Source organism: Drosophila obscura, unplaced genomic scaffold (assembly GCF_018151105.1).
Source record: "Drosophila obscura isolate BZ-5 IFL unplaced genomic scaffold, ASM1815110v1 contig_73, whole genome shotgun sequence".
In the NCBI taxonomy this organism is placed as follows: Eukaryota; Metazoa; Arthropoda; class Insecta; order Diptera; family Drosophilidae; genus Drosophila; species Drosophila obscura.
In genome coordinates, this window is record NW_024542865.1 from 1,119,233 (window position 1) to 1,242,079 (window position 122,847).

The 122,847-nt window shown below is 46.1% G+C and overlaps 9 protein-coding genes, 1 long non-coding RNA gene and 1 pseudogene across 15 annotated transcripts; 4 read left to right on the plus strand and 7 right to left on the minus strand.

Moving 5' to 3' along the window:
• Positions 1 to 5,819: 5,819 nt before the first annotated feature.
• LOC111065158 (homeobox protein B-H1) lies at positions 5,820 to 11,484 on the plus strand. The gene is given in 5 exon segments (XM_041595497.1): positions 5,820 to 6,338; positions 6,377 to 7,225; positions 10,466 to 10,694; positions 10,786 to 11,242; positions 11,244 to 11,484. Coding segments are annotated over 5 exon segments (1,821 nt in total). The 5' UTR covers positions 5,820 to 6,205; the 3' UTR covers positions 11,397 to 11,484.
• A 2,719-nt stretch (positions 11,485 to 14,203) lies between these two features.
• On the minus strand, positions 14,204 to 15,084 carry LOC111065067 (uncharacterized protein CG13380-like). The gene is made up of 3 exons (XM_022353032.2): positions 14,855 to 15,084; positions 14,608 to 14,791; positions 14,204 to 14,524 (listed from the first exon to the last, which is right to left on the minus strand). The coding sequence occupies exons 2-3, from the start codon at positions 14,767 to 14,769 to the stop codon at positions 14,306 to 14,308; spliced, it is 381 nt and encodes a 126-aa protein (XP_022208724.1). The 5' UTR covers positions 14,770 to 14,791; positions 14,855 to 15,084; the 3' UTR covers positions 14,204 to 14,305.
• Positions 14,982 to 15,914, plus strand: LOC111065068. Its single transcript, XR_002606948.2, has 3 exons — positions 14,982 to 15,305; positions 15,367 to 15,471; positions 15,540 to 15,914. It is a non-coding gene; the product is annotated as an uncharacterized LOC111065068 (long non-coding RNA).
• Positions 15,915 to 16,457: 543 nt separating this feature from the next.
• LOC111065066 (E3 SUMO-protein ligase PIAS1-like) lies at positions 16,458 to 17,705 on the minus strand. The gene is made up of 5 exons (XM_022353031.2): positions 17,609 to 17,705; positions 17,338 to 17,529; positions 17,077 to 17,275; positions 16,781 to 17,018; positions 16,458 to 16,723 (listed from the first exon to the last, which is right to left on the minus strand). The coding sequence occupies exons 1-5, from the start codon at positions 17,609 to 17,611 to the stop codon at positions 16,552 to 16,554; spliced, it is 804 nt and encodes a 267-aa protein (XP_022208723.1). The 5' UTR covers positions 17,612 to 17,705; the 3' UTR covers positions 16,458 to 16,551.
• Positions 17,706 to 28,605: 10,900 nt separating this feature from the next.
• On the minus strand, positions 28,606 to 39,439 carry LOC111065126 (probable ATP-dependent RNA helicase CG8611). Of its 2 annotated transcripts, XM_022353127.2 has the most exons (5): positions 39,290 to 39,438; positions 37,436 to 39,228; positions 36,280 to 36,707; positions 30,755 to 30,944; positions 28,606 to 30,651 (listed from the first exon to the last, which is right to left on the minus strand). In XM_022353127.2, exons 1-5 carry the CDS (start codon positions 39,356 to 39,358, stop codon positions 30,381 to 30,383), a joined length of 2,751 nt encoding a protein of 916 aa, XP_022208819.2. In that variant the 5' UTR covers positions 39,359 to 39,438; the 3' UTR covers positions 28,606 to 30,380. The 2 variants fall into 2 exon arrangements, with proteins under 2 accessions (XP_022208819.2, XP_022208820.2); XM_022353128.2 differs by lacking the exons at positions 28,606 to 30,651; positions 30,755 to 30,944 and adding an exon at positions 35,460 to 35,542 and having other exon boundaries at positions 39,290 to 39,439.
• Positions 39,440 to 39,893: 454 nt separating this feature from the next.
• Positions 39,894 to 40,458, minus strand: LOC121405021. The gene has a single exon (XM_041595549.1). The coding sequence runs from the start codon at positions 40,418 to 40,420 to the stop codon at positions 40,145 to 40,147; it is 276 nt and encodes a 91-aa protein (XP_041451483.1). The 5' UTR covers positions 40,421 to 40,458; the 3' UTR covers positions 39,894 to 40,144.
• On the minus strand, positions 40,458 to 65,733 carry LOC111065087. The gene is made up of 3 exons (XM_022353063.2): positions 65,564 to 65,733; positions 41,375 to 41,717; positions 40,458 to 40,611 (listed from the first exon to the last, which is right to left on the minus strand). Exons 2-3 carry the CDS (start codon positions 41,427 to 41,429, stop codon positions 40,463 to 40,465), a joined length of 204 nt encoding a protein of 67 aa, XP_022208755.1. The 5' UTR covers positions 41,430 to 41,717; positions 65,564 to 65,733; the 3' UTR covers positions 40,458 to 40,462.
• Positions 42,150 to 47,399, plus strand: LOC111065084 (cytosolic endo-beta-N-acetylglucosaminidase). Of its 2 annotated transcripts, XM_022353061.2 has the most exons (4): positions 42,150 to 42,495; positions 45,235 to 45,472; positions 45,530 to 45,847; positions 45,922 to 47,399. In XM_022353061.2, the coding sequence occupies exons 1-4, from the start codon at positions 42,228 to 42,230 to the stop codon at positions 47,120 to 47,122; spliced, it is 2,025 nt and encodes a 674-aa protein (XP_022208753.1). In that variant the 5' UTR covers positions 42,150 to 42,227; the 3' UTR covers positions 47,123 to 47,399. The 2 variants fall into 2 exon arrangements, with proteins under 2 accessions (XP_022208753.1, XP_022208754.1); XM_022353062.2 differs by lacking the exon at positions 42,150 to 42,495 and having other exon boundaries at positions 45,128 to 45,472.
• Positions 57,207 to 58,184, minus strand: LOC111065086 (annotated as a pseudogene).
• A 5,163-nt stretch (positions 65,734 to 70,896) lies between the features above and the next one.
• Positions 70,897 to 108,979, minus strand: LOC111065175 (neuroglian). 4 transcript variants are annotated; one of them, XM_022353195.2, is made up of 8 exons: positions 108,896 to 108,979; positions 92,281 to 92,579; positions 91,591 to 91,720; positions 76,624 to 79,437; positions 76,397 to 76,561; positions 75,942 to 76,316; positions 75,775 to 75,878; positions 70,897 to 72,067 (listed from the first exon to the last, which is right to left on the minus strand). In XM_022353195.2, exons 2-8 carry the CDS (start codon positions 92,348 to 92,350, stop codon positions 71,820 to 71,822), a joined length of 3,906 nt encoding a protein of 1,301 aa, XP_022208887.1. In that variant the 5' UTR covers positions 92,351 to 92,579; positions 108,896 to 108,979; the 3' UTR covers positions 70,897 to 71,819. The 4 variants fall into 4 exon arrangements, with proteins under 4 accessions (XP_022208887.1, XP_022208886.1, XP_022208885.1 ...); XM_022353194.2 differs by having other exon boundaries at positions 108,882 to 108,914; XM_022353193.2 differs by lacking the exon at positions 108,896 to 108,979 and adding an exon at positions 108,807 to 108,884.
• Positions 93,698 to 98,755, plus strand: LOC111065177 (actin cytoskeleton-regulatory complex protein PAN1). The gene is given in 5 exon segments (XM_022353199.2): positions 93,698 to 94,163; positions 94,740 to 95,672; positions 95,674 to 98,196; positions 98,270 to 98,418; positions 98,504 to 98,755. Coding segments are annotated over 4 exon segments (3,735 nt in total). The 5' UTR covers positions 93,698 to 93,943; the 3' UTR covers positions 98,329 to 98,418; positions 98,504 to 98,755.
• Positions 108,980 to 122,847: the final 13,868 nt, after the last annotated feature.

A 122,847-nucleotide genomic window follows, 5' to 3' on the forward strand; every position in this document is an offset into this window, starting at 1 on the left:
ATTGGCGGGGGGTGGGGAAGAGAGTTTCAGGAATTATGAATTGAAACCTGAAGGGAAAATACGTGAGACTCGGGAAAGGATTTAAAGGGGCGCTAAGAATGTAAAGATAGAATGTTTGGATAGAATCAAAGTCCCCTTAAAGTGGTACGTGGATATCTCTAGGAGGTGGAGGAGAGGGATGATTCCTAGGAGCGCTGGCTTTTAGCACAATAAATAATCCAGGCAGCGTCGAAGTCTGGAATTTAGATCAATGCCATTGCCAAGTGGTTGTGGCACACCAAGCAAGCATCCAGCATGTCCTGCGTATCACTTTTGGAGGGCTACGAAAAGGGATTCATTAGATATAACTATGGTACGAATTACCTTTGAGGTTTCAGACCTTTTGGTCTACAGACAGGCAGCAGAATGGGGAGGGATGTGTACCTATGGATGTGTGAGCTGATGGAGGATATCGAAGGTAACCGATCACGCTGCCATCCCTAATTGTGGCTAGCATCACACCTTTGGCATCGTTATCGCTGTCCCACACACACACACACACACACCTCTCGGTCATCGGACAATGTTGCACTTTGAATGGCTTAGGCCACAAAATATTTTCCCCCTGTTCGTTTTATGTGCACCAAATTGAGTCATAAAATACATTTTCACTTCGTCGACAGTTTCAGGCCTCGCCTGCCTCTCCAATGCTCTTGCCCTTGTCCATGCCCCTGCCCCTGCCCCTTCGATATTTAAGTGGTTGCATTTGGAAATGCATAAGCATGTTTTTATGGTCAATGCAAATGTGGCAAGTGGCAAGTGGCAAGTGTCGCCAGGCAGAGGCTGCCGTTTAAGCAGGTTGCTCTCCTAATTAAGCGGCCCATCCCCAGATAAGAACCCGCCGCGAGGAGGAGCATCGAGAGGTTTCAGGCTATTTACAAATTGCTAACAAAACATAATAGATACTGACGAAATTTCTTGCTGTTGAATTGTTCTTGTGCCACGAGCTAAAACGTTGTGGACCCCAAAACGAACCCAAAATATTGCTAACAGAATTTATGGACATTGTTTGGGTCGGGTCTCGGCGTGGAGTTGTTTTTGGCGATAAGCCAAGGCATCTTAATGAATAACGACTGTCGGGAGAGCGTTCCCTATCGCCTGCATGCAAATCTCTCTCTCTTTCAGTGCAGCCAAGAACCAACCCGTAGCTCCTCCAGCCCCAGCCCCAGTCCCAGCCCCAGGCCAGGCCAGGCCAAATCCCAGCGAGGTGTTGATTAGCCGTCCAGGCTAAGCTGAGCCATTAAAATCGGACCAAGGCCCGATACAGATGGCCAGAGAGAGCGTAGAAGAAACAGGGAAAGGGGGTGGGGACCTTCTTATGGGGGCTTCTTATGTCTCTTTTTGGCTAGGATCCAGGCCTGAATTGGATTTATAGTCACAGGCAGGCAGTAAAAATTTAAATAGCATCCATTTAGTGGGGCGACATCAATTTTGAAACGAGCGCCGCTCCAGAACGGCTTCGACGGATGGCTATGGGTCCGACGGATGGCTATGGACGGACGGAATCGGGGCTTTATGTTTATCCTGTAGTTGTTGGTGTTTGGCTGGCATGCTGACTGATCTGGAGCAGCGATAAATCGGCCACAGAGAAGGAGAGAACACCTTTGTTGGCCACGTTGTTGACAAATCAGTTGGCAACAAGGTTGGCCATCGACGGCACACGCGACCGACCAACGAACAAAAAACAACAAAAAACAACCAAAATAAAACCAACTAAAAATAAAACGAAAACTTCTTCGGGCTACCTGTGGGACCGAATATGTTGATACCCTTGCAGATCGATCGATCGATCGATCGTTCGTGTCAACAATTGTTGTTTAATTGGCTTGCCTATGAAAAAAAGGCTGCGAGTGTTCAGTTTTTGTTGGAATATCTTTGGTAAAACAGCAGCCGAAATGCTTGGAGTCTCGGCACATGACCCGCCTCGAAACTGTGCTACTTGCTACTCCGTTTCTTATGATTACATTTTTGGTTTAACTATGGCTGTGGTGTCCTATCCTGTAGCTGTTTATCCTACTCCCTTCCCAGCAACGAGTTATCTTCCAGCCGTTAGAGCTCCTTCACTCCATCATTAGACGAGAATATGTATAAAAAGAGAAAGCAAGCAGGGAGAGTCAGCAAACTTAACTTGTAATATGGGTAGATGGATATGTCCATCTGGTGGATAGGAACATTTGTTATCATTCTGCAGTAGCTGTATTCTGTGGTCTGTTTTAAACTTAATTCACCGATTTTGGAGCTGTCAAAAACGTAAACCAAACCTGATCAGCGAATGCATAGAAAATTCAGTTGCAGGCTACGATAATAATCTTAAAAATAATAATACAAAATATATGTACATATATATAGATAATATCAGAGGAGTCTGCACACAGAGTCTGTCTCTGGCTCTTGCACAAGAATATATATAAATATATAGCTGCAAACATCTCCAAGAGTTCAGTATACCCGAGTCCTGTAACAGCAAGTCGATAAAGAAAAAAAAGAGAACCCAAAACAAGGAATAGCAGAGTCGAGTCTCGATCTTGGCTGAGGCAAGGGCCGAGGACGGACGGGTACTTGGTCCAGCGAGAACCTTTGTCACCTACAGAGCCATTTACCCCCACGTCGCAAGATGCTCGCTCGGCTCGAGGGTTCGTCGAGGGCAACACATTAAAAGTAAATTAACTTATCAGCGACAACGATCAGTTATTTTATTACGTTTGTCCACGCAGCAACACGAACATTATAATATCAAAGATGCCGATTAAGATTCCGCAACAGAAAGAGGGACGGGCCGGGACGGGCCGGACAGGGAATGGGGACCGGGGACCAAGTTGTGATGTGGCTGCCAAAGGAGTTTCGAGCTTGGATTCCGCTGGTGGTGCCTCGCAGGTGGGTTGATCGGTGCGCTGATTCGAGTTCATTTCTTTTTTGGGGCTGCAACTTTTCGTTTGGAATGTCATCGAGTGGAAAGTGCCAAACTAGCCAAAGCTTTCAGATCAATCGCAATTCAAATAAATTCCTCCCACATCCGCATCCGAGAGAAGTTCGTTCCTCCAAAAGTTTAAAATTCGAAAACCGAAAACGGAAAACATTGCATCACAGAGTGTGTGTGATCTTTTCTCTCCGAATATGGCATCTGATCGCAATCAGATCAACGATCAATTGACCCTTTAATGCCCCCGTGTTGCCCATAACCAAATGGTATTACTTTTTTGTATGGGGATGAACTAGACTCTACGCGGCACTTTAAAATAAACTTGTTTAATATTTTTGCTAATTTTTAATAATGAACTAAACCATTTTTGTGCAGTTCTCTCCCGTGGTGAGCTGGTGGAAGATTTCGATACCAAGGTATTCTGTTCAAGGTATGATAATCCCGATGTAAATATACAACAAATGGTCGATATTTTTTTTTAATCTGTTCCACTAGTTTTTACTCTATCCCTAGTCCCTTCTTTGGTAGAAAAAATTCTCCGATGTTGTTCATATTTTTCATAGTTGCATGATGCATGGGAAAAGCATTGGCGTAGCTTGGCTCCCCACCTCTTCGCAGGCTCTCTGTGGCGACAAGCTGGCAGCTCAGCTCAGCTCAGCTCTGCCCCATCCACCATGCACTGCACCCAGACAACGAGATGGCAATTAAAATTTCACGCCAATAGCTCGGCTCTTCTTTGGTTGGGTTCGGTTTGGTTTGGTTCTGTTCGGTTTGTGGCCACATGTTGTTGGCCAAGGACTAATTGCTTCTCTCACGGGCGGAAGAGGACAGGGGCAGGGGCAGGGGCATGGGCAGGGGAAATACAATTTGTCGAGAGCGGCGCACGTTTGATTGGTATTGATTCCGGGAGTGCGGACCGGGAAAAAGGTCGGCTCAGGTGAGCTGCGTAGGTCATTAGTGGTGAGGTGCAACGAAATTAGAGCGGGAACAGGAGCGGTTGCCGTTGCAGTTGCCGTTGCAGGAGCAAAGGCAGGAGCAGGAGGAAGGACGCAAGCGCGCGCTTCAATTGCGAGGAGCATTAAAATAATTAGAGTCTGGTCTCTGCTGAAGCATCAAATGCGACGCACAGGGCCGGGCCCACGGAGTCGCAGTCGGAGGCGACTTGGCGGAGTCAATCGAACCGTTCTTTGAGATTCCTGCTCTGCCCTGCCATTCGTGTCCGTGTCCGTGTCCGTTTCTGTGTCTGTGTCCGTGTCCGTGCCCGTGTCCTTCGTCCTGATGACGGTTATTGCACTTAAATGCATATAATTGGCAGACCAGGTCGCATATCCTGTGGTCGCCCTCCCTCCCTCCCTCCCTCGCTGCACTCCGCTTGCGTTCTGCGGTCGAATCCGACTGTGAATGGGAATACAAGAGCCAATACCCATGCCCATACCCATGCCCATGCCAATGCCAATGCCAAATAGCAATTCCAATTGAATGCTTATAATAATTGTGCTCGCACAACAGCAGCTACGAGCTACGAGCTACAGCCAACAAAATGTGGAAAAACAAATGTGCAAGACTCGTAAAAACTGCGGCCAAACCGCAATGCGCAGTTGTCTCCGCCTTCGACCAGTTGATGGTTACTGCCACTGCCACTGCCACTGCCTTCTGTTGACCGACCGCCCTGGCTGGACAGTTGCCAGGCTCTGGCTCTGGCTCTTGAAGGCAGTTGGCAGCGTATTTTCCGGTCGCTGCAGGAAGCCCCCATCCTCCCGCCTCTCTCCATGTCTCTTCTGCGAACTATTTAACAGTTGTCCGTATCCAGCCACAGATCTATCGTATCATACGATCAGACTCGGACTCAGACCATGTCCATCCATCCCCACACAATTAGCCTGTTTGGTTTGCCAGCTAATGCCAACACATCAGCCCATTGACTCTTTTCGCTCAGATCTGTTATCAACATCCGCAGAGCAGAAAATCATTTCTTGGGTTGGGCCAGCGGAAAGCAGGACGGAGCATACATTTATCCTTGCCGGAAAAATCTCAAAAAATCCGCGAACATTTTTTTTTTCAAATAAAATTTTAAATTTTAATTTTAGTAACTTGCACTTTATATTTTTTTCTTAAATATAAAATTAACAAATTAAGAAATTACTTTGAAATTAGCTGAAACTTATTTAAATTACTGATCCTCTCCAGATAAATCTACAACCCTAAAGTGGCTCTCCCTTAGAAAAAATTACTGGTATTGAATATAATAATTTTTGAATTTTTTAAATAGGGGAAGAGAAACCAAGCCTTTTGGTTATATTGAAACTCAAGGGACAATTCAAACCCTTTTAAAGCTCCATAAAAGCTTTTCAATATTTATCGAACTGCACTTGGAACCTAAATTAAAATTCCACTCCCCGTTATAGCGCCATTTTGATGCTCTGGCAGTGGCCCGCCCACTCCTTGCAGTCAGCCAACATCAACAGAAAGAAGAGCCAGAGGAAGAGACTCCAATCAGTCCGATATTATAGCTGCGAAGGCATTTGACCGACATTTGCCACAGTTTCGCCGACTTGCCATAAAAACTGAGACCGAGCGAAAGAGAGCGAGAGCGCGAGCGAGAGCGAGAGAGAGCGAAATCCACCACGGCTCAGAGCTCGATGAACGTGGTGGGTTCCGGCGCTCACAGCTCGCAGCGCGCTCACAACATGGCACCTAAGCCGGAGCAGGACGGCAGATGAGACGGCAACAGGCAAAGAGAGCGGGTCTGAGCAGCAGAGCAGTGTACGACAGGGACAAGTGAAGAACTACAGCGCTCTCGCTCCAGCCCAGGGCCAGCGCAATGGCAGCCCAAAGCCACCACCCCGCCTATGACAAAGTGGCAAAATTGTAGCTCGACGCCGTCGCTGACGGCGTACTGGCTCTGGCTCTGCCGCGACCCGGACTGTTGCAGCAGCGGTAGAGGCAAAGGCTGAGGCTGAGGCTGCGCTCGCTCGCAGGTGCGGTTCAGTCTCGTTTTGGCAGCCACAGCGCGCACGACGTTTCCACCGCGGCAGACGGAAAAGACTTGAACCGAAGACAGAGACAGACCCAGCAGGCCCCAGCGCAGTCCAAGAGGGTCCACACAGTCAGTCAGAGTGACAGAGCAGTCTGTGGACCATTTTTTTTGTTGTATTCTGTGCCCCCAAACGTGCGGCCGAACGCGAAGTGCAGTGTAGCTTTGCAGGGGGAGGGGAAATCGGAAAGCGTGTGTTTTGTGCTCAAGAAATGAAAGACTCGATGGGCATACTCACCCAGTCGCCCAGCGAGACGCCCCAAGTGCATCATCCACAGCTGCACCACCAGCTGCACGCGCTGCCCCATCCGCTGCACGCGCTGCCCCACCACCAACACCACCAGCCACACCCGCACCCGCACCGCACCCGCTGCATCACCACTATACGGGCCTGCAGCCGCCGGCGGTGAACATGTCGACCACGTCGTCCAACCTGAAGCCGAACCGCTCCCGGTTCATGATCAACGACATCTTGGCGGGCAGTGCGGCGGCCGCGTTCTATAAGCAGCAACAGCAGCACCACCACCACCAGCAGAACAACAACAACAACAGCAGTAGCCACAACAACAACAACCACAACCACAACTCCAGCTCGAGTGGCGACAGCAGCCCCACCCACAGCCAGGGCAACAGCAACAACAACGACGAGCACTTGGAGGCGGCGACAGGCCCACCAGCGGGATCAGGGGGATCAGCGGGACCACCTGCAGCCGTCGCAGCACCACCGGCAGTGGCCGTCCCACCACCCCTACACCACCCACATCCGCACCAGCACTCGCACCAGCATCCGAATCCGCATGCGTTGGTCCATCATCCACATGCCAAATTGAATCACTTCGCCCCGTCGGTCGGCGTCGGCATTGGCATTGGCGTCGGCCTCGGCAGCAGCGGTGGCGGTGGCGCCACCACACAAATGGGATCCAACGGTCTTAACGTAGCCCAGTACGCGGCAGCCATGCAGCAGCATTACGCGGCAGCAGCAGCCGCCGCCGCAGCACGCAACAATGCAGCAGCAGCAGCAGCGGCCGCCGCAGCAGCAGCAGCCGCAGCTGGAGTGGGCCCCGGCGTGGGTGGCGGAGCTGTGGGTGCACCGACGGGCGCAGAGCTGGACGATAGCAGCGACTACCACGAGGAGAACGACGACTGCGACAGCGATGAGGCGGGCAGCGGCAACGGAGGCGGCGGCGGCAGTGGCAGCGGACACATGGACGATCACAGCGTTTGTAGTAATGGTGAGGTGAGCCTCTGTACTATTTGGGGACCGGGTTGCGGGTGGTTGTTGGTCTACAAAAACATCGATAGACAGATACTCGCCATATTGATGGAGTATCATTGGCACCTAAATGTGAGGCTGAGGCTGAGGCTGCTGCGCTCATTTATGCCAGTTCCGCCGATTGCTCCTCAAAAGTAGTCTAGTCTTTTTCTCAAAATAAGCAAAGAAATGCTTTCAAAATAGTGTTAATATTTTTATAATATAAAATATGAGCGCCTATAACCTGTAGAAACCTTAGACATGTTCAGGGTTTCCTGTAAATATCATTCAAATAGTTTTAGGGCTTTTTCAAGGGTTCATAAAATATTTATAACATATTTTTATATGTAGTGGCAGTTGGCATCATCAGCGCGCTTTCTATAGCAGATATTTCGCCCAGAACTGGACCATTTATGCAGAGTAAAAAATTAAAATACTGTCTGCTCCATGGAAACCGCTTTTTTGCATGTAATACAAATTTAAGTTTATCAATCCGAACTGTTCACGAATTTTAACGCAGGCCAATTTCTTGTTTTGTTAGTTAAACTTTAACTTGATTTGAATTAAGAGTTTGTGTGTTCGTTCCGAGTTGCGAGTTCTGATTTTCACATTTTGAGTCATCATTTGAGGTTTGTGTTTGTGTCCCCTCAGTCTAGGTATATCTATCCAATGTCCAATTTTAAACGGGTAGTAATTCAGTAATCAAAACGAATTCAATTGAGGCTTAAGTATATGGCTTCAAGTTCGTTGCCTAAATCTTTTGTTCGTTTTGAGGTGGTTTGAGGTTGGCGCTTGCTGGCGCATTTTGCGGGCATGGGAATGGGGGGATGATGTCGCTTTGCAAAACAAACTGTAAAAACGATTGCATGACCGTTTTACATTCTCGACTCTTGCCGTTGTGGTAGTTTTTCCACCTGAAAAAAAAACGTACATTTTCACGCTTTGTTTGCGTCATTGGGAAGCTTCTAAAGGGGCACCCCACTGCTACCCACTGCTACCCACTGCTCCCCACTCCTGCCCCCTTAGGCATGCACCTGCACTGCACTGCACTGCACTGCAAATGCCCATTATGGCAGAGTGGGGGGCGTGGCCTTTTTCTGGCAATGTGCTGGGTAGGTAGGTGAATGCAGCAGGGGCAGGCGGCAGGCTGGCGGCTCTGTGGGGAGAGCAGCAACAAAATGCTGTTTAAAAACGCAGCAAAAAACAAATCTCAAATAATTACATGTCTCTCTCTCGCTCTCTCTCTGTCTTTCTGTCTCTCTTTGTTCCTCTCTGGTTGTGCACCACTCTCACGCACTGCCTCCCAGGCCCACTCTCTGGCGTCCCTGACAATCATTTAATTGTGGAAATTGTTATAAAAATGCATTTAACCCTTTTAATAGATGCCCCATGGCAACAGTTATTGCTGTTGCAACGACAGCAGCACAACACCAAAGCAGCAAAACAGATACAAATGTTGCAGTCTGTTTGCTCATCTCTGCACCCCACACACCACACACTTCACACTCCAATCTCCTCTCCACTCCACTCGCTCGCCGTTCTTCTGGCGCTGACGGGCCGGGCCGGGCGGCTGCATCTGGCCTCTGTTTTGTGGCATTTATTACGGCAATTTCCTGTTGCCAATTGCAATTTTATAAACGGTAGTCGCGTCCACTACACTCATCCTCCCTCTCACCCCTTTTGGAGTGCCCGTCGCCCGCTCTGGGGCTGACAGAGACGGGGCCTAAATGATTTGCCTCCGGGCAGGGAAAGTTTGGAGTCCATCAATTCGTCTGATTACCGATGGAAGAGAGAATTCATGAAGGAATCGAATAACGCAGATATTGATTATATTTTTTATTTGATATTTCTTGTTTGAAAATATTTAAGCCTAAAAGCTGTTTTTAAAAATAATTATTTAACTCTTTCAGTTTTGCATTCCACACTTAAAATCATATTTTAGGAGCTAATTTTAGCTAATTGCAGGCAGTATAGTAACTCAATTATCATTTCGCTTGTGGCAATAAATTGACCTTTACGTTTTAATTGCGAAAACGCTTTCTCTGAAATGTCAATCAGCTGCTCAACAAATTAACGGCCAGCAAATCAATAGCCTAACGAGGCGGCAATTCCAGCATTCGTGAGTAATTTGCTGTAATTGTAAATGAGTTTTATTCAATTGCATTATCGTCGCTTATTTATCGTTGCAATTAGGCATTTATCGGCTTATATTTATCTGTTTAGGGGCTTCCCCACATCACATACGTATAAGTGATATGGGAAGAACTCCCTCCAATACTAATCCACTCAATTGATCTACAATTATCCACTATATCCATGGGAAATTATTTTTTAAATTGATTTCCGACTTCCAGTAATTCCTGCAAATATTTTGAAGTAACTTTTGAATAGACTCCAAAACTGATTTCTTCATCGTCTGCCACTGTTGTGTGTCCATTCACCCTGCCACTGTCCCCCCCCACACACCCCTTCACTCTGCGCTCTGACCAACTCTGACTGCCTCCGAGTGTGGCACTTGGCAAATTTTCGCTTTAAATAATTTAACGCTTGAGAGTTTTCAGCGTGAGTAGAACTCTACGAGCCAGCCCCTCCTGGCCGTGGCCCAAAAACTCGGCTCGGCTCGGCTCGACTCGACTCGCTCTCGCTTATCAGCGAACCGCAATCGGATGAATTTACATAAATTTTATGTACTAAATGGCAAACGAGCAGCGCCTTGCCCCGCGGGGGCATCGGAACTCGCGGGAAAGGTGGAAAAGCGGCTGCCTACAGAAACCTCTCAGACGGGGTGAGCACGCTCCCCCTCTCTCTCTCTCTGTGTCTGTGTGTGTGTGTGTGTGTGTGGAGTGGCTGCGGCAAGTTTAGACATTTTGCTACACATTTTTATTACACTTACACACAACACGAAGCCACACGGCGACGCGGGGCTGGACGGTGGGTAACCGCTTTGTGAGCGGAAGCGGCAATTGCGTGGCCATAAACGAGCCTCTAACTGTAACTGTAACTGCAACTGTTTGTCTGAGCCCGTTCTGGGCTGAGCCCCCGGCACAGACCGGGCTAGACCAGATGCGAAGGCTGGCCATGAGCTAGGAGCCTTCCCTTGGCCGGATCGAAGCTTATCCTGGGGGCATTTGGTGGTCATAAATGCAGATAAATGTTGTCTATGCTCGCATCAATGGATATTTTCTATAACATGCAACGTCTGTCCCACTCTTTCTTCCAGGGGGCAAGGATGACGATGGCAACAGCATCAAGAGCGGCTCCACCAACGACATGAGCGGGCTCAGTAAAAAGCAGCGCAAGGCACGCACCGCCTTCACCGACCACCAGCTGCAGACGCTGGAGAAGTCCTTCGAGCGGCAGAAGTATCTGAGCGTTCAGGAGCGCCAGGAGCTCGCCCACAAGCTGGATCTGAGCGATTGCCAAGTGAAGACCTGGTACCAGAACCGAAGGTACGTCTCCCCCCGCTCCACCCACCTCACCTGGCGAGCACCATCCTAAAGCAGTCTCTCTCTCCCTCTCTCTCTCTTTGTCTCCATGCAGAACCAAGTGGAAGCGCCAGACGGCTGTGGGTCTGGAGCTGCTCGCGGAGGCCGGTAACTTCGCCGCCTTCCAGCGGCTGTACGGGGGATCGCCCTACCTGGGCGCCTGGCCGTATGCGGCAGCTGCCGGCGCCGGGGCCGCTGCTGCAGCCGCGCACGGTGCAACGCAACATACCAGCATAGACATTTACTACCGGCAGGCAGCCGCCGCCGCCGCCATGCAGAAGCCCCTGCCCTACAACCTGTACGCCGGCGTGCCCAGCGTGGGCGTCGGTCCGCTCGCTTCCGCCTCGGCAGCCCCCTTCTCCCACCTGTCCGCATCAAGCTCGCTGTCCTCGCTGAGCAACTACTACCAGAATGCAGCAGCTGCCGCAGCCGCCGCAAACGGTCCACCGCCAGCGTCCTCAGTCCCGGCTCCTGGCGGCCCACTCAAGCCGTTGGCCAGCAGCCCGCCCATGCTTGGCGTATCCGCCTCCGTTATCTGCATCTGCATCGCCACCGCATCCGCCCTCGACGCCGAGTCCCACGCTCAATCCGGGCAGTCCGCCGGGACGCTCGGTGGACAGTTGCTCGCAGGCCCAGTCCGACGATGAGGATCAGATCCAGGTGTGAGAGCAAGCGCCTTCCCAGTGCTAAATGAGCAGGGGGGCAGGGTGTATGTGTATGTGTTATGTGTGCTTATCTGTATCTGTATGTGTATGTGTATGTGTATTTAGTAAGGGTTATGCGGTGCAAGTGTCGCTTAGCAAGAGAGTTTCCCATTGATGCTACACAAAGGTCAAATGCAATCACAATTCGAGTATGCGTATGTATACCCTTTATAGGAAAATGCTCACTTCTTGTTTATTAATATTTTGTATTTATATTTAAACTACTTTTTGAAGTAGCAGTTGCCCCAACACTGCTCTCCATTAATGGTATTCATTTTTCATTGATTTCAACACATTGCCCAATGCAAATGTTAAAATTGAGCATCGATCCACAAGCTAAAGATTGGGATACGTTTTTTTTTTAAATCTCCCCTTATTAAAGATAATTAAAAATCACGTATTTCAAATGAGATGAACTCATATTTACGACTATTTCAGCTTTAAAACTCTTCAAATTGCGAATGCAAAGTGCCGCATAACCCCCCTCCGGCCAGGCCTCTTGGGTGGCGCTTTTCTCTGTGTGCGTGTGTGTGTGTGTGTGTATATAACCGTATATATTTATCTGTTTATCTGTGTGTGCTTGCCTAATTTATTTTGATTTTATCTAAGTAATTTATTCAAACAAAATGTTTTCTAAAAAACGAAGCAACAATTTTGTATACATGTAACATAATCGTGAAAAATCGTGAACCTAGAATATAGATATTTATTTGAATGTTGTAAAAAGTAGCAGCCAAAAACAAAAAGAAAGCAAACGAATGTTGTACACTCTAAGCCTAACCACAAAATGTATTATCCACCAGCCACAACAAACAACAACTAAGCGACAACTTCGGGTAGATGAAATATGAAATAAATACATACATACATACATATATATATATATTTTTTTTTTTTTGCGTAGCTTAGTTCTATAATCGTTGTAACTGTAATATGTAATATGTAAAGTATTCTACACCATTTTTTTGTCTATGTTAGTAACTAAATATAAGTTTTTGTCTAAATAAAAGATAAACTTATGAAAAAAATTGCACCTTGTACGGGTGATGGGTGAGTGTGGGTATGGGTATGGGTAGGTGGTGGGGGTGTGTGTGCCCCGCGGGCAATTAAAATAATGACCAACCGAAACAATTTACAAACGACGGAGGGTGGGCATGGAAAGGGAATGGGGAATAGGGAAAGGAGAGAGAACGACGACGACGACGACGACGACGACGTGCGAGCCAACCCCTAATGATAATAATTGCATGCAAAATGCATTTAACCGCAATTAGTGCATTTATTAGGCCAAAAGTTGATATATTGAATAACTGCCGTTGTCCACCAGTTGGCCAAAACAGCAGGACAGCCAGGCGGGGGCACAGGCATGGGCAGGGGCGGGGGCACAGGCAGGAAAGGTTGTCTTGAACAGTTTTGACCATGTCCCCGTTCCCTACCCCCACCACACCACTGGCTGAAAACGCCTTGCGTGCTCGCATGCAAGTACCCGCTGCAGGCAAGACCAGCCAAACGATCCTTGAAGTCCAGAGCCAGGGATACCATACAATACCATACCATACCCCGGACAGCTGACTGGCAGTAACAGAAAGGGCGAAAAACGGTCAGAGTACTTACCAAGCCAAGATAAAGTAGAACCCATGGAAAATGCTAAATTGGTCAACATTAAAAAGGTTGTGAGTGTTCTTTAGAGAGCGAACCCAAAATCCCAGAGTTCCTATGCGCTTTACGGGACTAACACTATGATTCCAGCATTCTTTAATATTATTTAACGAATTAATTGCATTCCATATTTATTTTAAACCATTAAATCCAAGCATCGATGTACCCAGGAGCTACAATAATAAATATTTACCACTCATTGGATTCCATTTGGCTATTACAAAAAATAATAAAGAATTAGTACGAAACTGTAGCCAGAGGAATTGATATTAACAGATATGTATTATCTGTATAGTTCCTACAGTAAATAGCTCCGAAACAGTAGTCAGAAGAGCCTTTTGTCTGGAATGCCATTTAGGGTATGCAGCAGTCGCTGCTGCTTCTGCTGCTGTTGCTGCTGCTGGTGTCCCTGTCCCCTGTCCATGGAGACACCAGATAGCTGGCTGGCACCACGCGTGTTTTGTACTTTTCTGCCGTTTCTTGTGTTTTTGCGCCTTCATCGACAAATTGGCCGCAATGTTCAAATTGCTGCTGGCTGCTGGCTTAAAACAAAAGCGACGCTTGGTAGGACAATGAAACGACAACAAACACAATAAGCGGCTTGGTCAGGTCTGCTGCTCTGCTCTGCTCTGGTCTGGGCTGGCTTGGCCAGAGGGCAACCTTTCATTAAAGACAAATGACACAAAACAGAAACTCTCTGGGCCTTGCCGGGGCACGCTCAATTAAACACGATCGCTGTTTCAGTAGTTGTTGGTTGGTTTGTCGCTTGCTAATTATTGCGAGCAATAAAAAATGTAACTAAAAACAATTTTCAGATCCAACAAAAAAATATGTGACGGGGCACCAAGAACCAAGAAAGGTTTTTCTTCTTGCTAGCAGTGTTTCTTGATGCAATCCTGCGGCGACATTGCTGATGTGAGCACGGGCTAATTTAGAGCATTAATTTAAATAGTTCCAGGCATAGTTCCAGGCGGATTTCCCTAGACAAATCAAAATATAGAAATGTGTGGGTAGAAGTGTGAAGTTCGATGGCAATGTCCTTTGCCAAAAAGAAACTTTATTTCGTTGACATTCCTAATACAGATAAAATGAAAAATAAAAACCAATTAGGCATGGAACTCTTTTATTTTTTAAAGAATTTTGTTATATTTTGTTTGAGCTGTGAGGCTTGCCTTTTTCCGCATAATTTCAGTTGGAAGATCCAACACACGCTTAAATGGCGCCATCATCTGGTTGTTCGTCAGTCTTGTCGGCTATGATAACGTCAGCGCAATAGGGACATCCGCGAAAGTCCATCAAAAAGAAAACCGAAGGATGGACAGGACAAACCTGGGCAGCGCGTCCATGCATGCTCTTCCTACAGTTTTCACAATGGTAGAAATTTTTGCCACGCTCGCAGATGCAAACGAGCTTGGGCGAGTCTCGAAGAATCTGAAAAAAGGGAAAAATAATAATAGGTGTGTGTGCAATTTATCCTTGAAAATGTTTAGATTCCGATCCGATTGCTGACTTACCGCCTGCTGTACTGATGACACACGGCGGAAGGGCATCTTGGGCTTTTTCTTCACTTGGCGCGGCGATGGTGCATCAAGGTTAGTATAAATATTGCGGAGCATATCAACAATTTCGGAAGGACGGTTTGCATACATAACTTCGTCAGTGAGCAGCTCATCCATTTTTATTTGCTGAGTTTCGAGTCTACTCAAAGGAATATTCACTGGAAATATTGGCCAGGGTGCAGCAAGAGCAGGAAGCACTTACCTTTTTGGAAATTAAAAAACACCTTTTCAATTTGTTTAATTTGCAGCCCCCTTTTTTGGTGTGCAGCGCTTAACAGTAGTGCAACTTTTGCACAATTCTAGAATGCCAGAAAAAGTAAAACTGATTTGTCACCAATAAAACGACACGATGTAACCGGTTTGAGCCTTGAAGTGGGAAATGAATCTTCGTCTTCTGATTTATGGCAACTGCATGGCCTACTACTCGTACTTTGACAGTAAGACAGTACATATATGCACGTCATCTGTAGGGATGCTTTGAAGAGGATTGGAAAAGGCTTTATGGGTGCTGCGAGTCCCTGGAAAATGTAGTGCTGGAAGTGACAAGTGTTGGAAAGCTTTCGGCAGACTCTTCAAGATTAAAAACCATATTTTATCCTTAGGAAAATCGAACTTAAATCAGCGCTCAATCGGCACATATTAAGCTCTTAAATGTAAGGCATTTAATGATTTAATTTAAGGCATTTAAGCATAAGAAAATATATTGAATTTAAGGGCAGCGCACGGGGGAAACTTTTTCGTTAAGATGGAGAGGCTCTAAGGATCTGCTTGGATTGCTATTAAATCAAAATGCAAAGGATTGCTGCGGACTGCACAGCTGTAGGGCCAGTTCCAAGCAGCTCCATCTTTATTTTGAAATATTTTTTAATTTTACTTGTCTTATGCAGGCAACAAATCATAGCTCCCGATCCGCCGAAAATTCGATTATAAAAATTATAAAAGTGTCCACCCACATGAACATAAGTACACGGAAACATGGACATATTTATGTATGTACATATGTATGTGTGGCATGCACGTGTACATATGTATATTGAACCGAAATTGCGAGTTAAACAAATTGGCTGTAGATTCATGTATAAATTAAGGAAGAGCCAGCAAACACGTCAACAGGCATCTCCGCCTCCTCCTCCTCCTCCTCACCATCGTCATTGCCATCATCGTCATCGTCACCGTCACCAGCCATACATACATATGTATGTGTGTATGTAAGCACCAGCAATGACATCCTTCTCTTCTCGTGAAACGTTTGATATGCAAACTTTGCCAGCTGATGGATGGATGGTTGGATGGTTGGCCGTTGGGGACTTGCGATTGGGGACTGGGACTGGGACTGGGCGTCGTATTGGCCCTGGACGCATTTATGAAATGAAGCAGAAATATTGCCTGCTTACTGTGCTGTAACATCAATTTGCATGGAAATCATCCGCCGACTGTCAAAGACCTGCCACACTTCCACACACTCACTGCCAGCACCCACTCAGGCAGAGAGCTATCCGCTTTCCGCCATACATAGACATCCAATTAGCCGCACATTTTTGTGGGTGGTGGACCAGCAGCATCCACAGCGCCAGCAGCGTCACCACCAACCACAATTCGGTTAAGCAGGAAATCAACAGGGGTTGGCTTCAGCTCGGCTGCTGTGTGTGTGTGTGTGCGTGTGTGTGTGTGTGCGTGTGTGGGAGTCGCCCTTGCCAAACGGTTCACAGACCAAATCACATGTGATTATTATACATAGTATACGCGAATTCCGACATCTTTATTCCTTGAAAACAAACAAATTAATACTACACACACACACACACACACACACATGTGTGCAACGAATGTGTGTACATCGATGATATGTGAAAATCTTTCCGCTTACATATAAGAAAAATGATTTGTGCATGTGATTTGCTACAGAATATCATCCTTAGAGTCGTGCAGTGATGTTTTAGCTATGTGCGAAATAGGCTGATTGTTATTCTGGGACGCGAGTCGCGGAACACTCCACGCGCCATCCTCGTGTACCTGTATCTCCTCGTCGTATTCCTCTAGTAGTCCAGAGTTTAGAATGTGATGAAAATATCTGTGCAACCGGATTAAACATAATTTCAGCAATAATTAAATGCATTTGTTCACATACCCATCTATAACGAGATCCTCGTACAGGGCCTGCTTGTGGCACACTGGACATATCCATTTCGCCTCACGCTTGTTCATTGCCAGGTAGGCGCCAGCGTCAAAGCACAGAAAGTGCGAACAGGTTGAGGCGCGACACGGCACTCGAATCTTCACCTTTCCCGCCGGACACTTGAGCGAAACTATTACGGGTGCGGGTACGGGTATGTTGGGCATCGCGCGGCCCAAATTCTCTGCCAAAACTTTGTGTAAATTTATGTAGCTGGGCCTAAATTGAATAGAACTCTATGGCAAACATACACATTTTCTGAACACGTTCTGCTGGCATCATCGGCCTGTTCCGTATGCGGTCCAACATTTGGTTGACGGACAGCTGCTTAGCCAAAAACAATTTAATAACAAAGGTGCGAGTGTCGTCCGAGCACCATTGCAGTTTTATTTTGTTGATAAAGTTCGAGCAGTGAAGTTTCAAATGGTCGGCAATGTTTATGGGGCCGTGCTGTGTGTGCAAATAAAGCATAACATATGTAAATGAGCGAGTTAGTGGGTGTCCAGGCTCACCGTTGCTGGCAGAGCACACGGCTTCTCGTTCACTGTGATGTCCAGGTCCTGGGGGAAGCTGTACTTAGTGGCGGAGTAATGTTCACGAATAATCAGAAGAACTTGCACCCCGTAGCCGTCTTTCTTGGAAATGTAGCTCTTTCTGACCGTATCCATCTGCACCGGCGTCAGTTTCAACTGGAAGGGCACAAGCTGGGCGGCAGATTTCATTGAGCGGTCAATTAACATTGGGGGAGCAATATCGACCATTATCACATTCAGGTTTACATACCATCTTTAGAGTTTCACTGAGAACACGCGCCACGAGTTTTTGTAATTGTCATCAAGCGTTCATTTTGGGCTTTGTTTTTATTTGTCAAGAAAACGGAACAATGTGAAAATTGGAATGCCGAAAATGGGTCAAATATCGAAATAAAATTAAAATAAGTAATATTGTTATCTTGACTATGATTAAGCTTTCGACACTTGAACCACTATATTCTGCTGGCCAAGTTAAGTGGGCTACACAACTGTCTGTTGTTGCGAACTCACCTTTGGTGTCCCATAGGTCTTGGTGCTAGAACCTTTGCTATTTCTATTTTATATACATCTGTTAATGACTTGCGCAGATTTTTGTTAAGTTGCGTACACAAAAATAACATTTCCAAGCCAATCTGGCTAATTAAAATAACAGGAAAATTCGTAATAAATTAGATTCTTCTAATTTTATAATTTATTCGTATAGGCTCGTTTATTAAGCGTCGTTTAAGGTATCGTTTTTAAAAATGTATGGATGACCGGCTTTAGCCTACAGCTGTTTCACAACACTCCCGATCACACCACATTTTACCGGTAAAAACCTTTCGGTACGTTGAAAATAAATTATTTAAATACAAGAGTCCTATTCGATGGAAAGTAAGAACTACACTGAACCAGAGCTGTAACTGTGTAACTGTGTAGAATATTTAAATTTGTAAACAGAACGCAAGAGTACTTCTAAAAATCATTATTGTTTTCAAAGTTATTTTATTAAAAAAATGTATTATTTTATCCATAAAAAAAGAGCTACATATTTGGAGCCCCAAAAAAATATTATTATTTTTATTATTCAAAAACGAAACTATTATCTTAAAAAACAAAATGTTGTTTCTTTTAACAAGGCGTTGAGTTCAGAAAATTACTGTCAACGGTACACTGTAGAAGAACTCAAGTGCAACCCTGAAAAATACCTTGACTTCAGCATAAACAATCACATTTAGGAGTAAAGTAATTTCACCAACGTGTTACTTTATCCAAGTTATCAAACATAATACTCCATATTCTTTTTATAGAGCAACCTGGCCATCGCTGATATTTTATGGCTTTTTTGTGTTAAGCTTTTATTGGTCGGGTAAAGGTAATTTCCTCGTGTAAAATCATTAGAAGAAATTAATGCAGGCTTAGAGCTCAACTCTGCACACACTGGTCCACATATCCCTGGCAGCCAAGCCATTTCCATCGGCTGCCATAAATCGCAGGAGCTTCCTTTCCTTCACACCACACACCCATTCCAAGGGTCCTTTGCATGTTTAATGATTTCCTTTGTGTGGAATGGCGACACTTTAAATTGCATATTCTGCCAGGCCAAGTGCAGTGTTGTGTCTGTCTGGCGCCGCCTTAGCCCATCCCCTTAGCCTTAGCCTTAGCCTTAGGGACTGGACTGTCATCATCTTTGTCCATTTGGCAGCCGTTGCTTTGATTTATGTGAACTTCACGCTTTGTCTTCCCCGGCCCCTGGCCCCTGGCCCCTGGCCTTTCCTGGCCAGGAAGAAGAGTGCATGGGGCATTATCCTGACACGTGTGCTCACAAATTGATCCTTTATGAGCATTTTGCGGTTAATAATGCCCCGGCACGTGCCAGGGCTGCCAACTTCACTTCCCCCGCCTTAAGCTGGCTTGAGCCTTTAAGTGTAAATGATAAGCTCAGCTAGGATGAGTAGTGGGCGAATGGAATGGCTGTGTGGCTGTGTGGCTGTGAGGGATGGCAGTTGGGGCCGGGCCCGTCCTGGTCCTGGGGTTAAATGTTAGTTTGTTTTTGCTTGCCAAAGATCGCTGGCACGAAGGGTGCGTCGGGGTGGGGGTGGGGTGGGGTGAGGGGATCTAAATGACTAAGAGTCTTTGACATGTGACGCCTTTCGTCGACTTTTTGTGTGTCCCCTTTGTTCGGGCCTGTTTTGTTAGTTTTTCGGTTTTGTGTTGGACTTTAAAGTGCCAGGAGAGGACTCGCTAAGCGCCTCAGCATCCTGAGTATCCCTCATCCCATGCATGCGTGTGTGTGCGTGTGTAAATCTCAAATGCCACTTCACACTTAATTTGCTCATAATGCCCAACGTAATCCGTTGACTGGGACGCGGCAGGACAACCCCTGCTAATATCCTGCCAATTACACTGACAACAACAATATTTTTTTTTTGGAAAATTGTATTAGCCCAGAGCCAGACCCACCACCAGCATCAGCAGCAACAGCAGCAGCAGCAGCACCACCACCACCATCAGGGCCAGCACAAACAAACAGTAGCAAATCCAGCGAGCAGAGAGCAGAGGGGGGAAAAAAGGCAGCCGCCAGATTTTCTGCTGCATTGGCATCATCCTCAAACAGATGATCGGCTCAGATGGGATCGGATCGGATCGGATGGGCTGGACTGGACTAGACTGGGATGGACTGGGATGGACTGGGATGGACTGGGGATGGCTTCTTATCAGATGCCCGCTCGCATATGCGGCGATAATGCCGCGACTAATGTGACAAATATTTCGAGTCCTTGGGCCGCCGATGTCCTTTTCCAGCGCCGCTCATATTCTCATCACTGATAAGCATGCACACACAGCTCAATCGACAAATCCTCCTCAGCTCCGTCTCCGTCGCCTGCTCCAGCCAACAGCATTTTATTTTATACTTTTCTTTTTTTGTTGTTGCCTCTGCCTTTGCCGCATTTTAATCTCTCGGCCCATTGACAAATTGCCCAGATTGAAGGCTGCCGATAGAAAATGGCAACAAATGTTTTAATTTCTTTCTTCTATGCGCAGGGGATTAGGCCAGGCCCAGGCCCCGGCACAGGCCCAGGCACAGGGCATTGCCGGTTGTTGAGCTGTGAAAAGCGTTTGGCAGCTGATTTGATATCAGATAAATAGGATTTGAAGCTTGGTAAAATACGTTCATACATATGTATGTATGTATGTAAATAAATACGAGCATGAAAATTACCGGAGATGATTTACATTTTTTATTTCGCCACTAGTTTTGCCACATTTACGTATCTGGGCTGCACTTACTCGTACATCAACTTACACTACACACCACACCTTCCACATAATTAATCCAGCTTTTAAATATTTATTTTCTTAAGTGGTTGCATTCCCTATGCCATCTCCAGCAATTTTTGCAAATGAAACTGTCTATAGATGAGTTCAAGAATTATCCAAATCGTTAATGATAATATAATTCTGGGATTACTGGGATATATGTATGTACATTGATGAGGAATCACATTACAGCCCCAAGTTCTCGTGATTCTTTTGCAGTTCTCAGTCCTTTCTGGTGTACCAAAAAAGCACGCAAAAATCCATGCAGAAAATCGTAAACGTTGTAACTGAAAACTGGAGCTTTAAAGAATCTTGGGAGCTTAAACTGGCTTCAAGAATTTGCATAACTATAGCTGGGACTGGTATATAAATCTTCTATATGCTTTCTATTTAACTTTTACTAAAGACTTCCGACACATTTCTGCGCCAGCCAATTTGCTAAGTCCCTCAGTACCCGCCACAGTTCCTTGCCACAGCGATTCCACAGTCCCCAATCTGGATTCCCTGGCAGGCAGGCAGGCTGGCAGGCAGGTGCCTGCAGCCACTTTCAACACCTACACACCAGGTCCCAGTCCCAGGCCCAGACCCAGTCCCTGTCCCTGTCCCATTGCCAGCCCGTGGTCTAGGAGGGTGCACTGACGATGGCGTGACTGGCCTCCATTTGGACAGTCAGCCCAGTGGCCGTGGCCGATGAAGTGGCCCCAGCAGAGCTTCCCTGTGCAGCGGTGCAGCTTTGTCTGTGGCCCTCGAGGCTTGTAACTTATCTAAATGAACACAATTATTGAATATAATCGTTGCAAAAGAACGAAGCGAAAACAAACACTTGAATTTTAGCATGCCGTCTTTTAGGCGTTCATGGGCCGCGTCACAGTTATTTGTCGCAAAAGCGACCAAGGAATACTCTTTCCAAGCCAAAAAATATATAAATAATAAATATATAAATATAAATATATAATAATAATTAAATATAGCTACATAAATGTTCAGCAGAACCACTTAATGGCTGTCTCCAACTTGTATCGATGTTTAAAGTTACATTTTGTGTACCTATATTCAAGATTTTTTACTTAAAAAGGAAAGCGTAAGCTGAAGCTGAAGAAGATATATTTATAGCCCATAGCTGCCTGTAAAATCTGTAGAGTGCCCGACAAACTCCCTGACCAAGTTCAATTAACCTAAACAAAGCGAAAGAGGAAAAAAAAATGTTTGCATTTATCAGGCAAATATTTATTTAAGCGCAATTATCCGAACACGACGAAAAAGAGCTGATAAAAAACCAAAAACTAAAAAGGGTAAAAATCAAATGAAAAATTCAACATGCTGGCAATTAAGCGCAATTTCCGTTCGCCGTCAAATGATTATTTAAAATGCATACACACACACACACACACACACACACATACAAATACATGTGCATAAATACATACATATGTGTGTGTCTTGATTGTACAAAAAAAAAAGAAGCAAATTATACAGAGCCCTGCACCACACCCTGCACCCTCCCCATTTGTTACAAGATGGATGGAGAAGACAACAAAGGAGAGGGGGGGCCCGCCCCCTTTTTTTTTTTTTTTCCCCCTTCCTCCCCCCCCCCCCCTTGTTTGTTTTTTGGGGGGGGGGGGGGGCTTTTTTTTTTTTTCCCCCCCCTTTTTTTTTTTTCTCTTTTTTTTTTTTTTTTTTTTGGGGGGGGGGGGGGGGGGGGGGCCCCCCCCCCTTTTCCTCCCCTTTCTTTTTTCTTTTCCCCCCCCCCCCCCCCCCCCCCCCCCAGCCCCCCCCCCCCCCTTCTTTCTTTCCTTTTTTTTTTTTTTTTTTTTTCCTCCCCCCTCCCCCCTCCCCAACCCTCCCTTTAAAAAACAGCAAAACTGATAAGTGAAAAAAAAAAAAATTAAAATAAATAAACTGCAAATAATTATCCATTTATTAATGCGCCCGACCACCGATTACCTCCATATGGCCAGTGTCAGTGAAATCCAATAAAATGAGACACACAAATGCAAATAAAACACACACAAAAAGTTCAACTTAAATGCAACAAAGTTTATGCCTCACCCGTCGTGCATAAAGTTTTTTATATTTATTTTTGCCCGCACTTCCTCCTCCCTCCCCTCTCCCTGCACCCCTTTTATTGTAAATTACACATTTGGCTAAGGCAAACGAGGGCGGGCAGAGGGCAGGGCTAAGCTAGCAATTTTTTCGGGGGAAAATCCGCGAACCGTGGGCGTTCTTCCGGTCCGCTCGTTCAGCCCCCGCTTTCAATGAAAATTTCAGCTATGTGTTCAGCGTGGAATTTTTCAGTTTTCAGCAATCGGCAAGTCTGGTGGGGCATGCAACACACACAAAGACTCTCCATGGTTTATTATTTAAATATAATTGAATATTTATGGTATTTGTGTGTATATGAGCCTTCAACTTCAATCCCTAGCCAAGTGAGTGCCATAAGCACAGCCTTAATTTCGGCATAAGACCATTGACTACTGCCTATTAATATATGCCTATTATTTTGTTGTTTGCTTCGTTTTCTCGCTCTGTTTTTGGTGCAGGTATTTTCGCATATGTGTTTGGGTTTTGTTTTCGCAATTTTATGGCAATTTCCAATTTCCAATTATAACGCAGCAGCGCGCGGTTGCGTGCAACAAATGACAAGCTTTTATGAAATCGCGAGACGTTCCCAAAGCTGAGCTGGACGGACACCCTTGAAATTATGATTCCTTCAGAGTCGTGTGTGCGAGCGAACGAGTCCATGGGTGGGGGGATGAGGGAGAAGCAGCACCCACACACAGGACAGGACAGGACAGGAAACCAGGATGAGCTGAAATTATGCTTAAGGTTTCAGTCGGCTCGCCACATCCTAACCAATTATGGTCATTAAATTGGCATTTGAAATGAGTCCCTGGAAGAGAGAGAAAGGGGAACTGAGCCGAACCAAACCAAACCGAAACAAACCAAGCCGAAGAGTGTTTCAAGTCCCCCCAGCTAAACTATTTAATTTTGATTCAATTTTGTGGCTGACAGGCGGGCAGGCTGGCATTCTGGCTGGCAGGAGTGCATTGGAGCAGAATTCGAACAACTGTCATAAAAATCACGGAGCGGAAATTATTTTGTCACCATTTATAATTGCATTGTCACAGCCAAGCGGCAACAGTAGTCAATAGTGGGTCGGGTCGGGTTGGGTTGGGTCGGTCGCTGGCTCTGGCTCAGTCACTGTTGCCATTGCTATTGCTATTGCTACTTCTGCTGCTGCTGCTGATTCTGCTGTTATTATTGTGATTGGAGGGTGTTGAAAGTAACACCCCGCACATTAAATCAAGTGCCCCCCCGCCCAGCCACTCTAGACCGATCCCAAAACCCACCCAAGCCATCATCACCAGCCACCAACACCACACACCACCCCTGCCCAGGCCCAGGCCCAGGCCCAGGCTGAGTTTCTGTCGACAACGTCATACATAAATTATTGAAAAATCATTCTACAAATAAACTCGTAGCCAACGAATGAACAGGCAGCAGGGAGCAGGCGGCAGGCAGCAGGCAGCAGGCAGCAGGAGCAGGACTCGACAGACAAGTAAATAAAATCCACCACCTCCGCCACAGGCACAGGCACAGGCACAGGACACGCTCTGACTGTGTTGATTGCTTTGACAAGACCGCAAATAAAGCAGTAAATAACTGAGCTGGGAACTGTACGAAAGAGTGGGGGTGGGCTGTCTTTTGGGGGTCTGTTTGGCTGGGTTACATTGCGCATACGCCGCTTGGCCCGACCGCAGTTTAGAACAGGCCCCCCCCCCCCACACCCCCCACCATTCAATGTGCCACCCAATGAACACAGCCGAATGGGACTCGACTGGACTAGACCTGTATGCACGGCGACAATGGACGAAAATGCACTGAAGAGGAGCTGTTTACATCATTCTGAGAATGTGTGAAAGTCGCACTAAATATGAAATATTAATTATATTTAATAATCTAAATAAATAATCTTCATTATATTTAATTAAAACTTGCTAAAACTATTGCTAGCTCATTTTTTATAACCATTTGGTGGGTTTTCTTTTTTAATACATAATATAATATATTGTATACATAATAATATAATTCAGAAGGTGGATCATTTTATTCTACACTTTCCGCACATTTAAATATTTTGTTCGTTGCCGTAGCTTGAAGGTTGCTATAAATAAAAGCCAAATACAATTTTAATTGTAATACAAACAAAATACTAAGTACACAAACCAAATTATTTGCAGAGCAGAAATTAATTATAAACCTCCCTAAAATTAGCAATAAAAGAAAACTTTGTATCAAACAACTTGCTAGATTTTATGACAAACTATTTCTGAAAGACTTTTGGAATCCATATCAAAGACGCGTTGCTTGTCCCACTGTAGCACCGAGAGAGGAGAGCAGAGACGAGCAGCAGCAGAGCAGCAGCAGCAGCAGCAGCAGAGACGGCCGCAGGCAAATCCAATTAATTTCATAGCGCCTAAAAACTTTAAGCGCAAGCGTCGAAGCACGGCTAACATGGAGCACAGCAGCGCACCCCTTCCCCTGCCCCTTCACCACTCCACGTACTCCAGCATGGGCACAAAATGAGACCCCTTCATCCAGCCCAGCACCGCACCCCCTTTGGGACGTAGAGTGTGTCTGTGGCAAAAGTCTCTGGGATTCGTGGCTCGTCAGTTTCCGTTTCCGTTTGAACGAGTGCCCGTGCCCGTCTATTTATTTGCAAATGCAACTTGTCCAATTTGACAGTTGTCGCTTGTAAATGTCACAGGCGGCGGTGGCATGAGAACGTAAAGGAAGGAGGGATGGATAGATGGATGGGTGGATGGATGGATGGATGGATGGATGGTTGGACTCGACACAGTGGAGCGGAAAGTGTGAAAGCCTGTAACGAGGCATATTGCTATTGGATTTTGTGTAAATTTATTTATGATAATTAGTTTCAATTTGATTTAATTTTGCGCTTAGCGAGTGAGAAGAGAGCTGAGAGCGGCGAGCGGCGAACGGAGAGCAGATCGAAGAGGGATGTAGTGGCGCACGGGTGGGAATCAGAGGCCAGGAACAGAGGGGTACGAACCGTCAACGAACTGACAATTAAAAGCACGTTAAAAACGCATTTAGCAAACGGGCCTGAACATCGGCCATCGCATCGCATCGCATTGCATCGAATGGAGTAGAGTGGAGTGGAGTGGAGAGGAGAGGACAGGGAAGGGAGACGGAGACCCAGTGCTGTGGGACCCGTTTAGGCCGAAAACGAAATCGCCTAATGACAGCCGCATCAATCCAGTGCGCTAACAAAGCGTTGAAGAAATCACTTTACCAGCGGCGTCCCATAAAACGTAACCCCAGCGATGAGAAATGGCCCCAAAAAGGAGACGCCGCCGCCGCCGCCACCGCCGCCAACGAATCCAACGAAACGCAGCCCAAAATGACAACGAGACATGCAAACAAATGAAATCAAATCAAAACCAAATGACGCAGCTCCGACTCCAGCTTCGACTCCGACTCCAGCTTCGAGCTTTGCTTGCTCTTGGCTCGTTCGACGAAAAGTCTAATTTGCTGATAATTTGCGACCGCCGCTGCATCTGCCCCCTGCTCCGACCATATTGACCGCCAACGATGCCCCACGGGTGACTACAAGCGGGTTGGGCACGGGCACGGGGACGGGACCAGGATCGCGGTCCTGACTGCTCAGTCTCCCCAAGCGATACTTCCGCCGCCTGCCTAAGCGGAGAGAAAAATGATCCAAAAGTGTAAACAACTTGGAAGTGCCATGCGACCAAAGGATACCCTGCTACGATCATTCCACCAGCAGCTGAACATTTTCAACTCGAAGAATTTTGGCGTCTTACACAGCAATGGAAATGTGCCAGAGTTTTTTTATTTTCCTAGGTATATTATTTATTATTAAAGGTATCTTTTAGGAAAATTGGGACAACAAAACACAGCGCAAATCTATTTATTTATTTTTTACTATTCAACATAAAAATTATTTCAGTTTTATTTTCCCGAAAAGAGCACTAAACTTACTAGTATCTATTGCCCGCAAATATGGATGCATATAATATTGACTGCACTGAATTTGTATTGGCAGACACCATGAAAAATCTTTTTTGTGTTGGTACATTAAAAGTTTCGACTGCTTGCACTCTGATCTGCCAGAGCTAAAAGCAATATACCCGTTCACTCAACGACTATGGGGCATGAAAAGACATTGATGAGGGTGGGCGGGGAGTCAAGGAGAGGCAGTCAAACCAGGGTGGAGGTCTGGGGTCGGGTGCTGCTTGGATTTATGGCGCACAGCGCCAACTGCCAATTTAAAGACAATTTGGCCAAGAGGCGCGATTTCAGCTAAATTGCAACACAAATGCAAACAATTAAGGACTTTTTTTTTTAGTAGAAGTCTCCAGCAGGCCCCAGTTGCAGTTTCAGTTGCAGCCCCCACCGGCCTAGTGGAAGGTCACCATCCAGCCAGCCAGAAAGCCAGCTCTTTGACAGATGATCGTGGGGCCGCACAAAATATCGCCCCAGTTGAGCGTTGAAATTAATTGGGTTTTAACGCGAGGGACAGGCACCCAAGCCGGGTCTTGCTGGGCGTAGGACGGAAGCACGAATCAGCACAGCACAGGTGGCACATCATGGGAGGTTCAACTGGAGCCTGTCTATGAGCACATGCAGAGTGCATCTTCCTTCGTTATTCCGTATGCCACATAAACGATATTTTCCCCAACGTGCTCCACACACGGAAACGGACGCAACGCAACGTAATTGGCGCACGGCCGAGCAGTCAAACACTTAACGCCAAACCAATCGCGAACGGTAACCAACACTTAAGTGAAATAAACCAACAACTAGCTCAAATAATTGTCACTTAGGGCACAGCCCACTCAGCCACTCCGCCCCCGCCCGATTGTCAACGCCGTGGGCCACATTCGATTTGGTCAAAATCCGGGAAGGAGGGTAGGGGCGACAAAAATGTTGACAGCTGTTTTGGGTCGTACACTTCCCAACCCTCTCCTGATCCTTTCAAAACAGAACTGAAAAAAAGTAGAAAGAAAAGTGAAATAAAATAAAAAGCATGCAACATTTGCACCTGACCAGGGTGACACCATGAAAGGCGCCGAGTCCGAGTCCGAGTCCGAGCCCGACAATGGCATTGTTAATGCAGCCACTACAACTTTATTATAGCCCTAGCCCTAGCCCTAGCCCAACCCCAGTTCCAGTCCCAGTCGCAGTCGCAGTCACAGTCCCAGTAGCAGCCCCATTTGGGACACTCCATTGAGGGGTCCACGTCCACTCGCACTGGCAATGATGGTGGGCCGAGTGCTTGCCGAGGTTGATTTTAATTTACCCTAATGCGTCTATAATTCGAGCCATTAGTGCAATCACATTAACAATTTTCCACAGTCCACCCTTTGTGTGGTTCCAGGGTTCCAGGGTTCCAGAGTGGGCAGAATGTGCGGGCGGAGAGGGTAACTAACGAGACAGCTTTCCGCGACACGGCAGTAGAGGGGGATCTTCATGGCAGGAGCTGATCCAATTAGATCGGGCGAGCATCGAGCGCATTGAATGTGCGCAAAAGTAAGCCAATCAAATGGTTGGGCTTACCGCCTGCTCAGGGCATCGGTCTGAGGATATTACCAACAGATGTCAAGCCAGCGGGAAACCATCAGCTCTGAAGGTTACAGACTTTGCCATTGAAGCTGATTCAATGGTGCTACGAGCCATTGATGGATGTCAGTGGAATAGTAATACAAATAAATACGTGCTAGCTGTCGAGGGAGTTGCTTGTGCTGAATGAAGCTGAATACTTAATTGGATATATATTCGTAACCACACATCCCTTAGCTGCAATGGTAGCTACAAATTAAATTGCAAATTAAAATCCGAACTATCTCGATCGAATATTAAAGAAAAGCCAGCCTGAAGGCCTTGTTGCTCTGGCTTTAAACATTTATTGCAATGTAGGATTAATCCTAGGCTACATTTTAGATAGTAAATAAAATTAAAGAAGTATTAAAACCAAGAACCAAGCCATTGACATTACAATATAAGTAAGGTAAGTTGTCCCCGAGTTGCCTTCCAGTTTGGTGCTCCTGCCGAAGCTCCCACCAATGGCACACCATCCCAAGCACCACTTCCGCTATACGCATGACCACAGACCCGAACCCTGAACAAAGCCCAAGCCACCTCTTATTTATTACTTACTGTACATACAGGCATACAGACACGCACTTGTGAAGGGGTTTCCATTTAATGGACCCATTTATACACAAATATTAATCATATGTTGACACTCGCACGTAATTAGGAACCGACTGGGGGGCCCGACTGGATTGTTCATGCTTGATTGACTTTGACTTTGACTTTGAGTGACAGGCGACAGGCTAAAGGAGCGTCCCCTCCTAGGCCTGTGGCCTAATTAAAAATCAATCGTTGAGCGTCTAATTAGGGGGGGGCCACTCGTTCATTGAGAGGCCGCTATTAAGGGCCATAATACCCAGTGCCCCGATCCGCCCTGCCACCGAACAGGCACGTGTCCTGGCCAAATAGAGTAACAAAAAAGTTGGTTAAGCCATAAACGAGGCCAGGAAAAACAAATCGGTGAGCGTGGGGCGAGTGTTTATATGTTTTTGATATTTATTTATGCCTTGTCCAACAAATTATGCGCTTCAGTTGCATAAAAAGGCGAGGCACAGCCATCAGGGCAACACGTGCCGCCTGCCAGCTCCTGCCTGCCCTGCCCCATAGCCGTGCCTCGGACCGCACTCTCTGACATTTTCAAAACTGAATGAATCTGCAGTGAGCGGAAAATGGATTTCTAATATTTTCCAACAAAATACAAAAAAAAACAGGGAGCAGAATATAAAAAAAATATTATATATATCTATATATTACATCAAGTTAACGAGGGAAAAGTAATCATAAAACAAGAAAGGAAAGCGAGCAACGTGGGCCGAAGTGTTTGATACTCTTGCAGATGGAAGTTACTTTGTGTTCCCACTATAAGATATAATCGTTATGTATACTATTCGTCAGAAATAGATGCGACTATAGTGGTCCAATCTTGTCTGTTCTGACTAAGGCAATTGGCGTGCAGTATAAAGTGGAGTCCGTGCAAAGCAACAGCCCGAAATTGAATTTAGAAATAAATTTAGTAATTAGTTACAGCTATTAGTTGTGCCCAGACTTGGCTATATAGATCGAGAATATATACAGAAGGTACTCGTACTATGTTGCATTGTGGTTGCTCCCTTTTCTGTGGATTTACAAACAAAATTAAAATACTCTCTGCAAGGGTATGGGGAACAGTATGGGGAAGTGTGGGGAGGATGAGCTTAAAATATGCTGCCTGCTCGCTGGGTTTCACACAACTTTTCCCAGAGGACGTCCGGGCTTAAAAGTTGAGAAAAATGAAACTTTTATGAGCGCATCTCGTTTGGCGTTTCATTTTTCGTTTTCTTTTTTTTGCTAGAGTTTTTCCTTATACATAAACTTATTTTTTTTTGTTGGGTTTCTTATCTTAGCCGGCCGAGCAATATTCTTTTCGATTAAATGCTTGAGCAGGCACGGCGAAGAGGCGGCCGTCCGGGCCGGGAACAAAATGGCGCGCATAAAGAGCCGCAAAGTGGCCGGAGAGCTTTGCCGGAGCAATGTGTCCTCCCGGACTCCTCTCGGTCTGGTCACCTGATGACGTAACCGGACGGGACTCCACGGACTACACACTACGCCTTCTTGAGTCGCTTGGCCGGCCCCACCGATGGCAGGCCGCTATCAAACTCGGATATATTCAGGGCCCTCGACTTGTTCAAGCTCTTCATGAAGCTACTACGACCAACGGCACCTCCTGCTGGAGGTGGTCCTCCGGCTCCTCCTCCCTTCTTCTGTTCCTTGCTCTGGATGTCCTTTGGCTGCATCTGACGCACTTCTCCGCTGACTGTGGTCGTGTAGATGCGTCGCTTGCTGCGCTTCTCCTGCTGCATCTTTTCGGGATCGCTGCAAAGGTATGAGAGATATGGCAACGGATTAACAAGCATATAGCATGGGAATTTCGGGGATTTTTAGTTATTTAACTCCTTGAAAGCTATCGATAACTTACCGTTCCGTGTAGGTCAGTCGATTGGTGGGTGGCGGCGCCTTGGGTGCTGCATGTTTGCCAGCGAACTTGGTGGGTGCCTCCTTGAGGGCGAAGCTCTTGGCAAAGTGTCCCATGTGGGCGATGCGTACGTTGAAGATGGGCTTCAGCTCCTTGGGAAATGTCGAATAGAACTTCATCCAGGACACAAAGGCTGCAAGTCAAACAAAAGAGCAGGGGAAACAAAGGTTACAGCGAGCGAAAGAGAGGGAGAGGAATGTAGCATGTTAATGCTTTTAGAATTAATTGATGTCTTGGCTTAAGTGCTCTCTGCCTCATGTGTTTGTGTGTGTGTGTATGGCAGTGTGTGTGTGTGTGTGTGTGAGTGTGTATGCATGTGTGCATGTGTCTGTGGCATTCATTACAAAATAAATTTGTTAAGATGACAAATGAGCAATGTCACCAAAGGATTTCACATCCATGTCGTCTCTCCCATTGTGCGGTGCGGTTCGGTTCGGTTCTGTTCAGTTCAGTTCCCCTTTCCTTTCCTTTCCTTTCCTTTCCGTTTGGTGTTATGGGCATGTCCTTGCTAATTACGCAGCACTTATGCCAGGCAAATCCAAATTATACAACAATGATATCAAATTACCAACTGCGGTGGCACTCACCAAACAAAGACCGCAATTGTTACCCCGAGATAAGCATCTCTGCCAGAGACAGCGACAGCGAACAGCGACAGAGAACAGCCACAGCGAAAGTGAGATATGTAAATTTGATGTGAAATGAAAAATGCAACGAAAGTGTACAAGGCAAGGCAGGGCAAGGCACAGCACGGCATATCTACATATCGCAAAAGAAGGCAGATGTGAAGTGGCAGAGGAGAGGAGAGGCAGAGGAGTGTGTACGGTACGATGGAGATAATTGTATCCATATCCAACTACATGCATACATATGTATGTGGAAACCGCAACATTTGGGAGGAACCTCAGAGAGGGCTACAGAATCGAACTGAATTGATCTACCAAGAGGAATAGGAACTAGCGATATTTTAGATATTACGTATACAAACAAATTTTGAATGGCAACGAGACTCAGACCAAAAATCTTACTGGCAATTTTCATGGATCGAAATTACAAGCAGCTTAATTATATGGCATTAATTATGATGCTGAATGGAGTGCAATTCATATATAAAAATTTATAATTTAAGTCGAACAAAGAGAGTATTCTAGTGCATTTGATTTACCGCATTAAAATGTAGAAAAGCTAGAAAATAAAATGAACGTTATAAAGTAAGCGGAATAGCGAAGATCCAACTCGATTTTATGCCACTGAATACTTTTAAGAAACGTTTCTGTTGGTGTTTTTTTTCCGGCTTCAGATTTTATGTTTTGCAGTCGATTACCATAGTTATATATACCTACGGCTCCCTGGCACCCCCACAACGCCAAACAAAAACAATTTCCAGCTACAAGTATCATTAACCAAATGAAGCAGTTCCATTTCCTTTTTAGTGTCTCATAATTGATTGCTCATGTAGCAGGGGCGAGGAACCGCAAGCCGCTAGCCGCAAATCCCAGCCACACACACACACAGACACCTCAAGCTCCACCAAGTGTGCCACCAAAGCCACCCCAGCCACCCACACCCACCATGACCAAGCTATATCCTGGGGTGGATATGTTGAAGGGCGAAAGGGAAGTGGAGGGTGTGGGTGGTAGCCGGACCAGAGATGGATGCAAAGACGTTCCTGTTCCTGCCCAACCAATTAACTCACAGCAGCCGCCTCGTCTCGTCTCGGTCTCGGTCTCCGTTCAGTCCGTAATCGTGCGCCGTATCCGCACTCGCACGGTCCAGAGTCCTTTGGTCCTTTTTGTGTGGGTCTCTCGAAAGTCTCAAAGTCAAGCCCTTGTCTCTGGGTCTGGCTTAATTGCCGCAAATGCGATTACAGTCAAGTGGCAGACATTAAATAAACAAAAAGTATGACGGCAGCGGATGTTTAGAGACGTCTGCCAGCCGGAAGTAGCGAATAAAATAAATGTCATCCGAGAGAATATATACCCACTACTCGCCCACCCATCTCCCAGTCTCCCCTTAGTCTCTTAGTCTCCACTGAATTCACCACAGAAACCGCACAAAATGGCTTTTTATGCTACTTTGCCTGCAGCCTGCCTGCCTGCCTGCCTGTCGTTTTGGCCCATTGTCTCGGCTGGAAAGGAATTTGAGCGTGATTGGAGTGGGGTGGTGACCCCGCCACTGCCACTGCCACTGCCACTGGCAGTGTAGTGGAGTCCCTGGTGTGGGGTGTGGCTAATGCGCACGTCAGCGGCTCAACGACTCAACGGCTCAACCGGCGGCCAAAAACGCAAGCGGATATTTCTATAAAGCGACGCGCGCGTGTCCATGCGGTTTTCATTTGCTTTGTGTTGTTGCGGTGTAGGCGTGGCAAATTGTTGTGATTGTTTTTGCTTTTGTGTCCTTCTCATTTTCAGTTTCATTCTTAATCCTCCTCCCTCATTCTCCTTCTCACTTTCCCTCTCTGTCGCTGTGTCCTTTGTCGAAGGGTTTCACTCGCGTTGGATTTTCGCAGGCAGTCGCCTGCCGTTGTGTGCGGTGGTTCGCTCATGTGATACGGGGGCACATAGCAGCTAATAATTGGCTTAAGATGGGCAGGGGCAGGGGGTGTGAGTGCCTCAGTGGAGTTGGTGGTTGGGTGGCCACAGGGGTACACTTCTCGCTAAATAACTATATTTAAAAGGGTTCATAAAACAATGTAGAGACATCCACTACCGAACAAAAAGCATAAAATGAATATATCAATTATATGGACATTTCTCTGAGGGCCAATGGGACATTCATACGCATTGCAAGTGGTAGAAAATATGACGGGTTTTTTTTTCAAATTGTTTTACCATTATGACAAATCTCTTGAGAAGCCCTATAACTGATGCTTAGGTCGATGGATTCACACGGCAACGAGGCAAACATCAGTCGGTTCAGGTTTGTTGGAGAGTCTCTAAAAGGATTTATTCGAATATACGAAGAATAAACGTTTCTTTGTTTTCATTAAAAAAGTACTGAATCCATTACTATTGTTGGGCATGGGTACCCTTCTTTTGCCTGATAAATATATGAATGTATTTCCTGCATTTCCCCTTGAGATGTGCCTTGCCATTGCCTTGCACCCTTGATACGCACTGCAGCACCACACGAGGAGGAGACACAAACACATCTGTGGCAGATACTGAAACGTTGAAAGCTTGGCAGCACAGGCCAGCACAGCACAGCCCACTATACCGCTTTGGATTCGTAGAAGAAAAAGTGAATTTCAACTTGAAAATTGTTTCAATTACCGATGGAATGCGAGGGACTTCACTTGAGACACTGGACTCCACAGCCACTGCCAGTGCCAGTGCCAGTGCCAGTGCCACTGCCACACACAGAACTATCTACTCTGGCACCCTCCCATATTTTGGTGCCTTCTCTCCTCTGCCTCTCCACATTTGCTCCTTTCTTCTCCTCCCCTGATGATGTTGTTGGCTGTTCTAACTGCTTTTATCTGCTGCTTTGTACAGTTTTGTTCAAGCGTAATACTTTTTAATGGCTTTTTGATTGGACGCAGCAAAGCAGCAGCAGGCAGGCAGGCAGCAGCAAACTGCATCCCCCCATACATAGATCTCTCGCTCCCTCTCTATCTACCAGGTTGTATCTGTATCTGAGTCTGTCTCTGTCTCTGCCTGTGTTGGTTTTAGTGCACCCCGTTCGCCCATTTCGGTTGCTGCTCTTAAGTTTTACCAAGTGGCTTCCTGCCTTGACGCTTGACTCGGCGCTTAAGTGCAATTGGAGTTGCCATTTTGACAGACTCGACTCGACTCTCCTTCTCTACTCTTCAGCTAATTCTCTTTCTAGTCATGCCTTTTTCTCCTTTCTCCATTTCTCCATTTCTCTTTGCTGTTTGCTCTTCTGTTGCTGTTGCTGTCGCTGTCGCTGTTTCTGCTTTTACATACATCCCCCCCTTTATCATATTTGGCTTGCTGTCTTTCTATTGTTTTGCAGTTGGGCTGAAAGCCATTTGGTTATTTTTCTCAGTTTCCGTTTCCTGTTTCGAGTCGCCATCAGTCGCCTTCACCCACCCCCCCTTCCTTGTGATTCATTTTGCATTCATTTTTTGCTCTGCTCTCCATTTGGGGGCGTCGTTCGATTAGAAGCGATTCCATTTCCTATTTGCTTGGTGGTCCCTCCTTGAGCTTTTCCATTTATGTTTCAATCGGGGAAAAAATGGGAAAAAGTTCTTCTGTAGTCCTCCTTTTTTTTTTCTTTACCAACCCCACCCTTGGGAGGTGGCGAAACAACTCGGACAACCCTTCAACCTGCTGCTGCTGCCGCTGCTGGCCAGGGCCTTGGTAACATCTAATTAACTTTTTTGTCCTATCCCATCCAAGGCTGCAATTACAATTTCAACAGGACATTAACATTACCATTGATTGGGTGGGGATTGACAGTTCTAATGGGAAACACAATCTATGGCTAACCGCACTTGGCGTACCCTGCAATGGGAGTGCGATTTGTAACGGCTTGTAGAGCCCATTTTTTAACTAGCTTCCCCCCGGAATCAGCTTTCCTTTACAAAAAATAATGCCTTTATTTTTTAAATCTAGCATACTCTTACGTAGTACACCATTTTGTTTTGCCTACATTTTTTTAATTACAACCTAGACCGAACGCTCTAGAATTTGCATTTACTGCTCTACCATATGCATGGATATTCGGATATGACCCACTGCTAAGAACTGCTACCCCTTTTCGCATTCCCTGTTGGGTAAGGGAAATAAAATAAAATATGAAAGAAAATACAAATAACGAAAAAAAACAAGCAGAAAAACAGAAAAGGATCAGAACGATGAAAGGAGTCGCTGCTGGTCACTTGCCGCAGTGGCTGACTATTGAAGAGGGTGGAAGGGTGGAAGGATAGGCGGAACGGCTGGACAGATAGACACAGAGCTGGGTGGGGGGGGGAGTGGAGTGGCGTGGAGTGGATCCATTTGACACGCAATCGAAATTAACTTCAAATATGAAATAATTTTTGTGTTTTTAACGCGCGTTGCCCCGTCGATGATGGTTGGCTGGTCCGAAGGGCAGGAGACCTACGGACCCACAGAGCTGGGTGGGGGGGTGGCGTCCAGAGTACGTCCAACTTATAATTGGAAAAATAGAGCGTTTGTGTGTGTGTGTGTGTGAGTGAGTGAGTGTGTTTTTCCCCCGTTTCTGTCGGTATTTCTGCTTTTTGTCGAACCCGACCCGCGGGCCTGAAGACCGTCGCATCGCGTCGCGTCGAGAATTGTGTCGTAAAAAATCATAATTACAAAGTTAATGTTCTCTTGGTGAAAGAATTAAATTGCTAGTTTGCCCAAAGAGAGAGAGAGAGAGAGAGTCCAGCGAGTGCCGGGATTCGGGCCAATTGGAAAAGTAAATGCCATGGGAACTGGCCAAATGAGACACTGACTGGGGGGCATCAAAGAGGGGGAAGGCAAAGTGAAGGGCATCCTTACCTTTGCAGGACTTTTCATGCAGTTCGCGATCGTCCTCGAGCAGCGTTTGGAACTTGTGCTGCAGATTGGACGCCGCCTCCTGAACGGTGCGCGCCTCATCGTCGAGCGGCAGCAGGGTCTGCAGATAGGCGTACATGTCGCCCTGCTGTATGCGGATGCGTTTGTTCTCCAGATGCCGCACAAACTGCGACTCGCTTGGTGCCAGGAAGAGCACGGCCCTGCCCTTGCGGCCCGCCCGCGCCGTCCTTCCCACGCGATGCACAAAGTCCGCCGTGGTCTGGGGCGGCGTATACTGGATCACAAGCTTGATGTCGGGCACATCGATGCCACGGCCGACGACATCGGTGGCCAAAAGCACACAGCTGGCGCAGTCCCTGAATCCTCGAAAGACGCCCTGACGTTCCGTCTGGGTCATGGAGCCGTGAAGTCTGCAAAAGCAAAAGGAAAGTGTAAATGGAGACTGAACCGAATGGAAAGCTATTTAATGCTCTGGCAGCTTTATCCATCATTTATACAAATATTACGAGAATATTATTCAGAGCATTATTCTATGGCCCTGAACTGAACTATTCCCGAGCTATTTCGAGATTAATTGTTACTGTAGCACCTACACCAAGATATCTGAATTAAATATACGACTTAGAAAAAAAAAACAGCCTCTTCTGGCTTTAACTATTAATTGCCATGTAGGAGGCAGCTTGGGCTACAAGTTGGTAAATAATATAAATAAAATAGTAGCACATTTTTGCCAGTCTGAATAGTTTAGGGGATTTTTAGAAGAAATAATAACAAGAAAGGTTTTTTCTTGCTTCTAATTCTACTATTTATGGGCATTTCCTTTCTGGTTTTACGTTTTGTTTTTACTAAAAATGACAAAGTAAAATTCTAAAAAAGTTGTTTACCCATTTGCATAGTTATTAAGTAGTCCTACCATATCCGAAAACAATCGAACTTACGGCCTTAAAGATTCTACCTCTAAAGGAAAGCACTATGCAGAAATATCCGTGCAGCCTCCGATTTCTGTCTGTCTGTCTGTCTGGCATCAACAATTTGTACAATCTACAGTCTTCACTCGTATAAATGTTCCCGGGCGGGTGTAAATGCTTGCAAAAGTACAAAGTACTTTCCCCTGTTCCCCCGTCCAGTCTGCACTCACTTGAAGAAGCGCAGTCCCTGGAGCAGCGGTGTGCTGGTGTCCTGCTCGTCAGAGTCCTCGTCGTTCTCCTTGATCTTCTCGTCATCCTCGTCGAGGACGCGCCGGGTGAGGGCCTCGTTGAGCATGTCGTGATGGAAGTTCACCATTTCGGTGGTGCTCATGAAGATGATGGCCTTGAACTGCTTGGGACTGGCGGCCAGCTCCTTGGCCAGCAGCGAGGAGAGGGCCACCAGTCGGAGCTTGGCCGGCACCACGATGTAGCTCAGGTGCAGATTCTCTGGGATGCTGAGCACGCCCGTCACATCCTCCTGATACTCACCCAGGCCATCGTCCGGGTCCAGCTGGGCCTCGATCGAGTCCTTCTGGTAGCCCTCCTTGCTCTTGAGGGCCGCACTGGCCGCCTCGTCGCTGTTGTCGATGTAGAGGGGATCGCTGAGGGCGAGACCGGCCAGCTCCTGGACCTGGGCGGTCAGCGTTGCGCTCAGCAGCAGGCGCTGCAGCTGCGGCAGCTTCTCGTCCTGTCCCTGGGCCTCCAGCCGGTGCTTATCGATGGCCTCCACGAGCTGCTTGACGTCCCGCTCGTAGCCGAGCTCCAGCAGGCGATCGGCCTCGTCCAGCACGAGGAACTGCAGCCGAAACAGCTTGAAGGAGGCCGTGTGCAGCAGATGGTCGACCAGGCGGCCCGGCGTGCCCACCAGCACATTGATGCCCTTCCGCAGGCGCGCCTTCTCGCTCTTGCGGCTCTCCCCACCCAGCAGGGATCCGGGCACGATCCACGTGTAGGGCTTGAGCAGCTTCTGGAAGAGCTCATACGTCTGCACGACCAGCTCGCGGGTGGGCACAATGATCAGGGCCACGACGCCGTCGGTGCGCTTGATATGCGGCAGCTGCCCCTGCAGCTTCTCCACCAGCGGCAGGGCGTAGGCCAGTGTCTTGCCGGAGCCCGTCTGGGAGCGCACGAGCACATCCTTGCCGCTCAGCACATGCGGTATGGTCTTCTGCTGCACCGTCGTCAGCTCTGTGATGCTTAGCAGATCCTCCAGATTCTTCACCGCATGCGCATGCAGCCCCAGACTCGCAACTTTGCTGCCAGCGAATATTGTCTCCCTGACGGGCTTCACCATCCGCTGGCCCAGCTGCTTGAGGGCCTCCACATCGCTCTGGTCGAACAGGCCAATTTTCTTAGTGCGAAAACGATTGGCCACCGATGGGGCAGCAGCGGATGTCTTGGCTGCATCCGCCTGCTTCTGTTCCGACTGCTCCTCCCGTTCTGGTTCTTCTGCTGCCATCTTCTTCCTTCGCTCCTCCTCTATTTGCGCCTTGAAAATGTCGCCAGCGCGTGGCAATTTGTTGGGATTCTCCGGCTGGCCCTTGCGCGCCTTCAGGGCGCGATTGAGCTGCTCTTCGCTCAGCTTGGACACCGGATTGCTGCGTTTCTTGCTGCCCATGCGCTCGGCCCTCGTGGTCTTGGGCTTGGTCTTGGCCACTGAGGCGGCCACCGGCGCTGCGCTGACATTGAGCATTAGATCATGGCCCAGGCTGGGCTTTGGGGCTGCACTGTTAGCTGGTTGGGTTGCGGTGGCATTGAACATGAAATCGCCAGCGGGCGACGAAGCGGCAGCGGGAGCAGCAGCAGGAGCAGAAGCAGGAGCAGGCGTAGCCTTTGCCTGCACCTTGGTAGGCACCCGTCGCCGCACCACTATGGCTTTCACCTTGGGCTTCTCCGCATTGAACTGAAAATCGAAATTGTTGGACGCTGGAGCGCGTTTCCTCACGGGCTGTCGCGCGGATTTCTGAAACGGAAGGCCACACATTGAGTTTTCTGTCACGCATGTGCCTTGGGGCAACACTCACCTGCTGCTGTAGCTGCAGCTTCCCGGCCGAGGCCTTGGCACTCACATTCAGCGATATGTTGTCCACCATTTTTATAACATTTGGGTTTACAAATTAATCTGAAATTCTTGATTAAAAAACGTGCGCGCCAGTGGATAGTGTGACCACTTTCCGAAAAAATCTACCGCCAGACCCTCAGAAATATACCGGAATATACCTTGCCATTATCAAAATAAACCGTAAATATACTGACGGACACGACAAGATGCGTTGATATTCCTCGACTTTAATATTCGGTTTCATATTACTAGCTATTTAGCCCGCTCAGACCTAATCAAATATGTTTTTGCAATTCATTAATAAGTTTTGTACAAGATTGGTTAGTTTTCGGAACCCCTTTTTATTGGATTAATTATAGAATAAGCTTCGAAAAAAGAAGGTCAATGTCGACACATACTTGCGCTGACATTCACAGCGCTGCCAGAAAATCAGCTGGTGCTGGATAGCAGGGATGCCAGATGGTCAAATAAAGGTACAGTCAGCGCGCAGTTTGAATTGCCCAAGCAGCAACAGACTAAATTTTATTCAAATCAATTTGTTTATGTGTGTGCGTATATATATATTTAATATATTATATATGTATGTATGTATGTATATATGTGGTATATATTCCGTTAAATTCAGTAACAGGGTTTTTTTCGTTTTCGCTATAAAGTAATGCAGCTGACAGCTGCTCCTCTCTCGCTCTCGCTCTATCTCTATCTCTCTCTTTCATTTTCACTTCTCCCCTATTCCTAAATCAAAAAATGCTCATCCAACTGCCTTGGGCTGTGGTGAGGGCGTGTGTGGGAGGTATGGGTGGGGGGTTTTTTGGCATCAGCCCCAGCTGCGTGCCCCGCAAATGTCAACCACAGACCAATGCATGACTGTGACGGCTGCTGATGCTGCTGCTGCTGCTGCAGACTCCTCTGCTGCATCTCCTATTCCGACAGCCACGCCTTCTACGCCCACATTCATTGCCAGGCTGCTGCTTCTGCTGCAGTGAATGGTCGCCGGCGGCTCCTGCTGCTGCTCGCGCTCCCTCTGCCGATTGCGCTGCCGCTTGCGCTTCTGCTGCTGCTGCTGCTCCAGCTCCAGGTGCATCATTTGCATGCCGCCGTGGCCGTGCGTCGTGTGGCAGGCAGCATACAACAACTATGCGGTCACATAGTACTCCCGCTGCCGCTTCTGGCACTTCTCCCGTGCGATATAGCACAGGGCAATCGTTATCAGCAGGGCAATGGTCACGCCCATGCCAATGCTCACCCACATGATCTCCTCGTTGATGCCCACATAGGAGCGGCCTAGCCAGAGCGACCAGAGTGGCAGGAAGAAAAAGGGGAAAATTAATTAATTTATTAATCAATCAACGAGATGATGATGGGTGTCCAATATGCCTTGGACGAGGGGAGTGGAAGGGGACAGAGGGAAGCATCGATTGATGCTACTTATTAGATTCCCATTTAATATATTAAATTTATCCCTGACGAAATGAGCACCCCCTTCCCGTATTGAATACAAAAAAAAAAAAAAAATCAAAAGTTGAAGAAACATTAAAAAAATCGTAGAAAACTTCAACTTTAGCCCTGTGGAAATTGATTTAGCACTGATCTGATCAGCATGCCATGAGAGCTGGAAATGCAGCTGAAGAAACTGAAGGATACTTTCATATCCCCGAATTAAGGCAGTTGGTGGAGCACCTTCTACATCGTGTGCTCTCTCATCGCCAGAGTGCAGCAGTGACTCCCCATTTTACGTAGCTAATACTCAATTGAACTCGCTAAAAACTGATCCAAATCGAAAAAAACTCAAATCATTGTCCATGGCAAGAAGGACGAGGAGCAGTAGCAGCCTCCAGCCCTGAGTCAGCCCCTGCATATTCTTCGCCATCGCATTGCAGTTGCAGTGCTCCAAGAAAGACTTTTGACACCAGCTGTGGGCAGAGCAGAGAACTGCAAATAAATGTTTTGCTCTTTAAACTGTCATCAAGGAGGATGGCGATGGCTGGCTAGTGGGACTGTTTGTTTGGGAATGGATATTGATAATTATCATTATCATGGCACTTACCATTGTAGTAGTGATTGGAGTAGCCGGCCTTGCCAGCCACACGACCCGCTGGCATTCTGTTTCAGCTGTCAACAACAAATGCCACGCAAAACAAAAACTTTATCCAACTAATAAAACAATTTGGATTTTTTGTTTCCCTTCCGCCTTTTCCTACTTGGCGCCCTTGCCAGCAAAGTGTTTATTTATTTTTGTTCCTCTTGGTGTTGTTTCTGTTGCTGCTGTCCGTTGTCTCTCGTTTAATTGCAATTTATGGGTCGACTGCAATGCATCCTGCGTCCTTGGCCGGCAATTCGGTCGTTACGCTGGCAGTGGCGCCAATGCAGCGCCTGGAACTGCCAAGAAGCTAAAAGAGATGAGACGAATCGTAAATTTCCATAATTGGCAAGGCAAAGCAAAATAATTAACTAGTGGGTTGCGCAAATTTTCAATTTGGTGTGGAAAACATTTGAAATAAAATTTGAAAGTGAGCGCGCGTGCGGCAGCTATCTTACAACACTGCCGCCACAGCTGTTCGGCGTTTGTCAGCACTGATCAGTGGGTCAGCTGCGGTGCTGCCCGAACTTCTTCAATATAAGCTAGATTTAAGCTAATTTAAGAACACAAAACAATAAGTAGGCAAAACCATTGGAAAAAACTCAAGAAAATTCTTAATCTTAATCTTTATAAGCTAAAACAAGAATCTTGTATTATCTTGTAGAAGCTGTTTGCTAATTTTATATATTATATATAAAATGCTAGATCTAGCCTGAAATTGGCTAAGCTGGTAGCACTGGTGGTCAGCTGATTGTCGCACATAAACAAAGCAATACAAATATTTTTCGGTCAAAATTCGTGTGTTTCATCAGTGGTCAAAATGAAGAGGTCTGCGCCTAATCCGAAGGATGCAGTCCCCGGTAGCGCCCCTACAAATACCGCGGAGGCAAAAAAGCGCACAGAACAGGATGATATCGCTCTGGACAGCGGCAACAATTCCGGCAATTCGGAAGCCGGTGGCAAGCAAGAAGAAGAGCCTAAGCAATTGCCGGTTGTTTTGGTTGAGGAGAAGCAGGAGCAGGAGACCGCGACGACATGCGTCGGAGGGGACCATAAAGTGTGTCTGAATCAAAGCACCTGTGGATGCCGTAGGTTCTACTATAAACAACATACATTGCACACCTTATTCCATACAGTTCTTTGCACATGCATAGACATATATATACTAACGAGCATATGTATGCATGTGTGTACGGTGCGTATCACAACTATCCGAAACCAGAGAAATTTAACGGGTATTAAGAATTGGAAATCTTCCAAGCGATTATTGATAGCAAATAAGAGCAAATACATTTTCCTGTTGAATGGTAAAATGTGCCCAAGTTTGGGACCGTATATTGGTATATTGCACTGCTTGGTAGTCGCTTGGTAATCAGTGATCCACTTTATTGTACATTATCTTACGTAGAAAGTAAACCCCATGAAAGAACCCCATGGAGTCATTAGTCATTGGCATTAGTCATTGCTATTATTTGTATTGTTAGAAGCAGAAATTTGCTTCGCGGAGAATCAGAGAGAAGTGTCTACCGACAATATCAAATTGTTTTGGCCTTTTTCAGCAATCATTTGAATCGCAAAAGATTTGTAAATAATTGCACAAATAGGTTTGGTTTTAATAGAGTATGTTTCGATGCACTAAAATTTGATATTTATTAGCGTAGGACAGATTGAATGATTCGAGATTTAATGATTGAGATAAATGAAAAGGTGGCGCAGCCTGTCAGTTAGTAGGAGTTTACTGCTTGACATCAAGCAGTGCGCAGCATACAGTATAATTTAGTTGGTAGAGACACTCAAAACATCTGACAAAACATTAAGATTCTTCAGACTCCGCGCAGACAGTCTCCGAGGACAGTCTCTGCAGCTTCCTCAGTTGCCAGACGCTGGTCAGGCGAGTCACGCCCACGGCACCAGCAGCGACTCCAAGGATCTTCAATGGTTTACTGCTTGCTGACTGGGCCATCAGAACGGAGCCCATTCCGATCAGACACAGACCACTGAAAGTGCGACAGCGCAAAGCATCTCGCTCCCTTTGGCAATATCGAAGAATCATTTTTTGTTTGCTTGGTGATCGAAAGAAATATAGAATTAAATAGGGAAAACAACTAAACGGAACTGCTACCAAGTTTTGAGGAAATCTCCCCAGCCAACTGTGGCTTGAAATTCGATTATTTTCTTTTTTTTAAACACTAGCTGAATCTTCTATGCAGGCACAGATTTGGCAAGACTCTAAGCACTAGACATGGATAATTCCGGAGATAATGTCTATCCTAAATGCATACAGAAGCCCCCATGTAGCCACAGCATGCCGAAAGTCTCGCATTTCGCTCATTTGTATTCGCTGCATGTTTTTGCCAGAATCCATATCCTGGCGGCAATGATAGATTAAAGTTACGCCCAGTGGCCCGGCAGAGCCCTGCAGCCTGCCACCCCCAAAGCGCACAAATTGCATGAAAACGACGCCCCCACTGCCCCGTTCCTTTTCATTGCAGATCCGTTCAACAGTTGCGAAAAGTTTTCGCAAGCAACGAACCAGCAGTCACAGCAGCCACAACAGGAAACGTTCGTCGGTCTATTTCTATTGCTGATGCTGCTGCTGCTGCAAAATTTGGGGAACTGCAATCGAAATGAGTCCGAAGGTCGCGCCACTCCACTCCACTCCACTTCACTTCACTCCGGGACGAGAGCCCAGTCCCAGGCAGCTCCTGACCGCATGAAATATTCACCAAAAAAAAACAACGAAACCCCGAAAAAACGAGAGGGAAAAACTAGCCTTTGGTGGCACTCACAATACTCTTGATGATTTATTCGGATGCCTTTTTTTTGGGCGAACTTCCACTGCCATTTGGCTAGAAACGGCAGAGCGTGTTAAAGGGTTTACATACTTGTACTTGCATATGTACGCTGCAAGCTGTTGGCAAAACTAAAATACCCTTTAGAAGAGAGAGTACCACTTGGAGGAGCCACCAACCAGCAGCAAGCCAAACGAAAAATGAAATTTCGTTGCTAAGGATTCGGGGCTAAGGGCGCTCACGTACTCAAATGAGAGAAAGTTTTTCGGGTATGAGCGATAAGGCCGATAAGCTGAAGCATTTCTACTCCCAGCTTCCAGCTCCCAACTGCTGCCGCTACTGCTTTAAAGCGGAGAGGCGAGGAGAGGCCTGGGCATAATAAAAATAAAGAGCTTCTCCCATTATTTAACTGCGCATTAAGTGCAGTGGACGTTCCACGTCGCTGCTAATTGAAACGAAGTGCATAAAGTGTCGGTCATGCCACCCACACTTGGCCAAGTGCAGAAAGAAGTACATACAGGAGAGGTCCTGGGGAAAGGAGCAAGGAGAGAGGCGAATGATTAATCCTTTGGTTAACACTGTCAGCTAGTTAGTTTTGCAGTATTTATTGTGATGGTTTTTTGCTTTGCAGTTATATTTATCATGTAAATCATTAGGTCGTAATTATATAGAACTATTATATTTCACATCAGCCTGCCGTATGCCATTTATTTACCTAGCCAGAGTGATTGAAATAAGTCGGTAAGAGCATTCTCGCTTTCCGCCCATCATATTGAAATTGGGGCCAGGGCCTCAGCGCAATTTTCTCTGAAGATTAGGCGACTCAACAGCCATTCGCGATAAGTCCGGACTTAGCCTGGGGGGTGGAGGGTTTGGGAGGGGGGATCGCCATCGATATCAACCCACTCGACAGTGCAATTCCGCACTTGTCCCATTTGAAAGCGCACACTCGAGCCAATAGCATCCGGGGGAGCTGCAATTCAAATCAGAAAAATATGTTCAGGCGCACTCATCACATAACCCCGACCCTTGCAGCTCAACTCGAGGCGGAAGCGGTGCTGGACAACCGCCAGCTGCTGGCATTCCAAGTGCGTTCGCGGGACATCGACTGGCGCCGCTATGTCCAGCCACTGGACACGCGCATCCGCTCTGGCGGCGTGTACCTGGATAAGCAGACAGACTTTGTCAGCAATCATCGGCGTGCCGTCGATGGGGGCAACAGGCGCGAGCTGCTCGTCTGCCACGACATGATGGGCAACTACCTGGAGGATCGGTGAGTGAGTGGGGCGCCAGTGTGTGTCTGGCCACCTAACACTCTCTCCTTCTGCAGGCACTTTCACAGCTCGGAGAAGTACGACGACTATCGCTTTCTGCACTGGTCAGCAGTGGACTATTTCTGCTACTTCAGCCATAAATATGTGACCATTCCGCCCAGCGGCTGGCTGAATGCCGCCCATCGCCATGGCGTACCCGTGCTGGGTACCTACATTGTGGAGTCAGCGGGCCCCCTCCTCGATGTCCTGGCCAGCGAGGAGAGTGTGGACCAGGCTGTGGCCGCCCTCACACGGCTCTGTCTGCACTTTGGCTTTGAGGGCTGGCTGGTGAACGTCGAAGTGACTGTGCCGCGGGAGAGCATGCCCAATCTGCAGTGAGTACTGGAGGGAAGTTCTGTTAGAGATTAATACCAAATTGATACCAAATACCCTATCTTCCCCCCACCAGTCGCTTTGTCCGCGAGCTGCGCTCTGCCACTGAGTCGCGGGTGCCGCATGGACGCGTCTTTTGGTACGACAGCGTCATCGAGAGCGGGGAGCTGCGCTGGCAGAACGAGCTGAACGCGCGGAACGTGGACTTTTTCCGGATCAGCGACGCCATGCTGATCAACTACGCCTGGGATGATGGCCACCTGGAGCGCAGTGCCAGTGTGGCCAGGCAGGAGGGCTCGCCGCAGCATCGGGTCTTCATGGGGCTGGATGTTTTCGGGCGGAGTCGGAAGGGCGGCTTCCAGAGTCTGGACACGATGACGCGGATTGCCCAGAGGGGCTTCTCGGCGGGCATCTTTGCGCCGGCCTGGTCCTTTGAGACGCTGCGTAACTGGCGCGGCTACGACATTAGCACGGCGACTGGCGACGAGGAGGTGAACGCCGCCTTTTTGGCCAGAAACGAGTCGTGGTGGGCTCGCCTGTGGCCCCTGCTGGCCACCCATCCGTACCAGGCGCTGCCATTCTACACGGACTTCTGCGTGGGCTCGGGCCGGGCCAGCTTTGTGCGCGGATCGCGTGATGCCTCGCCGACGGGACGATCCTTCTTCAACTTGGCCCGCCAGTCGCTGCAGCCGTCGGTGCCGCTGGACAAGAATGCCCGGCACTGTTTCCACACTGCCTTCGCGGGCGGCAGTTCGCTGCAGGTGGTCAACTACGAGCGCGCCTTCCGGCTCTTCGTCACCGACTTCGTCCTGCCACGCGGTGTGCTGCTGCTGGGCTATGCCTATCGCATGGACGATGTCGACAGGGAACAGGCCATCGATGTGGTCGTGAGGCTCTCCCCGTTCCAGCGCCAAGGCCAGGATCTGCACGTCTTCTGCGGCTCCTACAGCGGCAACATTGTGGCGCCGCATCTCTGCTACATATCCCCAATGGACGATCCATTGCCTGCCGGCCTGGCGCCCGTACAACTGCCACAGACTTCCGGTTTGCTGGGCGATGGCTGGCGAGTGCGCTACTATCTGGCGCGATTCGATGGACCCGTCGTAGTAGAGGACATTGGCCTGAAGTGTCGCCGTTCGCTGGCGTCCACTGCGGAGGCCTATCTGGGTGCCATCTATGTGCAGGGCCTGTTCCAGGAGGACTGGACAGCCACGCAGTCCAGCCAGAAGGCTACCATCGATGTTTATGGCCGCCAGTTGTGGGAGAACCAAAGCTAAAGTAGATAAACGTATTTCCCTCCATTGCTATCCCTTTTTTCTTTCTTTCTTTTTGTGGTTAGCCTTCTGGGCGGGCCTTGTCTTACTTCTCCGATTTCGAGACCCGTCGCTCCCTGTGTACGAGTATCTTAAGCAATGGACTTCATGCTCTCAGGGCCACATTATTCAACTTCACTTGACATAGCAGCCGCAGCAGCAGCAGCAACAGCGCTGCTCAAGCTGCTTCGGACGCCTTGGTTTCCTGGGAGCTCATCACCAAATACACTTCCTTTTCTTTTTCTGTGTAAAATTTGGATTACCTGTATTTGGGCTTACCACATTTCTTGGCAATGCTCCATGACACAGAGGCATAGCTGTATAATTAATATTTTTGAAACATAATTTTATTTCCGCTTTAAAATATCGTTTTTAAAGTGTTTTAAGTGCCAAATGTTTTTTTATATTTACATTAATGCGTATATAACATTAAATAAATAATTAAATTAATTGAAGACATTAAAATTGATGCAGGTTTCATTTTAAGGGATATACATATATAGAAATTAGTCTACAAAACTGAGGAGCTTTCGCTACTAAAACTGTCATGTTTTTAGCTCATTGCAGTGCAGCTTTTCATTGTGGCTTTCATTTAAATTTGTAAGCTTATCTTTCGGTTTTGTCTTTTGGGTCTTTCTCCTATACTGAGATTAAAAACTCCTTTTTATCTAGACTTTTATTTTATTTAATTCGCAGCTTTTGGCATTCAACAGTAGTACTTAGCGTAAGCTTTGTTTCATAGTTAGACTAACCGCAGATGATGCACAGACACTGTAATCCACTAATCCACTTTGTCCTGTCTCGGTTTTTGCCGTTACTGTGCCTGTGCCCTGCTTAGTTATGTCTGCTGCTAAACTGCTTGCGCTGCTGTTTGCCTGCTTGAACAACTGCAATTTGCGTTTCTGTGCGTCTGCAACTGAACAAAGAAATTTGCATTTAAATTTGCTGAAATTGAAGCCGTGGCCCCCAATTTCCTTCCACCTTCAGTTCCACCGAGAGACCTTTTGCCTACTTGCTCCTCTCCAGCATGTGCGGCGTAATTTTTTGACATTTTTTAATGCAGATTTCAGATAGTTTTTTGTGCTTGTCTCTGGCACGCGCTGTTCTGCATGCGCGCTTGCAGCACACCCCCCCTTCCAACCCTCCTTAATGGCACAGTTTTATGCCATTTTATTTGTTTAGTTCTTCGCTTTTTTGTTTGACTTTGGGCTTGGCCTTCCCCTTCAACTTTGGTGCGCTGCTTGGTTCTGCTCTGCTCTGCGCTGCGTTTGCCTTTGTCTCTGCCGTGTCGCTTTGGCTTTGGGGGCGCTGAAGCGGAAGCTTTAGAGGGGGAGGGGGCATGTTGGCAAAGTGTGGCTAAAAGCAGTGCATCATCCGTTGCCCAGTAACAGCATCCTCCTCTCTCTCTCACTCTCCACTATATATGTAGTTTATCAAGAACATTATCTGCTCTCGTGGGCTTCTCCCTCTCTCACTCTCTCGCCCCTTTTTGGTTGACAGCTTTCTGTGTTATTTGTGTGGCCCTGTCGTAATTAGCCACACCCTTACTTCCCAGCTGCACTGCTTAGCTGTCGATAAAATTCTGCTACTGACCGCATTTCAAAGTGATAAACGTCACCAGCTCCACTGCATTGATTTCGGTTTTCCCCCTACCCCCCTACTCTCCGCAAGGTCCACAGGCGGAGATGGAGATGGAAATGGAAATTTGTGGCAAAGCGTGCGGAAAAGCAGACCGCAAATCGAACAGCGGCACGACTATCCCGCACTACTACTCCTCCTCCTATAAGTTGCTAACTTTTCTGACCTTTCAGCTCTCTCTCTCCTTTCAAACTATTTGGCGTAGTACAAACACAGCTCGAACAAACTGTATAGCTCAGTTCGACCGCAAGGTACCTCCTATCTACAATTTATTACAGAAAATATTTATTTATGCCCCAGACTGACTGTGAGATTGCCATTACACTTTCGATTATGCACACAAGATTCAAACGGAACCAATGGGTGTATTATGATGACAAAGCCGTTCAATTTCAGCACAGGGAAAATCCTCAAGCCAAATATTTGTTTTAGATGTTTTAAAATAAGCATACAAATATATTAATCAAGTCCTAGGGAAATTTCGTATATTTTAGATGAAAAGCAAACAGCGATGAGCCGCCTCAAGCGAGCGATCACACAGCTAACTACTCGGGAATTTTATGTTTTGCTTCCCGCTTGTGGGACTGGGAGCAGTTGGAAGCAAGGGAAAGATTTATGGCGTCCTTTTGAATGTTTGAATCTACCTTTAGGCACCTTTCTCCACAAATAAAATGTACCCTTATACAATAATAGCACCGAATGGTGTGCCAAACATGCAACAGCCACATAAAGCCATTGGGCCTGACCTAGATACGAAATTCAGCTGGATGCTTCCAGGCCAAGCTGGATACCCGCCCTATTTGTGAAATTTTTCATGCATTTTAAGCATTTAAATGGAAATAAAAATTCAATTGAATATGCCACCTGCTCGGAGGATCACCACACAGATGGAAATTGTGTCTGTCAGCTATTGTAGAAGGGAAAATGCAATTTGTGCCAGCGCTCTCTGCCTCTGCCCCTCCTTTGGCTATTCCGTTTATTATGTTGTGTGGCATTAAAGCACTGAAATTGCAGATTTTGTGGCAGTCACGAGGTATTTTCTCATCATCGTGGCTACAGCATACAAATCTCAAAGCTAAAGTTATTTGCGCCCTCTAAGAAGTTGGCAGTGCAGAAAGGAAACACCAATCCCTGTTCATGCGCTCCCTGACACCCTGACACCCGCTATCTCTGCTAATTGCCGTATCCGGTTTGCTGGCTGGTACGAGACAGGGCAACAGTGAAATCAAATTAAAATCAAGTGTGTGGCAATATGCAATTTTAAATTACCGCTCGCTTGCGTGCCCTCATTAATGTGGCCACACCCATGCACCACGCCGCACTAATGAGTTCTCATTGCCGTCTTTGTCCCTACATTGGGCATAAATGGCTGCTAGCCGCGGCTTTAATTACTGTCAATACCCAAGCCAGCGTTCAACTAAAGCCAAAAGCCAAAACCGTGTTCAAGCGTCAAAAACCATCAAAAGCCAATACGAACTGACAGCAGGAGGCTGACCGAGCAAGAGCAGATATAATCACAACAACGCAGCAGGGAATACCCTTAAATGATGTACATCTCCGTCGAGGATAGCTCCAACAACGGTATGGGTTGCCCACCTTCATGGGATCTACCCCCAGGAATTCGTAGAATTATATCAATTTGGATTCCATTATGTCTGCTGTTGTTTCAGACAGTTTAGGTAAATTGCAAACTTTGCATATTTCTTTGTATGACCCATAACCCCCTTTGGCCAGGACCATCCGGCCGAGCAATTAGTGTGAATTTTGGTTTCGGTTAATGGCATTCACAACAGCACCCCCTCCCCCATGCCAGCCAAATGCACAGGCCGACATACGAGTATTTAGGTCAGAATGGATTTTCGATACAACGTCATGGGAAGGTTGCACATTTTCATGCATTCTCGCAACATGGAAATCCCATTAGAAAACTCATTCTTTTTCGCTACTAACCACCAAAATATGCCACCAAATTTTAGCACATTGATACATTTTAAATGTTGGTAAAATTCCTTAATTTTCTATTTCTTTTGGCATGGACTAAGGATGCACTTTCATTCAAGCGATAGCTTGCACCAAGCAATGCAATTAATTTGCATTATTTCTGCATGCAGAAAACCGAAACCGTTTTGTTTGTTCCCTCTGCGATATGCTCAATACGAGTATGACTTAAATCGGACTGTCTGCCAGCATTAAACGTTTCTTTTTTTGTTCCGGTTTTCTTGCGGATGGGAAATTTATTGGTGAATTTTGCGAAAATGAGATTTAACGCAGGGCCCGGCCCACAGGCGACAGACCACTGCTCTGTTCATTTTTCTCTTTTTGGCAGGCATCAGAGCGTCAAATCCTTGAGGCTGGAGCTCATTTCTTCGGTGTATGTTTTCTGGCTGTGCTTTCTGTGCGTTGGGTCTCGCGGCGCCTCATAACTTTTCCACATGGCCAGCAGAAAAGGAAAAAAAAAAAAAAGGGAGAAGCACCAAAGAAATCCGGGAGCGGAGCAGTGGAGCAACAAAACAGCGAGAGTGCAAAAAAATATTCCAACTCTTGTTTTTGTCTTGTGTTTTTGTTGTTGTTGTTCTTGTTGGGGTTCTTCTTGACTTCTTTTTGTGAATTTTTGGTAACACTCGTTTCTTATTTAGTTTGAAGGCAAAGCAACGCAGAGGCTGAGCAACGAAAGGGAGAATATAGAATATAGAATACCCTCTGCACAAATAATACTTACTGCTAAAGGGGAAGATTATTCCTGTAAACACCAAATTCAATGCAAAATGGAATAGAAGTGTTTCCTTTAAGCCAAGTAGTGACTGAGTGCCTAGTCACTGACCAAAACATTAACGTAAACCTTTTTGTGTACCATATTTTAGGGATAAAGGTATACTATATACTTGTGAAAATAGGGTGTGCCTTCCTATAATAATATCTCAATTTGATTTGCCTGCTGCTGGTGTCGGGGAACGTTGCAGGGAAACCACTTAAAATAAAGTTGGTCAAGTCAAGTTACCATCTCATATTTTTGAGCTCAGTCTAAGCTTCATCTTCGTGGTTTTGGTGAGGTTTTCTTTTGGTCTATCACGTTACACATCCATCTACCCCGTCTTGCGGCTGATTGCTGGGTGTGAAAAAGGATGGATTTCTGAAGGATTTCCCGCCACACGAAACTCATTTTTCTTGTTTGTCGTCGCTTAAGCTAAACATTCATTATTTCACTTCCTGGTGTTGGGTCTGTCTCCGGCTTCCATCAGTTGTTTGCTTTGCCCCGGGCCTCTTTGCCTCCTCCCTCGGGGGCTGCCTGCCAGCAGCGCATTGAGTATCGAATATTGAGTACCAGCTATGGGAATATTTGGTTTTCGCAGCACAATTGTTTGCATTTTGCATTTGATTTGCCAATCAGCTCGGCAAACAGCTTTTAGGGGGCATCTGCATCTGCCAGAAGCGTGCCACATGCAGCAACAGGCGACGCGAGTCGCCTCGACGTCAATTGCAATTTGACTTTAAGCAAAGCGGAATACATTCGAGTGCTCCTCAAAACTGCAAGTGCACGTGCAAGTGCAGTTGGTGTCAGTGCTGTTCAAACTGTTCAAGGCAAGAGCCCAGAAGTCCTACAATCACCATGGCATTTATCAGGCTTAACGACAACAGGGAATGGCCACTCCCTCCGCCCCATGGGTCTGAGTTCTCCCTACACTTCAGCTTTCTTTTTCTCTTTCTCTTTCTTTTTTAAACTTTTCATTTTGCTTTAACCATTTCTCAGCTTGATTTTCAGCCATCGAAGCCATTGAATACCCTGCCTCCAAGGCTGTAGAAACCTTTGGCTAATAGGCCAGCCCCTTTAACATTCATCTCTTTGGTTTAACGAATCTGAATTCAATTGGTCACCGATACAATTTTTAATGATCCGTGTATCCCTCTCGATTCGATGGCATATCCCGCAGAGCAGCCTTAATGGCTTATAAATATGTCGGTCGTCCCTTGTTTGCTGTTGCTTGTTAGCAGCAGATTTCCTGTCAAACTCTGACGATTCCTGGAAGACAGTGCCACACACACACACACACACACACATATAAACAGTTTGAACAGCACTTTGACGTCACAACCAATTGCCATTCGGTGTCCTTGTTGCTGTTGTTGCTGTTGTTGTTTTTGCTGTTTTGTGCTTTTGGGGGCCGACGTACGTCAGGCCATAAAAAGAAAACATAATCGGGCTAAGTTTCGCCAGTGCGAAAATTTGCCCAGAAAATTATGCGGCAGCAGTTCTCTCTCCTTTCGCTCTTCCCTCCGAAAACCGTGTCCGTGAATTTCCATTCAAAATCCGTACTCGCTCCATGAGATGTGCTGAACAGAAAACAAAAAGGGAAAGGGTATTATTCTCTCTGCGATAGAGCGTCCTGCAGTGTGTTTATTATACGAGTAATGGATTTGTTGTTTACGATACGAGAGACAGGAGAGATGTCTAATAGACATCTAAAGTTGGGTCTTCCCTTCGCTCTACCTCCATGTTGCTCGTTGATAATTTTTGGACGTGGAACTGAAGCGATAGCATAAATAAGAGCTTAAAGCAGGAAACGCCAATGGGGGGGAGGGCCCAAGCTGCCAGCCATCCCAGTTCTGTTCTGTCCGACTCTCTGGCCTATCTCTCTGCCAGCCTCCTGTTTTCCTTTTGCTTATTTTGCTACATGCTGCGGCTGCCTGTCGTTGTATGTCCCGACAGAACTTCCGACGTGACCGTGTCCTCCATGTGAAAGCGACATATGCAAAAGCCGCATAAATCAAAAGATCTTCGAGCATGAAAACTGGCAGAGGCACAGAAAAAACAAGGAGAAGACAAAACGAAAGGAACAAAAAAATCCAGAGCTTGACACTGACTAACTGTCAAGGGCCGATGCCACGACAATGTTGCCAGGACCCTCCGTTTGCCAACTCTCTGGCCCGGACAAGGTCAGGTTAGGCAGGCCCAGAGAGAGTCGTGGGGCCCAGTGTCTTCCGCCCCACCCATTTAAAATTAAAGAGAAATCTCATAGCGGAAGTCAAGCGTGGACCGGAAACACCACACAAAACTGTGGAGAGGAAGCGCAGCCGGAAGCAGCTGAGGCAGGTGCACTCGCATTACCTTTGGCCATTAGGTCAATCGAATTAGGACAAATAGATTTCACAAGGACCAAGCTTAGCCGCTAGCGGAAAACTGAATCTTAAATATTAAATCCCCATAAGAACCTCTAAAACTTGATGCATTTTTGGAAAGCCTCTTGGATCTGGACATAACGTTGAGTTCTTTTTAACTTTTTTTAACTGACAATTTACCAACATCCACGGGAGTTGGCAAGCTGTACATACTATGTACATATGCATATATATTTTTCCATAATATTTTTATTTTTCATATATATTTTTTTAACATATTTTTCCATTGCTTTTACACATATTTAAATAACTAAAAGAGTATACAAAGTATATAAAATCTATTTATATTAATTATTATTACAATGTATATTTACTCAAAATTGCAATACTAGAAATAATTCAAGTAGCTTAGGAGGAGCTTGAAAGCAATTCACGTCTACGGCTGTAATCCATTGAGTAATTATTTTTTTGTGCTGCATTATTTGTTTGGTTTTCTAGGTGCCTCGATTTTTAATTACTTTCCGAATTTCCAGCAACGTTCATTGTATTGTACATATATTTCGCATATTATTGACATGTTTACCTTAGAGGGTCTTGTAATTAACTCAGACCATTGCCATTCCCCACGCACATTAGCACATCATCGTTCCATCATTCAATAGCTTGACATAATTAAACAATCAATGATGCAAGAATATATAGTATACATATATGTATATGCTTCCCATGAGTGAACATCGCATATGCCTATCTATCAGCTGCCAAGTGTGTCTGGGTCCCGGGCATCTGTCATCTTAAGTGACATTCACGCTGGTGTCCTCTCGATACTTTTGTTTTGTTTTTCTACACATCTCAATGTCACACAGTCACTGCAGTTCTCTTCTGCATCTCTCTCTCTCTCTCTCTCCAAGCTGCCCCTTTTATGCTACATATCTTGTCAGTTTCAATTAAAATTTCTTCAGCATTCCCCAAAACGTAGAGGACAAGCCAAAAAAAAAAAAAAAAATGTTTTACCCGGCCAAAAAAATTACAAAAAAAACTTTTTAAGTGACATTTTGCCAGCACAACGACAGCCTCTTCCCCTCTTTTCCGCCCACTCCACGGCACGTTTTGCTCATTTGCAACTTTTTTGAAAGTTTCTGTTTCTCGGTTTTGGGAACTTTTCTAGCGCTCCTCGTTGCTGCTGGCCACCAACTGCAGCTAAATGCGCTGAGATTTCCCAAAAACTAATGGGAATGGGGCGGATCTGCACTCGCGTACAGTGGAAACTTTACTTGGGCGGACAAATTGAGTTTATCTATAAGTACGAGTGCGAGTGCGGGTACGAGTGCGAGTACGGGTACGAGTAGGTGTGTCACTTAGCCGTTCCTCTGCTCTGGCAGATGAGTCAGACTGGGATCGTGTGCATCCAACAGAGTTTGAGTAAACTTACAGTAACAGTTCTGCATTGGACTGGAATATACACATATACACAATATATATGTACATATATAGATAGATAGAATATTGTATCAGTGGTTGATGAACTGGCGATTACTTTTTTTGGTTGAACCTGATGTTGGACACAGGAAATTTTTGAATTATCGACGCCATTCTGCTATTACATAAATACACGGAAATACTTCAAATATAACAGTCGAGAAGCAATGGCAGTCAGACCAAAATTCCAGGCTCGTATTTACTTACATTGTTTCAACGCATAATCAATAAAACCAATCGGCAGAGTTTCTCGATTCTAGCAATGGATTCTAAGTAGCCCACAATTGTTTCTTCTTATTGAATTTTCAAGCTTCAACTTGGCCGAGCTATTTTTTTCTGGCGCTGAGCAGAGGTTGTCGTCTGTGGTCCAATTTAGATTTAGGCAGTGGTCACAGCGGGGCTGGGACTGGGGACTGGGGACTGTGGACTGGGACTCCCCTTTAACTCCTGCTGGCAGACCACCCATTACTCCTACTTAGAGGGGGATTAGCATTTTCCCAACACTCAGCAGCAGATCGAAAATGCCGCATTGTGTTTTAATTAACTTTCGAAACTCTCGCCCACCCACAGATAAACATGGCTGTTGTTGCAGTGTGCTGTGTGTTCCTTGCTACTTGTATATACATATGTATGTATGTACATTCCTCCCTGCTGTACCCTTTGCTGCCACTGTTGTTGACCAAAATCGTTTTATTTCGGATATGTCCTGTGCGCCGAAATTGCAAATGACATTTACATTCATCTGTGTGTACGGCATGTAAGCCACATGTCCATGCCAACTTATGATAACTGCACAGTAAAGATCCTGGGACGGGCTGCTTGTGGGTGGGTTAACTACGACAGTAAATGGGGATAATGCCAGCATGCGAACCGAAATTTAATTAGATAGATCCACCAATGAATGCCCTGACCCTGCACTGAGCTGCTGCTGCTGCTGCTGTTGCAGTTTCAGCTCAATTCTCAGCTCTGCCACAGAAACTTGGCCACAGATGACTGCACTTAGCATGGGTCAGCTACTGCCAGAATATTCCAGGCCCGAATGAATATTAAACGACTTCCTAATGATGAATAAAATAAGCATCGAATAAATTACGCAATATGCGTAATTGTGTAATGAACATGAAACGCATTAATTAAAGGGAGAAAGAAGTCAGGCAGAATACAGTCACAGCTACAGGGCAAACTTTTTGGTAGCAAAGTGCCAAATGGACTGCACCCAAAGTAACTTGTAAATAATCATCGTTTTGACTGTACAAATATGCAGATTCCATCAGGTAAAGAACAAAGTGGGGAACTGCAATGAGTTGACAGTAGTTTCACTTTCACTGCAAGACACTTTAGAATCGGTCAACACTGTGCTGCCTCCCAGTGAAGTTTACTGAGTAAACAAATGAATAATATTATGTATACTAAAATAAATGCAGTAAATAATTGCACATTTTCAACACAATAAACTAAGTATTTTGGAACATTCTTAGCTCTCTGAATTTATGTACTATACACCGTTAATTACTGTGCCCTGCCAACAACGTTCAGAAAAGTTCTAGCCGAAAAAACTTATGTAATGAGCGCCGCTCTAGTGCCCTGCTTGGAGTCTCGACAACAATTAGCAGGCCAAATGAATTGTTCAACTTTACTGCCTGACAAAAACAGCATTAGCAGTGGGTGGTAGCTTTCCCAGCCCAGCTGCCATGAGCACCTACTGCCTGGAGTGACGTGGCTGCTGTGCTGGCAGCAGCATAACCACAAAGCACTAAGATCAGAGATAAAGCTGATAAGAGACAGATGTTGCTGGAAATGCACCAGCAGGGTATACAATGCACTCTAATTTATATATTTTGTACTCTTTGTACATTGTTCTGCGTGTCTTTGGAGTGTAAAGTGTCAAAACAATATTGGACCATAAGGCTGCTTCTCACGGAGCTCCTGCGTGCATTCCGAGTCGGGGCTTGTACTGCAGCAGAGCACGCACTGCCTCCAGGTGCCCGTTGAGGGCCGCATGTGATGCATGGGTGTCTGCTGCTCGCTATCCAGCTCATTCACACAGGCACCAGTCATCATCAGCAGCTCTATGATGTCGACCGCATTGCGATCGGCGGCCCAGTGCCCAGTGCATGAGGGCCATTCCCTGTCCATCCTTCAAGTGGATGTGGCTACTCTTTAGTTGCTGTCGTAGCTCCGTCAAGTTTCTCTCCCTCACCAGATCGAAGACAGTCTTGCTCGACATAGACTGGCCATTTGGCCTGGCCCAGGGACTGGCATTATATCCGAACAAGTCAGCGTCTTCCTCCACCGGACAGTCGCAGGTCCATTTGGGGCTCAACTTCTGCACTTTGTGGATGAACCTCCGCTGGGCAGCTGCAGAGGACAGGCGGCCCAAGCTCTTCCAGGCACACCACTTCCTATGTGCCTCCAGATCATCCAAGGGGGGGCAGGGCATCCGGCAAGGCCCCACAGTTGCCATCTGATAAAAGCCATACAATTCCATGCGATTCGGCTCGCTGTACTCGCTTCTCGCTTTTCGTATCAAATAGTTGGCGGCCACATCAAAGTCTTTGTCGCTCTGCTGCTGCTGCCGCTGCTGCCGCTGCTGCTTCCATTTCGCGACGATGTTACCCATTTTGAAGTTGATTTTGGTGGTCTTCTCTCGCCTGTCCTTAGTTTGGATCCGTGTGAGATTGTGATTAATCATAAATATATATATTCCTCGCCGACTACTACGCCTACAGGGGGGGAATGTGGTCTACGAATTCGTTTTTTAGGTTTACAAGCAGGCTTTGGACATTTGTATAGTCAGCCACAGCTCTCATTCCCCCACACAGCAGTTATTCAACAAAACTAAACCCAACAGTCAACAGTCAACAGTTCCACAAAAAAACAAAACAAAATATAAGTAAAATTATTCATATTTTTCCGATTTTTCCGATTTTTCGATTGATAAAATGCCTGAACGACGACACCACCACCACGGCGAGGGCCGGGAACGCCGCGAGCGCCGCGAACGCGAGAACAACAACTATTGCGAGCACGGGAGCCGGGAGAGCGAGGAGAACCGTTTCGATTCGCTGTCACAGACAGAGGCTAGCTTCAGCCTTGGCTATTGGCTGCAGGCAATTGGCATGTTCCTGGCCACACTGGCAGTGGGCTGGATGATGTACAGTGTCGTCGCCGTGAAGGTGGTCGTTCCACCAACAGTTGAGGAGCCTGGCAAGATCATCCGTCAACTGGCAGGACGCGCCGAGGGTGACAGGTCTTGGCGCGACTCTGACTCTGCCGCCGCAGCTGCGGTGGCAACAGCCGAGGAGAAGGCATCCCGCTGCTACTTTTGTCATCAGCCCATTTACATTAAGGAGAGCATCAAGCTGATTGGCAACCAGGTGCTCGGGCAGGAGAAGGCGCTCGCCCAGCTGGAGCAGGAGCTGAGCCGCGATCGCAAGTTCCGTTCGGTGGCATTGCTCGGCCCACCTGGCGTCGGCAAGACAATGACAGCAGCGGCCCTGATCAAAACATTCCCATGGCCTGACAACGTACGAACATTGTCCTGGAACGCCACGGGCTCGGGAAAGGACCACGTCGTGGAGTTCCGTAAGTTGCGGAAATTCATGAATCAATTGTCGAGCTGCGGCATGAACCTGCATGTCATTGACAACCTGAAGGCGGATGACATAGACATAGTCCCCATCTACAACGAAATGATCCTGCAACGCGAGGGATCCCTGGACGAGCCGATGGCGACGCAAACCGTGTTGGTTGTGTACATCTTCAACCTGGAGTCGAAGCACCTGGAGGAGCAGCAGAATTACCTCCAGCGCATGTCGGACAGCACCGCTTCGATCAACTTTCGTTCGTTTGGTCTTGAGGAGCTGAAGCTGTGCCTGGAGAGCGAGCTGAAGGCCATGAACTACGCGCTCAAAGGAGGAGTGCGAAGCTGCAGTTCTGAAGGAATCCATGGAGAAAATCGACACTAGTGGGTGCAAGTCACTTCGGCCACTCATCGAGCAGCTGGGGACTCCGCTTCCCGCTTAGTCTGATTGATTGCTGATCATTACATTAAAGCTATTTCGTGTTCGTTGTGAATACTTCAGTTTCTGCTATTTTTGGTCATGTTGTGCCCCGCCCATCTGGCCAAACCTCTGCTCTACACGATTCCTACATTTACTCTACTCAGACTGGGAAACCCGACGTGGATTCGAAATGCATTGACGGGTTCTTTTCTACATGTATCTGTGTGCTGGTGAGGCGTCGAAGCTAATGACACTCTGATTTGCACTCTAACGACCATTTAAAGACAGAGAAAAATGAGCATAGAGAGACCTGTTAAAAGCCACTCGAGTACATGTGTCTGATTTGCTCAGACTGAACACTTTAGCCTCAGTTATGTCAGATATTGTGAGATATTTATATGGCATATACATGCATATGTACATCTCTCTTTTTGCACATAGAATTATGCACTGTACAGTGAATATTTCCGCCTGGCCTGTTAAGCTTTTATTGCTTTATGCCTCTAGTTAATTACAGCATAAATCAGGACACGCAAAAGTTTAATTGGCAATAATTGTACATACATACTTATTCAGGTATACATACATATATATATTAATTTGTAGGTATGAGGTCAAGGACACACCTGTCATGTCATACTTTAGCCCACTGTTGCTGCCCCTGCGTCTGTTTTCCCCACAAATCTCAAATTTGTCGTGGACAACATCGTTGAAAAAGAATTCCGACTGAGCATCATGGTCTTTTGTTGACACATTTCTGTGGCAGACGGTGCTCTGGTGATGGCCAGGGCAGTGGCTTGGAGGGTGGGGAATATCGCAACTAAAGTCTGTGCACACATTGGGGCTCGATTACAATGCCTTAAATTAGTCCATAAATTATTTAAAATGTTATTTTATTTATTTACTCAAAACATATTAAAATATTTTCTATATTTCTATATTCCTGCTCGGCGACTCACACGTTCCCTCTCGTTTTTCATTTATATTTATTTTCAACTAAATGCAGCCTCGTTAACATGAATTAAAGTTCATTTTATTTGCATTAATAAACATGTATTTTCATTTATTATTCTGCAATGATATTCTGCTAATTATTTATGCTAACCAAAACTATAAAAAACTGTTTTTTAGATTTTATTATAAGCTTGGGAATGGGCGTGGAAGCAATCAAAATGAAAAGGTGAAAAGTAATTAATGCAAAACTGTTTGATTTCTGAATGTCACCCTACTACTACTGATAAATCAACGTCAATTCTAGTAGTTTGAAACAGTTGAAAATTGTATTAATTTACTTTTGTCATTTGTATGAATCTTCGAGGAAATTTGTGGTAACATTTATCCAAGTTATCGATGTAAATATTGAACGAAATATTGGGCGCATTTTTCCCCTTCGACTGCAAGGATTTGATTAGATCCGAGCATTAACGGACTCCCGTCCTCGTTTATTCCTAATCTGCATTCAAATGAGTACAAAAAGATATTCCTTCCTGCTCTCAATATTTGGTCTTTGAATGCCGCCATTGCCAGTTGTCCTTCTCCTCTCAACTGCAACGTTTGTTGTGCGTCTCAAGTGCTAACAAAGCTGTCTAGAATCTGCTCCAGCACCACCAGTAAGCCACACTACCCCTCATTGTCCACGAAGCTGTGGCAGCACTTCTCCAACCCCACAACCCACACACCCCCACACCCCCTCACACACACACGGAACCCCCCACTGTCTTCTTTCTCCAGCCGTTTACAATGTTTTGTCTTGCATTATCTGCATGTTTCTGCACAGATGCCTCTAAATGCATGACTTACCCCTCCCCTCCCCACACATCCCCACCTCTTCTGTACTTTCTGGTTATGTGGCATACCATTACAGTTGTTGCAAGTGTTTATAGAGCGGCAACCGCTGCTTGCCACCGGCAATGAAGAGACCTAAAAAGTTCCTAAGCGAAATAAATAAAGCGCCAGCCTTTATGGTAGACTTATACAGTACAGTGAAATCTGTCTTGAATGGACACACCAATGAATCCATCATTTGAGGGAACTTTCGCCGTATGAGTGAGGGGGTGAGGGGTGAGGGAGAAGGGCACACGACCAATTTGCCAGACCAAAACGTGTCGATTCGCAATAAATTGAAAACTGTGAAAATGTAAACACTTTTCGCAGAGTCCTTGACACAACACACATTCAGTGTTCACCCATCACGTCTACACTGTTCAATTTCGGTGCATAGAAATTTATTTTTATTTTTTAGAAGCGCTCCTCAAATGGTTTGCCAAGTAAAGTCTAGAGTCGGGTCAAGTCGGGTCAATAAGCGGAGTCACCATGAGTCACAGCGCAGCCAGGGAAACGGTAGGTTAAAAGAGGTTAACCGCCATGGGGAATACGCTTCCATTTGAATGTCTTTTGTATGCTGAGACAGAGTATTGTCCATACAAATTTGCTATAAAATTCCAATATTTATATTTAAAGTTTCTTTAGTATATTCCATGGTCTCAGAGTAGTTTCCGATAAAGTTAAGTTTGTTAGATTAAATTTAATTAATTCAATTTTAAATTAATTTTTTTTATCCTGTTCTATTAATGGCACATTTATGTAGTATATTTTTATAATTTCTATTTTTGAAAAATACTTAAATGAGACACTTTCCTAGGCAGCAACTGCCTGAGTATATCGATATACTACTCGTATTTGTTTTGATTTGTTTTCAGTGCATCGAAGATGTGAGGGAAAATTCCAACACCGAAGAAAACTTTGCCACGCCAGTGCGAAGTTTGCTTCACGCAATCATCATAAATTAACGAATTTCAACAAGTGGCAACAACAACAGCGCGAGTGGGAAAAGTGTGGAAATGGAAAAGAAAGCAAAGAGGTGAAAGTTTTTCTAGCAACAAGCAGCAGTACAGAAGGAGGGGGGAGTAGCCCCAATCCTCAAGCCGTTCTCTTACATGGACCTTCGTCCGTTCAAACCTGTGAATTATGTGTGCTCCCTTTTCTGTTTCTGTTGCCGATCCTAAAGCGCTGAAAGTTTGCACAAATTTGTTTGACTAAATTATAGAATTTGGTGCAAAGTTCAGCATGAAGAGATTGAGAACTAATAGATAGGAATAGGAAGCAATGGATGGCCCTGGGCCCAGGCAATGGGAATTCTCTTTCAATTAGCAGGGCCAGTAAGCGACTGCCACAGCGTGTCCTTGCCGGAGTTTCACAACCAAATTATGTTCATGCATATTTAAAATACTTAATGAATTTTATAAAACTCGACGTTGTCCGCTCGTGTTTGATGGGCTCAAGAACGAACGCCAAGGATGGGCCAGGTTGCCTGGCAGCGGCCTGGTGTGTGTGCTGCCTGTTGCTGCTTCACCACCACACCCTCATCCCACCACCACCCCACCAAGAGCTTATGGCATAATTCGTAGGTAAGCATGTTGGCTGCCTTTGCGAGTATTCCCCTACTCGTACTCGTGGAAGCAATGACAAAAATCAAGTATGTAGATGAGGCGCATTGTTTCTGGGAATATTCATACTCAAGCAACTTACACAATTTTCTGTGGAAACAAGCCACGAATGACTTACATTTAAATCAGCTGAACTGTGATAGAGCTGCTTGTGAAGCTACATTTATGAAGCAGAATAGAAGAGAACAAAATTATGGGGAAGTCCTAAAAATTTTAATAGGATTGTGAGTGAGTAGAAATTTAGATTGTATGCTGGTACAACATTTGCTTCTAGCTGTTCTCTTACATTTATTCAAAATTGCCAATGCCTTAGTGGTGACTCTTGAAGCTGCTTAGTCTGTGTTAATTTAGTTCAAACATCCACGAATGAATTACAACTAAATAAAGGGAAAGTCAGGTATACCTTCGGGCTGTGAGAATTATGTGATTTTACTTTGAAGAAGAAGCCCAGAAGAAAAGCAATTCGAAGTGCTCTACGACATTTTTGGGAATTAATTTCTCAAGTTTTTCACTTTTCCAGGGTACGTATGAGCCCAAACAATGCTCCTGGGAGCTACGCTTATATTTTCAAAACTTTCATGGGAACATATCAGATTGCTATCAGTTGATTTCATTCCTGATTGGCTGAGCAAAAGCATTGGAGACGAATACGAATTTAATAGCCCAAAAGGAATTGGTCAATTTTTCGGCTAAGTATCAGTCTTGCCACTCAGACAGCAGGAGCTTGCCCGCCCCCCGTGCAAGCTGCAAGCCACTTTAAGGGGCACTCAACAAAACTATTAAAACCAAAACTTGAATGTTCAGAGAATAGAAGCGAGAGCCAAGAACAAATATTCAGTGAGCTCGGCTATCGAGGATGAGACTGGAGGCTGGAGGCTGGTGGCCGTTGGCTGTTGCCTTTTTCTACACTGAAACACATGCAAACATTTTTAACTGCCGCCTCAACCATAAATCGAAAGCTATGCAATCTTTCTGTCATTCGGGTTCATACTTTGTTTTGTTTTGTTTTGGTTTGGTTTTTGTTGCTGTTTTTTTGTGTTGTTCTTTTTTCTGTTGGTGGCTCTCATAAAATTGTAAAAACGAAAAGCCCTCCGAATTGGGAGCAACTGCCACGCTGGCGGGCAATAAATCTAACGATAATTTGTTGCGCAGCGTTTTACGATGTTTTAGCGACAAACCTCGGGCCCCTTTCGATCCAGCCATTGGGAGGTTAATGCTCCTTACAGGGTTGTCATCGTTGTAAAATGGAGGGGCCACAGCTGGGAGCCCTAAGCCCGGAGCTCAAGCCAAGCCAATTAAATGGTACATCGGACTGTTAACTGTTGCATGTATTTAGGGGCTACGCTGGGGAGTGCTCCCTGTGCCCCAACGAGTCACAGACAATTGTAATGCTCAGACATCTTAATGTCGATTGCTGGCGCGGTAACAGTGTAATTATCATTTTACATTTGAATGGTCTTGTCTTGTTCGGTTGCTGTGGAACGGGGGAGAACTTGCACAGAAGTACCTACTGTTAGACACTTTTATTTAATGGCCCACTGCAGCTGTTACCCTCTGCGATTGCCGCTCATTGCACATTTGCAGTTGCTGCCTGAATTATGGATGCGCTCCTCCTTCAGTCTCGGCTGGCGGACTTGGTGGCGCCCGAGAATCACTCAGCACCTGCCATGCATATTTCATGATATTTCACCGCCCCCTCGCTGCACTCTGCTGTAGCCCTGTGAACGTTTAGATGGTTGCAATGGATGATTGGATCGGCATTATGCAGCTCTCTGACATGAGGCATTGAAGCCAATCAGTCGCATGCCCCGAAGAGGCTGTGGGCTGGGGGTGGCAGCTGAAAAGCATTGTCAGGTGGCAGGAAATTGCAGTGTTGCACACACGGCTGATTACCAGAAACGTTTTCCACTCTGCCAAAATTTCCATCAGCACTGGGAATAAATATTAAGTATACGACTCGTGGAGCGAGCGAATAGGGAGAAAATCCACATTGTCTTCTCACATGATAGAAAGTGGAAATGGCAGTGGCAATGAAAACGGAAAACGAAAAACGAAAAACGGAAGCTGGAGGCTGAAAACAAAAACTGTCAACTGGCATCGTTGGCAGCAATAAACAAATGAATCCTGATCAGGATTAAAGCTGGAGAGGCTTGGGGGACTGCATGGGGACTGTCTCTCCCAATCCAGTTAATGACTCTAACCAAGTGGGTGCTGGGATAAATTAAAACAATTTTATTTGATTAGAACTGGAAGAAAGTCATCGTCCTGCAACCATGTAAAGGCTTTGCCCCTGAAAGACTGAAACAAAGCAAAGCATTTGTGGCCAAAAGACGAGGGCAAAACACACTCAAGGGCCCCATAAAAATGTCATATGTGTGTGGGAGTGGAAATCATCTCGACTCTGAAGACGAAGCCGCGCGACAATCATAAGTGGCCGGCCGGACTAAGGCAAATACATAGTGGGTACATACTACATGTGGAATGAAATGAAAGATTCATGTTAATGGCTTTCAAGAGCGTAAATGGTGCGGACGGGACGGTGACTATGCAAAGTGTTGTGTGCTTGTTGGCCACAAATAGAGGAAGGACCTGGGACACTTGACACTTGCCCATAAATAATAAATTGGGCAGAGATTACAAGTGAAGTGCCAGCAAATACGATAAGGTTACGTTACAATTACAAGCAGTGGCAAGTGGCACAACAAGCTCATCAAATCACTCACCTCCTGCTGCAACGATCTTTGGACCTGGGGACTCTATGGATTCCACTGAGGCGTTGGCACTTTCAAATCTTTAACTGAAATTTCACGTCGCTACGGCGCCTGACTCCGTGTGTGACTGGTGCGCGTATCTTTCGATTCGGCGAGCGACAGCGACCTGCCACAAGGCGAGAAAAAAGTGAACTAAAGGCGGCGCCGCCTGATGCTGCACGCACGAGGGCCACGAGGACGACGCCGCTACCCGATGACTGCCAGCCGAATCGAAAGCCAGAAAGCAGAGTCAGTCGGGCACAGTGGTGGTACAATGGACAAGCAGTTTGGGGGCAATCTGACGCACGCCCCTTCTTTGACTGTGGCAGGCTGACTCGGTCGGCACACAGTCGAGGCGCGAATTGTGTGGCAGGTTAGAGGCAGCAGCAGCAACAGATTTCACACATTCTATCTGTAAAATATGACAGCTAATCGAAAGTAAATACCTTGAAACAAGCACATTGAAACGCTAGTATATTAAGCAGTGCTAGTAGATTAAGCAGTGCTAGTATATTAAGCAGAATCAATCAACTGCTTTTTACATTGTTTTCTCTTTCTCTCTCTCTCTATGACTGCCAAATATCACTCTCGCTCTAGTCCCGCTGTGACAAAGCTTTGACGGAAGTGTAGCTGTAGCTGCTATTTTTTTTTTGTGGAAAGAAAACGTACAGGTTGGGTAGTAACAGATTTCTGTGTTCCACAGAACTCGGCAGACATGCTCCTTCCTCTGGCAGGCTTCCCCTTTTTGCGTGCCACCACTGTGACTTAGTGCGAGCTTGAGGCCTTCTTTGGGTCAGGGCCACCATGCCATGCCCACAGAGTGCTCTGCCCGGGACACATATTCCGGCCAATTACCCCAACATCTTCCAATGGCAGGTGGCAGCTCATTGAGCCTGCTCCATCAGTTTCACCCCCCAAGCCCCCCCACCAGCGACTCCCGATAGTTTCCGATGGCTTCGCATCGGTGCCGTTGCCATGTGTGCAGCTACCAGTGTTTTTTTTTGTCTCAGTTGACACTGTGTCAACGTTCAAGCGACGACCGGGCTGAACCCAATTTGCACCTGGACCTGGACCTGGACATGCAAAGTCAGCAAAGTCGCATACGAGTATGCGAGCATGTGTCTGTACAAAGGACACGTTGACAGGTTGGGCAGGCCCTGTCCTTGCTGTTGTTATTGGCTGTTTATGCATGCAACAGGGCGAATGCGGGCTGGCTAATTGGCCAGCGGAGTCGTGCGATGAGGTCGATCGGTCGGTCACAGCAACAAGTGACGCTAAAACTGTGAACTGTGAAGGAAAATCGTTGCAACACTACAGCGACATACAGTTTGACAATTTAAAATGAATGTTTTCTTATTTATTCTAAATTTAATTAATACTCGTATTTATTCTCTGGTTTCTCTTGCTCAAACGATGTACTCACGGGTTGTTAGGGATTTCGATTTTTCCCTCTTCAAATTTAAATGTTAAAATTATGTTTTAAGTCTGAGTTTGTTATTGAATAAAAATTAAATAAAGGAAAAAAGTTTCGTTTCATTTCATTCATTGGTTTTCTTTCAATCGATCTTTTGCATGAAGAAGAGTCGAGTCGGAGCGAGAAAGTGCGAGTGAGTTAGTCATGGCAGCTGCCTTCTCGATGGGCTCCGCTACTGTGGTACAGTTTGCTACAGTTCGGCCGGAGGTTAAGGCACCAGCATACAGTAAACTCTTTACCATTTTTGGTGTTGGACTCTCATATCTATTGCTGTCAATGCGATATTTAATTTAAGTGCAAAGCTGCTTGTCATCCGCTGTTTTCTCAACACTTTCCTGTGTGTTTCGGCCACATTTTTTTTGCAACACTCTGCATGGCCAGCGCTTGTTGCGCTTCTGCCAAATAATAAACGCAAAAAACAAACCAAAACAAAAACAATTTAATTGGCGCAGCACTTGCTGCCCGCTGGCACATTGTGGAAATTGTTTTTGTTCGTCTGGGAACTTTCTTTCCCCAAAAAGACGAAGAAATGGAAGCGACACCCACACTCCCATTGGCATACAAATGAAGAGTAATAGTTGTCCATGCCACTTCCGCTGCCACTGCCACTGCCAGAAACACCTCGCGTGTAAAATAAGTAAGGTGATGTGAAAAATAAAAGCTATTAAATATTTTAAATTAATATTGTGATAATTGTCGTATAATCGCCACGGCTGATGCTAACCCCTCCTAAATTCAGGAGGTCAAGACAAGACCCGAGGACCACGAAGCGAAGCTTGAGGCACTTGACACGCAGAATATAGATGGCCTTTTGGCTCTTGTCGGAGAAACGAAGATTGTCAGGATTCCAGCGCATTTCGAGACGCTACAGGTTTGCCGCAGTTGGATGCGATGGTGATGGTGTATATAAGCAGATCTTTGAGGACTCGCTCTCGCTCTTACGATCCACTTATGATCCACACACTAAACTCTCGTCAGGCTTGGAAGCCAAGCAAGAAGGAAATGAGGTTGCAAAAGATTAAAAAAATTAACGTTGTTTCTATGGTTTATTTTTCATTATAGGTTTTACAGCTAACACATTTTCATTTTCATTTTCAATTTCAATTTCATTTGTTGCTTCTGCTCGTTGGCAAAGATTTGACTGCTTTCTTTTTGTTACTTGTTACTTGTCCGTTACTTTCTGCTGTTGTATATGACTTTTTTTTAATTTAATCGTAGGTTGTTTATATATTTGATTCGCTAAAACTCAATTAAAAATGTATTCTGCCGACCCTTGTGTTTGTTCGCACAATTCGTGTGTAATTTTGTTTAGGCCATTGATTAGTGGTAATAATTATACGCAAGAAAGTGTTGCAAAAGTTGGATATAGTGGAGTGGTTATACATACAATATAAGTAGTTCTGTTCTTCTAATTAAACATTGTACGTATACATACATACTCGTGCGTAGTCGTACATACAGCCATATACATATGTATGTATGTATGTATGTACATAGTATGTATGTATATTGATCATCTGAATCTCTGTATTCGTTATCAGCTTCGCATCGCATCGCTATACATTTCTTATCGCTTCCTTTCTCCCTCCCTCTCTCTCTCTCTCTCTGACTTCTCGTTCCTCTTTTCCTTTCGTGTTTTTGTTTTGTTGTTAGGAATCACAGTATTGTGCAAATGACCTTTTTATTTTTAAGTGGTACAAAAACTCTTTCTTGAAGCGGCATACATACATATGTACATATGTTGAATGTACACATGTATCATGCGTATGTACGCGGCTATGTAAATGCAAATGCAATTGTAAATGTAATGTAAAATAGAACCCGACACAGGCAGTGCAGTTTTTGGTGTGTGGTTTAGTTCTCACCACCCTCCACCCCCGTTTACCCACTCGTTGGTGGGTAACGAGGGCCTGGGTTCGCTTGGATATCGATCTGGAAGGATCGATATCGAACGATTCCATCCCACCTATGAACACTTTGTCTTTTTTTTTTATTTGGAAACAAGAGGAATTATTTTCTTGGCTTTGACTTTGACTTTTGCTATTGACTATTTTGAGTTTTCATTTTGGGAAATCACAATATCTATGCAAAATCTTATACATCTCTCTATATATTGTATATATATATATATGTATGTATATATATATCGCTTTGTCGTGAACATTAGATTTAGATCGTTGTCCTTAATACATGTAAATATATATTCATATATCCATATAAATATGTATACATATGTATGTATGTATGTACGTGTATATAGCATATTTGTTTGTATGTATTTTATTATTTAGCTTTCTTCCACAGCTCTATCTCTCCTCTTTCCTTTCTTTCGGTATTTCAGCGTGGTTGTGGTGTGTGTGTGTGTGTGTGTGTGTGGGTCTGTGGGTGTGTGTGAGCTTTTTCGGCTGCAACGGTGTAACTAGAGATGTGGTGCAGCGTGTAACGGGCCAGGTTCCCTGTCTCCTCACTGCTTTATTCCCCTACTTTGCTGCGGAGAACCGATCGATCGTCAGCTATCTCAATCGTTGGGATATGCGTGGTGCAGGGTAATAGTGGGCAACGTTTCTTCCGTCCCTCAGTTTTTGTTTGTGATTATTTGGGGGGGAGAGCGGAAACTAGTTTATTGGTCTCACTGAGTATATTCCAGTGGGGGTCGGGCTAAGAATGGGGTATTCGGCTGAAAACTATGCTCAAGCAGGGGGTTATACGATTTCATTAGTAGAGTTCCATAGATAGCTAATTGAAGTAACAGCAAACAGAATGCAGTGCCCGAAATACGATTAATCAAACTACACATATGCAAAATGTATGTAAGTACTCGTTATTCTCAAACTCATTTACTCGCCACTCGTCATTATATTCCATTCCATTCCGTTCCATCCCATTTCTATGCTCTCTTTCCTTCGTTATTCATTTCTTTAAATCTAATGCAAAATTTTACTAAGCAACCCTGTATGTTTATTAAAGACCAAATAAAAATGCTTACATATATCCCACCTAATAATGTACATATCGAGTTGTTCATACATATCTCTGGAGTAGGCAGTCCAGTTAAAATATATGTAAATAGCTAAACCGAATATACATACATATGTATGTATGTAAGTAAGTCAATGCGCAGGTAGGTTTGCACACCAAAAAATACAAAAATATGAAGACGTCCAGGTTCATAGCCAATGCCAATTATAGGTTACTCCTCAAGCGGGCATACAAAATTGTAAATTGAGATTTAAATTAATGAAAAGTTGATCAAAGAACAGAAAAAGAAATTGTTGATGTTGTTGTGTTTTATTGTGTTTGTTTTTTCTTGTTTTCCAGTTTTAGATTCTAATGCCACTTTGTGTGTGTGTGTTTAGTTAAAAAAAAAGGTTTAATTATTATTACAGATCTGGATTTTGTGTTTACGTTTACGTTTACGTTTACCAGGAATGCAAAATCAGTAATTACATTGCGATTTATCAACATAAAAATAACCCAATAGTCCACGCACTAAATATTGGGCAGCATACCGATTTGCATTGCATCATGCACTCATAAGTATAAGGTATACATACATATAACTGACTGATCAGGAGCACAGAGTCAGTCAACTAATTTGTTAATTAACTAATTGCTTTACTTAAATAATTAATGGACAAATGATGAAGGGTTTTCGTTTCGTTTCAATATTACACACAATTTGTCATTACGCTATGGACGAAAATCAGAAACTTATACGATATTCAAATTGCCAGCGAAAGGAATGTTTTTTCTTTTATTTTCTTTTCTGTGATGGGGTCCCCAGGGAGCAGACACTCTTTGCCGTTGGTCTTTGCAACCTTGATCTACAAATCTGATCTGAACAAAGCCCAACAATTTGGGGGTACTAAATGGCTAGCGTGGCTGCTCTCTGCCTCCGAAGTCTTTTTGTTGTTTGAAAGTAACCATAATCCGTACTCAGGCTGGAAATTTTACTTGCTGAACACATCAATTCTGTTGGTTATACATAAGTATCGGTACAGTACAAATTATTGTAAAAATAGTAGAATTTGAACAAGGCAAATGGGTAGACAGCTGACAGGTCTCAATGGATCCATCCATCCATACACATGTGTATAGTAGGATTGGCAATGGGCTCCACAATTCAGTCAATCATTTGTTTTTTTGTACGTTTATAAACTTGCTAATTAGTTTTGATATCTGTCGCTGCTAGCCGGATGTACCGGTTCGCCTTGTCTTTGGTTTGGTTACAAAATTTGACTCATTTTCCATATAGTCCGCTGATGTACGCGGTTCTTCGTTATACATACATATTCTCGCAAAAAAAAAAAGAATGGTTCCCGACAGGCATCACCTCAAATGGTTTTCCCTTCATTAACTTTTATATATTTTGTTGTTTGTTCATCTAATTGTGTTTTTAGCTTACATATATAAAAAATTGTATTGTAATTGTTTTGTTCTTCTTTGTTTTTATAGTTTGGAAAAGGCGTTAGCTGTTTGCTAAAATACGTATTAAATAAGCCAAAGGAAGCAAAATCAAATGCTTTAAATTCTTGCCAACTCTTCTCATTACATTTTTTGTTGTTGTTTTTTTTTCGTTTTTGTTTGTTTTTTTTTTTTAATATAATTTTTGGTTTTCTTAAGTTTTTTTTTTTTTGCAGACACTTAAAGCAGTTTTCGTTTTACACATACAATTACAAAAAGGTTTTGGGGCGTAGAATAATTTGAAGAAAATCAAGAACTCAAAGGAAATCCATCCAGCTCCAGGAACGCCTCTCAGACGTAGGTGGCTACCGCGGCAGTGTTGGTCGAACCAGTTCCTCCATTGCTGGCTCCTGTCCCAGCACCAGCACCAGCTCCAGCTCCTCCTGCTCCCGATGCCAATCCAGCTGCTGTTGCTGCTGCGGCGGCGGCACTTGTCTGGGCCGGCGAGGCTGAGCTGTTGAGCGGCTGTGGACTGACTGGCGGCTGTAGCTTCCCGGGCACGTACTGGCCTATAAAGGAGCCATCCTCAGTGAATTGACCTGCGGCGATAGAATAATCCAGATAATTTATATATTACTTTAGCTGTGAGTAAATCACTAATTCCAAGTACACATATTTATAAATAATATTATAGACCATGTTAACCTCAACCCCAACCAAAGCAGCACCACAACACCGCGTGAGAGTTTCGATTAGTTTGTATTAGAAATTTATATTTATGGATTATGGATTATTATTATTTTATTTAGCATAGTCCCTGTTCCTGGATGTGAGTAGGTGGATGTGAGGGACAAGGGTGGGCTCCGTTAGTCTGGAATTTGTTAAACTACAATTACTTTGGGGGGTACTATGGGGGTTCTATGTACATATCTACGTATCTACTATAAGCATTGGCATAATAAGTAAATTATAATAAAAATGCTTGTAAGAATACAAAAACTTTACCTTACGGATTTGTCAGCTACAAATGAAGACACGAGTAAACCAACACATAAAGAAAAAGAATAAACTAATTATAATTCTTACAAGACGTTATAACTGTCGAGTTGATGTTTTCATCGGTTAATGCCAGCCATAAGATATACATACGTATATAGCTTGACGATCTATAAGACTTACGAGGTTCGCTACATAATACTTATGGTCATTTATGTCAAAAAATACATACTACTCGTACGTACATAAATGTGAAGGATACTTTACGATTGGGAAAAGGGTTTCTTGTTTCGTTGATTATTATTCATTCAGTTTTCTTTATTTTGTTTGTTGTTCTTTCTAATTTAATATACATATATAAAAAATTATAATTCCATACAATTATGTAGTGTATTCGTCATCCATTCATTAATATTAAATAGCTCTACTACACAGAAAAAAACATTTATTTGTAATTCTTCTTCGATTCTTTCTTTTTTCCAAAAAACAAACGCAAAGGAAACATTTTTACATTTTACAACACTATTTCACTGTGAAAAATGAAGTACAAACGAGATAAAAAAAAATATAGAGCAATAGAATAAACAAAATGTTACACAAATTATAAAATAAAAACAAAATACAAAGTAAGATAATGCAAAATAAACATCTACGCAAAAATGTTTTGTTTTTTGCTTCTTGTTTGTTTGTTTGTTTGTTATTGTTGTGGTCTCAAGGAGGGAGCTAAACGGAGATTTTACATTAACTGTTTATAGTATAAAAAAATATTAAATTAAAACTTATTTACGCTTTATATTTCTATATATATATGCATTACATGTAAGAGAGCGAGACATAGATATACAGCTGCATACGGTGAGTGCATGGGACACAGTGGAACAGAAAGAGACACCCAAAAGAGAGCAGGGGCAGGTGCAGGTGCTAAGAGAGCGATTCAAATCGATTGAAGATCGATTGGCAAATATATGGTAGCATACAAAATGAGTTTTATCGGTGGCCTCGGATTCGCATATCAGTATATATTATTTTTTATTTTTTGCTTTCTTGCTCTTTCCCTCTGCCTCAATGTTCCTCGAGAGCGCGCTCTCCTGTTGGCCCAAATTATTACATGTTTATATTGCTGCTCTGCTCTGCTCTTTCGATTCGATTTTGATTCTTTTTCCGTAACTTTCATTGCTACTTCTTCCACTTCTTCTTATTATTCTTTGTCATGTTTGTTTGTTTTTGTTTTTGTTTTTGTTTCGTTTAAATAGCCTTTTGCTGCATCGATCGTCATCGCCGTTGTTGTATTTGCCGTTGCGGTTGCTTTTGCTGTTTCTGTTTCTGTTGCTTTGATTTCTTCCGTTCGTTTGGCAGTAGAATTTGCTTTGCTTTTTACACTTGTTAACTTTAATATTAAATATATAAAAGTTTGATTTATATATCTATATATATACTATTTAAATTTCCACGTCCTTTCGCACTTCGTTCAAAGTGAAACGATGGTCTCTAGAATTTAGTTGTGGTTCTTGGGCGCTGATCTTGTTCATTTTTGGGGCTTTGTTTTGTGGTGTGTTTAGTGTTGATGTGTGTGTGTGTGTGTGTGTGTGTGGTGTGTGTGTGATTGTGGGTGGTGTTTGGAGGTGGGTTTCGGGCTCGTTTAGGTTTCGGTTTGGCTGCCGTGCTGCTTGGTGTGGCGCCGCTGCTTACAAATTAAATCAAAGCCCCTTGCGTCCATATTGGCCGATAAAGGATCCGTCTTCATTCATGCCTGGATATTGTTTGTTGTTCATACATATTCATATTCATATTCAAACATTTTCGTGAGTGTTTGTGTTTGGTGTAAAAAGGAAAGTAAGAGAAAGAATGATACATATAAAATAAAATACAAATTAAATTAAATCAAATAAGTATGGTGCAATTCCAGATATACATAATATATATATATATAAAGGCATAAAAGAAACATTTAACAGAAACACACAAAAAACATTAAACAAACTTTAGCGACTGGAATGGATGGATGATGCTCCGGAATGAAATGGATTGCAATTGGAGTGGAGTGGAGTGGATCAGCAGCTGTGGCCAAGCCAGATGCCAAATGGGTACATGGGTACATGGGTACATGGGTACATGGGTTGGTGTTTCAGTGGGGAGCAGAGCTTTTAACAGGTTGCGGCTGCCCTGCGCGAGCAGAGTTAGTATTAAAAAAAAGAGAGCAAACGAAAACAACAGCGTGCAAGGGCAAAAGGATCAATGGAGATGCAGCGCGTAACTGTCCCTCGCTCTCTTCTGCTCGGCTCAGTGCATTCCAAAGAGAGAGCGAGCGAGCGAGCAAGCGGTTAAAGTTGGAACGGCGGAATGGGAGAGCCTGTCTTTCTCCTATCTGTGTGACGAAAGCGCAGCAAGCAGCAAACAGCCAGCCGCAATGAGAACAGAGAACTTTAAACACACACAAAAATTACGAGCAAGGGGGCCCTTGGAGGGCTCTTCTGACCTGACAGATTGACGGACTGGTGAATGACGACGACGCGGCCGCAACGGGTAGGAGCACAATGAGACAACGACAATGAGTCGAAAATGGGTAGAGAGCGAAAGGACTCTCTTAGACTTTGCGCGTTACGCCACCGCTGGCTATGCAGTGGTCGTAGGACGGTGGTGGTGGTGCTGGGGACGAGTGTGGCGACGGTGGCAACGTTGGCAACGTTGGCAACGGCAGCGATGGCTGGAACGATATCGACGCCGATGGCTGCTGCTGCTGCAGTGACTGCAAATTTTTGCTGCCTCCCTTGCGGGCAGCGGCGGCGGCATGGGCGGCAGCGGTGGCCACAGCTGCATAACCACAGTGAACCACAGTATCATCATCATCATCAACATCAACATCCCACATCAATCAAATCAAATTAAAATCGTTGTAAAGAAATCAAGGCCATGGAGTAGCCAATGAGAACAAACAAAAAAAAAAGAGTCAAGATGATGTTGGGGTTGTACGGGGGGATAGCCCTAGAACGGTGCCGTTCCCATGCTTGCTATATATTCAGAAAACTGAAAAATCGTTTGCAGCCCGTGGGCAAGGCCTCCCTCCTCCCTTAGGCTGTGGCTGCTTCTATGCTTTTCCATGGCATGTTTTGTTTTTGTTTTAAGTAATCTTTGAAATGTTTCTTTGCAGCAATACGGTTCCGTTCTAGGCTTAAGATGTGAAGGAGGACAAGGAGGAGGTACAAAGGATGTACACAGGTACAATGTATGTGTGTGTGTATTTATGTATGTATGTAGATGGCAAGGGGAATGGGGTGAACGGGGGGAAGGAATCGGAATCGAATCGACTAACCTGTATCGCCATCGCCGTACTCGGCCATTGAATCGGTGTCGCTCTCCACGCCGGGCTTGTTCGCTGAACTAACGGATTGGCGACCAGCGCTCTTGTTATCCAAACTGCAACACAGGATATAGGTTATTAATCGAAAGTGAAAGATTGGTAGCTGGACCCTCTCTTACGGTTGCGAGTACTCGTGGAAACCTCCTTCGTCGGGATAGTCGCGCCTTCCGTTGGCCAGTTCCCGGTCGTGTACATCGTACTTGCCGCCTCGATTGCGACGTATGATGCAGATGACAATGAACAGAATGATGATGATGGCCAGGGCCAGCATCATGCCAATGAACCAGCCGGCATTGGCCACCGTCTCGTTGGGCACCATAATCGGCCCCTCTACGCTATTCGTGTCTATCTCCTGCGTGGCGCTCTCCGTGTAGTAGTGGCCATCGACGGACACCACTCGGAACTCGTAGGCGGTATCCGGGCTCAATCCAATCTCCTGATAGGTGGTCATTTTCTCCTCCTTTGTGTCGGACCATTGCGTCTCACCCTTGACCCTGCCAGAGCGAATGGAGACGTGTGTTTAGAAGAGAGAGAGACACACAAGAGAGAGAGAGAGAGGGACGGAGTAGTTTACCTGTACTTGGTGAAGAAGTGGGTTCCCGCGTGTCCCTCGGTGTTCGGCTGCCAGTTGATGCGGAACTTGGCCTGGCCATTGTTCGATGGCAGCTGCTCCCAGGCGAAGCTGGGCGTAGCTGGTGCCAGATTGCCCTCGCCCAGAGTACGCTTCTCGATGTAGTGCCTGCAGGGGGAATTAATAAATTAAATGAAGTGTTTACTTTCAAGAGCGGGGGGCACACTCACTCAGTTCCTTCGCCCATCTTGGTGGTGGCCGTAATGGAGATGCGATACTTGGTGTCGGGCTTCAGGCCCGCCATTTTGGTGCCCGTGATCCTCGGATCGGTGATATGCGGATCGTACTCGCGTCGCTCGCCGACGAAGCTGTTCTGGACCTCCTCGTAGTAGATTTTGTAGCCGGTGAGCTTGCCGTTCGGGTGCAGCGGCTTCTTCCAGGTGACCCAGAAGGCGGAGGAGCCCAGCGGATGGGCATCCAGCGACTGCACCGGCGAGGGGACACCCTCGGGCGTATCGAAATCGATGATGGCACTGGGCGGACCGTTGAAGCGTCCGTTGTAGGCCAGTATGCGGGCAAAGTTCTTCGAGTCCGGCTTGAACTGTGTGACCAGAGCCGTGTCCGTGTCGCCCTTAACGTGTATCTCGCGCAGCCCCTCCTCGCCCTCGTTCTCGGTCCACGTCTGGATCTTGTAGCCCTTGAAGTGGCCGCGCACGGACTCCTCGCTGACGGGGGTCCAGGCCAGATAGGCGCTCGTCGCTGTCGTTATCTGTCGCATCGTAAAGTTGGTCGGCGCGTCCTGCGGCCGGTCCTCGCCCGAGTAGCCGATCACCTCCTCGGCGGCGACATTCGACTCGCCGCGCTCGTTGATGGCCACCACCTTGATGTGGTACTTGACGAAGGTCGGCTGGTCGGTGATCACGATGTTGTTCTGGTGCCACTCGTTGATGTCCTTGTTCTCCCAGGCGGCGGCGGGTATGTCCCGCTTCCAGCTAACGCGATACTGGAACTTGGGCGCATTGTGCTCGATCTCCGGCATGGGGGTCCACGAGATGACCAGGTTGTTGGGCTCCGTGCCCTGGCCGACCACATTGTCTGGGTTCTTGAAGGGCACGTCCGGCTGGTTGGTGCACGAATCGCTGTGCTCGGACGGCTGCGAGGCGCCGATCTTGTTGAAGGCGATCACGCGGAACGTGTAGTTGGCCCACGGCGACATCTGCACGACAAAGGAGAAGTCCGTGTTGGGCACCTTCTCGAAGGCCGTGTCCCACGAGGCCGGTGTGAACGAGGTGTTGAACTGGATCGTATAGTGGAGAATGGGCGAGCGGTTGTCGCCCTGCGGCTCCCACATGATCTCCGCCTTGTCCGCCTGGCAGTTGATGCCCGTCAGCTTGGGGGCGTTCGGCACATCCTGGACGATGAGGTTCGCCTTGGCGGCGGCCTCGTCCAGTCGGGTGCGTGCCACACACGTGTACTCGCCGGAGTCCAGCTCCATTGTCTTGGCAATCGTCAGGCTGTTGTCGTTGGTCTTCACGAAGCGTGGCTGCGCCTCAAAGTCGATGGACTGCCCGTCCTTCCACCAGTCGATCTCGATCTCCAGATTGCCATCGTGCGCCTCGTTGCAGCGGAACGTGGCCGACTGGCCGGCGGCCACCTCGTAGTTCTGCGGCTCCTGTGTGATCCGCGTGTGCTCCATCACCGTCAGCGAGCCTTCGGCGGACTTGTTGCCGAATTTGTTCTCCGCATAGCAGGTGTACTGTCCGGCGTCCGAGAAGGTCACGTCGAGGATCTGCAGATCCCCACTGCCCTGCACGATGTAGCGTCCGCCGGTCAGCCAGTTGGTGGCGCGCAGCCACCTCACCTGCGGCTTGGGGGCGCCGGTCACGCGACAGCGCAGCGTCACGTTGCGTCCGTCGACGGTGGAGAGGGCGGTCGGCGGCTCCTCGATCTCTGGGGGCAGGGCCTGCACGTTGAGGAAGACATCCTTGTAGACGTAGCCGAGCGAGTTGGTGGCATTGCAGCCGTAGTTGCCGGTGTCGCTCTTCAGCAGATTCACGATGCGAATGGTGTTGTCGGTGACGGTGCGCCTCGGATTGGGCGCGCTCTGCTCGATGGGCTTGCCGTTGTGGATCCAGCTGATCTTGGGCTCGGGGAAGCCGGCTGCCTCGCACTGGAACACCACCTCCTCGTCCTCGGCGGCCGTCTTGAAGTCGGGCTCCACGGTGAAGTACGGTATGGCGTTCACCTCCAGGATGATGGAGAAGGACTGCGCATTGCCCACGCCGTTCGACACGTCGCAGGTGTAGGTGCCGTTGTCATCGAAGTTCGTCTGCCGTATGATCAGCGACTTGCCGTAGTGGCCCTGCGTGATGCGGTCGCTCCACTGTATCCGGTGTCCGTCCTTGCTCCACACGGTCTGGGGTAGCGGCGTGCCGCCGTATATGCAGTACAGCTCCATGCGCTTGCCGCGCAACGCGAGCGACTGCCGCCGTGAGACATACTGCCGGATCGGCTGGTGCTTGTTCTGGGAGGCGCTGACGCCCATCTGCTTCACGTCCAGCAGCACCTTGTTGCCGATCTTGTACTCGCTGCGGAACACGGAGGTCGCCGAGCAGGCATAGTAGAAGTCGTCGCTGGCATCGTCGCGGGTCACGTTCGAGAACCAGAGGTTGCCCTCCGGATCGAGGGTCATGCGCGAGTTGTTGATCGACTTGATGCTGCCGTCGATGGACTGCTGCATCATCCAGTTGACCGTCGGACTGGGAAAGCCGTCAGGCGCCGCACACTTCAGCAAGAAGGGCTCGCCCTCCACCGCCTCCACGGTCTTGGCTGCCTCGTCCTTGAACGCATTCAGCTCCGCCTTCCGCACGTACACCGAGTTCGAGGTGGCCGTGCCGAACTCGTTCGATGCAAAGCACTGATAGTGGCCCCGGTCCTCGTCCTTCGGCGAGGTGATCACCAGTGTGCCGCGTCCCGGCTGCCGCAGCATTCGGTCGTCGTACGCCTGCCAGTCGAACTTCTTGCCGTTCTTTATCCATGAGTAACTGAAATGAGTTGAAGCGAAATGAAATGTTAAGTTCAGAGTTACATGTGTGCTCAGCCTCAAAGTTTCATGCGAACATTGATCAAGTCTAGAGGACATTCCCCATCCTGCATGCGCAAGTCGCTACGCAGCCATTTCCATCAGTGGTCGGCACGCGCACATTCACATGTTTTGCAGCTGCCACTGCAATACACAGCCCTGTAATGCAGCCCTGAACCAGAACGAGAACGAGAAACGCCAGCCCAAAAATCGGTCTCTCTCCCTCCCATAAGTATTTCTGAGTTAAATGACGGCACGTATGGGTGGACTGTGGCTTAATATTAAATCTACAGATTGTCTGCTCCATTGAGGCGATGGGTGGGCTATTCGGTCTATTGCCCAGCGAGACATGCATAATCAACAAATTTAACTAAGATTAAGTGAATTTATCCACATACTATACATACTTATTTATATATATATATATGTACATATGTATGTATGTATGTATCTTTATGTAATAGACTTTAAGTGAAACTTTAAATATTAGAAATGTTGCCAAGCAGTGTGTTTCATTCCAGACTGGCATGGAATGGAATGGAATTGGAATTGAAATTGGAGTGCAGTGATTCACCTACTGTACGTAATCCCGTTAATTGTTCCTTTTGGGATTGACCAATTGGAGCTTTGCTTTGCCGTTCCCCTGCCGCCTCCCCGTTTCCTGGACTGCCATCAGAGGCGAGAGCCGCCTCTTAAGCATTTAACAAGTTGCCTTACGGTTTTCCACATTTAATTTCGCTTAATCAACATTGCTCGTGAGTGAAGTGGAGTGGAGCGGAGTGGAGTGAATGAAAATTAAGACATTTTATGCACAAATTATGACAACTTAATTTGCTTCATATCCAATTGCGAAAAATGTCGATTGAAGTGAGACGCGCTGCTGTGGGAGTCGGGGGGGAGGAACGGGATAGACATAGACCCAGGGGGGTGGGCTGCTTGGGCAGTCTCTTGTTTTTTCCATCTTATTTCTCGAGTCGAGTCGCGTCGAGTCTCGAGTAATTGCAATTAAGCGGCAAAAGGAAGTCAACGCCAGAAGAGCGCCAGCTCAAGTTTTCTCCCTCTCTCTCTCTCTCTCTCTCTCTGGTGTGTAAGCCTGTGCCCGACTTTTGTATACATATATCTACATATTTATATATACATATGTATGCAGTACCAGCGGACGAACTGGACTACTTGCCGCTTGAGCTTGTTAAACATTGAAGCAACTTTTTTTTTTTTTTTTTTTTACATTTTTCAGTCTTGAGTCATTGCTCCCCCTGCCCAGCCCCAACCCCTTTTGGTTGGATCTTTTCGGGTTCGGGTTCACTCTGGACTACAGGTCACGCAATAGGTCAATCATTTGAATTGTTTTTAAGTGTTGCTGCAAGTTGAAACTGCCAAGAGAAACGGAGAAACGGAGCAGCCGAGCAACTGGCTGGAGTGCTGCTGGAGTGCTGCAGTGGAACAGGAGGAGCATGGGGCAGCTATGGAAATGGACCGACTGGCGTGCAGTTTGTTGAACTGAACTCAGAGGTAACTTTTTGCAATTGGCTTGGCCAGCAGCCGCAACTGGGGGTATCTGCGCCCCACCCCCTGGTATCAATACACAATACACGAGTATACATATGTACTCCAATTATCTTACTTATCCATCAGTATTAAATCTCAGAGTTTTGAGTGGTGCTGCGAGTGACTGCACCTTCGACTTGTGACTTTCCGTGGCAGGTCACAAGGCAGCTGCTTATCGGCCACTATCCATCCGCATTCACAATCATGTACATATATCCACGTTGCATCAACGGTTCCCCAGGACTCATGTTTCAAATGCAACATTAGCAGCCCACCCGACAGCCGCTGCTTAGCCCTCGACTTGACCCCTGACCCTCCCCACTCCCCAAGTCTTGACCAGCAGCAGCAGCAGCACTACTACTTGGACAAGTCAATAAATTTCTGGCTAAATGGCATTCTGGCAGTTAAGCAGTCGAGCAGTCAGGCAGTCAGGCAGGAAGGCGTCGGTGTCGGTGTCGGCGTCTGCCCTCCCTCGGCAGACCGTTATCGAAGGCAGTCAAGCGGTCATCTGAAACAGTTAGTCCAGACAACAGCTGCTCCGCACCCTCAATCTTATCTCTCCACTCCCGCCCTTAGCCTTCGCCCTTTCCTTTCTTTCGTGTTTCGGTCGTCGTAGCCTGCCGTCTCATCATTCATAGACTGATCGATCCCACTGCAGCAACTGTTGGTGCTGTCTTGTCCGGTTCCCTAATTGAAAGATGACTAGCTGGAAACGATAATTGAAATTACTACGGAGCGATCGCACCCAAAAAGAATTAGCTGAAAGCAGTTTTGCAAGCAGTGGCTGTACATTTCGTAATTGACTCGCTCACTCCGGTAGAGGGCGACACTCCACGAGAATTGCAGGGGAATCCGGGTGCCATGGGCAATGGGTGCTTGCATCTAATCTTATTCAATCATTCTCTGTGAGTCTGCGTCTTTTATTATCTGTATATATAGTACTTCCATCTGACTGATCCACGGATCTAATATACCCCCACACTCTTTGAGTACAGGGTATAAAACGAATTTCTTATGGAAATTGTGAGTACATACTGTACGAGAGTATATGCAGCAAGAAGGGGCAGCAGAACAAGCCTGATGAATCATCAGGAACACGGAGAGATTGGGAGAGAGAGAGAGGAGTGGAGTGGAGTGGAGAGCAGGGCAGGGGAGACGGAGTACTTTTTACATATTAGGAAGGAGGGAGGGGGGGTCTGTGGGGTCTAAGAGCTCTCAGGACTGGGGAGGTTGGTTCCCACATTATATTTTTGGGGGTTGGAAAGCAGGAAAATGCCATAGCATACTTTTTAGCGTTGAGCGTTGAGCGTTGCCCTGCTCGGAGGCTCGGTGGCTCGGTGGACACACCCACGCGGCGTCCTATGCCCTAACCCAGTTATACATATATACACATGCACACATGGCTGTGTACATACATGCATACACATAAAATAAAAGAGAAGCAAAGCCAAAGCCGCATTTAGCCAAGAGAGAGTAGAGAGGAGCAGACGGAGCAGACAAAAGTTAAACAAAAGGAGCAGAGACTGCCCGAATCGGGGGGAATCAGCATGGAAGGGTGGAGGCTTCCCTCTGACTCACACGATTTCATCATTAGGCTACATATGAATGTGCGCCGTTCCCCGAGGTTCCAACAGGTTGGTTCCACCACATCCTGATCCCATATAGATATTCCCGGTAGCAGTCTCTCAGACTACAGACTGTCCTTCGATCGCTCCTCTCATTCTCTCTCTCTCTCTCTGTCTCTGTCTCTGTTCATTTTCTCTCAAATATCCGGTACTCCAGTACTGTCCCTTATCTAGAGATCCTTCAAACGTTTAGACAGACATTTACCCCACTTTTTGTTGTTTGTTTCAGTGGCATTTTGCGGTCTGGTCGGTCGACAGTCAAATGCCAAAAACTTAAAATGGCTCCTGCACCGCCCCCGCCCCACCCCGTCTGCAAGTGGAGTGGGAGAGTGGGCGACTAAACTGCCAACGGCCATGTGCTGTGGGAGGGGGCAGGGGCCAGGGGGGACAGTGGCATTCACAAGGGTTGGCCCATTGGCTAATACAACCACCAAGCTCTGAGTAACGGACCAACTCTTGAGTGGGGAGAGGAAGAGGAACAGCAGAAAGCTTTTTTCGGCAACTGTTTCCCAAAAAGAGAAAGAAAGGGGGGAGGGGAGGGGAGGGGCACAGAGAACAGGCGGGAAATAAGAAATGGGGCGTGTGTGTCCATCAGCGTCAGGCTGGCGTTGTCGTCATCCTCGCTCGGCCTCGTGTTGACATTTTCGTGCATGTTCAACGTTCAAACGTGCAATGACACCGACACCGACACCGACACTGGCACCAACACACAAACAGGATGAATGGACGGGGGTCCGGACCCCGGTCTGAGTCCCGCGGAAGCGTCGTCTCCAAGGTATCAACACACACACAGACGCAGAGAGCAAGAGAGAGAGAGAGAGAGAGAGAGAGAGAAACGAAACAAACGTAAACGTGAAAATAGGACATGGAAAACAGAAAACAGAAAACACTCCTCATTAATGGCCACAAAGCATGCAAACAAAGTTTTTATAGTTCGATGGAGTCCAGGTGATGGCAGCCCCAGGGGAGGGGAGGGAGGGTAGGGTAGGGCAGGGCAGGGGAGGGGGCATGGCAACAGTTGATGGATTAGTTTCCATGGAGAAGGCCAATGTGTGTGAGTGTGTGAGTGTGACAACAGTCGAGGAGCATGTCAAGCGGAAGGATATCCACAATATGCTAATATACACATACATATGTAGATATATACGAATTATATAGATAATCACTAGCTGCCGACTGCAGCTTTCTTGCTCTTACAATAAATTGGAAAATCTTTATTGGGTGGACTTTTAAAGCCAGCTTCAAGTCTTCTTGACTTGTAAAAGCAAACCGAAAACTATCTGTCCATTGACTTTGCATTGCCCTCTGGCACTGGCACTGGCACTGGCACTCCTTTCTGTCTCTGTGTCTCCGTGTCTGCCACTCAACCACATTGATTTGAATGTCGAAAATAAAGTCAAATTACAACAGACACGCAGCATCGCAGCATCGCACATCGGGGGGCCACAAGCAGAGAGAGCCCCCCAATCAAGTTGCAGACAGACAGACAGACTGGACAGACTGGACAGACCGTTCCCCACTGCCACTCATTCCTGTGAAGCATCATTACAGTGTGTGTGTGTGTGTGTGTGTGTAAGTGTGTGGGGGAGGCGGAATGTCAAATGTCAGTTTGTATGGGCAAATAAAACTTCAATTGCAATTACAGCACATTAACAGCTTGTTAACAGTGCGGGGGAAATATTCTACATAAATGTACATACATACATATGCATACATAATTACATAATATGATAGAATATATGTATTCTACAGCAAAATCCAAAAATCTCAACTTAATTAATAATTTCAAACCATAAAATTTCACAGCTCAAACGACTCGAGCGATGGATCCATTCGGAGTGTAACTCACGATCCTTGTCCTGCTCTTGCGGTACATACAGACATATGTATGTACTTGGGTACTACTCTGTAGGTACTCATTCATATATGTACATATATGTATGTATGGATGGATGTACATATAGAAATGCCAACAGAGGATTAGGCGGGAGCAACAAACGCTTTTAGCTTAAACAAACAGCAGAGCAGCAGAGCAGCGCAGAGAGGGGGAGCAGAAGGAGAGTTGCCACGTGCCACGAGGCAGGGACGCAACGCAAAGCAACGCAATCCCCCAAAGTGTGGGAAGGTGGCTGAAGAGTCCCATGGAGGAAAGGCATTGCGGGGCGATGACTCATCCAGCCAGGCATAACTCCACTGACTGACTGAATCAAAAAGGAGCACGGAGCAGCAGAGGGAGCGGGAGCGGGAGATGGAGATGCGAGTTGGAGTGGCAGCAGGAGCAGCAGCAGCAGCAAAACTCGTACTTAACATCTGACACAAAGGCCTGGGACCCCAAGCAGACGCCTGCCAAAAGAGGAGGCAGACCCACTGGACGTGGGTGGGGGTGGGGGTTGGTGAGAGCAGGGAAGCAGCTTTTGCATCCCGTTTGCTGAATGAAAGGGTTGCACCACCACCGGCATTCGCATTCCCATGCATGGGCGGGCAGGCCCTGTGCCCTGTGCCACGAATGAATCAAATGAATGAATGAATGAATGAATGAATGAATGGATGGTGGTGAGTGGTAAGAGGTGGGCTGGCTCAGCCTTTTTTTTTTTTTTATTTTTATTTTTATTTTTTTTTAAAATGTTGCAACGGGTGCCGCACCACAGCCGCAGAGGCCCCAGGGCTTGGAATGGGCGCGTGTAGATGTCTAACGACATGCAAATATTGTCTGTGTTTAAAAAGTCGTTTTTGGTTTTACGAGCTATAAAAGATGACGATGGGGATTGCGTGTTCCTTGCTCCTTGGCGGCAGCAAGTAGCAAAGGGAGCAGACAGAGAGAGAGCGAGCGAGAGAGAGAGACATCGCCAGTGCAGAGATTTGGGACAGGAAGTGGATACACACAAGAGTGAAAAGCAGTAAACACACACAACGCCGAAGTGGCAACATGAATAAGCTCCTAGTCTCGTTTCCCGATTCCAGATCACTCATGTGCATAGGTATGTGCAGTGTATGCATGTACTTTCTCCTTTAGCACTCCATGAGAGATCTTCTTACAAGAACTACGAGAATTTTAGTTGTTAGATAAATTGCCATCCGCTTGAGAGTAGTAGAACCAGCAGCTAATGGCTAGCGGAAGGATCTCTGTTGTTCTAATCAAAGGACCTTTATCAAAATATACTGCTACTCCCAGAGAGTGCGTCGTTCACATGAAAATCGATGGCAATACACGAAAATTGCTCCAGAAAGTTGGGGGGGTTTGGGGAGTAAATGCTTCAGTTTCTGTTTCTGACAAGCAGCCAGCAGAGCAGCCTGACAGCAAGACATGGCCAGACGACAGACGGCGGGCAGCAAGAGAATTCTCTGGTGCGAGAGGGATGGCGCTGACAGACACCTGTGGGCGCACACCTGTACCGGAAATGCCAAGAAATTATACAACAAAATGTTCATATGTTCATATGTAGATATAATTTTGGTCATGGCAAAGACACACATTCCAAGCTCGTAGCTGGAGGGGCGCTTCCGAAATATATTTCAATTCTCAGCAGCAGCAGACACCGCGTGGTAATTAGAGTCACGAAATATGTACAAAGAACAGTTTCAACAGTTTCAAGAGTTTCTGGAACCCGTCTTGGCTCGGCTCGTTTAATTGTCATGTGCGTAATGTGCCCCACCGACCCATAAAAGGGTTAAAGAGCGCAGTGCGGCACCGGCACCGGCACACACGCACAGCACACAAACATGCAAAAGCAACCGTTAGACGTCGCCAGCGATGACATCAAGCGGCAAAAGAACACAGAACAGAGAGAAGGGAATGGAATGAAATGGAATGGGAACGCCGAGCACGAGTGCAGTACGTAGAACGTGAGAAACTACTTCTCACAAAGAAATTCAGAGAGTGAGAGAGAGAGGGAGAGAAGCTTTCTCTCCCCTTCCGAGCATTTGACTCACAGTTTGACTCTTCTGCAGGGAATACTTACATACATGTATGTACATATGTACTTAATATCTGGCATTTAATTGTGTATGTATGTATGTATGTATGTATGTATGTTTCTTGGCTAACTCTTGGGATCTTTGTGTGCTTATCTGATTTTGATATTTTATGATTTCGTTTTTCGTGAGAGGAATTGGTTTTGTTGCTGTCATACATATGTAATGTACATGCATACTAAACTGTATCCAGTTTTTGGGCTAAAAGTAAGCAAAGGAGTAACGGTAACACACATTTTCATGATTAAAGAACATATGTACATATATTTATGTACATTGTGCAGGGCACTCAGGACACAGGCACACAGGACCCAACATAATCTCACATTTAATAACTTAGTTATATGTCATTTATGACACCGAATCTCCCCCTAATAATAAGGAATGACGCAACAGCAGTCCAGTCCAAGTTTCCCTTTGCCTTAGTTTCCCCTCCCCCAAGCAGAAAGACAATATGCAGGAAGCCCTATTATTCATTTTGCTTTATTATTTTTTGGTTTTTTCTGTCGCACTTCATCGATTTTCTCCAATTTAGCCGAATTAAATATGCCAATCGAAAGACGGACAGACAGACAGACAATATCCCCCCTTGTTGCCCCTTCGTCCACCGGCGAATCATATGCGCAATATCCGAAATAAGCAGCCCAAAGAGAGTGAGTGAGAGAGAGAGAGAGAGGAAGAGAGATGGGAATGGGTAAGAGACGGAAGGAAGCCAAATAAATGACAAAATGGCAAAAACGGAGACCAAAAAGAGCGTCGTCATCATCAGACCTCCCCTCCCCTACGCGACACTCTCTCCGATTTCGGCTGCAGTTTGCCCAAAGTTTGATTGATGATTGATACGCATGAATCATGTTTCTTTTGTGGGGGGTTAAAGTGTGTGCTCTGGTGTGCTGGGCTGTAAATTGGGGAGAGCAGAGTGCTTTCCTTCCGGACACAGGAGACGCCTCCTGTGCAGAGTACAGCGCTCTTTTGGGGGTTCAGAATGTTAATCACAGACGAGACGACGAGGACGAGGACTCCTGCAAGTGAAGCAGGAGAAGGAGGAGGCGGCGACGCGAAGGCGAGACACTGACAGAATCATTAAGGAAACATGAAGCTGAAAAATAACGACTTCAATGGGGGGCAAACAGAGAGAGAGAAAGAGAGAGAGATGGAGTAGAGAAAATAACATTCAAGGACAGCAGCAGCTTCATTTTTGAAGGACTCGAACTAATGTGGTGTAAAAAATCAATAAGTTTACCTCCCTCCCCTCCAGCCCACAGCCCCACTCGTACTACATATGCGAAAAGGGGCAGAGAGACAGGACACATTGCCTGCTTTTAGGCGATCTCTTGGAATTCGTACGCATACGCAAGCATAAATATACATACATACATGCATGCATACATACATACTTATCCGTTAGCATGGTTTGGTTGATTGAAATTGAATTTAACCGTTTGGGTATTGCAAAGTTTCAAAATTCAAACACAAGAAATTCCATCATTTTATTATTGTTTAAAAATCTGTAAGTGTCTCCCACACACACACAGTCATACATAGAGTAAGAGAGAGAGCAAGGATAGGTTAAAAGAAAAACTAGTTTTCAAACAAGCAACTTTATACATACATACATATGTACATATGTAATCGAAATAGACAGACAAATGCAAAGCCTAAGACAGAGCTTAAAAAAAAAAAAGAGAAGCACAAAAACGTGCTCTCATGCATAGTCAAGGGCACCCAAAGAGGCAGACAGACAAAAAATACAGAGAAGAAGACACAGCAACAGCGAAAAAAAAGAGAGAGATATATTTACAGACAGACAGACTGGCAGACAGACAGACAGACATATGGGAAAGAGATGTTGCGCTTGCTGAGCTTTGAGCCAGTTCAATTGAACGTCGAATCGGTGATCTCCGATTGCTTCGATTTGAGATATGTAAATACATATGTACATATGTACTTGAGGCAATGAACCGTTGAACTAAATATTTAGTTTAATTTGAATGAGGGAAAACCATACACTGATGCAGTGTAGAGAGACAGAGAATAGTCAACCACGCCCACCCCAACAATAGCTGAAAATCTGAAAAATCTGAATAACTGAAATTGGAGCGCAACCTACGGAACTAATACAGCTACGGGAGAGGGAGAGAGAGACAGAGATAGAGCAACAAATGCAATCATTAATGTCGATGCGCTAAAAAGAAACGTGAAAAAAAAAGCTAAACATCATCATCATGATCATTCTCATCATTCTCATGGATTGTGTTGTTGCTTTGGGTTGAGGTATAAAAATAACTGTGCACGCATTGCGTTGTGCATTTGCAGGCAGGCAGGCAGGCAGCACAGCTGCAGCAGAGGCAGTGACAGAGGCAGTGACAGTGGCAGAGCAGAGCTGCAGCAGAGCAGAAGTGGGTAAAAGCAGCCAATGACAACAATAAAAGTATGTCACGCTGAACCACAGAAGGCGTATACCGTACACATAGAGCACAAAGGTGAACAGAGAGAGGGACAGAGAGAGAGAGAGAGTTGAGCATAAAAAGCTTTTGAGTGAAGAACCAAGAGAGAGAGAGAGAGAACCAAGCACGACTTTAACGAAGCAGTGCTGATGTAAGCCACACACTGTTACCACATTACCTTCCTCTCACCCTCCGCTTTGCTCATCGCTGCTGTCTTTGACGGCATAGATTTTGTTTGTAATAGGAAAAATGTTTGAAATAATACACATGTTAATTATGTACATATTGTATGCAGATTGAAATTGAAATCCTTTTGATTATAATTCAGTAATCACATTATTAATTTTTGGTAAAAAAAAAAAAAAAAAAAACACAACTGTAGCTGGTATTACGTAATGCTCGGGGCTTGGCTTTTTTGTAGGTGTAGATCTGTTTTATTTTTTTGTCTTGTTTCGTTAATATTCTCAGCGTGCTTGACCATCCGGTCAAACTGGTTCCATAATGGTTGCCCCTGCCCATACCCCCCTGCTCACTCGTACTTCTATCTACCACTACCTGTGTGCCTGTCCCAGCGCACTCGCGTACCCGTTCCCGTTCCCGTTCCCGCGTACATGTGTACTCTTGTGTCCATCTAAATGAACCACTTGCTGCCGCCATTCCATCCAAGCGATGAGAGCGGAAGAGCACGCCGGGAAAAGCGCACACATTTCCCACTATTAACCCATTTCAGACCTACATTCACATGTACATATGTGTATGCATGTACATACGTGTAAAAATAAACAACAGCATTTTCTCATTTTTCCTCTTTATCATGGTTCTGGTTCTGCTACTGCTACTGCTTCTCCCTCCCTTGCTCTGCTTTCTTCTACATTTTACACATTGCCAACTTCTGTGTCGCTGCCACTGCTGACGGTAGCAGCGCGTCTCCGTCTCTGTCTCTGTCTGGTCTGGCATTTGGCCATCTGTTGCTGTGCTGCCGCCGACGCCCGCTGCTGCAGCAGCAGAACTGCTTATATCTCTGCTTCTGCCTCTGCTCTGCCTTCTCTCTTCAGGCGCTTCTTTTGACAACACTTCTCTCTCCACTCTGATCTGATCTGATCTGATCAGACTTGTGTCTGCCTGTATGACACTCTTCCTTGAGAGCGAGCTGTGGAGAGGGAATATTTTGTTTCTTTGCAAACTCCACTTGATGTATTGAATCATTAATTTCTCATTAAACATTGGGTATACCCTTCGAGTGGCTAAACATTTAAATTATTCAAATGTTTGTAGCGCACGGAAACGAAACAAAAAGAAAGCTCTTCCCCGAAGACAAGTACTCCGCCGCCTTTGGTAGAACTTAAAGCAAGTGTACATAATATGCATGTAGAAGCAGCTCGAAGGGGAACACCATTCCATATTTTCACATATATTTTCCATCGTAAACATTTCACAGACGCTTTATAAATATTTTCATGGCACGTCACGCCGCTTTTCATAACCCACCGCCCCCCCACCCACCGCACCGCCGCACATTCAGTCATTCTTTTATTTTATTTTGACAATGAGGTCATCACGCGATGTCCAGAATGTATCTAGGCACATACATACATACAATATATACATATGTATGTATGTATGTATGTATGTATGTACGAATAACTTTGAATTCCGCATTTCAAACGGTGATGTGGTTGGAGATGAAGATGACTCAATGCAATGAATGGGCCCAAGTACATGGCCAAAACTCAGAGTCAAACGGCCCCAAAAGAAGCCAAACGAAACGATACGAAACGAAACTAATCGTAACGCGAAACGTGTTTTATTTGTGTTTAGGAAACAGGTTCAAATTGGCCGCATAAACACGGCTCAGACATTACTCATATGAGGTAAGAGGCAGGCAGGTTAGAGGTAGCTTTCGGCATAGTTTCCCTTCCTTTCCAGCACCACAAAACTTGACCGAAAATATATACCTACATATACACACATATATGTATATACAAATATAGCTATGTCTTGGGTTAGTTTTGTCACAAAAATAGCCCATGAAAAGCGCCAGAAAAATATTTGACATTTGTTGCATTTGGAACTGGATTATACCCTGATTTGTTTCAGGGCACCTTTCTTTCTTCGTTCCTTTTGCCATTTTTTGCTTCCCCCGTTATATTCTCTTTGGGGCAGACTGTATCAAATTCTGCTATAAATGCTGCTCCCTCGTTCGCATAATAAATTTGAAAATACTTTTGTGACGAAAATATTTCGTAAAAAACAAGGCCGAAAAAAATAAACAAACAAAAAAGATCTCGAAAGGGGGAAATATTTGGGTCTTAAATTTGATTTAGGTGAATCGGCGGCGGATGTAGTAGAATAGATGCTACATACATACTACGTGTACTACATAAATGTACCAATAAAATGTATGCCAGGGAAATATATGAACTCTTTCTCTTTTACAAGGAAATATACATATGTATGTACATATGTATGTGTGTGTATTTTTAAATATTTTAGTTTTAGTTTTAGTGTTACGTTTTTACTTACTCTGGCTCGGGCTGTCCATCGGCCTCGCACTCGATAATAAATGGATTGTCGCTCTCCTTATTCTGCTGCGCCACTTTGAAGAGAAGCTCGCCGGGTGCCGGTTGCTTGATGATCCGTGGCGGGGAGTTGGCTGTGGGTAGAGCAGGAGAGCAGGAGCGGTAAAGATTGATGAGCATTGGGATCTTGCCACTAATTGGTCGCATCAATTTTAAATTAGGTTCGATATTATTTTTAGACCTTGAGAACTATTGAATTTCTCACTCAATTTTTGAATGTGGGAGCCCACCACAACTTGGGGCTGTGTGTGGGAGTGGGAGTGGCAATGGAAATGGAAATACTTAAAGCGAGACAAATCGGACTTCCAAATTGATCTACTCCATCCACCCCCCACCATTTAGAGGCAATTTTTCGCCGTCTAATGGTCTAATGGGTAGGTAGATCTGAGGTGATCTACAGGCGATTAGCTTCGCCCTCGGGGGAAAAGCTGAGGCAGTTCCGAATATAGTTTTGTGCTATGCTCTGGGGGATAAGTAGAGATTTCCTGCTGGAGGAAAACATAGTTGTTTTTTTTTTTGTTCAGCTCATGACTGAGGGGGCTATTTGTCTATTGTCTATTTCTTTGGCTTCGAACATACTTAGATGGGGTGTTTTGCTCCCAGTGTAGATTCCCCCACCATTCGCTTTACTTACTTCTTGCCGTTGCACTGCCCAAAATGGCAGCTAGCAATATCGCGGCCAGCATCGTTGACTGCCGCCGCATTTTCGAGCTGCTCACTCTCTCTGACTCTCTCTGTCTCTCTCACTTCGCGTGCGTGTGCTTTTGGTTGTATTTGTGGTTGTAATTGCGGGTGTCTGGAATGTTACCTCTCCTTCTCCTTCTCCTTCTCCTTCGCCTTCTCCTGCAGCTCAGCTCTTAGATCTTACACAATTTTCACACTAATGAAAATAGCATCCAAGTCGAGCTCTTTTTATCTTTTCTCCTTGTCGCACTGCAAATAAAATTATTATTATGTTGATGATGTTGTCTAGAACTTTACACTTTTCAATGCGAAACGAAACGAAACGAGACGAGAGAGACGACGCGTACGAGCGAGAGAGTAATGTGGGTGGGTGGGTGGTTTGGCTGGTTGGTTGGGTGCAGGCAGTAAAAGTTTAGCACGTCTGCGTGTCTGAAAAGAGAGAGAGAGAGAGAGAGAGAGAAACAGACAGATGAGTAATACGTAATGAGTAATGCAATTATCCAATATGATGATTCCAACGAGGAAAGTGCTCAACTAATGCTCAACAGATGCGCTGCTCTCTGTGCCCGTCTAAGGAATGGAGTCGCATTTTGTGCGCTTAACATTTATAATAGAAAACCCTTAAGAAGATAATACAAGGAGATCTCTCTGGAATCACTCACTGAATCTCACTGGAAGAGAGAACAGAAAGAGAGAGAGAGAGAGAGAGAAGTGCCAGCTTTGTCCTTGGCGTATTTTATATATCGAAATGCAGCTCGGGGCACCAGCTTAAAATCGATTATTTTTGTTACTTTTCAACGATATTTGCCTTGGGTACAGAACAACAGTACAGCGCGGTCCAACGACGGAGGAAATGACCGAGAGACATGGGAAATACGAATATGCACCACAAAGATAACCCCAGACACAGAGGCAGAAGCAGAGCCACAGCCACAGCCAAAATATCGTCTATGAGAATCAATTGCAGCAAATGCACCAGCGAAATAGTCGAAAAGTCGATGCAAAATGGGTGCCAGAATGGTGGGTGGGGGGGGGGAGGTATCGTCATAGACCTGGTTACCCATAGGCCGTACTGTTGGCCATCAACGGAAAATAAAGAAAATGCAAAAATGGAAAATAGAAATGGGGCCAGAGGCCAGGCCAGTTAGCGGGAATACGAAACCGAACACCTGTGCATCATGGGATGGATGGATGATAGGGAAGGAGAGCAAAGCAGAGCAGAGGAGGGGAGGGGAGCAACCGCGACCTGGAGAAGGGTTCTGTTTCTGGCTGTGGCTGTGGCTCTGGTTTTGGTTCTGTTCTCCGTCTGTCCGCGCGTTAATTCAATTAGCGATTTCCCATTGAAATCGGTTGCAGCCCGTTGTGTGTGGCGTGTGGCGTGTGGTGTGTGCCGTGTGTGGGGCCAAAGCCAATGCTGACCGCCTCAGCTTCAAACTGGCTAAAATGCTGAACTGCAACGGACGTTCCCAGTTGTCGTCGTCGTCGTTGTCGTTGTCGGTTTCGGTTTCGTTTTCGGTTCTGTTTTTGTTGGTGTTGTTGTTGGTTTTGGTGTGATTGATGCCTTTGGAGTTATCGGTGTAATCGGTGTAATCGGAGTTGCAGTCGACGGTGCGATGAGCCACCAGCAGTTCCATCACTATCATCAGCACCATCACCTGCATCAAGTGCAATCGGATTCGCAGCTGGAAAGGACCTTGGGCACCGAAAGGAATCAACATCAACATCAACAGCCTCCGAATCCGAATCGAAACTCGAATACGGAGCGGGTCAGCCGAATTGGCTCAATGGACTTTCGTAATCTCTGCCAGCGCCTCGACGTGGATGGCCTGAGAGGTGAGTGCGAGTGCGAGTGCATTTTGCATTTAACTTGTGGAAACGAATGTATGTTCATTATAATATATCGCTTGTGTTGCTTTACCCAACTATGCCTCACATTGAAGTTTCCAATTGAAGCCACTAGGATTATATTTATTACGGTTCACTTGAACCACTAGAACTAGTTCATCTCGTGACACTCAACAACTCGAATAACTCAAATGCAGCTATGCATAATATCAAATACAGCAAATACCACAATTAGTGTAAATTTTTTTTTTTTTTTTTAAATTAACTAAACTGTGCTAATTAATTTAAAGATTTATTTTGCCTCTCCTCTGAATTGTTTTATTTAATTTTATTTTTATTCTGGGAACCGTCTCTGGGTTCCGACTCTGGGGACCGTGACTCAGCAGCCCCAAGGCGGTCAGAGTCGATAAAAAAAAAAAAGAGAATTGTAAAAAAAAAAATAAAATTTGTTGTTCCTGCTGCAATCAATATTTTGGTATTTTTAAAGTCTTTGAATGTATGTGAATTCATTTCCATTAATTCCAAAGAAAAATTTCTTAATTTTTTTTATTTTTTATTTTACAGCCAAGCTGCCGTCGTTTCCATCGCTGCCGCCACTGAAGCTGCCGAAATCGCTGCCTAAGCTGCGCGGACGCAAGATATTTCGCAGCTCCCGGAGAAACAACAGCAGCAGCAACAACCACAAGGATGTGGCCGGGGCAGGGGGAGGGGGAGCAACAGCCAAGGGAGGCGACGCTGGGGGAATGTGCACGCTGCCGTTGCCGCTGCCACCACAGTCGCAGCAGTTCATCAACCGCACGCCCCAGCGGATTTCCACCATCAGTTCGTTGATGTACGAGGAGCAGCAGGAGGGCACGGGCAAGGGCAGGGGCAGGGGACAAGGACAGGGACAGCCAGGCACGTATCGAAGTGCGGGCAGTCTGGACGATGACTACTATGCCCCGGAGAGCGGAGGCGGAGTCGGAGGCGGAGTCGGGGAGCGGGCTTCGCGACCCATTAGCCCCGTGAAGATGCCCTCGCCGCCAGCGGGAAGCCAGCGGGAAGGCCAGAGCCAGCCGACTCTGACGCAGCGCCTGCAGAGGGGCTACAAGAGCCTCAGCGAGCTGCGGCTGAAGCATCTGTTCGCCAAGCAGACGGTCGTGCGGCGGGACAACATCGAGGTGGACCGCTACGTGGAGCAGTACGAGGCAGAGCTGCGGTCGGAGCAGCGGGCACAGGCACGCAGGGACCGGCAGATAGCCGACAACTACGACATTCGATTCAAGACGCTGGCCGATGGCGAGGAGGAGGGACACGCAGGGCACGCGAGGCACGCGAGGCAGGAGGAGCGTTCGAAGAAGCCACCGAAGCCACGCAGCGTGGCCGAACAGAGTGGGGACGAGAGTGGCATGGAGGGGACACCGCCACTGCCCACGAGAACCAGGAAGCCGGGCATTGCGGCCACGCGCTTTGCCAAGGTCCGACAGCCGCCGCTGCAAATGGAGGAGGAGGACAAGCACGAGATGGAAATGGAGCTGGTGGTGGAGGGGGGAGGGGGAAGTGGCAAAGGAGCAGCTTGAGGCTGCGCCGCGTCGCAGCAGCTGCAAGCAGCTGTTCCAAAAGCTTCCCAGCTTTCCCAACAGTCTTGCCAGTCTCCAGAAGCGCAGCAAGGTCAGCGAGGAGGAGGGCGAGAAGGCAGAGAAGGCAGAGAAGGGAGGGCAGGGGGAGCAGACTCCACCACCAGCAAAGTCGGCTATCCGCCAAAACATTAAGAGGCTGCGCAAGTCCATCAAGCGGCCAGCGAGGCGCAAGCAGCCGCAGAAACAGCCGCAGAAGTCAGTCGACGAATCGGATGAAGAGGAGGAGCAGCAGCAGGAGCAGGGGCAGGGACAGGGGCAGGAGGAGGGGGCGCCACCAGTGGCCAAATCGTCTGGCAATTTGAGAGCACGCCTCATCCGCTTTGCCTCCACGGAGCAGCTGCAGGAGCGCTGGCGGAAAAGCTTCAAGACGGCGGGACAGGATGCGCAGAGGAGCCCCAAGGCAAAGGCAGACGACGGGGCGGGAGCGGGGGCGGGGGCAGCGACCGGCATGGCCATTGGTGTCCATCTGGAGCGAACCCTCACGAAGCTCAACGAGAAGATGCATCAGCTGAAGTTTTTTCAGCGGCAGGGCGCCGCCGCCGCCGCCGCCTCGACCGAGGAAGTCGGCGGTGTGCAGCCCCAGCTCCAGCCCAAGCCCAAGCCGAATACTGTCGGTCACGAGCCCGTCTACATTGACGACGATGAGGAGCTGGCCGCCACCTATCATCGCAGCGATAGCGACGAGGACGATGACGAGGATGAGGCGGAGCGTGGCAGCCAGGACAGCGGACAGGATGTCTGTGCTGAGGAGGCATTTGGCCAGCAGGATGAGGAAGAGGACGAGGATGAGGATGGGGATGGGGAGAGCGGGGAGGAGACACAAATGGAGCATCCCCTATCAGGAGCTTCGTCCGCCCACGCTGCTCGACAAATGGCGACGCTGGCTGAGCTACAAGCGGCGGCTGCTGCAGCGGCAGAGGGGCGACGCTCCTTCACGGCCTGGAGCAGCGAATCGCTGGAGGAGATCCCCGACGAGGACTATCCCCGGGTGCTCATCCACCAGGAGCACACCGACGACTCCTGCGAGTCCACGCTGATCATTGCCGTCTCCACGAAGCCATCGCCATCGCCATCGCCATTGCCATCGTCGCCAGCCCCCCCAACCCCAAGCGGCAGCGGCGCGTGGCTGCCCAACGCAGAGATCATCTCCAGCTTCAAGGAGCAGCAGCTGGGAGAGGCGGAATCGTGGCCGGGTGCCCGCTCCCTGTACAAGCCAAAGAGCATCGACATCTTCGAGGCGTCGGGGCCCGCCTTTGCCGACTTCGATGAGGCGCTCCGCAACGCCCCCATACTGAGGATCAGTGCCGGGAGCAGCTGCGACACGAGCGGCGACGAGGAGGCCGACGACAGCAGCTCCAGGGTCACCCGAATACGAATGCAGCCAGATGCGCCCCCAAGGATTGGCAACAGCAGGGAGAGCCTCATGGCCCAGGAGCATGAGGAGGAGGAGGAGGCAGTGGAGGAGGAAGAGGCAGAGGAGGAGTCCACAAAAGAGGATGAGCGAACCTGGGAGCGACCGCCTTCCGCCTCGCCACCGCCCCCGCCGCTTCCACAGCGACGTCCACCGCAGCGCAAGGCCACTCCACCGTCGCCGGCAGCGCCCATCTATGATGCAGTGCCTCCGCCGCTGCCCACCAGCAAGCCCCCGCCCCTCAGCATGACTCCCCCTGCTGCTGCTGCTGCTCCCCCTGCTGCTGTGCTGCCACAGAGGAGCAGCGCCTCCATGTCGCGCCCGGCCAAGCCGCTGGTCAAGACCAGCTCCCTGCGGCTCACCTACAACGAACAGGTGCATCCCGGCGACATTGGCAAGGTGAACAAGCTGATCTCGCGATTCGAGGGCGGCCGCCGGCCACGCCTCTGTCCACGGCGTCTGCACAGCGAGGAGTACGAGCTGCATGCCACTTCATCGAGCTTCAGCGGGGGCGAGGAGGAGGAGGAGAAAGAGGATGATGCAGAGGAGCAGCAGGAGCAGGAGGAGGAGGCAGCATCTCCCATTACTCCCACAAATCGGCCAGTCGTCGTCATACCAGAGATCGTTACCACACAGCCCAGCATAAGCAACAACAACAACAACAACAACAGCGGCAGCGGCAGCAGCAGCAGGAGAAGGAAGGAGGAGTCCTTGTCGCTGTCCCTGGACCAATGCCTGGATCGCCAAAACTCCAACTGCAGCCGATCCGAGTACGGATCGCCCCTGGCCTATCCGTATCCCAGCAAGCGGCGCAGCTCGACGGGTGCAGCTCCTCCCTCCCAGCTGACGCCACCGCAGCAACAGATGTTGCAACAGCAGCAGCAGCAGCAGCAGCTGCAGCTGCAGCAGGCGGCACGACAACAGGCACGACGCAGCCGACGATCCATGACCCGCGACGATGAAAACTTTTACAGCTTCGACAGCGACGAAGGTGAGTGGAACCGAAGCTGCAGATTGCAGACTGCAGATCTGATGCATTATCTTTGATCTTTGATCCGTTGCAGAGAATAGCTACTACTCCATTAGCCCCTCGGGCAGCAGTCGGTACGTGGTGGAGATATGAGCAGAGTTACCTAAACATATTCAGAGGATACACATCTAGGGCCTAAGGATCACATCTAAGCATCACCTTCAGTCGAAGAAAAACAAGTAGGTAAGAGACTCTCGATGGGTGCCTGGTGCCGCCTCTCAGTATTTTATGCCCTTCAAATTCTTATTGACATTCCTTTTTTTGGTAGAATGCATGGAACTAATGGAACTAATGGAACTGTTAACCCCAAACCCATCGCACGGGAGTATACACAAGTACATATATCCAAATCCAAGATTCAAGAAACTTGGCATCAATGAAATTACTTTATTGGATGTTATATCAAGATCTTAAGAGTCATAAAATCGATATATATGTATTTTAGCGAAACTAATCAGATAGTCCCGTGATCATAAATAATTATACATGCATGCATACAGTAGGTAACTGTAGCTAAAACTATATAATTTTTTTTTTTTTTGGATAATTGTTTAAGCCCTTAAATAGATAACGATTAATTAAAAAATCAATTAAAAAATCAATTTTAAAAAATCGATCTAAAAAATTGTATGTAATAGTTTTTTGCCTCTAAAATAACTGTACATACGGGTGATACTGAACAGAAAAAAAAAAAAAAACTGATCAAAAGAATGCAAACAAAATTGTTAATAAATTGCAGTTGCAGTTGCAGTCGCAGACAGAGTCCATCTGCTGCCAGTAGGGTAGGGGGTAGGACGACTGTTGGAGGGGTTGGCCAAGTCCGTTCCAAGTTGATTAATGCACCCAGGTATGGGAGGGGTGGGGGACACAACAGCTGACACTTCCACCACCACCACGCACCACCAGGGGACCACCAGGGGACCATCCATCCATCCATCCATCCAGGCAGGCAGGCAGCAAATTTAAGCGCGTGCGGTGGTTGAAATGCAATGCTCCTAGTTCGTTCCTCCCTTCCCTCCCTGCCACCGCTCTTTACCCGTGAGTCCACTCCTATCGCCCGAATCGCTGACTGAGCGCATTTTAATTCATAATTTATGCTAATTAATTAATTTGGTAAAGTATCCGCCAGCAGCGAATATTTATGTACGATCAGAGAGAGGGGTGGACAAAACGAGTTTATTTACATAATATATGTAGGGAAATATACATACAGACATACTTACATATGTATGTATTTAAATGTATGTATACGAAAACTCAATTCAAGAATCAAATAAATACAGGGTATCCTGGGCGATCGATCATTTGATCCTAAATGCTGCTACTGCCCTGCCCCTATTGCCAAATATAAGAGATATTTATTTATGATCTACATATGCACATACATAATGAATGAGCTGTAATGAGTTTTTTTTCCTTACAATGGGGAGGTTTAACTATGAGGAAGTACGTACTTCCCACCCAGAACTAGATTAGCTTTTGCTTTTGCTTGATTGCGTTTTGGAATTGAAAGGAAATCTTTGGTGATGCATACTCGTACGCATACGTTCGACGATCACTGTAAGTCAGGGCTCGGGCACGCAGGCACTCACATATTTTGGTGCGTTTTGTGTGCAGCTCCATGTGGTTGTTCCCACAAGTAACCTTTTCTTGTGCGGATTCGTGGATGTGACTTAACTTAAGGCAGTCAATCGATTCTTCCCTTCCCATATATCTGCATATATCTATCGCAGATACCGTAATACCATAGCTGGAGGGATGGATGGATGGATGGATGAATGCAACGGCAAAAGTATCATCAAAAGCTTCCGACTCCAAGCAGCAACTTTATTACGTTTTTGGCTACGATTTGCTGCGACTTTGATGTTGATTGGCCGTGGCCCTGGCCCTGGCCTTGACCGTGCCCTTGGCCCTTCTTTGATTTGACTGCAATGCAGTGGTCCTTAGTTTCCATGGCCCCTCCCCCTTACTCCTCACGCTCCCCTGCCCAGCGCTTTACGGCACTATCCGCTTTCCGTTTTCCGTTTCATGACTGACGTTCGACGCCTGCTGCGCTGCTGCTGCTGCTGCTGTTTCTGTTTCTGTGCGGCACATTTTGCGGTTGATTCATCAGAGCGGCGGCTTAGGGCAATCTCTTGATGGTCCTTTTGCCCTTGCCCCATCCCCCTCCCCATCCACTTCCACTTCTCTTTCTCAGTTTACTTCGAGTGTCGGTAAACGGTAAACGGTACGGGGGTGCGGGGTGTTGAGTGAGTGTGATTGAGTCACTCTTCCCTCCATCACTTTCTCTCTCTCTCTCTCTGTCAGGCCCTTTAATCAGAGAATTTTAATTAGCACCCTCACCTCTCCCCTTTAATTAAAGATTTCTTGCAACTGGCAATGGCACACTAATTCTCTCTCTCTCTTTCTCTGTCGTCTTTCTGGTCAGCTACCCTATACCCACCCTACTTCACTCCCACCCTACTTCCCTCCCTCCTAATCAGCCCTCATCGGAGCGCATTAAATTCAAATAAATTTCCCAAATTAAGAAAACCCGAACCAGTAATGAAACGAATCGGAACGCGGTGGGGGTGGGGGGGGGTCTGGCACCAGCCATCCAATAATATGCCTTCATCGACCAGCATTTTCTCATACGAGCAGAGAATTGCAATTAATGTTGACTTTCGGTTGCAATTAAAACTACATACATACAGACAGCACACACATGTATGTATTTTTGTATATAATTTTATTACTGGAAAATTCTTCATTAACCCCGTGGGTGTGGAGGAAGCCAAAGCAAATACTCTGTAAGTGCCACAAAAGGGAAGTGTGCTTAGGTAGCAAATAAATAGTTAACGTCCATGAATCAAATGATATTCAATTCCCCTCCCCACCCCACCCTCTCGTTGCACAGCTTCATATGCAACCCTCGGCAGCAGCAGCAGATGCAGAGATGCGGCAGTCCGTTATTTGACACGCGACTGGGATACCAATCGTATGCCACACAATGTAGCAAGCGAACCCCGCCATGGTGGTGGCATGGGGTGTGTATGTACATATAAGGAGTAGTATATACAGGAGTCTGATTCGATCCCACAATCCACCCCAATTCAATGGGAACCTTTTGTGCCTTTTGTTTTATCCTGGCCCTCGGACAGCGAATGGATTAGCCTGGTTGAATGATTGACTGACTGACTGACTGACTGACCGGACTAAATTTTGATGCGAGTAAGCAAAACTGATTAAAGGGACAATAGCTACGTAACTTTGTATGTACATATGTATGTACGTATGCATGTGAGAGCCATTCGTGTCTTTTGATACAGTGAAAGCTCGCGAAGGCGGAAGGAAGCGATCATGAGACGACAGGCCACGCGACTTATGTACTTATGTACGTGCATGCACATATGTATGTATGTATGAAAGGAAGTAGCTTTGCAGCCTTGATCTTGTTAAGCCAATAAATAAATTGCGCAGCCCCAAAGATCGGGCTTTCCAATGCGTTTTTACCGCTACTTCACTCAAGCATACATAGATGTTTAACCCACTGACAACCCACAAAAAAAAAAAAAAAACAATTTCAGTCAAGCAGTTCCCACATCCAGCAACAACAACAGCAAGCGACAGAGCGAGGAAGCGACAGAGAGAAAGTCTAAGGAAGTGACCAAAGCGGAGCGCAAAGCTTTTTGCTTAGACAGAGACAGAGAGAGGGAGAGGGAGAGCGAAAGAGGGATAGAGAGATAGCGAGAATAGAGGTGTACAACGAGCGAGCGGAGAGGGGGGGGGCGCGCAATAGTGGTTGGAAGTTTCCGTCGGGTTTCCGGACCACATGCGAGAAGTTCAATGCTCCTCTTTTTGCGGCGGCAACAGGGTGGGTGGGGGGGTGGCTCTGCTCCCTACTCCCTGCTCCCTGCAATATAATGCAATGCAATTTATGGAATGGCGCCGCAAATAGGAAAAACTCTGACACTCTGCCTGCGACACACAGCTGGCGACCAAGACTAACGGACGTTAGCAGCCCAAAGAAGACCGAAGAAGACCGAAGAAGACCGAAGAAGTGCCGCAGCAAGCGAGTGAGCAGGAGAGAGGGTGTACTGGGTTCTGCGAGTATTCCATTCCATTTCATTCCACTGGGGAAGCTAAATCCCATCTGAGCGCCATGCTAAGAGCTATCAATTCATTAATTGGATACTGGGAAATGGCATAATGCAGAAATGTGGACACATTTCACATGGATGGAAATCAAATTAATTTCCCATTCAACATACATAATCGAATGTTGATTGAACTATTAAATTAGTGACAGTAAAAAAAAAGAAAATCGAGCAGTAAACTGATTGATGTAAAATAATGCCAAAAACATACGTACAAACATAAGTACAAACATATGACATATGTATGCACAGTTATGCAATCCAAAAAATCAAATTAAATCTGTAAATCTTGGACTATAGATTGGAGATCTGAATTCCTTCCTTAGCGTCCCCGCCGTCAGGCAGTCAGTTCTCCTCCCTCTGGCAAACGGCACAGCCAGACAGTGGGAGAGAGCAACAAGCGAGCGCGGGAGAGTGACTCAAGCTGAAGAGCACACACACACAGATCTCTTTCTTGTGTGCATGCATATGTATGTATGTATGTACGAATTACCTACTCGCAATTGTTAGCGGGACGACACCACACCCATTGAGACAATAATTGGCAAGTATTGGCATATGCCCATGCACACCCCCCGCCCCACAACAAGTCTGATTGCGATTCTCTTTCATTGTTTGTTCTCCATTCTCTTCGTTTGTCTCCATTGTCCATTATGCGCACGAGAACTATGGGGAATGATGAGAGGAGATTCTTGTTGGAAACCATTTTACATCTTATTTAATATAAATGGGATATTATGAATCTGGTAGAGTTGCCTAATGAGTCGGCGAGGAATACCCGTACCCGACTCTCGCTGGTTGCCTCCACTGTATCAGCATTAAGTGCCCATGCCACGTGTGGCAAGCAACATAGTTGCATACATTTAACCCATATGCCAAGAGGGCCCTAAGTAACCCAACCGCCCATCTGTCCCTTGGCCACTGGCCATTCATGGCCCGGACGAAGAGCCAACTAACAAAGGGAGGGAGGGAGGTGCTGCTGGGTATGCAAATTGCAATGCGCGGCAGATTCGGAGACACCATTTGCATCGTGTGTGTGTGTGTGTGCACCTGTGCCACATGCCACATGCCACATGGGGGTTCTGTTCTGCCCTCCCAACCACGCGGCAAGCTACCAAAAAACACTCAAAAGTGCAATGCACTCGCGTGGCGACGCAGTCGGCGCTGGCGTTGACTGAGAAACGGTACCTAGGAGCAACCCCACCCCACACACCCCACAGTAGCCTCCGGTAGAGAAAAAGAAATACAAAACAAACAAAAAATCTAACCGCTAAAACCGCGAACCGGCATGGAGTCTCCCCCCGCTGCTAGCCATGCCCTGCCCCACTGTTGCACAAACTGACTGCAGCACTGTGTGGCAAAGAGAGACGGGCGGGAAATGTGCGGCATGGTATGGAGGCGATTTCTGTGGAGCTACCATATGGAGTTCATATGAAACTGGAGCCTTCATCATTTCCCAACATCTAATGTCGCCGAACTAACGATAATGCCGTTGGCTAAAATCTATATAAATGTGTCTGTACATATGTATGTATGTATGTATTTATCTGCGAGGAATGGTAAATGTGGGATAGCTGTGTGGGTATTATATTATGTGGGTATTATGAATGGAATTGGGTCAGTCAGCAATCGACTGGAAGTGATTGATCAATCAATTAATTAATTAATTAATTAATAATTATTAAATAGATTGTCGTATTAGCAGCGTCTTGGGTAATAAATCTTTTTATCATGTAATTTCCTCTCAAAAGTTACTAAATAAATGTCGAGACAGACAGTAGGAAAACTGTTAATCATTAATCATTATTCATATCGAATCAGCAATAATCCTCCTAGTCCTTCTGCGAGAACTTACGCACAATCTTTCGCACTCCAACTTTTCCGTTGGAATGTTGTTTTCCGATTCGATTCAACAATTAAATATTTACAAATTAGCTTCCATCGATTTCTACTTTGATTTCTGGTCGAGCAGCGCCAAAAGCAAATCAGAGCAGATCGCAAAAGGAAGTGGAAACAAACCGCAAACAAAACTTTGGCGGACGTGGAAGTATACATATCTCCAGCGGATTCCAGGGTATTTGCACACGAAACAAGCCACTGAGCCAACGCCAACGAGCTGGCAAGCGCGCGGGCGGTGAGGGCAGGGCAGGGCAGACCATCCGAATAACGAAAACCGAACTGGAAACGATGCTTGATGATGACCTCATCATTTGCAGGCCGGCCCGAGGATTGTTTACTGTACGACGCGCGAGTACGAGTCGGCCGGCGGCCTGCTGCCATCCATGCTCCATGCTTTCCATGCTGTCATGCTGTTCGGTGGGCCTTGGGGTCTCTGGCAATGTATTGCCACCGCCACCGCCGCCGACCACGCGCACCACAAAAAATGTACTGTGTGTGTGGGGGGGGAAGGGGTGGGACTTATTGATTTTCTGCTGCTCAAAAAGGATTTCGGTGGGACATGCAACCATCAGCCCAAAAGGCAAATGACATCAGACACGAGTGGAGAGTGGAGAGCGGGGAGCGGAGAGCCGAAACCACACAAAGGATTGTTATTGCTGTTCCGCTTTTGGGGAATTGGATTAAAAGTGGAACCAAGAGCAAGAGAGAGCGAAAAGAGCAAAGAGAACGCCGAACGCCGAACGCTGAACGCAAGCGAGAAATGACGCAATCGCCAGCTGTTTGGCAAAGTCAACACAGAACCATGCTGGAGAGTGTTTTGAGACTGTTGCGAGGAGGTGAGCCGGCCGCGGGTCTGGCGGGATACGGGGGCGGGCAGGGCGGGCAGGGCAGCATCTAAAAATGTGCCCCCCAGAACATATCAAACGAAACGAGAAACAAATCCACATGGCAAAAGCTCCGGGGAAAAAGATACAGTCCGCGATATATCAATACACAAATATCCACGCACGCAACACATATACATACATACATACATACTATATACTATGTATATCATACATATATTTACTCAATTGGAATACACAAATTTGTTGTTTATTTTTAATCTTTGAGTTGTGTTTTTTTTTTTGTTATTTTTGAATATTTTTTGGGTGTTCCATTTGAATTATAACAAATGCCAGGCAATTGCACAAAAATATCAACATAAATATCATCAAATAAGAGCAGGAGAGGAGGGGCAGGCCGGATGATAGAAGGGGAGGAGCGGAGCGGAGCGGAGCGCAAAAGATATCGATGATATCACTTTGTTATGTCTGGGGGGGGGGAGCACAGAAATCAAAGAGGACAGGACATATAACAGGGAGCAAAGGGGAAACACAATATACGGAAAACTGATTCCATAACTGATCGGAACTGATGGGTCGGTCGATAAATGAATCGTTTCCCCGAGCCATTTAAGTGTTTTTTCCGCAAGGTAACGATATCGTGCCATCAATCAAATGTCCATACATATTTATGTACATTTGTATATATACTCTTCTTCTGTCTGCTTGATTTGATATCAAATCTCTTTTGATGATTTATCGATGGAAAATTGCATTTACTCTTTATATTTCGACCGAAAAGAGCGAAAAAAACCCAGAGAACTCCGAGTACTGAACCTGACGAACCATGACCAAAGCGGCGTGAGTGTCCCCCCCGAGTGATTCAGGCACACCGCGCGCCACTCCGCACCCCCCTGCTAAGGGGTCAGCTGCTTGAATAATGAACTGTTTTAATTATGCTCGACATTCTCCATTGTTTGCCATATTATAAATTAGGTTATATACGGGAGGGGTGGGGCGGGGCGGAACACTGGATTGAACTTCAATTCAGTGTGGCCTCCGTACTTGAATTCCAAGTTCTTTTTTTATCGCTTTCAATTGTAGCGCTTGTCCTCGCTGAAAATGATCCATATAAATGCGGGGTTAGAAGGGGATGGGGATGGGAATGGGAATGGGAGGGTGGGTGTGAGGCATCAATTGATAATATGTACATATGTATATGCATATGTATGTGTGCACAGGCAATATCAGTGAGACAGGAATCAGGAGTCAAAGAATCAAGCCAATTAAATGTTTCCGAATAATTTACACAAATATATTTAATGCTATGACATCATCAGGGTCCTCTAATATGATTGCACTTGACAACCTTCGCGATAGGCATGGCCATGGCTGCGATTGCATATCAGCGAGACGTTTCTTAGCATACAGTGGAACTTCTATGACACGAACCTTCACACTACACCTGCCTCCAATGCCAACACCAATAACTCTTCGCATCGGCATAGGACGAAAGCGGAAACCAAACATTGAAATAAAATTGCCATCGAAGGTGGCACAGACCGAATCCCAACCAAGTTGGAGTGGCAACCGCCAACCGAGTTTTAAGTTTATTCAGCTACGTACCCTCCTCCGGGAGACAATCCTACCATTCAGGTGAATCACTTTGCCAGGGCAGTAGTGAGTGAAGACTTTCAAAATGAAGCTGAGATAAAATGCTGCCGCTTTTAGCTGGAACCCTCAAGCTGCTTAATGCTGAAAGGGGGGCATCACAGTCATCTTTTAGGTGATCCTCACCGTACTTCAATAAATATTTTGAGCGCGCCTAATGCAAGCTTGAGCTCTTCTATCTGTCTCTCGCCGCTTTCCCTTGTCTGTGCGTGTGTGTGTGTGTGTGTGTGTGTCTATGAGTGGAGTGTTCACTCTCGCTCTTTCTCTCTCACACTCTTGGGAGAGGGCTTTTTTATGACTAAGCTAAGCAGAAGCTGCAGAATATTTCTCAAGATCATTTTGCTCTCTCTGTCTCTCTTTGAACACACAGCTCCTCCACACCACACCTTCCCGCGGGGCAAGCGGCAAGGGCATTCATTAACCCAACCATCCAACTGGCAACTGGTAGGGTAATTTTTTAGGTCGGATTGGGGCGGAGGTATTTGGCTGTCAACTGCGATGCTGACGTTGACGTCGACGTCGACGTAGACGTCTCTGCTGGGGCGTAGCGGGTACGCAGTATTAACAATAATGACGTCTGCCGTCTGCCAGCGATGACCGCATGGGCGGCGTTGCCACAGAAGCACGCACAAAAGAATTCGAGAGAGAAATCGGTTTGGTTAATTTTAGTTTAAATTATTTTTCAGATTTATTCTCATATAATTGATACATGGAGAAAAGATAGAGAGCGACAGAGAGAGAGAGAGAGAGAGCGGGAGAGAGATAGATACATATGTATCTTCGCTGTCTGCGTGGTGAATGATCATGACTACGATGATGATGATGGCATGGCAACATTGATGTCAGCATCTGCATCTGCCCCACCTTAGTGAACGCTCACACACACACACTCTCTCGCAGCACACACACACACACACACGCACTAATACCAGTGCACAACTTTAATTCGCGCTCATTGTCTGCCTTTTTGTATTCTCCTCCTCTGCCTGCTCTTCTACCATTCAACATCTCTTTCTAGCTAGCAAAACCTGTTTTGTGTGTGTTTGAGCTCAATCGCAAGTCTCACTCAACTTGGTTGATTTTTTGTTGTATTTCGTATTCATTCAAATTGTACGTTAGCCAATCTGGGATTTATGGAAAACTTACCTTTGGAAAAACGTTAAGAAAAGTTGATTTTCTCTGGGGTCTAGCAGCAAACGCAACAGCAACAACAACAACAACAACAACAACAACAACCGTATTGTGCTCAAAACTCCGACTCTGACTCCAACTTTGACTCAACCACCGCACCGCAACCAGACCAGGTAAGCGGCAAGAGAGAAAGAGCGAGAGAGAGAGAGAGAGCCAGGCCAGAGGAGCGAACGAAGCGAGAACCAAGCGCCGAAACGAACTCAAAACTCGATTACGAAGTTTTGGCTTCGTTGTACGGTACGGTATGGTACATAATGCAATACATACAAAAACAACAAAATGTAACAAAAAGTGATGAAAAACAGCAGAATAATTTTCAACAAGCTGCTGCTATTGCCTCCGAGCGGGACTCTCTCGAGTTGAGCTCTTTTTGTTTCGTACAGCCAAACTTTAATTAATTTCGTTTTTGTTTCAAAAGTTGTTTTTGCTGTTGCTGTTGCTTTTCCTTTCGCTGCTTTCATTGGCGTCCTATGTGTGTATGTTGCCTCTTCTCCTTTCTTGTTGTCATCATGTGCTTCGCGTTAATTCCGCATAACTATTTTCTTTTTTACAATTCGTATTTGTTTCAATTCAACTATTTTGGGCGCGGCACAAAGTGAAAAATTTAGAAGAAAAAAAAAGCATCTTTTGTTTGGTTTTGCAATTTAGCAGCCAATTGTTGGATTGGAATCTCTGTATGTCTCTTTTTCGACCGCCCATTCTAAACAATTCGCACACACATCCAAATCTATTGATGGACACACACACACACACACACAGAGAGGGAACGGAGGAGCACAAATAGCCACAGGAAAAAAAAGGAAGGAAAATTTAAAAAAGCCAAGTAAATAGGAAACTTTTCTATGCCAACATTTCTATGAACACGGCCGCGGCGACAGTCAGTCGGACTCTCTCGCTCGGTACCCGGCACTCTTCTGACTCTTACACACACACACGTACCGCAAAGACACAACCGGGCGCAACGAAAAAAAATTAGTGTATGAATTTTAGGATTGTTGATACTAGATTGATATATCGATATAGGTGATATTTTTTATTTTTGATACGATAATATCGGTACGATATTTTTGTCACCGACTATGTCAAGAATCGATATATGTTTTGTTTGCGTCGCAAGGATAAGGTATGAGGCGTGACGAATGACGTCACAAAAATTCAGAGCTTTCAAGAAAAATACTCACCTCACCACATAACTCACCGTGGGGGATTTTAATACTGGGGCCATACCTTGCCATGACCCAGTCGAAAGAGAGCACTCAAAACGCTCTCCGGACTCATTTTTACGTTTCTTATAGCCTTTTTACACTGGGCGCGTCTGCTATCGATATCGGCATAGACGCAATGAAGCAGAAAAGGCGTTTACATTGGAAGACGTGCGTCTTGAATTTGGATTTGGGTGCTTGATGACAAGGAAAGAAACACAAATTTTGAGAAATCAACAGAATTATGCAAGACGACAAGAAAATGGACGAAAGAGAATTGATTCTTATATTTATTTATTATTTTCAGACATTTCTTTGTAGAGCTTGTGGGAGTTCTTCTTAAAATTATGAAAACCACCGAAGTTCGTCTCCAGCAGTGTCATAATGGCATCAGGGGATCACAAAAATGTCGTATGATAATAATACAATGAGTTTTATGTAAGACAACCACAGCGCCAAAATTTGATTTTTTAACTACAAGTTTTTGTTGTTCTTAGAGGTGATAGTTGCGCTGATAGGCAGAAAAGAGCAAAAATTAGCAAAAGCAATCGAATATATCGAATAGACGCACATGAATCAGAAACTGACGCAACTTTTTGCCACCACTAGGGCCCTATGCTTAACCTATGTAAAAAAAACTGCGTCTCCGGCAAGACGCAAAGAAGCATGACGCAGCCCCAATGTAAACAGCCTATTAGGGCTAGAGGTTTCAAACCATCGAGGGAACTATCGATAGTATCGATGTTTTGCTGCTACCCGCTACTATCGATGGTTTTGAGACTATCATGATAGTATCGAGCTACAGTCGTTGCGCTTTTAATATGTTTGGATTGTCTGCTATAAGATACGAAGACACATTTGTAAACGAATCGACAGGTGGCATCTAATTTTTACAATGGAAAAGTTCCTAAAAGGTTTCAATGGTTTTTTTATAATTATTTGAGCCCGATACTATTACGATAGTATCGACTGTTTTTTTTTTTAACATTCAACGTTGATATTCCTCGAATTTGATATTCCGTTTAATATTACTAGCTAGTTGGCCCTCTCAGCCTTAAACAAATAATTTTATCCGATAGATACACAAACTTTCTACAAGATTGGAAAGTTTTCAGAAGTCCTTTTTATTGGATTATTTACATATCTTAAGGTTCAAACAAAAACAACATAAAACGAATGTGACGTCGATTTTGTGGCGCTGCCAGACTCGTGCAATTCGTAGTTGCTGCGGGCTGCCATACCACGATATTTTGTGACATGATATTCCTCGATTTTGATATTCCGTTTAATATTAGTAGCTAATTGGCTCTCTCAGCCCTAAACAAATAACTTTATGCAATTCATCAATAAATTTTGTTCAGGATTGGATAGTTTCCAGAACTATTTTTAATGGGATTGTTTAGATAATAGGGTTCAAACAAAAACGGCCACAGCATAAAACGTAAATTTTGACTAAATCTGACGTCATTGTTGCTGGTCAACCAAGGTTCTTTTTGTGCGTATGGACTTTTTTATACCTTATTTTCTTTAATTGATGTTAAATTTGTTGTTCCAACCTCTATGAAACATTAATAATGCAGTTTTCATAAATTGAGATGTTTTTTACCTATGAATGCATATGTTTTGTGTTTTATATATACATTTATCCCGGTTCTGATACCTATTATTTGTACCCGCGAGCTGCAAAATTTCGTTTATAACTTTATAACAGAGACTGAGTAGTTTCGGTATTAATTGGAGCATGAAATTACAAACAATATCTCTATTCTATAATATCCATTTTCCCAAGGTATGCAGATTGATGTACAGTCGAGTACCGCCCAGAGACGGTGGCGCCACAGTTGAAATTCCCGTTGCGCCTGTTTTTGGAACTCTGAACTTGGCAACATGTCAAAAATGTAAATTTTCATACATGGTAACTACGCGTTTGCTACATGTCAACAACATATTTATGTTCACACCGAAAACCCAGTATTTACCTCTATTTTCAGGCCACGACTTCGGCAGACAGCCGCCAGATGTCGCCGGTTGGCGCCGCGAGACTGTTACCAGTATTCGTGTGGGCGTTGCACATGAAACAGAATCCACAGCTGCCATTGGTTCAAGCCCCCCGAACCGGCCAAATGTTCGCCCAAAAGATGTTCCAGGGTCCAAAGCGTTATGGCCACGCCCACACACCCCCCACAACCCATCAGGCTGCTGACGCTGGCTGCGCTGCTCTGTTCTGGCGCTGTGGTTCCCCCATTTTGGGTTGAGTGGATGCTAGCGCTTACTCTTTCGCTCTTTAGCTGCTTCTGCTGCAGATGTTGCTGTGGGGGGGCTGAGTGGGTACCGCTCCGCTCGCTCCGCGCCACGAGCATGCATGTCCGTCCGAGGCGTCGTGGCTGTCGGTCGGTGTCCTGTTTGTTTGTGCTCCGTTTGTCGTATAAGTGATGAGTCAATTAACCCAACATTCCTGGAGGCCACATATTGCTTTAATTAAACAGACAAACAGGAATTGTTGCAACAGCAGCAACAGCACTACTTTTCGCCACCATTTTGATGCCACACTGCCTCTGTCCCTGCCCCTGCCCCTGCCCTAACACAACTCTCTTCTTCCTGCTGCTGCTGTTTCTATTTGTGACTTTTGTGGGGATTTTCTACCATTTAAATGGCAAATAAATATTTGCATTTATTTCGATTACACACATGTACATGTACACGCACACACACACACACACACACTTTCAACCTTGAAAGCAGGGGTTGGGGGTCTGTTGCTTCTCTTAATTAAACTTTAATTACTTGTAATTAATCAGGCTGATTGATGTGTGTCTCCTTTCCTTTCCTTTCCTTTCGTTTTGTTTCATTTCTTTTTTTTCCACTATTAGCAGAATATAAAAAATAAATGTCTGCTGCTGTGTTTCTCTATTGTTTCTATGGCTACAAAATAATATTTATTATAATGTATAAATTTAAATTTTATGTATGCATGTACATATGTTCATGCATTTGTACGTACATATGTATGTATGTATATTTTTATAAATAATTAATGTATGTACATATAGTGAGTTCTGGATATTCTGCCTGCATCTGTCCAATGAATGAATATTCATGCATATTTTTGTGCCCTTTCAGTGGGTATTAACTGTTTTTTTTTTTTGTTGTAGAAAAAAACATGTAATGTGGTTTTTTTTTATGGGAACTTCAAGCTTATTAAATAAATAATTTTTCCTGCTAAAAATCTATATTAAGTATATTCCCGTTTAAATAATATCTTTCCATTACATACAATTCTGGTCTTCCAAACGTGTTCCCCAGTAAGCAACTGATGAACTGAATTTTGATGGAATAATATAAAAAAAATGGTATTGCATCTCCATAGAAAATAACGAAACAAAAGAATATAAATAGTGCAAAGATTATATACTTCAAAATTCTTGAAACTAGAATCCATTTAAGGCGGCGGGGCGCGGGGGGGCCCGCCGGGGGAAAAAATAAAACATTCGCATGAATTCTATAATATTTTGAAAACTATTTTTCAATTACAAATTAAGTTTTTAATAGAATTCCCCAAATGCAAAAATTAAATTCTCCAAAAATGTCTGAAAAGATGTCATTTCTCATGTCTACAGTTTGCTTATTAAACTCTTAATATTTGGTACAAATGACAGCCCAAAATCACACAATAAAAACAATATCAGAGCATGAATTTATATATTCAAAGAGAAATTTGCATTTGAGAACTGTACAAAATGCATAACACTCCCAAAAGTATATACACGAAAAAACATTTCAAAAGACTTTCTGCCCAACATTATTTTTGCATTTTTGGGAGCCATATCTTCTGTCTGGAACATCCAAAATTACAAATTTCGAGTGACAAATTAGGGACACTAATAATCCAAATAATTTAAAGGAAAGCAAGAGAAAACCAGCGGGAAAAGGAAAGGAGATGTGGCTGCTGACTGATAATGAAGATGATTGCAATTTGCAATACTGTTGGGCAATGGCAATGATGATGATGATTGGATGGACAATGGTCGAATGTGAACCGCGACATATGCACACAGGGGGGTACAACATGTAGAGGGTATAATAGTGCAGGGTAGGTGCTGGTGCTGGTGCTGGTGGTGGGGGGTGGTTTGTGTGCATGCAAATTTGCTTTGGCGAAATGCAATTGAAAGGAAAGCGAAACAAAAGCGAGAAGCGATCGAGTGTGAGTGAGTGAGTCCTGTCTCTATCTGTATCTGTATCTTTGTCTCTGTCTCTGTTTCTGTTTCTGTCTCCTTCCCTTGCCTCTAGTCCTAGTGCTCTGGTCTGTGTCGTCCTGTGTCTCTAAAGGTTATGTGTGTGTTCCTGTGTGACAATGGACAATGAGTGGCGGGAACAATGGACCGCTACTGAAAACAAATTTTGCATGCAAAACGCAACAAACAAAAATAGAATTTCGAATTCTAAAAGTGGAGATGCACAGCAGCAAAAGGAATGGAAATGGAAATGGAAAATACTACTCGCATGTGTTTTCCACTCAATAAAGGATTTCCACTTGAATGTTTTGTCGGTAGAAACAATACGAACAGAAAAAAAAAAAAACAGAAGCTGCAAAACGAATTTTTATTTTCCATTTTTTTCCACCTCCACCTCCCCCTCCCCATCGCCCACCAGTTATACATAAGCCCCACCTCAGTGGCAGGTGACTTGGAGGGGCAGCAAGTTGCCCAAGATTCCACTTGCTGCACGAAAACGAAACACAAGTACAGTGCGCTTCATGGCTGTAGAGCGCTTATGTGGTAAGTGGCCCTGTAATCACAAGAAACAAACAAACTTTCAAGGACGGACGGGGTCGGTCGGTCGCATGCCACAAATTTCTTGTGGCACTGTTTTGTGTGCTTGCTGCTGCCATAGCAGATAGCAGATGACTTTTAACACTCTATTAATCACTGGATGGAAGATTCGATGGCAGACTTTTAGAAATTCGCTGGGTAAAGGTGATCAAAGACTTTCTGGGGTCCAAAAACTTTTCAACTTTGGCTAAATACTCGTTTCGATAGCTTAGTTTAATATTAAATCGATAACTAAGGTGCAACACGATTATCATCACGATCTGGATAGCCTTTCGATTACATTTCGCACCCATCAGCACCCCCTTTGATCTATCCACTCCCCTGTACATTGTACAGTCGCGAAACGCACTGTACTGTATGCGAAAATATATGTATGTATTTATTTGACGCATATGCGATGCGATGCGATGCCCACACTTGATCGACTTCTGACTTAACGCAGCTCTGGCGTTCAGAATGCAATTTACCGAAGAAACTCGCAAATCTCCTCGCAGAGAGCAAATACAAAGGAAAAACGTGGCACAAAACCAACAAAAAATATTAAGAAGCGAAACAAAAAACGAAAAACGAAAAGAAATTCGGTTATGAGAGGGGCAGACCAGGGGCAGGGCAGGGCAGGGCAGGGCAATCATCAAATAAATATTGTACGATGGGTGTACGAGTGAGTGCCCCGCTCATCCTTCGTCCTTTTCATTGCATTGTATGCATCACCGAATGTAAATAGAAGAATGAAAAAGAGACGGAGATGGAGATGGAGACGGAGACGGAGACGAGACTCCGTCAAAGTCGATGAAGAAGTCCTTTGAAGATATTTGATACAAATTGAAAGCGATGGTCTGGAAACGTCGAGTCCCTCGTCTCAGCCAGAGATCCTCCACTTGAATCGTTTGGCTCTCGGCTGTTGGCTCTGTCGATGATTGTTTTATTTGTCTGCACGAAAGTGAGGGAATTTAATTTGCCAGATCGATTGCGGTAGTTGATCTTTAGAACGTAATTTGCACTTCCCTATTGGGTGGCAGGCAGGCAGCAACATATTCTTATGCAGATGCGGAGCAGGGCGGGATTCATTTGTCGAAAGAAAAGATGATTGAGTAAAGATTGACTGATGTGTGTTTGGACACTGTTCTATTCAGATGTAAGACTGTCAGTAAGGCAGGTATGGGGAACACTCAAAGAGAGATTCAAAGCATAGAAGTGCCACAGAAATAGCAATTAAGAATTAATAGGATGGACGAATATATTTTTAGTTCTTTTTGTGCCTGGGGGTTAAAAACATTCAAGGCTTCGTTTCTGAATTTTATTTCTGGCATTTCTGCCCACATAAAGGAGGTGGCATCATTTCTGATTCGTATACTTAATGCGGGGGGGGGAGCTGTGGATGCACTCGTACTCGTAGCAAATGAAGGATCAGCCATTGAATGGAATTGACAATTATTTATGACAATTTGATAAACCATCACTAATACAAATCATTTGCCATCTGCAAGAGCTCTCAACAACTGCTCCCCATTCCTCTCTGCTTTCCCTTCCCGTCCCTTCCCGTCCCGTCCCCTCCCCCACTCCAGCACCGAATTTCAACTCTCATTTTTTATAACTTCCGCTTGGGACGACAAAAAATTGCATTAGGAAATCACTTTGGGCACGCATGTGTGTCCTGCTGGAGGAGTCAGCGTCAGAGTCAGGTCAGAGTCAGTCCTGGGCATGTCCCTTCCCTCCTGTTTGCTGGCCCCTGCCCCGACCCCGGCCCTCACACAATATTTTTTATTCGTTCTCGATTTTGTTTTGTTTTTTGCACGTCGCGCGCCGCCCGCGTCGAATCGAGTCTTGCTTTCTTCCCCGTCGTCCTTCCTTCGCCCTGCTCTACGACTTGCTACCCTAGATGCAGTAAAGCGGGGCATATGCGACACGAAGCGATCTGCAGTTGGACCAAAAATAGCATTTAGAATTAATTAAATTAATATAAAAAGGAAAATATTTATATTTAAATATATTTGAAATATAAAATAAATATATTCAAGTTCAGTTTTTAGGCTAAAAGATTTCGTTCAGTGATTGGGGAAAAGAGAGGAGTGCCAGTGTTGGCCCAGTGGGCATCCACTGGTCGGGACTGGTGCGTTGCGGTGCCTACTTGTTCCACCTTGACTTTGCTGCCCCTGGGGTCCCCCTCGCCGCTCTGCCCGATCCCCGTTCCCCGTTCCCCGCTCACTGCTGCTACTTTTTTTTATGGGCAAAACTATAATTGCCGAGGAGGAGGACTACGCGACGACGACGACGACAGTCAGTCTGGGCAGAGCGGCCATCATTTGGGATTAGTTTGCTGTCCGTTCGCTTGTCTGCCTGCCGCTGCGTGTGAGTGTGTGTGTGTGTGTTTGACCTTTTGCATCTGCCAGAGGTCGTAACAGGAAGGCAGGAGAGTGAGTGACTGAGAGAGGGAGAGTGAGAGAGGGGAGCCAGGAAGCCGTGCTCGTTATAGAGTCACGCTTATAGCTGTTGCCTCTCTTTCATCGTTTCTCTCCCTCTCCCTCTCTCTGTTTCTTACTTTTCTTTATCTCTGGTCTGGTCTGTCTGTCTCTGTCTATATGTTCGTATGTATATATATAAATTGAGATCCCTAAATGCTGACAAAGGCCACTAATTCAATGGCAATAAAACGGATATTAAACACACATCGAAAACTCCCTACCGGCTACCGACTACCGACTGCCGACTGCTGACTGCCGACTGCCGACTACATTTCATGTCCACGGTGTAAGCGTAGAGCGGGGGCGGGGGGTTGAATGGTCAAAGCAGGGCCATGGGCAGGGGGCAGCGGTATGGGATAACCCCCCATAGCTTCTGATATTTCTCCTGCCTCTCCCTTTCTCCTTCTTTCTCCTTCTTTCTTTCCCTAGCCGCTTGCGTCGTTTGCATTAATGAATTAAAAATTGGAAGAATTCTTTTTGGATCGCAGGGCAACAATGATCGATGGAAGGGGCACGGCGATGGGGGGGACTAGGGGACTGGGGCTAGGGGATACCCAGTGGAAAAATGCGCTCAACGGTTTGCTGCTTCTACCTTACATTTATTTTTTATTTTTATGAAAGAAGAGAAAAATGTGCCAAGAAATTGTCTTGGGGGAAAAGTACCCTATAATCAGTAATCCATGGATATGCGAGTGGGCTGAAAGGATGATCTATAACACTAGCAACCCCCCCCCCCGCCCGACGAACGACGAAGGACACCCGCACCGAATATAAAGCATTGAAATGCAAAAATGATTTTTTTGGGGATACATTGCGGGGCCCAACCACCCCCGCCCGGACGCGCCCCCCCCGCACCAAACAAACTAAAGTCAAAATTTCGAAAAAAACCCCAAAAAACACGCCGCGCACGCCCGTCACAAGAATAGTAAAACACCGAAAGCTCTAAAAGGGGGTGTGTATATATATAGATAGGGATAGCTGTAGATATGGATAATCAACGGCTAATCAATAGTATTCTGCAGTTAAGACACCATTCAAAACGGAGGTTCCAGAGCCTTGGACTCTCTCCGGGTGCGGTCTCAGGCAGGGTATTCCCCAAGTCGATCATCAAGTCGCATACGTTGGTTTTTTTACGACTCTCTGCTGTCCCCGCGAGAGCTGATCACTAATTCATTTTTCCAATTTTCCCAAAAAGGTGGAACCGCAGTTGGGCGATAGAGCTGGAAATGGAAAAGAAAAAGGAGGAGGAGCGGGGAGCGGGCAGCGGGGATCGAAAGTGGCGATCAATTCATTATGGGCTGTAATTTATGGCCCGCTGTCAACTGTGGACAATTGCGCGGCTGCAACTGGTCTTCAATCGGTCTTCAAACGATGCTCTTGCCCGCTCTCTGATCTGCTGCTGCTGCGGCTGCTCCCTTGGTGCGGTGTCAAAGGTCACTCACATCGCCTCGAGTTGGCCCCGAATCAGGTGCACCTGATAACCATGGCCCGGACAATGGCCATCTCTCTTTGACAACTGTCCCACACTCACGTAAATATCTCCTCTCCGCTCCGCTCCGCTCTTTGGGCCTCATAAATTAGCCATTACGAACCAATTATCAAGGCAGGGCCCACACAATGGGACCAAAGGGCGACGCTGCCCGGGAGCGACCTGCTGCACGGCAAGGGAAACAGGAAGTTCTCGCCTCTGTGTGTGTGTCACCACCGCCTTGGTGCGCCCTGGACCGCCTTGGAACGCCTTGGTCTTTGTTCCTCTGGGAATCCGGGGGACTCTCGCCGTGAGTCCCGAATCCCAATCCCAGTCCAAATCCGGTAGCACACATCCATCCATTCTTCTCTGCAGTTCGCAGCTACTGTACGGTCGCAACTTGAGGAAATGTTCCGTTCCGCAAAAAAAAAAGAAGAAGAAAAAAAAACACTCGATGACACTCCTGGCCACTGGCCACTGGCAATGGCAATCGCAGGGAGGTTGACAATGAGCATGATAATAATGATGAAGATGATTACGAGATGTGCAGTGCCGGAGGAGTGGGAGTACGAAACTGCGGAAGTTGACCGGATATTGGACGGTCTTTGATGATGGCAGCGAACCAGCAAAAGCTGGGGAATGAGGCTACGGACAGCACTTACAGGTGGGTGGTCGTGGTTCCCGGTCCCCGGTCCCCGGTTCCCTCGAGCGCAATTGGAAGATATCTTGAACCTGAAACGGGGGAACATATGTACAATGTATACATTTCCAAGACCTGCAATAAATGCTGCTGGCCACAAAAGTGAAAACAGGAATAAGTCATCTAAAGACTGTCAATAATTTGAGAATGTTTCAGGGATATTTTACATGTACTTAGTTAGATATTAGAATAATAAAGTATCTGGGGAAATATCATAAATAAATTGTAAATCATTTTGTAGTGGTTTCTGGAACAGTTCCACAGGCTGGGAACTCCTCAAGAATCGCTGTAAATATTGCTACCTATTTTAGTTGCAGAAAATGTAAGAAAAATCTATGAAAATATCTAAAAATCTAATTTAACGCCTAACCAAATACCAACTGTAATTAAATTAGTGGCAGTGTTCTCTATTTAATTTTAATTAAGAACATTATAGATAAATTAAAAAATTAAATTTTTGAACTGATGTGTGGGCGTGGCTTGGATGCCGTTCGCCCCATTAATATAATTATTTAATTTAATTTTTATTTGTGATATTTTTGACTACTGTTGTCGGCTCTAAGCCCGCTCTCTGCAATTAAATTATTTCCTTTTTCCCGGCATTGATTTACTTAAAGAAATCATACAAACAAAGAAGAAGTTTCACCCAAAAGAAATCTCCATGTCGCATGTCTATTTAGCAAGTATTTAATTTAATTTATGGATTTCCCCGTCAAGTGCAAGATTTTCCCATAGAAAAGAAAATGTTCCCAAGGCAAAAGTCTTGTTCCATTGGCGGCCACCCCCTGGGACCACAGAAGCGACCTCTCCTCTGGGTTCCAGCAGTGGGCAAATCATTAAGCATAGACTACTGTACGATCTGCCCTGCCCTACCCCCTGGCACAACACGACACAGGGTCAGTCCTCCCTCCCCCCACACTGCCTGCCTGCCTGCCTGCCTGCCTACTAGGGGGAAATCAATCAAAACGGACTGGGAGATGCAGTTGCAGCAGCCCCCGATCCCGATCCCGACCCCCAGTCAAGTGCGACTACTGACTGGCCAAGTTAAGGGCGACCGTGCGGCGACCACCCTGGGCTCAGTCTGTTGGGGAATGTTGAATGGTGCTGTGCACAGAAGTAGAAACTGAAAAGCTGAAAAGCTGAGAGGCTGAGAAACTGCAACCGGTCGCTGGTACCGCGCTGTCTGCAGTCTCCACATCTCGCAGTGGGGCTCGCGTGTAGCAAGTGTGTGTCTCTCTCTCTGCCGCTCTCCCTTTCTCTCTCACTTTCTCTCTCACTCTCTGTGGATGGCATGCTGTGCCGCTTATTAATGACACACAATTTTTGTATCATTTACGGGTCACAATAATGTTGCCCCACTCTTGATTCAGGTCTCGCCCTCCCATCCACTCACCGTTTCTGTTTCTGTTCTGTTTCTGTTTTTTTTTTTTGGTTTTCAGTGCTGCACAGAAGCGCATTCTTAAGCTGCACACAGCCAGGCGGCTTCCATAATTTATTATGCGAGAAATCTTATTCACGTGACTTATTTGCTTTTGAGTGCCCGAATGCAGAACAAGACGATCGAGAGCCACACAGGTATAGCACAGAGTATAGCCCCAAGGAGAGAGACTCAGAGCTCGCAGCTCAGAGCTCAGAGCTCAGAGTCCAGAAACAGAGCCAGAATCAGAGCCGGAGCCAGAACCAGAGCCGGAGCCACAGCCAGAAGCCGAATCGGAATCAAGTATACAAAAAAATGTTGACCAGTGGATGACTCATAGGACAGCTAGATAATGGCGGCTGGGCTGCCTTGATGTGGGTCCCAATTCCAATTCCAATTCCAATTTCAATTCCAATCCCATTGCCGGATCACAGACGGACACACCTAGCAATCCCATTTGGAGGCAGGGTCCAGCAGCGACGACAGCAGCCAAATGCAAACCAAAAAAAATAATTAAATAATCACAAATATAATTGAAGCAACGTCAATTGATTATCAATTGGTAACTACGAAGGGGGGTAATACTTATAGAATAAATATGCAATGTAATGCAGGAATATGCCTGCAAAGAAGTCCTTCCCCTGTGGCATCATTCTGCTGCTTGAAAGGGTATCCGATGCTTCGTACTCTTTGGGCACTTCTATAGGGTAGAATCCGATCCTCTTCTCTTCTCCTCCTTTCCCATTTCATTTTCTTGTTTTTTTTTCTTGCTTTGGTTTTTGCTTTAATTTATTTTCATTTGGGTTCCTGCGTGCGATTTTTATGCTCATTTTTGTCGAAGACATTTAATGATCGCATATATAATTTGAGAGAATGCGAATGCGACTGCGACTGCGACTGCGACTGGCGAATGCATGTCCGTGGCCGTGTCTCTGGGACTCCCTTTATTGAATGCGAATGTGTGATGGAGCTGCCACGGGGTACCTTGCCACTGGCTGCTGGCTGCTGGCCACTGCCTCTCTACCTGTCTTGTGTCCGCCGCAGTGCAGTTGCTCATAATTTTATGGGAGCTGCTGCTTCGGCAAATACACTCGCTAAATTTATGCACATTCCAGCCGAAGCCCCCCCCCTTCACGGACCCAACAACAAAGACAATTTGCATACCAAAAAATTGGCGGAATAAAAGTCAAGCATAGTCGAAGCATCGAATGCCCATTGCCAGATGATTGTCTGCTTCGATTGCGATACCCTGAAGGGAAAGTCATACCATTTGGATCAAATAAGTGCACTATATTTATTTGTATCTGCAGATCTCTTAGCAAGGGATCTCCAGTCAGGAAAAAGTTTGCCTGATGGGTTAAGAAACTGCATTTTAATTTTAATTTAATTGTTCTGCAACTTATGGTCAAAATGAACATGCCCCCAGGCCACAGGGTACTAGCCCAGGGAAGGACAAGGCACTTCATGTGCTGGCCAAGGTGCCAGGACGGTTGGGTATGGGCATTGTGGATCCGCGCGCACTAAAAAGGAGCCGCCCGCTCAGTTGGAGCTCTTAACAAATTTGTTCGGGGCAACACGCCCAAAAATCAACAACAGCGACCACAATTGGAGTCCGAGGGGCTCTGGATCTTTCGGTTATGATATCTGAAAAAAAAAAAACACATCCAGAGACCCCTGGCACACAGGTCGTCCCTCCCCCGTTCTAATTACGAGAGCTGCTCGTGTGCCGGAGCTTCGGTTTGCTTGTATGTTTTTTTTTTTCAGATTTTTCAGTTTTGTTCGGTGAGTATTTTTTTGGTTTTTTTTATTTAGTTTTTGGGTTCGATCTGTTTCGTTACGCTTCTGGTTTTTGGTTTTCTTTTCACTTCTGCGCTGCGCTGCGGTGACAACATGAAAGGCAAGGCAAGGCAAGGCAAGGAGGAAGGCCAAAAAAAACACAAAAAAAAAACAACAAGAAAAAACCCAAGAAGAACCCAAGACAACTGCTGCAACATCTGAAAGGCCGAAAACAACAATGACAACGCCTTGACTAAGCTGGGTCAATCAGCCAATGGATACGATGGGGGCGGGCAGGGGCGGGGGCCGGGGCAGCGGCAGAGGGTTACATGCTTCGGTCAGTAGGTGCGGCACCAGCCCTACCCCATGCCCCATGGCCCATGGCCCATGTACATTTCGGTAGCTGGAACATAACTTTTCTTTAAGTGGAAAGATTACCGCCCCGATTTGGTGGGTGTGGCAAGATGCAGGGAGGGGGCAAGGAGCAATACATATAGAAGTTAGAAAGTGTTGCCACATTTGAATGAGAATCAAAATGGAGCCATCAAGGACCCGTCAAGGACCCGTGTGGCGCATGGCGCATGGCGCAAGGATTACCCGCAGGCGTACACGCCCACATCTCAGTTAGTTGCACTCGCAACTCAAGCCCTCAGTTAAATGCTAATTATAAATTATTTTTAACCCCATTAATCGGTTTAGTTGTTGAGACTCCCACCCACCCACGTGGGTGGGTTGCATGTCGCATGTTGCATGCTTCTACGCTCTGTAAAATAATCTGCAATCTTCCCACAAAATCCGATTCATTAACAAATGGCAATTGGCAGCAGTGGCAGCAGTGGCAGTGGCAGCCGCAGCTCCTTTGCATAGGTCCAAAGATAGCAGCATTCGGGCGGGGGATTTTGTGGGCGAGTGTGTGTGTGTGTGTGTGTGTGGCGCTGTAGTAGGTAAGCCGTGCCACGTGTAATCGGCTGACGTCAGCAGGTTGCAGCATTCGGATGATTCTGCGAATAAACCCAAAAATAGGCAAATCTTTCAAG

Excerpts from the sequence above, each read along its gene's own strand:
- LOC111065067 (XM_022353032.2), bottom strand. The coding sequence starts at position 14,769 with ATGGATGAGCTGCTCACTGACGAAGTTATGTATGCAAACCGTCCTTCC. Across the intron at positions 14,525-14,607 it reads TGTCATCAGTACAGCAGGCG|ATTCTTCGAGACTCGCCCAA; the intron begins GTAAGTCAGCAA and ends CCCTTTTTTCAG.
- LOC111065066 (XM_022353031.2), bottom strand. Across the intron at positions 17,276-17,337 it reads CGTGTGCTCTGCCAGCAACG|CACGGCCCCATAAACATTGC; the intron begins GTGAGCCTGGAC and ends TTGCACACACAG. Across the intron at positions 16,724-16,780 it reads GAGGATCTCGTTATAGATGG|ATATTTTCATCACATTCTAA; the intron begins GTATGTGAACAA and ends CCGGTTGCACAG.
- LOC111065126 (XM_022353127.2), bottom strand. The coding sequence starts at position 39,358 with ATGGTGGACAACATATCGCTGAATGTGAGTGCCAAGGCCTCGGCCGGG. Across the intron at positions 30,945-36,279 it reads GCATGAAAAGTCCTGCAAAG|CCTTTGTGTCCTGGATGAAG; the intron begins GTAAGGATGCCC and ends TTTGACTTGCAG. Across the intron at positions 30,652-30,754 it reads CGACTGACCTACACGGAACG|CGATCCCGAAAAGATGCAGC; the intron begins GTAAGTTATCGA and ends ATACCTTTGCAG.
- LOC121405021 (XM_041595549.1), bottom strand. The coding sequence starts at position 40,420 with ATGCAAATGATGCACCTGGAGCTGGAGCAGCAGCAGCAGCAGAAGCGC.
- LOC111065087 (XM_022353063.2), bottom strand. The coding sequence starts at position 41,429 with ATGCCAGCGGGTCGTGTGGCTGGCAAGGCCGGCTACTCCAATCACTAC. Across the intron at positions 40,612-41,374 it reads CTCCAATCACTACTACAATG|GCCGCTCCTATGTGGGCATC; the intron begins GTAAGTGCCATG and ends CGCTCTGGCTAG.
- LOC111065084 (XM_022353061.2), top strand. The coding sequence starts at position 42,228 with ATGAAGAGGTCTGCGCCTAATCCGAAGGATGCAGTCCCCGGTAGCGCC. Across the intron at positions 42,496-45,234 it reads TCAAAGCACCTGTGGATGCC|CTCAACTCGAGGCGGAAGCG; the intron begins GTAGGTTCTACT and ends CGACCCTTGCAG. Across the intron at positions 45,848-45,921 it reads GAGAGCATGCCCAATCTGCA|TCGCTTTGTCCGCGAGCTGC; the intron begins GTGAGTACTGGA and ends TCCCCCCACCAG.
- LOC111065175 (XM_022353195.2), bottom strand. The coding sequence starts at position 92,350 with ATGCGGCGGCAGTCAACGATGCTGGCCGCGATATTGCTAGCTGCCATT. Across the intron at positions 79,438-91,590 it reads GATGGACAGCCCGAGCCAGA|TTACTCATGGATAAAGAACG; the intron begins GTAAGTAAAAAC and ends AACTCATTTCAG. Across the intron at positions 76,562-76,623 it reads AAGATGGGCGAAGGAACTGA|GCACTACATCGAGAAGCGTA; the intron begins GTGAGTGTGCCC and ends TTCCCCCTGCAG.